The sequence below is a fragment of the Pagrus pagrus genome (genome assembly GCF_965226575.1).
Source record: "Pagrus pagrus genome assembly, chromosome: 6".
Lineage (NCBI taxonomy): Eukaryota > Metazoa > Chordata > Actinopteri > Spariformes > Sparidae > Pagrus > Pagrus pagrus.
The window spans coordinates 23111957-23256135 of record NC_140190.1 but is presented as its reverse complement, the minus strand read 5'-3'; the positions used below and the strand labels follow the sequence as shown (position 1 = coordinate 23256135).

General features: G+C 40.3%; 8 protein-coding genes across 15 annotated transcripts in view; 3 read left to right on the top strand and 5 right to left on the bottom strand.

Moving 5' to 3' along the window:
• Positions 1-15020, top strand: part of gtpbp3 (GTP binding protein 3, mitochondrial) — a 19471-nt gene extending 4451 nt beyond the window's left edge. The window contains 7 exon segments of the mRNA XM_084355428.1: positions 5105-5177; positions 6458-6601; positions 9195-9360; positions 11560-11623; positions 11627-11690; positions 12041-12215; positions 12547-15020. Coding sequence (XP_084211554.1) covers positions 5105-5177; positions 6458-6601; positions 9195-9360; positions 11560-11623; positions 11627-11690; positions 12041-12215; positions 12547-12778 — 918 coding nt within the window. The 3' untranslated portion in view covers positions 12779-15020.
• Positions 15021-18864: 3844 nt separating this feature from the next.
• plvapb (plasmalemma vesicle associated protein b) lies at positions 18865-26257 on the bottom strand. Its single transcript, XM_084354316.1, has 9 exons — positions 25762-26257; positions 25238-25414; positions 24339-24432; positions 23709-23910; positions 23397-23616; positions 20849-20998; positions 20491-20616; positions 19839-19943; positions 18865-19237 (listed from the first exon to the last, which is right to left on the bottom strand). Exons 1-9 carry the CDS (start codon positions 25963-25965, stop codon positions 19229-19231), a joined length of 1287 nt encoding a protein of 428 aa, XP_084210442.1. The 5' UTR covers positions 25966-26257; the 3' UTR covers positions 18865-19228.
• A 2623-nt stretch (positions 26258-28880) lies between these two features.
• On the bottom strand, positions 28881-32705 carry babam1 (BRISC and BRCA1 A complex member 1). Of its 3 annotated transcripts, none has more exons than XM_084354045.1 (9): positions 32581-32705; positions 31489-31937; positions 31346-31404; positions 31139-31259; positions 30926-31004; positions 30784-30808; positions 30546-30675; positions 30338-30424; positions 28881-29916 (listed from the first exon to the last, which is right to left on the bottom strand). In XM_084354045.1, exons 2-9 carry the CDS (start codon positions 31921-31923, stop codon positions 29716-29718), a joined length of 1137 nt encoding a protein of 378 aa, XP_084210171.1. In that variant the 5' UTR covers positions 31924-31937; positions 32581-32705; the 3' UTR covers positions 28881-29715. The 3 variants fall into 3 exon arrangements, with proteins under 3 accessions (XP_084210171.1, XP_084210173.1, XP_084210172.1); XM_084354047.1 differs by having other exon boundaries at positions 30552-30675; XM_084354046.1 differs by having other exon boundaries at positions 31489-31934.
• Positions 32706-33834: 1129 nt separating this feature from the next.
• Positions 33835-45226, top strand: ushbp1 (Usher syndrome 1C binding protein 1). The gene is made up of 14 exons (XM_084356104.1): positions 33835-34009; positions 34751-34974; positions 35178-35314; positions 35565-35728; positions 36414-36578; positions 36944-37191; positions 37490-37630; positions 37817-37905; positions 38040-38175; positions 38405-38639; positions 40101-40259; positions 41610-41701; positions 42635-42757; positions 42872-45226. Exons 1-14 carry the CDS (start codon positions 34004-34006, stop codon positions 43035-43037), a joined length of 2085 nt encoding a protein of 694 aa, XP_084212230.1. The 5' UTR covers positions 33835-34003; the 3' UTR covers positions 43038-45226.
• A 14553-nt stretch (positions 45227-59779) lies between these two features.
• LOC311259079 (nuclear receptor subfamily 2 group F member 6-like) lies at positions 59780-72005 on the top strand. The gene is made up of 5 exons (XM_084355943.1): positions 59780-61550; positions 63263-63357; positions 68092-68426; positions 68529-68775; positions 69149-72005. Exons 1-5 carry the CDS (start codon positions 61282-61284, stop codon positions 69421-69423), a joined length of 1221 nt encoding a protein of 406 aa, XP_084212069.1. The 5' UTR covers positions 59780-61281; the 3' UTR covers positions 69424-72005.
• Positions 72006-73758: 1753 nt separating this feature from the next.
• On the bottom strand, positions 73759-96563 carry LOC311258365 (occludin). Its single transcript, XM_084354590.1, has 9 exons — positions 96280-96563; positions 90905-91505; positions 88932-89123; positions 87655-87822; positions 80774-80937; positions 77957-78169; positions 77085-77256; positions 75478-75519; positions 73759-75176 (listed from the first exon to the last, which is right to left on the bottom strand). The coding sequence occupies exons 2-9, from the start codon at positions 91484-91486 to the stop codon at positions 75075-75077; spliced, it is 1635 nt and encodes a 544-aa protein (XP_084210716.1). The 5' UTR covers positions 91487-91505; positions 96280-96563; the 3' UTR covers positions 73759-75074.
• Positions 96564-99018: 2455 nt separating this feature from the next.
• On the bottom strand, positions 99019-106280 carry mfsd12b (major facilitator superfamily domain containing 12b). 2 transcript variants are annotated; one of them, XM_084354960.1, is made up of 9 exons: positions 105985-106280; positions 103992-104202; positions 103677-103809; positions 103410-103589; positions 102355-102447; positions 102164-102256; positions 101872-102045; positions 101140-101234; positions 99019-100776 (listed from the first exon to the last, which is right to left on the bottom strand). In XM_084354960.1, the coding sequence occupies exons 1-9, from the start codon at positions 106256-106258 to the stop codon at positions 100641-100643; spliced, it is 1389 nt and encodes a 462-aa protein (XP_084211086.1). In that variant the 5' UTR covers positions 106259-106280; the 3' UTR covers positions 99019-100640. The 2 variants fall into 2 exon arrangements, with proteins under 2 accessions (XP_084211086.1, XP_084211087.1); XM_084354961.1 differs by having other exon boundaries at positions 100655-100771.
• A 3143-nt stretch (positions 106281-109423) lies between these two features.
• On the bottom strand, positions 109424-143809 carry csnk1g2b (casein kinase 1, gamma 2b). 5 transcript variants are annotated; one of them, XM_084354964.1, is made up of 12 exons: positions 143633-143809; positions 139755-140566; positions 126452-126521; positions 118818-118966; positions 117760-117994; positions 117196-117281; positions 115319-115403; positions 115072-115217; positions 114822-114905; positions 113385-113486; positions 111826-111932; positions 109424-110568 (listed from the first exon to the last, which is right to left on the bottom strand). In XM_084354964.1, the coding sequence occupies exons 2-12, from the start codon at positions 139980-139982 to the stop codon at positions 110514-110516; spliced, it is 1347 nt and encodes a 448-aa protein (XP_084211090.1). In that variant the 5' UTR covers positions 139983-140566; positions 143633-143809; the 3' UTR covers positions 109424-110513. The 5 variants fall into 5 exon arrangements, with proteins under 5 accessions (XP_084211090.1, XP_084211088.1, XP_084211089.1 ...); XM_084354962.1 differs by having other exon boundaries at positions 115072-115220; positions 143633-143808; XM_084354963.1 differs by lacking the exon at positions 143633-143809 and adding an exon at positions 143385-143532 and having other exon boundaries at positions 115072-115220.
• Positions 143810-144179: the final 370 nt, after the last annotated feature.

Below are 144179 nucleotides of genomic sequence, written 5' to 3'. Positions count from 1 at the left end.
CAGTTTCCCAATGAGTTTATGGTCTTAATCGCTAGTTTCAAGTCTTCTTCAATACAGATCGATGTGTATTCAGTGAATTATGGTCTCATTTAGAGTGAAATAGATGATAAAGCAGCATATACTTTAGACTGTAGCTGCCTTGTGATTGATAATTAACTACCATGGCATGTCCTCTGGTTCTCAGTCAGGCCCAATCATGATATCCTCCCCAGCTCCACCCACTCATCTGAATATGGTCACTTCTTAACACTTACGCTGTGTTCAGACCAAACGCAAAGAAAATATTTGTGTTGTGTTACTTGTGCGATTTTGATCGCAGGGTTATACATTTTTAATCGTGCCACAAACTAGATTGGTATGAACTCTGTGATCTGACTGAAAAAAATGGATCAGAAAGACGCCGAAATAACAACATCATAATGCCGCCTTGTAAAAAGCCGGAATTCATGCTTCGTCAGTCTGTTGGCCAGACGACAAGCAAACAACTTTTAAAATACTTGTTCCCTGAATGGAGTTTGGATCGATAAGAGCTATGCTGTGCTGTGCTGAGACATATTTTCAAAACCTACCAGGTAGTCTTATTTTGTCAACCATGGCAGCTCCTTATTTGTCCTGTCTCGGTACGATTAGATGCGTTATCGTACAGCTCTGGGTGTCCGCAAACGGCCATGATTATTGATTATTATCCTCTCGTCCATTGTTGTTCATGAATGTCTGGACATCAGTGACGTGGACGTTATGACGTCAGTGTGAACATTGACACTGTGACAGTGTGAACGCGACACCGCGTCACATGAAGATTTTGCACGAGTTCAGTATTTTCAACTCACGTGAATGCCCGCTTGATGCGAAATTTCACACCGCCCAGAATTTGAATTTGCGTCTAATCCAAGAGTTCAATGTATTTGTTATTCTATTCATTGCAAAAATTCACAATACGAGACAACATGGAGTCATGAAGCAGTGAAGTTGATTTTGTGCTTTTCTCACCACTTGAAAAAAGAAAGAGGACAGTTTCACCTGCTGATAAAGGAGCTGTGGCATTACAATAATCGCTTTGGATCAAGATTATACATTTCTGTTTCTCAGAGACTGTGCTTGGTGAAGTCAGACTTGATTTGCTTTGGTTTCAAATACAGGTGCTGGTGCGGAGCCAGTGCCTACTCTGTAACCAGTTCTTTGCATTTTGCCAGCAAAAGAACTGGCTCTCGGTCAGAAAGACTGGTTCTGGAGCAGCACCAACACTTTGCACACCATATATTTAATGTTTTATATCATCAACTTCATTGATATTTCAAACAAGTTAGGACACGGGCAACAAAAGACTGGGAAAGTTATGAAATGTTCAAGAAAACATGTTTGGATCGCTCCACATGTCAACTGGCAAAACAAACAACAGTAGCCAGGAGAGACGGGGACAACTGGTGCCGAGATGGAGGGGTTATCACACAGGTGATACTATCATGATTGGGTATGAAAGGGATGGCCTCGAGAAGGCTCGGTCATTCACAAGCAAGGGCGTGGCAAGGTTCACCCCACTTTGTAAAACACATGATTGTATAGAGGATTTTGGGACATGGGCTCAGGAGCACTTTGGTAAACAAAGTTTGCGAATGATTTGCATTATGTTTTTTATGTGTTTTACACAACAGCCCAATTTGTGGAGTCGGGCGTGTATCTAATTAACTTGACAGCAGAAACAAGTCGAACTCCTGGAGCTCTCCCCAGAGAGTCCATATTCATGTCTGACATTTCCCAGAAAACAGTGTTCTGGAAAGAACCTATCTGTTCCGTGCTGTAGGTCAGGCCTCAGTGGTTTCACACCCAACAATGTTTTTCTTTCTTTTTGTTTTTTGTGTCCTTACAGCTGCTTTGGCAACACACACGGTAGATGGATTAATTTATGGGACTATTAGGCTTCCTGTTTTTTATATCGCTGTTGTACGTGCAGTACATGTGTTTTTTTTTCCAATACCCAGAATCAAAATACTAAGCGGTATGGCACATGTAGATATTTATCTTTCATTGTAGCCAGGATTGGAAAATGAGGGGAAAACCATCATGGAGTGCAGGTATATCGATTGATGATATTGATGCGTAAAGTGTTAATAAACATCAAAAATATAATACAATGAAAATATAATGTTGTGTGAAGTACTCTATTCAACCAACCTAACAATTTAAACTAGTTAAGTTTGTAATGATTTTATGTAATGACGAGGAAGTGTTACCACAACATTTCCTCTGGTCCGCCCTGTGACTCTGTTTGGAAAATATTTGTGAATACAAACAAGTGTTCTGTGTAATGCAGCCCTTCTCTGGCTCCAGAACTGAGTCAGTGCTGCTTAGAGACATCGCTGAGCTGTTAATTTGGACTTTCCTGAGGAAAACCACTATTCGCATTCAAGGGCACGTCTCTATTTTTGATTTTTGACCTTCTTAGAAGAAGTTGAAATAGCAGTTAAAATAGCAGCTTCTGTTCTATAATGTGCTGTTGTTCCATCTTCACTACAGTGGATTTAATGTCTGTTTTCCATCACAGTACATCTGGCTTTGTATTGTACTGGATGGATTTTAAATAAGTTATACAAGCGCAGCTGTATGTCTGTCACTTGAGACAGGCACACAATAAAGACACTGATATATGCTGTGCAGCAGTATTGTTTCTCTTATCTATACAGTATCCTGTACTGTATACTGCATATATGAATAAGGTTCAGAGAGTCAAGCTTGAAGTTAAGATAAATTAGAGAGGAGGAAGAATGAAACGTATTCTCCGTACTGAAATGCTGATTTGCAAGATTTTTGTGTGTGTGGCTTTTTTGCTTTAATTGGATAGCTGACAGTCGGACGCTGACAGGAAATGAGGAGAGAGAGAGAGAGAGAGATGACATGATGACAGATATATGATATGCGCTTTCACTGTTTGTCGGGACAGAATATTTTGTAAAATATGATAAAGCAACACTTGATAATAACTGATTTTCTGAGATGGTTATCGTTCAGTGAAAATCTCATTCTGTTGCAACCTCAGACGTGGCAGAGTGTAAGAAGCGTGGCCTCATTTCATGAAGAAAGATGACAGCAGTGCTAGTTGTATTGTTAGTAAAATGATCTTTTCAAATCAAGGTGGAAACAATATGAAGAAAACACCAAACTACACAACATGGGCTTAAATTCTAGAAATGGAGGGCAAATATCCTATGTTATAATAACATTCACACCATACACAGCATTTATTAGGAATCAATAAACAATCGGACTGATTAGCCAAAATGATAAAGACATTTGTCCCAATAAATTCTTATCAATTCCCATCCCTACACACTCGGTTGTCATGCTCCGTTTTATACTTGAGCCAACTAACCAAACAGATCAGAAACTACAGATAGATAAAATAAAAAAACAGCAATACAGAAAATAGCAATGTTGTTCCAGCTGCAGACGTCCAAAGCCCTGTCTTTATATTGTGCTACCATTCTGCATTAAGGTCATATTTAAAAGACACCTGACTTGCAGTACACTGTTTACATGGTTGACTTCCAGATAAGTTTATTACTCATTATTACCCCCGTTCTTATTTCTTTTTTACATCTAATCCTGAAAGATTTTTTCTCACACATCTCGTTGAGGCAGTTCAGAGCAGCAGGTCATTGACCGCAAATGAACACTTGAACTTGCTGGATGAAAGCCAACCTGTGAGCCATCCTGGAACTGTTTTGAAGAATACTGACCAATGATCTGACGAGCCGGTTCAGGTGATCTCCCTTGAGAAACTGCTTGTCGGTTCTTAGAACTCGTTCTAATGAGCCATTATTCTGGACGCATACTTCTGGGAATCCCAGTAATCAGAAGTATACCATCTGTATGATGTGAGGGGTCAAACTGTCATTTGACACCAAAACAATGCCGTTTTTTTAACCGTCTGCTTCCCACTTTTGTGAATGGATTAAAGTATGGGAATCTGACGCATCCTGTTTTTGTGCCGCTATATTACTATTGTGTTTATGTTCTGCAGTGTCAATCAAGATACTGATCAGTGCTATGGTGGGAATACTGAGCTGATGTTTTCTAGTTCAAATGTATCTCAAATATGTGACATAAAGTAGCAAAATGTATTTAATTTACTGCACCTGATTTAACGTTTGTCCTTAAAACTGGAGGAAGCTATTTGAATTTTAAAGGATAGAGTCTAATTTTTATATACTGATTTTTATACAAAACAAAATGGAAGTCTGAAATGTTGCCCAATCTGTTGAGATGATCACAGCAGGATGAAACGATGAAACAATGAATCAATTAGACAGCAGAAAATTCATCTTAGACAATTTTTTCAATTATCACAATTGTTTAAGCCAGTGGTTCTAAGCAAAAAGGGGAATAACTTATTTTCATTATACAGAAAGTCCACCTACAGTACAAGTAACACAATGACACAATGCTTGTCTATTGTGGTCATTCATTTCTTACACTTTCTGTAATAAAACATTTAAAAGAATTCTTATCAAAGTAATTAAGGGTCTGTGGTCTAATTTGTGTTAGTCTAGAAGTCCTTGACAGAAGAAAGTTGAGAACCACTGGTTCAAGCCATTCATTACGTATAAATAAATATTTGCTTGCTTCTTAAATCTGAGGATCATTGTGAGTTTTAAATCTTTGCTTTCTGGACCTTTGGTTGGACAGAATGAGTAACTTGATAATGTAATCTTGATCGAGATGTTTACAATTTTCAGAAATTTTAAAGGCTAAATAATTACGCAATTAATCTGAAAAATAAAATCCAGCGATTTCAAATAATCAACAATCAGCATAGACTGCAATGTCTTGATTATGCTCTGTTTTTGCATCAATGCAGAGTCTTCAACGCTCGCATCGAGATGCATCTGATAACCATGTAGCATTGACTCATGAGGGATATTAGAAATGTTACTGGAAATATTTTAAACCAAGTTTGACAAAGTAAAGTTTTAAGTGTGTTGTGACAACTGGCTGCTTTCACCATTTCAACATGTATATATTTTTTGAGACCCCCAACTATGGATTTAGATGTTTTCAGGTCTGAGGCCACACTGATTCTCTCCTCTCTGTTTTGTGTTTCGCACAGTGTCTGGCTCATGTGGAGGCCTTCATAGACTTCAGTGAGGATGAGCTCATCGAGGACGGTGTCTTAAACCAAGGTACGAATACAAAACGAGTACCAACCAACGAATACACTTTGTCCTCTGTGCTGAAGAAAAATAAGAGAGGTCATCCCATGGGCCTTCAGAGGGAGGTGATTGGGGGGTCACAGGGCTCTGTTTCTCTCGGAGGAGAGAGGAGTACGGCTGCCTTTCCTGTTTGGATCTTCAACTGGCCATCGTGTGCTTTTGCTGCTCTGCGGGGAGAAGCCATAGACATCAAACTGCTTAAAAGTCAATTTCCTTTAGGAAGTGTGGCAAGAAGGCCAGGGGGGACAGTAGAGGCATTTGTCTTACCTTCAAAGCCAACATGCCATGTCGCTCACAGGAATAGTGCTGTCAGCAGCAACGTACAGTCCAACTGTTCTCTCTGTGTCCAGGTTTCCCATGCTAAAAGAGTGTGTGTGTGTGTGTGTGTGCGCGCGCGTGCGTTCGTGCATGTGTGTGTGTGTGTGTTCTCTATGATAGGTAGACGTCGCTGAAGGATGCAAGTCCCCTCTTGGCAATTTCTTTAAAAAAAATTAAAAGAACACATTTGAAGTAATATTATGGTAAAAGTCCTTAAAATAAGCTTTTCAAAATGACCAGAAACAGAGGTCCCCTCTTAGATAGTGGAGAAATTTAGTGCCCTGTTAGCAATATTGACGTGTATGTGTGTGTATTTGTGTGTGTGTCTGTGTGTGTGTGTGTGTGGATGGATGTCCCCCCTGAGTCTGTCGCCTGCTGTCTGGCACTGGCAGAGCTCTTCAGAAGCTTCAGATGTTGTGATGTTTCGACACAACAAAGCCTGGGAAATAGTGTTTGTTTTGGTGGCACGGAATGTGGGCTCACGCCTCAAAGTGGTAGTAATAATAGACTTGTTTCCAAAAATAGAAATCCTGGCATAAATACTTTCCATTGCCACCTGCAGACTTACAGCATGTTTTATTGTATATCTGAAATTTCAGTTTTATCTGAAGTCAGCCCAGGTTGGATGAATTAATGTGCTTGACTGAGTCAATATTCTCAAGAGATTTAAATTTGTCAACGTTAAGAGAAATGGCGTGCTGTTGGTGCATTGTATTATAAATTTCCTCTTTAGTCGCATGCGGAAAGAGACATGTCCATGACCCATTTCTCAACCAGACGAAGGGTGTCAGACACCGGAGGACAGGCCTTTTTCCTTCAAAGGACAGAAATTCCTTTTACAAGGCCACGAAAGTGAAGTTGAACTCAAAACCTTCGTCACGTCCTGTCCCCTTCTCTGTCTTTATCCCCCCACCCCCCCCCAACCCACACAGTGGACAGATCGGTGTGTGATCTGCAAGAAGAGATGGAGCGACACCTGAAGGATGAGAGGAGGGGTGAACGGCTACGCAGCGGAGTCCAGGTGGTCATTGCAGGAGCCACCAATGCAGGGAAAAGTAGCCTCCTGAACACACTCTGTAAGAGAACCAAGTAAACCAGTGCACACACACACACACACAAACATCGTGTAGGTATTAAGATTTGAATATGACTTACTATCTTCTAAATACCTCACTGTTGAATCGTACCGCTGTCAGCCATGGTTTGGGAGGGGAAGATGGCACCATCTGTCAAACAGACTCACAAAATGCAGTGAAATGTGTGTTATTCATTAAAATGCAAAAACTATCCTACATCCACAGAAAGTTAGAGAAATATATGGAGGATTTCGTGATTTGTGAAGACAAATCTAGAGGCAAGCGGCAGTCTGACTTTGAAAGCATATTAAGTGACGTTCAACTCCTCCATCCAAGGTTCACTTTAAGATGATGAGGAAAATGTAAGGGTTGTTATATTTAGAGCCCGACTGATACTCCATTTTTTTGGGCCGTTGTTGAAATAAGAGAGTTTAAATTTTCGATATTGATATATAATGGAGGCAGCATATTTGACATTTTAACAGTAGACTTTATGGTCTAAAATGACTTCAGTGCACTGAAACAGTAAACCTCACTGGAAATTTGAAAATTATAACTCCAAGCCTCTTTTTCTTCATTGTGATAGGCCAATATCTGACAATAATAACAGCTGGCCGATGCATCGGTCGGGCGCTAGTTATTTTCATCAAAGGATTTAACTAAATTTGTTCACAAAACAAAGTCTGCTACGACAACCCAGATCTGCCAAAAAGCCGGGACGCTGTGTAAAACATAAGTACAGTAAGAACAGAATACAACCATCTGTAAACAAACTGCGTTTCAAATCACACAAACTTCCTCTGCAGATGAAGCTTGCCCAGTTGTCATAGAATTGTAGATGAATTTATAGATGAATTTCCATTTTTCTTAGCCTTTCTTGTGTTATATGAATGAAAACTAAAGCTACCGAACTACTAACAGATCTTATAACGTGGTTGTTTTTTCAACTAATGTTCTCAGATGTTTTATTTTCCTGTTACTGTTAGAGGAGCCAACTTTTTCATATGAAAGACAGGAAGGAAATCTACCCAATTTGTGGTACAATGTTATTTTCTCATAATCACCACAGCACACCATCTGTGAACAGCAGGCCTGCTTTCAGCACACATGAATTACAGTATTTTTGTCAAATTTAGCACAAACTTACATTTGGGCTCAAGGGTGAACTGATTGGATTTTGGAGGTCAAAGGTCACTGCATCCTTACATATTGTGAGGTAGCTTCTTTAAAGTGGAAGCATATAACCGCCATGCAGTAGTTCTAGTGTACTGAAGATTTTATAGCTTCCGATTTTTATTCAGATGTCCTCCAGTATTGGAGTCTATAAAAAAATTGCAACTGATTCCTTATCAGTGTTCATAAACAATATTAAACTCAATATTTTCCACCTGACACAAAGTTCTTTAGCATTTTAGTTCTCATTCTAAATTAGTACTTCAGTTGTGTATCCAGGTTTGTTGTCAGCCTAATGAAACCCTGGTTGTTTATGGTGAAAGGTTGCATGTTTGTTCAGGATATTGTTTCCTTTAATCATTTAGAATCACTTTATGTAAACTACCCAGAGAGGAGGCTTGGCAGGGTCTCCTCACAGCTTCCTATCAGAATAATAGGTGATACATCAAACTTGAGATTAGATCCTGTTATCATTTCCTGGTCTGATTAGTCTTCCCTGTGGCCCGGGCTCACACCCAGTCAGCACAGACAAGTTATAACGAGCTGGCATCATTATTTGACGTGGGATACATGGGGATGATCCGACTGCCAAGTTCCAGTTTGTAGACCGAAGAAAAGAAGACTGAAAATATCTTCTATTGTGTTTGGATGGTGCAGACTTTTCTACTGTAAAATGAGACTAATAAGTAGAGTGCAACTGATACATCAAATGCTTGATATTAAAAATCAATATTTGATTATCACATAAAACTAAAAATCAGGTGATATGCATGTGCTTTTAGAAATATCATTTCACCAATGAACTTTATTTTAAATGTTGTCTGCTGTTCACGACAGTTGAGTAGCTTTTTTCTGAACAAATCAACAGGCTTCTCTTGGTGTTCTGGATGTGTAGTCTCCAAGTACTACTTAACTTTTTGTCTAATAAGCTAGTATTTTGAAGCTAATATCTCTTCATTACCCACGGTTGTACTGGTGAAGCCAAGGGTGAGATATGCCTCGTCATATTTTCTTGTCTTCGTTTTGGCTGTCTGGTAGCCTTTCCGCGCCCTCCCAAAGGGTCCCACACCCCACTTTGGGAACTACTGTGCTTGTCAATGAGGTTATGTGAAGTTTGGAAGTAGAAGTTAAATGACATTAAATACCACAATCTCTATTATTTGCCTAAGAAGTAGATTGCGGATGCTTTTGAGATCAAGCTTGATATTAAATTGTAATATCCACCGGCCCATATCACTGTTGATCCTACATAAACCATTAAATGTATCAATCCACGGCTGAAAATAGTTCTCAGCCATTACACTCTACTGTTCTGGTAATGTTTGTAAAAAGCTACAGTGCCCAGCTGTTTAAGAAATGATGGCAGGCAGGCGGGCAGACGGATGGATGAATCCTTATGATCTAATGTTTTTATATCCAGGCCAGAGACCTGCGGCCATCGTCTCTCCCATTGCTGGCACCACCAGGGATGTAGTAGAGACGGCACTGGACATCGGTGGATTCCCGGTCCTCTTGAGTGACACAGCCGGCCTCAGAGAGAGCCCAGACCTGGTGGAGAGAGAGGGGGTCCGCAGAGCTCGGGAAAGGTAGAGCAGGAAGTCATTTTTATATTTAATACTCTGAAAAAAAATAATGTACCTCAGTTTTTCTGATTTTTGACGACGCAGTCCACAAATCTTGAGAAATGAATGGTGGTATTTGAAAGGTTTGGCTTCAGCTACAGAACTGCAGTACACGTGTAGAAGTACATGCTGCTTCAGCAACTGTTCTCATGTACATAACACGTGTGTAGAAAACACAACTGATCAGCCAGGGGACCAAAGAAACAAAGAAGGGAAGAAATAAGTCATTGCTTTTCCCTCCTGCAACATGTTATATTTTTGTGATGTCTGTGTAACCTCCAGAGTTTATATTATTGCTGAGCCAGTTATAAATAAATGGGACAAACACTCTCAGGAGGTTGCATAATGAAGAGCCCCCTTTCCTTGTTTTAGAGTATTTACTATTAAGACATTCCTCATGTGTGGTGTTGAGAATGGACATATATGGCCATTCACTGAGGACTGCTTCCACTGTTTACACCAGTGAAGAATAGCAGTACTTGTTGCACATTGTCATCACCGCTTTATCATATACAAACAGGCAGACAGACGACCAGAAGAACGGACACACAGGCACATACACACTGTATTAATCAGCTTTATATGCACAGACATGTGGAGTGATATGTTTGATCACGTGTTTGGTGTTAGAGAGCAGGAGAAAAGGATTAGTATAACAACACACCCCCACATTCATTAATAAGTGATTAATAGGTGAAAGTCAAGTTCCGTCTTTGTAAGATACTTGCAAAATATATACAGTAAATACAAGTAATGCTGTATATACATTTAAGTGTTTAATCAATACGTTGTGTAGCTGACACGCCTGACAGTTATTGAAAGACTTCTGCAGAATCCTCATTATTTGAGCCAAACCTTCAGTATAAAATGTGACCATTTTCATGCCAGAAAAAACAAATGGCTTCCCCAAGTACTTCTGTTCCTGGCAGGGCGATAAAGCTCCTGACACAGCAATTAGGTGTTAAAGTACTGCATGGATATTGAGAACAATACAAATGAAATGTGTGAAGTGGTAGAAGATTTAAAGGGATTTGCTACTATCAGATAAATCTTCATTAAATAAACGTATTTATAAGGATTGTTTGCTGACTTCAAATCTGACAATAAACATCAGTGAAAATCCAGATGAAGATGTGACTGCGAAATACCTTTTCCAGTGCAAACACTCCGTAATTCTCTTATTATTTGTTTAAGTTATTTGGGCGGCCTGGTCGCTCTGTAGGAAGGGTGGGCAGTTTTGTTCAATAGGGAACTTTGTGGACAGGGAGCAGGTCAGAGGCTCGTGACCTGGGTCACTACAGGAAGGACGTGGTAAGTACAAGCATCCGCTGCTGCTGCAGCTGCTGCCTCACTGTGGGACCGAGATGCAGGAGAGCTCTAGAGCTGCTGCAATTAGTTGATTGGTCAATTAGTCAATCAAATGAAAATTCATCGCATGCTATTTTGATAATCTATTAATTGTTTACGTCATTTTTTTGTCAAGCATTTGTTGAATCCAGCTTCCTAAATGCTAAGACAAACCAATAAATTTAAAAAAAATAAATAAAAAATTAATCTTTAATGAAAATAATAGTTAGTTGCTGCCCTACAGTGCACATTTAGAGTATTTAAAGCTGATACCATTGACACATGTCGAATAAAAATATCGCTGCTGTTATTCACAGTGTTGCGGGGCATATCGTAATGTTTTCTGAAACAAAACAACAGAGACCTCAGGCCTCTACGCTGAGGTGTCTTACAGATGATGAAAAACGGATTACAGTATTTCTCAGGACTTGTCTTCCACTAGAGCTTGGTATTATAGTGATGCATGATATGGAATTTTTTATTGCGGATACTGATTACCGATAATAACCTGCTTCTAATGGGCAATACGGATAAGATAACCAGTAGTACGCGTAAATGCACACCTGATGGTTCTCCTCCTCCTCCTCCTCCTCCTGCTTCTTCTTCTTCTTAGCTATGACAGGTGAATATAACAATAATACAAATTGTCAAATAGTCTCATATCATGAGTCCAGTATCTCCTGTGTCTAGATTGGCGCTGTTCGATCTCAGAAGTGTCAATCCAGGAGTTAGAACATTAAACATTTTTTTGATAAAATGCAGTTGTGATCATATAAATGATTTCAGGTGAGCTGAGTCTGCTTTCTTTTTTTCCAGAGTGGAGCAGGCAGATCTGACACTGGTGGTTGTGGACTGTGCTCATCTCCCCACTGAGGCACAGTAGGCTGCAGCCTTCCTTCAGGGACACCTCAGGACTGTCCTGCCCGCACAGGAGCAGCCAGAGACAGGTATGACATCACATCTTGGCCTCATCGGCTCCCGCTTCAGCTGGACTGTCAGTGGTGCTTGCAGCAATTTGAAAGCACTTCAGGCACAATAAAGCAAATAAGCAAATGAAAGGTGACACTCACATATTCCTTCACATTAATATGCTCAGTTGTTTGCTTTACAGCTCGAGAAGGCTCCGTCCTGCATTATTAAACAGCTTGGCAGTAATTCATGTGCCATTTAATCTATGGGAGAAATCAAGCGGTCATCAGGCTGGAAAGAAAGTAAAGAGTAATCAAATAGATATCTCCACCATTACTGTTGATCAGCTTTTGTCTCCCTTCCTTTCTCGCCACGGTACTTCCTGTAGACAGGTGTCTCCTGGTGCTGAATAAAACGGACCTGTTGCCTCAGGAGCTGAGGCAGAAGATGGTCAGAGAGTTGAGACAGGTCTCTGGACTCCCTCCTGTTTCATTGATCTCTTGCCACACTGATGAAGGACTGCAGGACTTCCTCACAGTGCTGCACAGCAGCGTCAAGACTCTGTGAGTTGCTGTAATTTATGATGTTTTGTTGTGCCAAAGCTAAGACATGACATGTTGTTGTATCAGAAAGATTGATGTCTTGTGTGGGACCTGTGATTCATTCATATATAATTCAGGTCAGTATTTCACCAATATCAGAAATGTTCGACTCCAACTTGAAATCGAAGTTTAGATTTAAAATAAATTAAACAAAAAGGCAGTGTTCTTGCTGCATTTTTTAAAAGCCTGATTTGCCCTTTTTAATGTTGTTTTCACCATTTCTTAACCAAAAATACAAAATAATGACTGTTTGATTGCTCTGGTTCATTTTGTTCTCTAACTTCCTCTCTAGGTGTGGCGACCCTCTGTCTGGTGCCCCTACCCTGACCCAGGCCCGCCACAGGGCCCACCTGCAGCAGTGTTTTACAGCCCTGGCTCAATACCAGCGGTACCGTGACATCGACCTGGCTCTGGCAGCTGAGGGTGTCCGGTTGGCTCTCACCAGCCTGGGCCGGATAACTGGACGGGTCGGGGCAGAGGAGATCCTGGATATCATCTTCAAAGACTTCTGCATTGGGAAATAGTTGGATGAGTAGCAGTAAAAACATAAAATACATGTTATATCAGCCTGCTCAGGGAGGAAGGCTGTGTTCTTGTTGGTCCCGAGGTATCAGTAAAGCCACAGCCTTGGCACTGCGCCAGGCTTCGAGGCACAGCAGGAGTAGAAAGAATGAAATTCACGTTATTGGCTGCAGGATCACTCTGCTCCCAAGACACAGAAATGTTTTCTGTTGATGCTTTTTAACAGACTGAAATTGTTTTAGCGTGATGACAGGTGCCTCTGAGGCCCCATATGCTGGACAAGTATTTGGAAATTCTTGAGTCGCAATTTAAAAATAGTTTTTGAAAGCCTTTGATGGGTGAAGATTGGGCTCTTGGGTCGCAACATAACAGCCAAGATAATTTAAAATATAGCCAGCTGCAGACCTCTGCAAGGTCAGGGACTCAGGGTTTGGATGTTTACTTGTACTACAGGACAATGAAAAATATTTTTTGGGGGTGTGGGTGGATCATTTCAGCTGTACCCTTTTGTCTGTGTCCTTCCACATATTCCACACAGATATGCCAAATATTTACACATTGACACCTGAAACTTTTGGCCATTACTCAGAAAGGTTGGTGAGAAACGTTATTACTTTAAATGTATTATTTATTGTGTTACAAGTCATGTGTCTTTCTATGCATGCTTATGTGCATTGGATACAGGCTATCATTTACAAGAGCAGGTAATGATTATTTTTCATAGTGTACACGAATGTGCGAAAAGATTTTCTTAATATCTGCGTATAAGAACATTGACTTTCTGATATAACTGTAATATATATTTATTATTTTTCTAATGAGTTGTAATGTAATTGAAATTTTTGCCAAAAAACATGCAATATTTAGGCAAATTCCTTTTTCCTGTTTCTACCACATTTAAAAACAGAACACAACATTTATTTAATCAGCAAAATAATTGAATGAATCCTTGTCACGTGGAATCTTTGATGTGAAATAAATGGGATAATGTGTGTTTCATAACATCTTGTAGTCGTTATGAAAGATATGTTAGCGTTAGTCGCCTAATTAAACATCTAACAGAGCAAAATTATCTGGCCTCACCCTTGTTATAGATCAGTTTCTGTCTCGTAAATCGTGAATGAATGGTCTGGTTTAGCTGCTAAATGCATCACCACTAATTATTCATCAGTTGGTCACTAACTTCATCTGACTGGTGCAATGCAGGTACCATAGAGAGAAATCAAGAAGTATAGAAAGCAAACCAAAACAGTAAAGTTGTCGTCCATAAAGCCAAAACAATGAGCTGAAAGATGAGTCTGTAATATCTCACACATTTGATCCATTGCTATTGTTTAAAGATACTGAATAGTGCAGCTTTAAATTACAGGGTACAATACCTGTTTTTTCATGTAATTACATGTTAAAGTTTCCATAAAAGTGCATTAAGCACTTGAACGCTTGATTAAATGAGCTTTCACGGTGTCAAACATACCAGACTATCCACCCAACATGTTCATAACACCCTCATCACATGAAAGTTTTTTTCCCCTAATACAAAATATTACCTGCTCTGACAAAGATTGAATTAGTGAGTTCAGATTTTTCCTACACCGTTGCTGTCGTCAAGCTACATTTTTAGTCCAGCTCCCGCCATAAAGCACAACATAACAGACATACAGTACGTAAAGAGAGTGACCCAGCTCCCCTCTCTGCTCTGTGGGAAAGGGAGGCGATGCTCCCTGTGCCTTTTGTTCCCCTGTCAATCTGGCCTCGATCAAATATTTATGTTTCCTTGTTGAACTCCTCACCCTTCTTCCCCAGTTGGTTTCTTCTCTCCCAGTCTCTGACGACATTCGCCCCGCTGTACACCATCATAACTGCCCGTCTGTCTTTCAGCCTTTTTGTCTCTCCCCGCTCCGTCTTTGCCACCTGACCTTTCCTTTTTCCGTGCTGCTCTGTCAGCCTTTTTGTCCTCTTTCATGTTCTCCCTGATAAATTACAACATGGGGGATGTTCAAGCTAAAAGTGGGACTAAAATCTGTCATACAAATTAGAGGCAGTAAATTTTGGAGGCTTGTTTGTCTTTGAAGTTGTGCCTGTGTATGATTTCCTTTGGATGTTTGCTTTTTTTTTTTGTTACCTTACTTGGAGAGAAAACATGTTTTGACTCAAGACAACAACTTTGGTCTTTTGGAACTTGATTTAATGAAATATCTCAATAAAAACTGAATGGATGCCATGAAAATGTAGCACTGATATGCATGCACCCTCTTTGGTGTCCCTTCATTTTGAACAATCCTACAGAACTTATGACACCCATCAGCCCCTGCTGCACTTTGTGTTTTGTGCTACAGTATTTAGCAAAGGCTAGCATGCTAACATGCCCATTTTGATCGGATAATATACAAATATAAACATTAAACCTTTACATAAGCATGTTTGTATTGTCATTGTGATCGTGTCAGCATGCTGATGTTACCATTTAACTGAAAGGCGCCTGACAGAGCTGCAAGCACGGCTGTTGAATCCTGTTTCAAGTAAACAAGAGGAGCCAAATGTTCTCAATTATTAAAAGTTGTCTTAACGCGAGCAGCTGAAAAAAACTTTGCAGAATTAGGATACTCAAAAATTGTTTTGTTTTTTTACGTAAAGCTACTTAAAGTGACTGATATTTTATTGATTTTTGAGGCCCCTGTGGACGAAAGTGGAAATAGAAATAGTTCATCTTCTGGCTGATGGTCTTGTTTGATTATGTAGGTCATATAGATGCATCAGTTTTAAATTTAGACTAGTTTTCAACCAGTCAAAAACTCCTTGTAGTATCTTTAAATCTGTAAGAATACGATCAGACAATAAGTAATCCAGATTACAGTCGTGACCAGATATTCTACCACAGTTTTCGATGCTTGACAGTCATCAGTACTTGTTCACACAGATACTTTCAGGTCCATGAAAGTATTAACATTATATTAAATAAGAGTGTTCATGAGTGTGTCACTACAATAGTGGTCAAAACCTTTCCCTAAAAATCACAAATGTCAAACTCACGGTGGCATGAGAGGAAAAGATGGACGAACACCTAAGTCTGTAGGTTTCATCCTCTGGAGAACATGAATGTCTGTACAGGATTATATGGCCAACTATTTAATAGTTGTTGAGATATTTCAGTCTGCACCAAAGTGGTGAACGGGCGGACTGAAATAGCAATCCATGAAGCCATTTTGTGCCATGATTTGGTTCACAGCTGACTAATGAGCGGTACTTTTAGTCGTCTGACAGTTTCCTGTGCTTTTGATTAATGGCAGTCCTGAGATGGTTGACGTAGCCACGACTAGTACACTCACTTCCACCCTGTAGCCATTTGACTTGAAGTCAGGAGGTGTGTGGGTGTGCTCAGTTCTATACATGGGATCGAAAACACTTCATGTTAAACAAAGGATTTCCTGAGGACAGGAGGCAGACTAACTCACCTGTAACACTCACATCCATCAGAGCAGTAAGCCTGGGAATCAATCTTCATTGGTAGTATTATGCAATGTGGAAGGAATCTCAAATATTTGTTATGTCTGAATGACTGTGATTTGTCCACATCCGGTGCAAGCTCGCCAGATTTAACTGTTGCAAATTGATTGCTGCAGTCTTCCTGAGAAACCTTCTGTTCTTCAACAATTCAAAAAGTTACATTTTGTTTTCTGGTATTTTTAACATATCAATACACAAAATCCAGAGTAATCATTTCTTTGTTACAGTGTGAGAAATGAAATATTTAAATAAAAAAAAGAAAATAGTAAAATTCAGGTTCACAATTGAGTAAGACATGAATCAAAAACACTGTGTGAGAAACTAAGGAAGATAAAAAACAACCTTATGCATCGACACATAGTTCTACTTAATGGACTAGAATTACATTTATGGAGCTCTCAAGAAAATTTGCATGTGGCTAATGCTTGTGTGTGTGTGTGTGTGTGTGTGTGTGTGTGTGTGTGTGTGTGTGTGTGTGTGTGTGTGTGTCAATGATTATGTGTGTGAGCTCACTTCATTTCATAGGAAAATAGCTCCCGAACTCTGATTGGCAAAAATTAAAATCCTGAGCGACAGGAGAAGTTGCAGTAGATTGATGTAGATTGATGTAGATTGGGAGTGATGAGGTCATGACGGCTAGTTAGACAACTAGCACTGTGTACTTTCCTCCAGACATTTAGACTCAAATTTAAGATGGGAGCTCATGCGGGTTGGTGGTGCTTTCGCCACTGCACAGACTGCAGCTCGATAATGATAAGTATTTTGAACGATACATTAAAAAAGTAAGCTTAATATAATGTATATTTTCCTTTTTTTTTTCAATAGCTTAATAGCTATTTTTCATGAAAAGATGTCATTTTTTCATAGCCTCCAGGTCGTGTGACCCATTGACTCAGTGTAAAATAGTTTTAGTAAGATAATGTTATTTCTATATAAAAAAATTGAAAAACACTAATAGCTTCCAGGTCATCTGACCCATTGACATCAGTGCCAGTGTCTTCCTGTACTGGTTGAATAAGACATACCTCTTTTTTATTGAATTTTATTGGGGGGTTTTTATTTAAGACCCCTCGTGGCACTGGGTCTGGTCCGCTTTCCTCCAGAAGTTTTTGCTCAAATCAACATTGGACCTTATGGCGGAGTTGGTGGCGCTCTTGTTGCTTGAAAGCCCCTTCAGTCAAAAGTGTAAGTCTGTTTGTTTCCATAACCATTTGCCTGCGACCAGCACAAATTGTCCTACAAAGCTGATATATAAATTACATGTGCCAGGTAAAAATTGTGGTACCTTAATCTGATCTGAGAGAAAAGTTCTAGAAATGTTTTCCCGCTCCTCTCTACTCCACTGATGATGTCATCCACTCTAGCTTCAGCAATACACACCCATTATAAATCTGAAAGACCGAAAATTTCGCGAAGCATAAACTGCGATTGCTCGTAAACCATTCAAGCTATCAAAATGTGCATTTAGGCCAGTAAAGTCTCAACTCTGGTGACTCGTTTAAACTTTGAGTCACTTTTCCATGATAAGGTAGACAACAAGGCTCCAAAGAGGGTTGGGTTTCACCATGACTTCCCTTTTTTACCCAGGGCTTCCTGAAGGACTGTGAGAAGAAAATCCTGGATCCTGCTGATAAACCAACCAACAAACAGGTGGACACAGGTGAAAACATAAGCTCATGGCGATGTGATGTAAGAAAGGTCTGTAATTTCAACTTGTGGGTAAAAAAATAATCAGGAAGAAATTTGTATCTATACAGATGTTCTTTAAAGAAGAAATGAATAAAATATGACTAATTATAATAATAGTAAAAACTAATTTTATCTAAATGTTGGAAAAGTGAAGATGACAGATATATTCATATTGTAATAGTCTCAGACGCTTCCAAAATGTAACATTATGACACAACTTTTTTTCATCTTTCATATTCATATCTTCTTTTGGTTCATAAAGTTTAGAGTTTTCATGTAAGTCATGTTAATGAGGCAGTCTAAAATCATTGCAGACTATGAACTGACATCTGGAACATGACGAGTCAGACGACCTCTTACATATTAAATGGTACTTCAGGTTTTTCTGTTTTATTTCAGTCTCTTCTTCGGAGCCAAACTGAATTCATAATAATCATAAAAAAGTTTCCAGCTCTCTATGTGCTCATCGCCTTGTGCTTAGGAAAGGAAGAGGACGTAGTGACGCCTAGTTCTTATAACATCTACTATACTGTACTTGTGAAATGCACTAAAAAAAGCCAATAATAGATTTACAGTGAACTTTTACCATAAAAACTTCAACCTTGCATCCAATTCATGCAGAGTGTCTTCCTTTATATTCCTGACATGTAGTGTGTATTGACTGCAGACATGATGATGTGTTTATGACTCGGTTGTTAAATGTATTGACATCCGGGCTGCTGTAGAAATTCAGACGTGTGAATCACGAGGAAACATAAATGTTGCTATTTTAAGACTATTCTGTGTTCCAGCAGACGAGCGAGCAGCTGCTGCCCAAAGTCCTGTCTGACTCTTTGTTGTATTTTTGATGTCAGACACTAGAGGATAATGCAGTTAAGGAGCGAGTCAGTTTTTGGTTAATTCAATTTTTATTTCACAGTGAAGAAAACAAGACAAACCACAGTGAGTGACACTCAATAGAAATATTTACACCAGTGTCATTCAATTTTTTACATTTACCTGGGTGGATCACACACAGGCTTTTCACAGTAAATGCTAAACTCAAAGTAAAACACATGAATCTTCTCTTACAAGTAGAAGTAAACAAAGCATGCACAGACCAACAACAGTACATATGTTATTAATATGGACGCAGATTATTTACAGGTTGTGTTGATTGTTGTGGTTTCAGGAATATGTACAGGTCCTTACAGAAACTTCTTTAACGGCAAAATGTTGATCATCACTGGAGCCGACACTCATTACTCTGCCCGTTCATTTCATCTCACCTGGAAGACAAAACAGCAATGATTAGAATTAAATATCAAAGACAGCAATGAGATGGGTGTCTTAACATCTGAATACTGGAACTAATGTTGATACAGTTTACAAAATAAAGGAAGAGTGGAGAAGAGGCAAAGAAAGCCATGTTGGCATCATATTGGCTCTATGGCGATGTCTCTGTGGAAGCCGGTCGTTAGTTTATTTTAGCAGACTCTATTTCTACAGCAACTGTTAGCTACTGCTGCTCTCTGTGAGGCACTGAGACCAGGCACCGAGAATGTGCAAACAGTCACATCCTTTGGACTGTCGCGGATAATCTGACTCGAGTCCTTCACAGAGAAATCTACAGTCCAGCAGCGTTAAACAAATCTTCCACAGGCTTGTGTAGGCAACCAAGAGAGAAGGGGAAGGTCTCATTTTTCACGTCACGTTACAACCCGCTCACATATGGCCAATAAAAAAGTGAATAATACATGTAGATTGCTACAGATTGTCACATAAAGCCCCTTTAATATTTAGCACAAAGTACTAATGTGCCTCACAGAGCTGCTACAATGGCTACACAAAATATGACACTATTATCATTAAAGTTTTCATTCTTCTTACCGTTGGAGTTTTGCCGATGACAGGTGCTCCGATAGAGGGCCACCGAGGTGCAGTCTGTCCGCCCTGCTGTGGGACCTGTAGGCCGCCAACTTTAGGAACACCAGGCTAGAAAAACACATTTTTATTTTAGTATTATATAACATTACAAACAGATACCAGGGATATGTACACTGTACACTAATAACTGAGGAGTTTGAAATGGGACGTTTTGTGAACTTATGACTCCTTAGAAAAATGTTTTTTCTTCGTTATCTCGCCCGTCCATCCTTCCTGCTGCCCTCTCTTCTGCTGAGTCCACACACACCACCTTACCTCTGTGCTGCTGTCCATATAAACAGTGGAGTCAATCATATTTAAAAGTACGGGTGTGGATGGTACTCTTGTGGATACACTCAGAAAGCCAAATACAATACATTTAGAGAGCAGCAGTGACCTAAAGGTTAAACAAGAAGAATTTTCAGTTTCCAGTTTGAATCCCCCGACTGACATGGAAAACCTGGAGCAGCCCAAATTGATGCGTAACATGAGCACAAAAATCAAAGATCTGTCCCGTGTCAGTGAGGGTTTGAAACCATTTGTGGGAACTGTCTTCCATAATTTCCCTTTGTGTGTGTGTAGAGAGCAAATGTCTGTTGGTCTGTGTTTCTTTTACCTTAACGTTGGACTGGGGGATCGTTCGCTGGAGGAGCTGAATCTCTTTCTCTCTCAGAGCTAAACTGTCCTCCTGCAGCTTCTTCTGTTCTCTCAGCCGGTTCTGCTCAATCAGTAATTTCTCCACCTGAACAAAATATACATGTGTTATTTTAAAATGGAAAACTATGTGAAAACAACAACAACAAAAAACGTTCTTTTTACACCCTGTTTTGTCAAAACAGTATCATAAATAGCACATTTTACAAGGGTAGTCATAGTTTTATGACGGAGGAGATCGGCTTGTTTCCTGGATCTCTCCCTCGGTTCCCATTTCCCACCCACACACATACATCGATGCACAGATATAAATAACCCACCTGATCATCATGAGTCTTCTGCTTGAGCTCGAGCTGCTGTGCGGCCTCGGCAACCACCGCACTGCGAGCGCGTTGACACTGCTGCAGATCAGAGTTCAAATGCACGCTTTGCACCTCCAGACGACTGGACATGGCTTGGATCTCGGCCACCTGCAAGAAGGAAATCATTTCTCTCTGATCTGATGCCATGTTTTTCCTTTAAATATAATATTAGTCACTTAGAGATTTTGCACCATGGTTGAAGAACGTGTCACACCAGACTGAACCAATTGTGTTTCCAGATTGTCCCTTTTGCATAATTGTACCAGTTTTTTGTTTACCGTGTGTCTATTTATGTCTGTCAATGTGAGTACGTGGTAATGTACATTTTCCTCCACGTCACAATGGCTACATGCTGTACATGCTGACGTAGGATTTAAATCTATACTGAATGTCTCCCTGAGGGACGCAACACATAGGTTAATGTCCAAATATGGAGCTGAAGCAGAGAATAAAGAAAGGTCAGGTTTGACATCTCATTCAAACACTCGACATCAAGAGAACTGTCAGTGTGCTTGTTGTCCAGGGCTTGTTGAGTTAAATTTAAAAGTTAATGAAAATTGTATTGAAATGGTTTCTGAAGTAAAAATATTTCAGTGTTATGTCAGATTTACAAGAAAATTGTGAGCAAGGATGCAAAAGAAACCTTTTGTATACAGTTTAATGTATTCAGATTTACTGTAAGTTACTGTCTGACTTCTTGGTCACAAGTCGTCTCTCAAGATGATTTACAATTTATAAGGTGCACCAGCAAAATTTAAAGCAATTTAATATAACAGGTCAGCCATAAATTCTACCTTTACAGTTAAAAAGAATAAGTTAAATAAGTGGCAGAGCTGTTGTTCTGGATTGCATTAGATTGTATGGGTGTACCTAATGAGGTGGCCAGGAGTGCAATTAAAACTTTGGACAGGAAGCCAATAAGTAAAAGTAAAAATGCTAAATATTCTATGGTTCCAGCTCCTCTAGTATGAGGATTTGCTGTTTTTCATCTCTACGACATTTATTTTTACTTCAAAAAACCATTGAGGTGTCAAGATGTAGAACAACAGTTAAAAAATAAATGTTAAATAAATACATTTCAGTTTTATATGATTGTAAATGGAATATATTTGTGTTTTGGACTGTTGAAGAGACAAAACATGACATTTGAAAATGTCACCAAGCACTCTGGATAAACATGGACAATAATGAATCAATAAATTGACAAAATAATCAGCAGATTCACTGATAATGAAAATTATCTTTAGTGGCTTAAGTTTAAACAGTTTTTAAAGATAAATCAGTCCTGGATGTTCAGGTACTTCTCAATAAGTTTTATGGTTATATTATTATATAACTGTTTGTATTCTGTGCTGTTTTATATGTGATTATATAAAGGCCCATCTTTGGATAAGCACTGCATACCAGCTGAGGCTAAATGCTGTGGTAGGAGGCATTGGTCTGTGTTATTTACTTGTCCCCATAAAAATAAACATAAAAAATGTAATTGTTTTAGAATTTGTCTGAATGAAAAAGTTGATTAAAAAACATGGAAAGAACCGCCTCACTTCTGGCAAAGAAGGAGTTGTGTAACTGATAAAGACAGTAGCAAAAAAAGAAAGATTCATTCCAAACCAGATGTTGATTTCTGACCCCTCCGTGAGCGTTGTATCTAAGAGAAATATTGTTTTAAGGGTAAAAGCAGATACCTGCTGAGGATATGTTTTTGCCTCTCTGCACTGTGCTGCTGTGTCAGCAGAGCCAGACACTTCACCTCTGCCGTGACCCTGAGTTCGCCTCAGAGGACGTCTGTCTCTTTAGCCAGATTCATCATGAATCATGCAGCGGATAGACTTCCTCCCTCGAGAAACCGGTTTCCCATCCGACTTGTTCGTTGGAATATTCCATCAGCTTTACGGCAAGTTTAAAGGAGGGTGACGGGAAAGTGACCAATTTTTGCTACTTTATACTTTTACTCCGCTACATTTATTTGACAGCTTGAGTTATTTTTCAGAGAGTAAGAGTTTAAATACATAACAGAGGATATGTTTATGAAATACAGTGTATTGTTACACATTAAACCAGTGGTTCCCAAACTTTTTAGCTTCTGATCTCTTACAAACAAGTCTATCAGGGTAACCTTGTGACATTTCAGTTATCTGAGAGATTTTGCCTCTAAACTGATCAGACGATTTCATAAAGAAAACTTTTTGAGGCCTGAAGAGGTTAAAGTATCCAATATGAATATTTATCTTGTGATCCTTTCAATGTACCAGTCCCCTGGATTATTACATCTGCAGAATTTATACTTTCACTTTTGTTAATTTAAGTGCATTTTAATTGTAAAGGATCTAAATACTTCTTCCACCACTGCATATAAGTCTATTCTAGTTCCTATTCATGCAAACACTGGGTTATTTCAAGTGGACAGAGAAGCCCTGGACAAGTTGCAAGTCCATCCATCTGTAATTTTAAATTATTACATCAAATCAAAGAATCACCCAAATCTCCTAAATGATGCACTCACCTTGTTGCCCACTTTGTCTAAGTACAGCTGGAACTTGTTCTCCACGTCTCTGGAGAGGTTCGTGCAGCTGTTTCGTATCTTCTCCATTTGCTCTTGCTGGCTGTCACAGGTGAGGTGAAAGGTCAGCTGGTGGGGAAACAGGTTGTTGATCCTGTTCAGGAAATCTCTGGTCACCGTTTTGATCCCGTCCAAAGAATGAGCAAAGTCCTCTTTGCACTTCCTGGTTAAAAAAATGTCAAAAACATACGTTAACGTGCTGTGATCTTGATGTTTTTTGAGTTACACGCTGAATGGAGGACAAACAGGCGGTACCTGGTGTAGGTGGTGAGCTGCTCCTTCAGCATGGTGTTCTCCCTGCGCAGGGTGATGGCGTCCTGGTGGTGTGTGTCTCGGTCTTTGAGGGCCATGTCTCTCTCCTGGCACAGGTACTGAACTGTCTGGGTGAAGTTTGCCTCAATGAGGTTTATCATAGCTTTCTGCTGGGCGTTGAGGCTCTGCAGAGTCTTCAACTCACCTGGAGGGTTCAGTAAAACACAGTGTTTATGACAGGAAAACTTACACGGGCCCTTTTATTAACACTGACTCACTTTATAATAAGTCACTTCTAAAACCGTCCATTGTAAAGGTATCTAAAGGAAAGCTAAAGCTAATTTGCGATGCCATCCCTAGATTAAATTACATAAAAATCAACAACTAATATACAAAAGATAACACAAACACAAACTCAACGATAAAAATGTACAACAAAAAAACAGACTAAACAATACAAGACACAAATTGTGATATAACGCAATAAAACTTTAAAGGTTGCTTCAGTTAGATACATTAATTATGCTTTCCGATGCAGTGAATGTTTATCGACACAGTCATTTTACACAATATTTAAACAGCATTAGAGCAATTAACTAAATCTCACACATAGAATGGTTTGGGAGTACGTACTGCTGGTGGTGAGGATGATAGGGGGCTGGACTGGAGTGGTGGGACGGTGCGCGAACATGCTGAGTGTTGTCGCACTCATTCTCTTACAGCTAGCCTGCAAATGAAAAAATACACAGGATGATTAATGATTGGTAGGTTCTGTTTTTTGACCAATAGTGGTGGAAGGTACATTTACTCAACTTCTGTACTTTAAGGTACTTGTACTTGAGTATTTTCATTATAGACTACTTAATACTTCTACACTACTACACTAAATTTTAAGTTTAAGTTTTTTAGTTACAGCTTTAGTTACTTGTGACTTTACAAGTGAAGATTTCACATATAAACATATGAAGACTAACTACAAAAAAATGACATTAATACATGAGTAAGTCATGAGTAATGATAATCTAATGATATATACTGTATGTGATAATCTACAGTCACAGGGCATTGTTCTGCATTGAGTACTTTTAATACTGTGAGTACACTTTCCTAGTTACACTTACATACTTTTACTAAAGTAACATTTTCAGTACAAGACTTTAATTTGTAATGAAGTATTTTAACAGAGTCATATTCGTACTTAAAGGTCTAATTTGTGAGAAAGAAAACACTGAGGCTTTAGGATTGTAGGTCGGGTCAGCCGCCATCCCAAAGCGTCGGTATTTAACGACATGGGAATTCTTACAAATTGGACCTTCAAGTAAAGGGTCTTAATACTTCCTCCACCACTGGTGACCGAGAGGAAAACTCCAACAATGCCTGAGGAAGTAATCATTGTGTATAATCATGTTGTAAAACCCTGATTTGTTCTTGTTGTAACAAGAATCTTTCAAAGATGATTAAAAGGCATTAAAACAAAAATGACATGCTTGTCAATACAACTTTACAAACTTTTAATAAAATCTTCTACTTACTAATTTTTCCTTCAGCCCATGTTCTGTGTTGTTGGCATCGGTCTTCAGCTTCGCCATCTCTTTCTCCAGAGCATCTTTCTCAGCTGTGCGAGCTCCCAGCTGAGCTCCCAGCTCACCTTTCTCCTTCCTCAGCTGGATGTTGTTCTCACTCAGCCTGTTGAAGCCCTGCTCCAGCTCCTTCAGAATAAAAGATCACTCAGCATCATCATCACTGTATTTTATAGATCTGAACATGTTACATGAAAGGATGACAGTAATATGCTCATTAAACATTTTTAGTTATAACATGTGTTCGAAACAGAATAGGCTGGTGGAGATTGAAAATCTATTCTTGAAGTCCTTTCCACAAATAAAAAGTATTTCGGTTATTGTTACTTTCATGGAAGTTGAGGTAATTTAAAGAACATTTTGTAAAGAAGACACCAATAATTATTTAAAGCTGGGTGTTTTTATGTTTTAAAACATGCAGTCCTTAATATCTGATAAATAAAACTAAGGTTAATACATTAGGAGAAATCACTGACCTCGACCCTCTTCTCCTCTGCAGACTTCTCCGGCTGTCCATAGATGAGGAAGAGCACCAGGCTGACGATGATCAGAGACTGGATCAGAGAGGAAAAGAAGAAGATGATCTTCATGTAGTAGCCGCAGCTCTTCCCTTTGCGCTTGTGTAGCGGCTCCCTTGCCTCCTGGCCAAACTTGGCCCGGGAGTAGCTGGAGCTGTACATGGCTGTCGGAGGTGAAATGGTGGCAGCTGGTTGTGGAAGATCTAAACAGGAATTGTTTTGCAAAAATCCACGAGGTTTCCCCGTCTGATGCGATCCTGTTTCTGCTGAACAGGTGTTGAGGCTTCAAGGTGAACAAGTAGAAATGGCAACAAAAAACAAAAAAACAGCGTTGAGGTGTTTGTTTCTCTGTCTTCTACAGCTCTGCCACACTGTCAGGGTGCAGAAATATACTGGCAGAAATGGCACGTATGGATGGATGTAAACAATGACCTCTAGGTGTGCAAAGGGGCCATGTTTATAAATGGTGCTGGAGGCACACTTCCAGTCCATCCTGGCCCTGCCCTCGCCTCGCCTCCCTCCCTCCCCTCTCCTCCCTCATCGACCTCTGTCACAGTTACAGCCTCCAGATGAGCCACAGCCCAAATAATCACAAATTTTCCGTGTGGTTAGAACAAAAGTAGATTGGAAATACTCTCCTTGGAATAATAATTTCCATCTGATATAATATTTCCACGGGAAGTCTGATAACCTGCTAGACGTTCTACTCTCGCTCATTTAAAAATCCATTTATGTAATGTTAGTTCCTGTTCTAGACCTGTGAACACTCTGATCACCTTATTGTTTCAGAGACACACAACAAACACGTGTTTATCATTAAAATGAATCTAGTGTTTTAACATGCGTGTATTTAGAGGATCGGTTCCCATGTTTCCAAGTCTTTCTTTACACTGGAAACAGACAACTTTTCTGTCCCTTTGCGACCCGAGTCCTTCACAAAGAAATCCACAGTCCAACATCTTAAACAAATCATCCACAGGCTTGTATAAGCAACCGAGAGAGAAGAGAGGTCTCCTTCTTCACTTCAGGCCAATGAAATAAAGTGATAGAGCCCCTTTAAAAACAGGGGAAAATTTTAAAAAAGCTTATTGCCATTGTTAAAACAATCAGCTCACACTTCTTGTGTCTGCACTGAAACAGGTTTTGCTTGCTGATAGTTCATAATAATCATTCCTCTGGCTCATACTGGCCACTCTCCGTTCTTAATGTGCTTCTACTGTAGGTGGTGAGGGACAAAATCCACAGCCCTCATTCTGTGTAAAAATATATATTCAAATCTTTAAATGAAGTTAATATGACGCTGCAGCGGTCTCAAATTAAATGGATGCCTTCCAAAATGAGTCACTTTATGAAATTTCCCCTGTGTCAAAAGTACTTATTATACATATTGAATTATAAATGATGCCTTAACATGTAACCAGGATTTTAATATTGAAGGTGCTTAAGAAAGCTTATTTTAGCTACTTTCATTACCTCAGGGCCCGGGTTCACTGTCAGTTGGTTTGATTAATTGCATTTTTTCTTAAGAATTTGCATGACTTGCATACAATTTGATCTAAGGTGTGTTTTTAAGACTTAATTTTAGTTTCTACTTCGCTCACACGGACTCAGGTAGTAATCAGACATTCTGGTTGGTCTCTGGGTCTTGGGAATACAATGCTGGATGGGGCAAAAGGGACCTGAAAACAGTGTCTGACAAAACATTCAGCTAATTTAAATCAGGTTTTAAACATTACTGTCTACTGTGGCTTTTACATAATTAAATGCATAATTATTCTAAATCTGTAACTATTTATCTGCTTGCTTTTGTTTTTTATCATCTTTTACAGGCAATCTAAAAGGTTCTTAATGTCTTATTTTTTATTGTATTTCTATAACCCTGTAAAGCACTTTGAATTATCTTGTGTCCAAATGGTGCTGTATAAATAAACTTGGCTGAGGCCCCCTCACAGGTTAGTCCAGGCATGCTGTTGGCTATTTCAACCAATAATAATGAGTCATATTTAGTTTTTTTAGCTAATCAAATGTTTTACATGTAAAATATTGACCTGAAAAAGTAATTAGTAGCTATAGCCTTCAAAAGTCTAGCACTTCAGTAAATGTGCTTTGTTATTTTCCACTACTGTCTGACCGCGATCTAAAATGACCAGTGCCACATTTAAATATAGCCACTCCAGTACTGGTCATATTCCCCTGACGCTGGATAAACAATATAAACCATGTGAGGAGTAAAAAGCAGAAAATACTGAACAAAAAACAAAAAAATTCCACCATATCCTGTTCCAAGCTAGCGGAAAGGAGTCATGGCAGCGGAGGAGTGAAAGAAACAATAGGGACCTGTCATTCTTCGGGGATGAGGGAATAACAAATTCTCCCTGCAGTCCAGACGCACTGGATCCCCTCCGCGCCGTTATCTGCAGCGATGACGTGAGGACCAGTCGGCTCTTCTGGGGAAGTGTTTGCAAAAGGGGAAAGGTCCTCTGAGCCTTGGTTTTCCTGCTCCCCATTGTCTCCCTGACAATTTGTCCTCACTGGAGAAAGAACTAATTTATGTCAGAGTGACAGAACACGAGTGACTATCAGGAGTCAGGACAGACGCTGGACTGACTTCTGAACGAAAACAGGAAACCAAAGAGTCACAGACTGAGATAAAAACACCTCTTTAAGATAACTGACCAGACACCTTTAGGGTGAAGGGAAAATATATCTTCAGCTCTGGATTTATATATGGTGGATAACAGATAAGGTTTTCAATGGTAGATGCATTAACTGCTTAATCACGCTGTCATAGGTCTGTAGCCTCAGGAATTATCTGCTGATTATGAAGACTGACAGTGGAGGTGTCTGGAGATTTATGCTGAAACAGTGAGCTAAACATCTAAACATCCATCAAAGTTCACACTTAAGACTAAAAATAACTGTATTTAAATTATTTTAAAAACTATTCAAATAAATTAGACTATTCTCTACCAGTAATGGAGCACAGTAGGTCCCTGACAAACCCTTTGAGTTCAGTCATCTCTAGAGGGGATTTGCTGCCATCTCCTGACAAAAACCTAGAAAGCACATATGAAATATAAGATTAAACATGCCTTTTTTTAATATCCAGAAACAGCTTCAAAAAGCTCATCTGTACAATGTGTTTCAAGTGCAGCTAGGCTGGCAGTACGAGGGGCCTTTTTCACAATCAATCCATCCATCAGTGCCGCAGAGATCATCGTCAAAAGAGACATTACTGTACATTCTTTCATTGTCTGTGTAACATACAAGAGTGACAAATGATTGACAACCTTATAAAATAGAAAACACATTTAAAAAAAACCACAAAAAAACAGGCAACAAAAGGTGACAATTACCAACTAAAAGGAAAGGCAATGTTACAGAAGATGTGTCACATTAAAGGTCATTACATCAAAGCTTCAGAAGGCCAACTGTGGAAAACTGCCACAGGTTTGCACTGATTTTACCCTTTAAGACTTACAGACAGATCAGTGTGGTCTAAGATTTGACAGAGACAAACAATGATGAGGGAGTTAGTTAAACAAAGCCCAGTGCTTTAACTATTGTGTAATCCTTTTTTAAATTCTTCCATTATCTTGTCCCTCTACTTCCTGTTCCTGGACTCTCTGACATCGGATTCGTCATCTCATCCCCGGGAGACCTCTAGCAGTTAACCGGCTAACAACCAGATCATTTTATTTCCTTCCCATTTCAGAACAATCATTGACTCATTCTTTTATGGAGACAAAACACTTGATTTAATAGAAACCTGCTGACAAGAAATATGTCTCGTTTCCCTACATTTTCCAAAGACTTATTGCTCTACGGAGTTAAGGGAAAAAAACTTAGTAATAAGGTGTGTACACTTGAACTACAGTGTGATTTCACAGAAACGGGGCTTTGTGAGTCATTTTAGACCGTTGCCTCAATGTCCTGGGGGTCTTCCCCCTCCAGCAGACTGTAAGACGCATGGCTCTGGAAAGGTCTTTGTAAAGGGTGAGCCAGAAGTTTGGCCATGCAGTTGTGCAGCTCGATGGCGGGTCCACTCAGGGAAACCTCAAAGCGATAGCACATGCCCTTTGAGTCCAGGTTGCAGAAAGACGTGTAGTTGTCCTGGAGACAGAAAACATACCACAGGGTTGAAATGGAACAAGTAGAGAAATATCCAGATTATACATCTCCTATCACAAAGTTGTTATAATTAAATAGGCTTTCACAACATCCCTCCGCACTGATCAAGCTAAGTAAGATGGACAGAATCACTTAATTAATTCACTGCTAATACAGAAAAGTACCTTACTGTTTCTATTAACACTAGAAAAGAAAGCATCGTTCAGCTATACAAGATTTAAACTTGCTTCTGTCAGATATGACAGATTTGTTACCACACCACAGGAGAGCAGGAATACAGCAGCTTCAAGACAACATATTAGTAATGATACACCACACCAAACAAAATTGAGCCAAACAACAACATACATCTCAGTGCACAATCAAAACCAATAATCATCCCTTCATCAGCTTATACACTCACCCTCCAGCTGGTCTCATCCCCCTGCTCCTCCACCCCGTTGTGTAGGTAGACCACATCAAAGAAAAAATATGGAGACTGCAGCATTTTCTGTGGCAGGACACACAAACAAGCAAGACTTTGAATTCAATGTAAAGTCAGTGTACTCCTCAAAGCAGCACATTACATAATAAGACTGGAAGCAGGACATCTCAGCAGGTCTCATACTTACACTTACAGCCTCAGAAGGGTTGAACTGAAGCTGTCCTGCGTGACGGCTGTAGATGAGCACCGTCCGTACCACATACGGAGGAGGGATGGTCTGAACATTTTCCATCAATGGCAGCTCGATCTTCTGTCGACTACAAAGACAACAGAGGAAGAAGAGATGACCTTCAGTAAACACATTCGACGTCAACGTTTCGTGTATTTTAACAAACCAAAAATGTTTATAATCAGACATAACTTACATCACATTAAGAAGATCTTCCAGGTCTGCACAGGACAGTTAAGACTAAAAATTCATAACTAGAATTTCTTTAATACACTAGGTATCACTCCACAGTAGGACATTTATCTTTATTTAAGAGTTAGTTTTGAATTAAAGGATACTGAAAGAGTCGCACATGTTGGTCTCAAGGTCATACAGACAGCTGCACAGCTCCCTGGGATCAGAGGTGAAGCCTGATAACTGAGGCACATACACACATACATAAGAGAAGGAAGAAGACAATATTCAGGAAAAACAGGAGGCATGTTGCACAGATGTAATGCTTAGGCACAGTATGTAACATCTGGAACAGATTAAAACATTTGTGTACTCACCCACAGAGCGTCATCATTGACCACTACCAGCGCAAACTCATGGCGTTTGTCAATCCTGTGTTTCGTTCTGACGAACATCTCAATCATCTTCTGGCATATATTCAGGGCATTCGTTTTGGACCTAAATGGAGAAACAGTCAAATTAGGATGTGGTGACAAATGAAACATTAGCACCGGGTTATAAAAGTTTACTTTGCTCCAGCTTACCCATTAAAAGACTCCAACTTTGACAAAGACATCTCTTCAGAAAGGTCTAAGCAGATGATCTGCCATGAAGAAGACAACGTTAGGTAGTAAAAGCCTTATGGTGAAACTAAGTCTTCCAAATAACAACTGCACTGTGGTCCTACCACTTTCTCTGGACAGTTGACACGAGGAACTCTGAGCTGGTATTCTGCTGGTGGAGGCACAGGTGTTGTCAATGCGGGCTGCTGCTGTGTGGGCTTCGGCCTCTCTTTGGCTGCAACAGCAGCAGTGGATAGTGGCACCGTGGCACCGGCTGCAGCCGCCGCTGTCACTACTGCAGCGGGGGCTACGGTCTGAGCTGCAGCTGCTGAGACGGTTGTGGTGGTGGAACTCGGAGGACTGTCGCTGGTTGAAGCTTCGCCCTCCCCTTCAACTCGACTTCCCACGGCGGGCTGAGATATGTTGGGGTTGCTGTTTCCACCGAGGCTGCCTGTGCTGCTGCGACGGTCTTCAGCGCCCTCAGGGTTGGAGCGGGTCCGAGGTCGTAGCTCCACCAGACGCTCCTCTCCATCTGCAGGGCCTGGCTCTGGCGTCTCCATGGATACACAAGCTGCTAAAGAGGAGGAGATGATGAGTGTGGCAAATCAGCATGAAGAGACACTGCTTTAACCAGACTTTTAACCAAAAATGTCCTCTCCATTTACATATGGCTTGGACCATGTGATAAAAATGTAAATACAATTTGAACTCTTCAAGTTGACTCTCCACTGTAATTTCTCAAAAACACCAGCTGGACAACTGTCTATAAACCCTAAAAATCTAAACAAGAGCTTCCTTAACATATCAACCCAGATCCAACAAGACAGCTACACGATGCTCAGAATTACACCTGTCCACCCCAGTCATCTATACTAACTTTATAATCGTATTTACACTTCAACGCCCATACACAATACACAAAGGTACCTAATAAAGCTGCGGTTATGTCCGTATGAACGCAGAGTGCAGTGTGAGGCTAACTTTAACAACAGAACTCAAGTGTTTTAGCTTCACAGAAAGGATGGCTTAGATATAAACGCTTCTATAAAAGCGTCCACACAGGCAGACAGTGAGTTCATGTGGCTAACACAGAGGGGCTGCTCTGTTTGATGACAGAGCAGTAGCAACGAGAGCTGTTAGCATTAGCTTTAAGATACATTAAAGCAAAGCAGACGACTCGTAACGTATTTAAAGTTAAGGTGCTCATGTAGACTGACCTGGTAGGTGACTGCGGAAATTCTAGGATTCAAATAAAATGAAACTCATTGAAAGTTGCAGAAATATTTCAGCGGCGACTTAACATTTGTTTTGATCGGACAACTTCCTTACCGGAAATGATCGAATCCGGAAAAGCGAGGATCGGAGCATTATGGGTAATGAAGTTTATGAGGAAACTTACACTTCCGGCATCTTTATTCCTTCCTCAATCGCAACCATCTAGTTACAGTGATTATTATAGTCTTAAAAGTACTACTTTAAGGCATACTGTGTATCCTACTGCGCATCATTCCTTTCCTTTTCCAATTAGTTCTTGTGTCCTGTGCAATCAGATTGTCTCCAGGCAATTTTTATTTATTTTCATATACTTTTCTGAAGTACATTTGCTATACACCATGTTTGTATTACAACTATTAGTGCAATTATTATCATGTGCAATTTTCCTCCTGGTCATATCTGTAAGTAATAAGCAAACAGTGTATAGTGTATATATTATTATTATTATTATTATTATTATTATTATTATTGTTGTTGTTATTATAATTATTATCTTTTTTCACTTCATCCTTATATTATTCTATTTTATGTTATTGTATTATTGCTTTGTTCCGCTTTTATATCTTTATCTATGACTCAGTCACTGTTGTTCTTTTCCTTCTGCCTATGACTCTTACGCAGTTGTAACGTGGATTTCCCTGCTGAGGGATTAATTAAGTCTTTTTAATCTTATCTTATTTTATCTTTAAATAAATACATAAATAGAAAATAGATCGCTTTCATCCATTTTTATTGCTCAGTAAACAGAGACTATCACCAAGATGAAAAAATATGGAAGGTTGTAGCACAAGATCAAAAAGAAAAACACATCCCAACATTAAAAGGGCACCAAGCTCCATTCTGAAGAGTCTGGTACAGCCAGCTCGTTGGCTTAAAACTTTCACAAAAGGCAAATTAATACAGCAGAAATTGTCTTAAACAGAGAGATAGAAATAAACATCCTTTAAACTGTGTATTAAGTCAGGGGCATAGTGAAAATTGATCGTCTTATTACATAACATCTTTGTGCATGCTAACAGAGCAGCTACAGTGTGTATCCAGAGCTTATTTTAGAGATATTCTACTATTAGAAAGGCATGGAAGCTAACTGTGGACAAAACAGGAAAGGACTCAAAGTGACGGGGAATGGGTGGGGATGACTTTCTGAGTGTTTTCCACTTACTTCATTCATCACACTAAACACTGTTTGGCAGACATGCAGAGGGCTGCTTGCAGCAGTGACTGACGAACTATTGGAAAATATAGCACAACAAAATAACCGGACTGACGAAAACATTCTTTCGTTTCAGTCAAATGTTTAATTTCAGGCAGTGAACAGCCACAAGAGGAACTAAATCACTGCTGCAGACGTCAGGATCAAGAACTATGGAGGTAAGCTATAATGAATGTTTCAATGTTTGCCTTGAAAATATGTCACTTATCATATGTTTACTAGGCAAATTGGGCAAATGTATAAGTATTTGTTTATTATACATACAGATACATTATAATATGTAAATATGAGTGTTTCTATGGTGACCAAATGTTTTTCTTTGCTTTTTGCTCAGTGCATGCTTGGATTAAATAGCCTTTCTGCATGTCTGTCTAGAAATTGGTGGGTATAGTAAATGTATTACGGGGTCAAGAATCCAAAATATGTCTCCAGCTTTGGTTTGTCCAATGTTAGAATTCACACAATCAATATATAGGTGTTCCATTCATTGTCATTTTGGCATCTTTCATAGAGGGATCACATGTAGTTCATGGCAGAATAGAAGCACTGATCCGATGTTTTAGGCATTTAGCCGACATTCTTTGTGGAAAACAAAAGATGGTTTGGTCCACAAATATTTGCTGGGCAGGAAGTTGGATCTCAGGATGTTTTAGTTTCCTCCTTTTCCGCTGCTTAAAACAATAGCCGCAGCAACAATGTCTGGTTCAAGAGCATATCAGATTCTGTGTTGTGTATAGATGTGAATAAATACTGAGGGATAGTTTGCTCAATTACAATCAAGAGCCACTCTTTATTGGATGAATGTGTGTGTATTGGTACACTTGTATGTGTAGAGCTGAAGGAAAAACAACTCTTTACATACAGCAAACACAATGAAAATGAATGCTGTGTGTCTGCAGGATTTCAGCCTGGTCAGATGTGACAGTCTGGATACTGGATCAGAGTGTTACAGGGAGGTGATGACACCGATTGACCATCTGACCCTCGACCCTGAGGGGTCTGACCCCACATCAAACCTCGAGCCTTCACCAGCAGAACTGGCTCAGTGTGAAGCTGAGGTGGGCACGCTGCTCAACATCATCGCTGAACTGAACAAGAAGATGGGCTCATTAAAGGCACCGAGGTAGCATCAGTAAATAACATGAGCCACGAAATGGATCTGAATGAATGGATTCAGGTTCACTCCAAATTAACATTTTGATGAAACCATGTTTGCTGTTTGTTCTTACATATTTTAAATCAATATACATTATATATTGCTCTGCTTATAGTTTGTCTCAGAATAAACACAAATGAAGAAACATATGAATGCTGTGTGTTCTGCAGTGAACCAGGAGATCTTAGACCACCAGGACCATCGAGGCCTCTGGTCCCAGACCTGCTGTCCCACCGGCTGGCGAGAAGCAGCCCAGAGAGGAACACAGCCTCTGCTGCCACATCGAAACCGTCACTGACTGGCCGGGGTTGAGCATAACTTTGTCTTTATTCATCAGAACATGTCTTTTGGATGCTGTGCACTTGTATTATAGGTGATCAATTTTGAGTCCAAAAGAGCAAATGATGTATTATTTTACTGTAGTCTGTAAAAGACTGCAAGACAGAAGCAAGCAAGATCCATGTTTCTGTTATATTGAGGCTATTCTAGGTTGAATATAAAACTGCCTCTCACTTCATCTAATATGATAAACTGCGGCTATATTTTTCTCCCACTAGGGGGTGGTGGTGTAATGTGGACTAAACTCCAGGAGGTTTTATCATCAGTGGAGGACTCCATCAGCTGTAAAAGGTCCTGGGCCCGCCCGATCACAGCTTCTGACCGGGACAAGCACCAAGAGCATCTGAGAGCAGCTCAGGAGAGCTGGGTTAAGGCCACTCAGGTATTAAAACTATATATGTAAAAAAAAAAAAAAAATTGATGTGTTTAAATGTTTGTTATTACAGCTGCAAATTCCAAGGAAAACTAATGTTAGGGTGCAATTTACTGACATAACATTTAGCTAAATCATCTAGATCTGTGCAATCTTTAGTTTTAATCAAGTTTATTAGAGTTAACTGAAACTTATCTAAAAACTAGATGGAAAAAACATTTCAGTTACTTGAGATGAAAATAAAAACTAACAACACTGTGTACTTAAAAAATAAAATAACTTCAAATAAAATAAAAATGTAGTTCTTGTCAGTTTGGTACGAGGAGGCATTGGTGCACAGTGAGACTCAGATGTCTCCATGACTGTGAGTCAGCTGCCTTCACAAAGTGTTAACATCTTTTTAAACAATAAAAAACTAAACTGAAATGTGCAAACCCACTCTGGAAACTAACTGACAGTAAACTTAAATGAAAACTAAAACTAAAAACAAAACAAGGATCAAACACATACAAAGCTGTACTAACTCTGTTTTATCTACTCCTGACTAAAATACTATAAATCCCCCAAAATGTCATGTAGAGGTTAAGCATTGCTGTGTCTGTCTGAGTTTTAATGAATCCATTGAGGACTAAAATTTGTCATTGTTCAGGCTATCTTTAGACTCCCATTGGTAATTTTGGCTCTCTGGTTGCAGATATTGGAGGACATGGAACGAGAGTTTGGGATTTCATGCCCATCAGGCCTGCCGAAGGACCAGTATCAGGAGGACAGCCTGGATCTGGAGAAGTGTGATTCTGCCCTCAGAAGCAGCACGGAGGAACAAAGCACCATCAGCCAGCTGGAAGAGGAGAAGAACAAGGTGGGAAAGGCTCAGTTATCAGTTATGTATAAAAGTGCCAAAAACATTAATTGTTTCAAGATGTGTGAGCACATTTTCAGAAGAAAAAGCCTTGAGATGTCTTGCTGACAACATTTAATGTAGAATTAGGTACTAATTCAGTTTGACCGACTTGTTGGCGGCTCAGAGATTTGAGACATGGTGATGTTGGAAATTCAAACAAATGTGGTTAATTCTGTATGATATCGGACCAGGATCAACTCAAGCTTCTACTTTGTTAGCTGAAATGAACACCATTTATTTAGAAGGCTGAATATCACAAAAATGTGGTAATTCAACACGTCCCAGACAAGATGAAACATAACTCCTCTTATCTCTTCCTTCAGCTGGTTGGTCTCCATAAAGGCTGGAGGTCTGGCAGTCGCTCTCCCTCCTATCGGTCCACCTCTGGAGCTCTCAGTCCAGACTGGGCCTCTCCTCCTTTCCCTGGCTCACCTTTACTCCACAGACGAACAGCCAGAGCTATAACACCTCTGTCTGTGGGTGCTGATGGTTCTCCTCTGGGATCTGTTAACTCATGCAGTCCTTGTCCCAGCCCCATCAGCCTGGAGTCTGAGACAGAGCGACTGAACAGGTGAGTCTGGGGAGCGGTCTCTGTCGACGCTTACATTACACTTATTGAATAGCCATGTTTTGGTTAAGTAACCTTCATCAGTCATTACACATCTTTAATAATTTTATTTTTCTTGACTTCTCCTGTAGGTAATTTTCCTCAGATACAGTGACTGATTTTATTCCATTTATACAAAAAAACTGTTGGCAACATTTAAAATAATGTAAAGAAACAACTCAACAAAGGTCTAGTCGTTTTACTGTGGAGATGTTGCACATTATGTCTGTAACTCTCCTCGCCCTCTCCCTTATGATCTCAGGTGCATTGAAAGGCTGAGGGCCAAAAATGAACGTCTGACTGCAGCTCTGGAGCGAAAGAAGGGAGAGTCTGAACAGATCAGTCTTACACTGAACAGACTCGAGGCTGACTGCTCTGCTCTTCAGATGGCTCTTAGATACTGGTACACACACTAAAACACACCTGACACACAGTACAAAGGCCTGTCTGCACACATATTCTGCATCCGAAACGTCCTTTGACGCGTGTCTAAATATTCCATGTGCACACGTCAGCAGTCTAACAGTATTAATTTAGGTTCTTCTCCTCCAGTGAGGTCATATTTTGTCTTTGTGGTTGTGATTGACAGCGAGGACTGTGAGGAGGCCTACAGCGAGCTGCTGTCACTTTATGACGCCAAGAAGCAGCAAAGCATTCCTCTGCAGACAGACTCAGCAGGTGTTTGAATACCATGTTTTAATAATACTTACAACTCAGTGCACGCATCCCCTCACATACGTATACTGTTGGCATGCATGCCATTCACACACACACAAATACACAGGAGGGCTCACAGTTTCTCCTCTAATCAGAGGCGGTCGGTGACAGGCAGCAGCCCGACAGTTCATCAGCCCCGCTCAGGAACATGGGAGATGAAGAGCTGTCCACCTCCTTCTCAACAGCAGGGGTCACAGAGGAGACGGAAAGACACAGTCACCCGGGGCAGAGGTGATACTTTAAAGCACTCTTTGTACATTCAGGCACAGTCAGAGGAATGGGTGGAAAGGAAAACATGTGTCAGTGACGGCTGTACGTCAGACTGAAAGTAAAAATAGAAAAGATGAAAGTTCATACATATTGCATACATCATCCTGCCCCACCACTATAGATCGATATTGACTAAATGTTTCAAAAGCTATCAGGGATGATTCAGTGAAGTGTGTCTGTAACCCCACAGGACACCTGAGCCGGTGGAGCGAGAGGCTGTTCTCCGTCAGAAAATTGAGCGGCTGAAGAGTGACCGGGCGGCCCTTTGTCTACCTAAGCAGAGCACAGGAGCTGAGGGCAAAATGAGCCCAGAAACTGGTCACCAGGCTGGATCAAGAGGAGGACATGTGACTAAAGATAACACCAAACCTTCAGATACCAAGAAAGAGAAAGCCTCCCTCTTCCATGAACTCATCTCTGTCAGGGTAAGAGTCGAGGGTCCTAATTTAAAAAGCAGCTTTATCCTCCTACACAAAGAGATCATGAGATAAAAGTGTCTTTTGTTCAAATGTAAAGTTGTTTTTGGTGATTTTTTTTATATACTACGTAACTTTTCACTTAGCTCACTATGCCAAAACACAGTGTTTGGAGTTTATATGTATATGTACATGTATGAGCACTGATGGAATGTAACTACGTACTTCTACTCAAGTACTGTGCAGCATAACGGTTGACAAAGTACAAATGTAGTACTTGTACTGAGTATTTCCATTTTTTGCTTCTTTGGACCTCCACTACATGTTGGGGGAAATACTGTACTTTTTACCTCACTATATTTATTTGACAACTTTACTTACGAGTTACTTTGCAGATTTAATTCAAAAGATCAAAGTAGTGCATCTTAAAATTAAAATGCATTTCATCAGCAGTCAGGGGAAAAAGAATGATTCTGATAATCAGAAAAATGCTGAATATCAAATAACAATATTGGATAATCAGCCAGGGCGATAATTTATTGCCAAAAAGTGACTGTTCATACTATCGTACATCTAATATACTCCAGTACTATTCATAACACTGACTCAAAGTAATATTTTAACAACCATATTTTTACTTTTACTCAAGTATGACTTTTGGGTACTTTTTACAACACTGTGTATGAGACACTGCTGGTTGATCCCCATCACTTTTTAAGGGAAAACCCTGAAAAAATAAAATATCTCATTACACCGCCCCGATTTCAGTGAGATAGTTTCCGGACGTCATAAAGACTTTTCTTACTTGTTCCATTGGCAGATTGTTTTTGTGTATTAGGTATTCATTGCGTTTTTACTTGTTTTTGAAGTGATTTTTTCCAGTGCATGGCTCTATTTTAAGATAACAAAACAAACAACCAGCACCTCTAAAGCTCACTAACTGACATGTTGGATCTTGTCAGTCCTGATTGTCAAATTGTTTGTTTTTTTCCATCCCCTTGTTTCCTTTCTGCTTCTTTACTGTCTCATCCAATAAAAGGGAAAATTCCCCCAAATTTTTAAAAGAAAAATACAATTTTCCTGTAGCCATCATGAGATTAGCAGCCAGGAAATGCTTCGTCTTGATAGAAACAATCTTGCATATAACTCCATGTTTAAAAAAAACTTGCTTTTAATTAAACAAGCTAGAAATGCCATGTTAATTAGCTTTAAGCTTTAAGGGTGCTGGTTGATATACTTTGTTACCTTTAGACCAAGCTGTTTCCTCCTGCTCCCAGTCTTTGTGCTAAGCTCGCTAAATCACCGAAGTTGGAAATCCGCCTTTAACGTCCCACAGCAGCAGCAAGTGGAGTTAAAACCTGCAAAAGCTGTGATGGAAGACATTTCATGACATATTTTAACTTTACTTATGCTGTTTGTGTGATAAACTCTTTAAATACAGTGATTTATGGTTTAACTCTTTATGTTCAGGAGGAGATGTCAGATCTGCGAGCTCTAATCCGCCTCAAGGAGAAGGAGCTGCGGTGTCTGGAGTGGAGTTTAATGGCCCAGAAGGCCCAGGAGGCAGCTGGAGCTTTCGTTCCAGAAAGCCTCAGAGAAGAGCTGGAGGACTGTAAGACCGAACAACAGGTAGGACAGACTCCATCAGCAGCAACGGAGACTTTTCTTTTTAATTTTCTAATAAGTCAAGGTGAAACGAGCAAGAGGGAGCAGGACGTTGGTCTATTGTGGCAGACCCGATTCAAATCTGGGTGTCCCACATGGGAAATCACACATCTACCAAAGCAGAATCCCTCCAGGCCAAGAGGGATATTTCGGTTCTACAAGGTCTTCTGCTGGGCTGTCCTGTTGCCGCAGCACAGATTCATACCGCACCGCACACCTCCGTCACTGTCAGATGAGAGAGAACTGAACATCAGCTTCACATATTAGCTATGACTGCAGACACAGGGCATCAGAGACATGGCTGCACAGACTCTTGTGCCTTAAGGGTTCAAATGTCCTCAAAAATTGGTTTCTTTTCTTCCTCGATAGTTCTGTTAAATGGTTTAAAGGAACTTAGATTGTATCTGGCTGCACATGGTCAGACCAAACATCCCTTTGTTTGATTTTACAGACTTTATCCTGTTAACTTTTTCAAACAAAATAACACGGCTTCTACTTACAGCGTGAGTAATTATATTGTTTTCTGCACTGTCCTCTCCCAACCTTTAGATCAGCAGGTCCACCAAGAGAGACAAATGTGTAGAATCGCAAGTGATGATCAAGATGGGAAATAAAAAAAACAATTAGAAGTAAATGGGGACTTGCTTTAAAATGTTAAAAAACGGTTGAAAAAAATTAATTAAATAATTTTGGATGAACTTCTTTAATCTTTTCTTTTTTATATGCTTATATATAGGATACTTTAACCCCTTCAGTCCTCTTAAGCTTATTCAAATGAAGCAATCTGTAAAAGTTAGAATCATTCTTCAGTTAAAGGTCCTATTTGTAAGAAAAGTTGATTTTTTAGCTTCATTCCCAACTCGTCAAAATCTGCAGCTGGGATTGTAGGACGGGTCGGTTTACCTTTAATGAGCGACATGTTAGACGGTCACAAGCTGAACAAGACCAGGTCAAAACCTGGTATATGGCTGCACTGTGTATGGTCCATGTGTGAAAATGAGACCAATTTGTCACAGAGATAGTTATGGTGTCCAGAATGTGAATTTCAGGGATATTAAATGCTCATCTGTTATTCTCTGTTGGTCCCATGAGTATTTTTAGTTAAAGTGTACTAAAGCAGGAGATCACATGACGCCACGTTTGAGCTAAAAGAAACAGATACCATACTTTCCTCTCCCTCCTGCTCTTTCATCTCCTTCTACCTGGGAATAGAAGCAGAGGCTTTGAATAACTGTGTATACCATGTTCATTAATACAGAACTGAATGGGGTGTTTGAGCTTTAAAGATAATCCCTTTTTAATTTTTTGTTTCAGAGGCTCTGTGAAAGTGCAGCTAAACTGGGTGCTGATGGCGACATCGCTCGGACCCGACCCATCCTGAAAGAGCTGCAGGCCGTCCTGCAGAGGTGAGACACTGTTGCTCTGTTTTTTAAACACTGACACTGCAGGAGGCTGATTCTGTCTGGCCCACGCATGAAAAAAAACATGTTACTTGCTTACATGTCGTACTGTAAAATACTCTCAATAAAAGCACCTATTAAGCAGATTATATATAATATTCAATAAAAGTGTCTTTACAAGGACACCTGGTAAATTGGTGCAGTGAGTTTAAATGGAGACATCTAAATTCTCACAGATATATAAAGGTTCCTGATGAGATGTGCAAGAAATGAATCATTCAGACGTCTGTTGCCTGGTTTTATCTGTTGCTTAGGAACACTATCAGCACAAATGCAGACTATGGACATTAAAGGCTTGCAGTTCTTTCAAACAGCTGCTTCAGAGAGCATCCTTTGTCTCCTCTGACCTCGCACAGCGAATATTTCAAATAAAGCACAGCCATTCACACTTTACATCACATCCACTCTTAAATAAAGGAAAAACATCAGAAAGTAATCTCCGAGTCTCTAGTCTAGAGACTTTACAATCTTTAGATTCGTATGAACCCTGACAGGAATCATCAAACACTCGATCCATATTAGAGAAAATATTCAGCTGTTTGATCCATAAAGAGAAAATCATTAGTTGCAATACATATTAATTAAAATCTAGCTTTACTTCAACCAGCTACTACAGTAAAATCCTGCTTTTATTTTAATGCATGAGTAATAATAATAATATAATATACAAAAGTATAACAGCCGCAGAGGACATGTTTTTGCATTGAGTACTTTAATTTTAAACACTTTAAGTACATTTTCCTGATAATACCTTAACTTAAGTACATATTTCAATGCAAGACTTTTACTTGTAATAGAGTATTTTGACAGTGTGGTAAGTAAAGGACCTGAATACTTTGTCTACCACTGTGTTTCATCTGATCTCACTATTGTTCTCAGGGAACAAGCTCTGAAGAAGCGACTGGCTTTAGTCCATGACTCACTAAACACAGCTCTGACAGACAACAGCCCACACAGGAGGGACAACGGAGAGCAGATTGCTCGGCTCACGCAAGCTCACAGGTAAGTATCGCAAGAAAGGCATTATGTCTTTGTTCATTATCATCTAAAGCTCAAAAGTAGTAGCTCTGTAGTGTCATTGTGACGTGCAGTAAATCCTCTCCTCTTCCATTACAGTAAAGCCTTGAGTTCGTACCGGCAGATTCGCAGGAAGTACCGAGAGCAGGTGTGGAGGCTGGAGCAGAAAGTGGCAGCCATGACGGAGAGTCACCACCAACAGAGTGGAGCGCCGAAAGCTGCAGGGGAGGCATCAGAGTGGAGGAGGGAAGAGACTGTCCTGTGATACTTCAGCCAGAGAATCAGTCAACTCAATCCACTTCAACTGCAGCATCCTGCTGAATTCAGCTCTCTCATGCCACGTGTATTTTTTATAATTTATGAAGTTATTGTAGCAAACAGAAGCCTCATAACACAGCAGCACAGCTGGTTGGTCTTTTTATTAAGATGTGTTTAGAAGTCATATTTTAACCTAGTTTTCTATCTTCTAAAGAGTTATGAACCTTTTCATCCATTTGTTCTGTCAAGATCTACAGATTCAGGCATCATTTACTCTTAAGGGGTAAATATAGAGTATGTAGGGCAGTCGAACATGGAAATCACTCACAGTTCAGTCTTTCCAACCCTTGTGAGAGTCACCAATAAACTGAATTCCAGAGCTTAACTTGTCTAACAGGAGTCACACATCACAAGACACATGCCTTATTTCAGAGAAACAGCTGTCATGCAGTCATGAATGTGCAAAGGCTGACTCAAGGACTGACCCCACTGAGGACCTCGGGACTGACCTCGGGGGCGCACATGTCCTTTTTCCCGTCCAAGCCGACTATATGAAGCCACTCCCGGCCGGCCGAGCTGTCATGACAATGCTCCGCGAAGGGGGATGGGGGCTGATGGACAATGGCACACATGATGTGCACACAATATGTACGGCCAGCCCTTTTGTCTTCTTCGCACTTTCATAGTTCTCTCCGTTTTCATCTCTCTGTCTTTCACTATTTCCACTTCTCTTAATCAAACGTGCTCCAAAGGTGATCTGATACAAAGTTCAGTTACAAAAAATAAAAATAAAAGTACTGGTGCTGAGAGTCACAGACAGGATAGGAAGGTCAGACAGTATTAATCAGCCAACAAGCATGTTGAAGGCTCTGTGGCAACCTGAAGGCACCACATGCTCATGTCCCTTTCTTGGACAATGACATTAAGACATTACATGATTTGATACTCCAAACTGTGCTGTGATGTACTTTTTGCTTATAGCCAGCAACAAGCTTTAACAAGAAACTGGTAGAAAGCTGATCCCTATAGGAATAGAGTAATGTCTTGATATTTGATTTTAGTCAAAGAGGTCTCCAGTGAGTAATTATTGCATTTGTATAGCATCGTTGGACTCACAATGAAGGGTTAAATTAAAAAGTTGATGCAACAGAACCACAACCAATTTTTATATTACATGTATTCTTCTTCCTTCTCAAAACCTCATGCCTACATTACCCATGATGCAGCTCGACCGTCAGGAATTAGATGTAGGTGTGTTACTGTGCATTCATCTGGAGCATGGTGGATGAAAGTAAACATTGGGTTGATGGCAAGCCCCTAGGAAGAGCGCCAGGCTGCCAGTTTTCGAAGTGGCCAAACAGTGTAATTACATCGTCACATGATGCACTGCAGCCCCAAAAGACTTTTTCCATAGGCTTACAATGTGAAAGAAGTGTCTGTAAAACGGTGGATACATTTTTTGGAGCGTCAAGCCCCAAAGTGCTGGGCTTTGAAGCCAATTTGACATAGTGGCCAAACTGTGTCATTAAAACATCATGTGATGCTCGTGGACCCAAAAATACTTTTTTGATTAAGCTTCCCTATTAGAAAACGCTGGTAAAACAGAAGATACATGTTTCTGAGCATCACAGCTCTGTGAAATGACTCATTTTCACTGTCATAGTTTCAGCCAATCAGTCTGACGACATTTGGAAAGTCTAGAAGAGCTGTACCATTACATCATCTTATTCCCATTGAAGTTAGCAGAGTGCAAAACCTCGACCAGTGGAAGTCTGAGCAGCTTTTATAGGAATGTTCAGGGCTCTGCCCCCGGCGCTAGATCCAGATTTCCCTCATTAGATCCAAGGGTAATGCTATTAGTGGCTAATGTAGCATTGAGTCGCTGACTTCAAGGGGAGATGAGGAGCGTGCTGCAGAGGTGGAGGGACCTCTCTTCTTTCTAACCACACCTCCTCTTTTTTTTTTCAATTTCAAACTTGTAGTCTTCAGCCATAACTGACACTGACTCAACAATAATAATAAAACACCTGTATTTACTAAATATATTATAATTGGAAATAAGACTGTATATGTATAGATATAAAAACTTTTTGTTTTACATTATGTTGTATTTGTGCCACTGTCGCATGTTGTTGTTGCCAGATTTGTAAAACCAATAAAAAAATAAATATTAAAAGATAAAGTATATAGACATGAGCACATTTTTGGTTCTGGTCATTTCATGGATTTGTTGCCAATGCGAAAAATATAAAATAATACCAGCCTTATACTTTATATTCTGTGATCACCACAGATTAAAAAAATCCCTTTCACATTGACTGTATTGGACGTGGAAATAGAAATCACAAAATTGAGATATACGGGCATGAATATAACACAAGTATCTGAGATAATTGAGAACATTGGATTTTCTGTAATTTGGGTGTATCAGCCCTTTAAAAACCCATCTTGCTCATCTCCTCCTTCAGTCTTTACCTCTCACTCATCCCTCCATTTCCTCTCCCTCCATCCTCCCTCATCTCTCAATCATCTCCATCCCTCCCCCCCCCCTCCAGCCGACCCCGTGCCCTGACCTACCCGAGCCGGTCAGCTGCAGCTGTGACCGGCGGTCAGGAGGTTAAGGCAAAGGTTGAGTGCCACACCCACAGGGTCACAGTGATGCCTGGCTGTTGTGTTAGGCTGTGAATGGAGAGTTCAGAGTGCCAGACGAGGTGGCGAGCCCCCTGACGCCCTGACTCTTGCCTGAGCTTGCCCTTTCCCGAGCAGAGGTCAGCGTGGAGGGCCCGTCCTCGCCGCTCCCCCCGCACCTCCAGGTCACCATCACTATTGTTGTAATAGCTGCCATTAGAGCAGATGATACAATTATCGTTCCATTTTGTGTTCGCTCTCTCTACGACCTATGTTAAGCTTCTCAGTTCATCAAAGGTTTTTTCGACGACATGATCGTTGTAACCTCTGAGTGACTCTTGTATCAAAGAGGCCGCATTATGACGAAATGTCCCACTGAAAGAGAGAGGTGTTTTTATCAGTCATACAACACTATACAATGACAGAGGAAGTATTTAGCCCTTATTTAAGTAATGCACCAATGCAACAATGAAAAATACCTGTTATAAGTCCTGCATTACATGTCTTACTTCAGTAAAAGTACAGAAGTATTACCAGCAAAATAGACTTAAATCATCAAAGTAAATGTACTCATCCTGCAGAGAAAGGGACCTGATTAGTAACATATACTACAATGTAAGATTGTTAATTAATACCGACCAATGTAAAACGTAAACGTAAGTAGTTCTATTATATATTATAATAGATAATATTTGCCTCTAAAATGTAGAACAGTAGAAGAAAAGGTAACATGGAAATAAAATAAAGTAAATAAAGTACAAGTACCTTAAAGGATAACTACCGTTTTTTACAACCTGGACCTTATTTCTGGCAAAATATATGGTCATTTACTCACCCAGATAACTTTGGTGTCATTTGGCGTTGTTCGGACGAAATTAAATCCAGCGTAGCGCCGATATATCCATATAATGCGAGTGACGGGGCAGCGACACACAGCCTCTATATAACGCATTATCTGCAACGAAACTAGTTCATTTCACTAATATTTTGTCATGATACGGTAGCGCTATTCTCCTCTGAGTCCGGGCTCGTCCATTATCAACATCCGGGGTCAAACTAGCAGTAGCAGCTACAGGTAAACAAGCCGGGCTGTCGCGGGTGCGCGCGCAGCTCAGAGACGACATCCTCCAGGTCAGAGGTAGTAGGTCAACCTACAGACCCCGGATGTTGACAATAGACGAGCCCGGACTCAGAGGGGAATAGTGCTAGCGTATCATAACAAAATATTGGTGAAATGAACTAGTTTCATGGCAGATAATGCTCATAAAGGCTGCGCTTCGGTGCCCCGTCACTTGCATTATATGGATATATCGACGCTACACCGGATCTAATTTCGTCCGAACAACTTCAAATGACACCAAAGTTATCTGGGTGAGTAAATGATCATATATTTTGCTAGAAATAAGGTCCAGGTTGTAAAAAACGGTAGTTATCCTTTAAAATCAGGGTTGTAAAAAAGTGTTACTTTGGTAAACGTGAAAGTCATCCATACAAACAGTACTTGAGTAAAAGCCTTAAAGTATCTGATATTAAATGTACTTGCGTATCAAAAATACAAGCAAACCTAAACTATACATATATGTACATGAATGTATACACTACACATCAGTGATCAATTGGTTCTCAACCTGGTTGATTATATTTAAGTGAATTTATTTAAAATATGCTACCTTGACTCTGATGCAGTATAGTTTTTAAATACATGTACTTGAATAAAAAGTACAATATGTACCTCCTAAATGTACTAAAGTAGTACAGATACCACACAACTGTACTTCATTACAGTACTTGAGTAAATGTACTTGGTTACATTCAATCACTGCTCAAAATTGAACTTAAATATAGTATCTGATGACTTGTTCTTAGTAATTTTCCCCCTCTGCATCTCTCCAATTTTGCTATTCATAACATTTTCACTGAAAATGAATAGCAACATTTTCTAAAAGATGCAATTTGTAAGAAAAGTTGATTTTTGGCGGGATGGCGGCAGACCCGTCCTACAACACCAAAGTGTCAGTTTTGACCTGCCTATTTGAAGTCATATATAGTCTTTTAATGTTTCTACAAAAACGGAACAAATTGAATGCCGCTCAGTAGAGTGCATACCTCTGCCAAGGCCCAACTGCCTCTTCTGTACTCACTCATAGATACCAGTCATGTTTATACAGCTTTTATTTTTTCATCAAAATCCATGCATTATTCCCTGAGAAATGAACAAAAAAGGAGAAAGACCCTATCTTGCAATGTTAAAGAAAATGAGAAACAGTTCCAGGAGGAAATCCGCTCAGTAGTTGATGTGCAGTCCTGCTGACAATCCGACCAACCAGCAACCGGACACAGGTGAAAACATGACCTCCTTGGTGGAGGTAACAAACAAAACAGTGCTTCTAACAAAGTCACCATAAAAGAGAAAACAAAGAAATAAAGTAATCAAATCAAGTCATTCAGACCCTTTTACAGTCAATCCTGCACATTATAAAATTAGAATTTAAAAATATGTATGAAAGTAGCCCAATGACCAGAACACTGATTATTATTATTATTATAACATTTTTATGCTAGCTGCAAACAAATTACACTAAAAGTCACATTTATTTACTGTTTGGAAGTTCAATCTAAAACAATACAACATATTTATAAACTCATGTTTTGTACGTAAAAATGTAAAGTAGCAAATATTTTCTTCTGAAAAATCTAGTGGAGTTTACTAAAATACAGCATTTGAATACATTAACTAGGTATAATATATATTATATAATATATAATATTGCCCCACTGGAACTCATTGACCTGCTGGAGGTTTTAAATGTCTTTAAGATAAACGTTATTCAAACATCTACATGAACTAATAAAACCTTGTTCAACCTTCATCCAACATGAAAGTGTGAAAGGTCTAATCTAATCTTGCTCATGATAAAACTATTGAAACAGGCATGGAAGCAAAAGTGCACTCATGACCAAGTGAGATAAGAAAGTCAAACAATTAACATGAGAACGAAATGATTTTGGCTTTTAATCAGTCATTATAATAAAAGCAGCAACACTCTCATCTGGTAACATTTAAGCTCAGCATTTCTGGACACATTTCACCCCCACATGTGTAACAGCCCAGCCTGTGGATAGGGGAGTTTTTCAGTGCCTGGGAAAAAGACTCAAACCATTATTAGACAACGACAGAGGCTGTCAATCAGCATGGGGGTGGACGCAATCACACACACACATCCACGAGGAGGGGGGCAGTGACCTAGGGGATTTAGGTCAACTCATTTACTCTCTGCATCCGTTCCTCATTTTAATAAGTTGTCCCTCTGTAAGCTGTACAAAGAGATCACAGCCTGTGCCTTCGTCAGCGTCCTTTCTTTCTCAGAGCCATTAGCTCACCTGTCACAGCCACTCCATATCCCCTCTCATCTCCTCCTCTCTATATGTCTTTATTCTCTGCCCGGTGCTCTGGGACGTTGCCACGCTGACCTGACACCTCTCTCCTGAGCTTTCGGACACCAGCCAGCCCGTGTGGAGGTCAGGAGGATCGAGTACTATCGGTACAGAGATGCATGGAAGAGATTTGACCTCAATCAAACGCCGATCACATCCGCTTTGTGCTCTCACCCACTCAGATAATGACAGCAAACAGCTCAGACCAACAGGCCTTCTCACCATCACAACAACCAGATTAAGAGTGAAACCTTGTTGCGGTGAAACTGAGTCCAATTATAGGGATTTTTATGCACAAGCTCCTATTAAAGGATTACATGCCTGCTTGTCTGCAGGGTAACAAAGATGTTTGATTAATTCATTCTGGATCCTGGGATCAATTTAATGAACATCAAGCTAGAACACAATGTTTCTTAGTTCCTGAAACATCAGCATTTTAAAATGTTATGCCTCCTTTCATCTTGAGAGTCACCCTGAAGTCATTAAGGTTCATTAAACCAAAAATGGTGTTCATCTGTGAAGATTTTCTTGCTGAATCGGAATCAGAATTCCTTCATTTGTCCCGCAAATGGGGAAATTTCTTTGTTACAGCAGCCAACGGTCAGGAATATTACAATAGACAATAGTAAAAATAAGAAATAAACAATATAATAAAATAAAGATAAGAGACAGAATAGACTCGTATAAACATAATATTTACAATATGAACAGTGTAATTATACACAGTGTGGGCAGTGTATTTTTATTTGGAAATAATAAATATGGGTATGGGAACATAACGTGTACGTGTATAAATGTGTTGCCAAAGAGCTCATTTACGGCAATAATCCAAACTCCAGTTCAAAATTTCCATAAGCTTTTTGATGAGGGAAGCAGGGGGAAGTTAACTTGCCTGCTAAAATGTTCTTCAGTGTTCAGTTCCAACACATGACACCTCACATTCTGCACTAAGGAACGAGATGAATGTATAAGCAAGAAGGTCAAAGTTGTGAAAATGTGTTTCCCATACTGAATGCAACAGTGTATACTTTGTAGGGGGAGCTGCAGTACTGAAACTTAAGAAAACTTTTGTAAGTTTTGCAGCATCAGTTTCGGTTGCATCAGGAAGCTACAGTACTGTTGTAGCATTCTCAGGTCTGCAAGTCAGACCCTTCCCTTAGTGGCCCTTGGTGTGTGAATCCATTTTGTACTGTTTAAAATCAACTGTGGAAATAATTGTCACCCATTTGTACAATAACATAAAAATAAGACAGCCTAACCTCAAATAGATTTTACAAGAAGCGTCACAGGTAGTTTTATTCAAAGGGCCGGGTCACTCTTTGCAGGTAACTGTAGAAGAATTTGTGTTTGAAGATGAACTTGGAAAGACATGATGTACTGGGGAAATGCCAAAGTTTTGTTCCTATCAAATGGTTAAACAGCTACAGGTGGAGATTGTTTTCAAAAACTGACAAATATTGTATTTGTTGTGATGAATTTCTGAGTTTTTTAGATACACCAAACTAAAAACTTCTGCAGTGTAATACAAACAACTTTTCCATAACTGAATAAACAAGCTGCTCTCACAGGGAAGGAAAGTAAAACAGTATGAACTTGTGTCAACCTTTAAGATCAGTTTGTTTATTCAGACAACAATGAGAGTTTGCTTTTTGAGTCATTGAAAATCTTTCTCTTCTCATTACGGATTCTTCCCCCAAACTACATTGTGCACCTTCAAGTGGGGTGGGCAAAAACAAAAAGTATGGGTAAGTCTCACTGTCAGTCCTTAATGTAAAGTTAACCAAAACATGCACAAACATTGTTTGTAGTCTGCCCAACTTGATTGCTAGAAATCATGTTGTAGGGAAGCAGCAGTCTGTGTTTTGAGTGCGAGCTGAACTCCCCACAGGTCAGCATCTAAACCAACAACAGATCAGATGAGCTAAAGAGGTCAGCTTGAGCGGTAGATTACAGCTATAAGGTGTTTAGAGGCGAAGCATGGGAAGGGGTGTGGCCTCGTTCAAATCCTGTTAAAGCATTTGAGTCATCTTCAGTGAGCTGATTAGGTTAATTTTCTGCCATCCTAAGCACCTTAATTGACCTATAAGCAAAGTCTGGCAGATAGCAGAGGGTACAGTTGTACGGTAACAGATTGGACACAGATTTACAAGAGATTGAAGATGGCGATTGCGAACACGATCTAACGTGTTGTGGCTGCGGAGAGCGTTAAGATAATGCCCTGTCTGAATGTTCTCTGATGACATATTGACAACCTGTCAACGGCGATAACTTTACATCTGAAGAAAAACATTTAGCTAATTTGTTTTTTAAGCACACGTCGGCCTCTTCAGCCCCAAAGATGCCCCAAAACCATTCAGTTTTCAGATTTCCAGAGGTAACAAAATGAAAAATAAAGCACATAAACTGTTATAAAATGGTGCTCCATACAAATCAAGGAAGTGACCTTGAGGAATTTGGGGTTGCATCCATAAAAACACCACATTTGAATATTTAAAATTTTATGTGATAAGTTGGAACAAAAGCATGACTGTTAAAAGATGTTGAGTATTTGCAACTGGAGTCTGTTGAACTTTTATGAGCGTGCTGCTGCCTGGTGTTGATTTATTATGTAAACGATAAAACTGGTCAAAATTAAATTTGCTCTTATATTAACATTAGGCCAAAGGACTGTGCAATGTAAAAGGCACCGTGCCTGGTGACAAGTCCAACCCCGCAGTTCCCCTCAGCTCAGTTTCTGTGTCTTTCGGCAACTACACTATTTTAGTTCTCTCTCATCGCTCATCAGGCTTGTTTCCAGCAAAATGTCCAATAAACTGTACAAACAGTACTGAACTACTCTACCTGCCAAGCACCAAATGGCAGACAGACACAGTTTGGGACTGACTAGTGAAGATAGTTGAGAATTCAGCAGCTAAAGAGCCCGAAATTTCCCCTAAAGAGTTTGTGAAGGACAAACAAAAGCAAAGAGGAAACTGAATATTGTTTTAAATCCATCCATACACAAGCTGATAATATGTCAATTAGGTTTAAATGATTTTTAAAGTTACCTCAGGGCATTATCATGCTGAGATGTTTACCATGTAGCTGCCATGTCTCCAGTTTGATCATCTGGCTGGGAACCTATGGTGCATGTCAAGGTTAGCTTAGCACACAGGCAGTAAAAATGGGGGAAATAACTAGCCTGACACAGTCCATGTACAACCAGACATGGGGGTAAATAAAAAAATAAGCAACTGACTTCTTTTCCATTGCCAGTGGACAAGTTTGCTCTTAAGTTTTTTATTCTGGTGTGTCACGTTCACTGGTGATAACAGGGAACAGTAGAAAGCAGCAGATCGTATATTTCATCAGACTTCATCCAAAAGACATTAAAACTTGTTTTTAAAAATAATGAGCCGACTTTCAAAAAACACTTGTGGGTGATTGGACGAGCCATCTTTCTATCAACGTCTATGATGGACAAACTCCAGATCAACAGATCAGATCAGCCATTCTTTGAGTTTTTGTACAGACTTACCAGACAAGATACAACATGTTGATTAGTGAGCTTTAGACATGCTGGTAGACATTTTTTTTTAAACTTGGTTAGATGGATAGATGGATTAACTTTTCCCCTTAGTTCCCAGTCCCAGTGCTAAGCTAAGCTAACTGCCTCCTAGCTCTAGATCCATAGGTGGTTTCAGTCTTCTCATTGAACTCTCGACAAGAAGGAGAATCAGAAAACAGCTACAAAACCTATACAACATAAAAGCAATTTCCAGTGTGGAAAGTACTGAGCAGGAATATTGTAAACATCACACTTCAAGTGGTTGAGCCAAAGGTTGAGCAAAGCCAAGGCTCTCTTTCCCACTCAGCTACATTCAATAATGCATCTTATCTTTAAGGCGGACACGTGGGAAAAAAAGCTCCGCCGCCACTACAGTAAACAGTTCTATTGACTCCTCTACAAACAATGGGTTGATACCTTGTTCACAGCGAACACAAGATAGCTGATTTGAATGACAACAAAGCAACACCAAATGGGAAGTTTCCCACCATCTCCAGCAGGTCCTGGGCGGGAGGGAGGGTAAATATTGATTGGACACCGTGTGTCAGCCCAGCAGATGTTTTCCTTTGGCAGGTTCCACTGCCCTGTGTATTTTAAATTGCTCCATCATTCGCGTGAGGTCAAAGGCCCGAGGATGGAGAGAGTGTTGTGAGAAGTGAGAGAGAGGGAGGGGGAGAGGGGAGAGACGCTTTTTCCTCTGGCCTCTGGGCCAAAGGGCAGTGGGGCTAATGAGGAAGGAGCAGGGAGTCATGTGCTCTCGCCTGTTCGCCTGGAGTTACTCCTCAGAGTTAAAGTTTAACCTCAGTTTTCAAATTCCTCAGCACTTCTAGTAACACAGTGAGCACACTTCCAGGCTAATGTTCAGGCCACCATTAGTAGAGAATTACCTTCATTGTTTCACACTAGTAATGTAAATGTTAAGTGCAAAAATTAAATGGAGGTGGAGTGATAATCGGTTGTATTTTCTGTCATAATGATGTGAGATGTGAGCTTTTGAGGATTTATTATCATTTTATGTATTATGTAGTTTAAATCTCCTCTGATACACTGACACAAGCCTCTTCTGTTCAGGTGAGGAGATTACAGAAGCAGAAATGTGAATCTTTGCTCAACAGGTATTCAGCAGTTCCTATAGCCTTTAGGGCTTCATCTGATTAAACGTGTATGTACACATCGCGTGTGTGTGAGATGTTGTTTTCTTTCTTATTCTTGACGGTGTCCATTTCAGTTTTTCACAAGTTTAGCTTCAACTTCAACTTTATTGTCCTTTTAAGTGGCAATCCCGAAGATTTCCTGAATTGCGTTCAATTGCGTTCAGGTGTGTTTTTGGACCTCACTGCTTCCCGGAGATCCAGTGTCGCCTGTGTGACGCTTTGTCAAGCCTCCATGACATTTCATCCCCACACAGATGAAAACATAACCTCCTTTTGATGGTGATAGTAGAATATGAAACCTGGCGTACATGCAGCCTTCGATGTATACAAATACTGTATGGACTGATTTTCAGCTGACTCATCCTGAGGAACACACCTGTTGAACAATTTAACTCTTCACATGTGGAATATTACATTACATTTCCTTATTACTGCCAATTCAAACACTCTGATGGAGAACCAACAGTTTATAACAAATATGTCAAGCCGATATGTGAGGAAATACTCCTGTGACACCTTGGTCATTTTCATCAGATGCAAATATTCAGTAATGTTTGAATATTTGGTGTAAGCTTCTCACACTCCAGTGGATCAAGCACAAAAAATAGCGTGTGTGTGTGTGTGCAGCGTTCAGGTGGCTGTACTGATGGTTTGTCTGCTTCACCGTGATGGCTCTGGACTCCTGACTGTGTTGAGAATGCACAGACTCCACCACAGTCGACTTCATGCTGAGAGTAGCTGCATTCCTGACCTGCAGTTCAAAGAGCACAGAACACACACACACACACACACACACACACTCACCAGATATGTAAGGTACATATGTACTGATGTGTACTAAGGGCATGCCTCTGCCTCAGACTTCATGCATAGTGACACTTCTATAACACATACACACTCTCAGGCTCATACTCGAACATACTGTACGACGCAAAAAAGTTGGGACGCTGCGTGAGACGTAAACACAAACAGACTCAAATCCTTTTCAAGCTATAGTCACTTTAATACAGTACAAAGACAATATTTTTAATGTTCAACTAAGACATTTGATTGTTTTTGTAAATAAACAATCATTCATTTGATGCCTGCAAGACAAACAATTAGAAAAATGAAAGATTAATGCTGCCATCTGGCCAACCCAATCGCCCAACCACGTAAATAATTGCAACTTTACATTTCTTTGGGACTAATTTCCTTTCTTATGCTGTGGCAACACTGTGCTTAAGCTCTGGTTAGGTTAAGGCACAAAAACCATTTTGTTAGGTTTCGTAAAAGATTGTTTTTTCGAATATTAAATTATAAAATACCTGTTTTTTGTCGCCACAAACTAGACAGAGTATGTCAAGAGATCACACAAAATAAATTCAAAAAGTGTCTTTAGTGTCCCTGAAGATAAAGAAAGATGGTCATGTCTCTCATTTACTAAAACTGAGAGCTTTTAAAGGACAGTCACGTTGTACGTTTTGAGCATGTTCTGTTCTGAGCAAATCTTCCAGGTCGCCATTTTATAAGCAAATATCAAACACTATCCCACATGGTGAGACCTCTCTAACAGACACACACACACACACACACACACACACACACACACACACACACACACACACAGAGGCTTAAAGGAAAGCACTAATTCAACGTACAGCAGCTTAGCTTGGCCCCTGATAACCTCATAACCTAACAAAAGGCCTATCCATGCACAATGAGTCTCGCTGTGACGGATGTGGGTTAAAGTTACCTTATGCTCACATTTTAAAAGGCTGAATTAACCTTACTGACAAAATTGCCCAAGAGAAATCCTTCCTCTTCCTGCCTCTTCCTGTCTTTTTTTTTTTTTTAATCAGCTCTTTGACATCTTCTGAGAGACACCATGCTCTTTTGAAGATCACAGGGATGAAATGTTTTGTCATTCTGGGGGAATTCCTGTAACACCATGTGATAAGCAAACACTTTTTGGTACATAGAGGTTCTTTTAAGCAAGCGTACAGCAGTGAATACCTCCTCTGTGGGTTTTCTTCTCCTACTTTTGCAGGCTGTTATTGGAAACCTTGGTTGCAGGCTCTGATTGTTTATTTTGTCCTCCCTTTTTTCGTGGAGACCTTCACATGACAAAGCTGTTGGTATGAGAGACAAAGCAGGCCAGAAATTCCACAGGAGGACTGCCAAGTGCCAAGACGATGGATAAGTTGCACAGCAAATTACAGTTCAGTTTGTGAAACAGCAGCGTCTAACAATGCTTTGTTTGTACCATGAATGATCTACAGTCTAACTTAAAGGAGCAATCCACTGATTTTCTAAATGAAGATTGAGAGTTTGTTTGTCATGAGAAGTACGACACAACCTTATCTCTTAAAAAATACATTGTTATACTACTAATCTGCAACAGCAAACATGTTTTTAAGGTAAATGTAGTTCTGCCTGGATTCATAAGGAAGGAAGTTAATTGACATATTCAGCATAGTTGGTTGTGAAAGCGTCTGTAAAATGTTCACTGAGAATGTATTTCTTTCGTTTTCCTACAATATCAACTCATACAGACTAAAGCAAGATGAAAGTACTTAGTTCAGGTTAGCAAAAGATTGTAGTCTGTGTGTTTATGCTAAAAAAAGCTCCAAGTTGACTAAAACTAAAAAGGGGCTGTGTGTAACTTCTGTGTTGTGCTGGAAGCCGGTGGTTAGTTTATGTTGGCGTGCACCATTTCTAAACTAACGTTTGCTCTCTGTCAGCCGACAACGTGCTTCAAGTCACATCCTTTGGAGTGTCGTGGAAAATCCGACCCGCGTCCTTCTCAAAAAAATCCACAGTCCAGCAGCATTAATCAACTTAAACAAATGGTCACAGGCTTGTGTAGGCAACCGAGAGAGACGAGGAAGGTCTCAATTTTCATGTCATCTGCTCACAAATGGCCAATAAAAACGTGATTAATACGTGTAAATAGCTGCAAATAGAACCACTTCAACCAAAGTGCTTTTTGATCCCTGATCAAAGTCCTGGACTTTGTACATGCAGTCATCCACCTCCAACACCTCTGTGCAGCTTGTGTGCACTACCGAAACATAATACCTTCTTCACAGGAATAAAAGTTGCCAGGAACTGTGGATCTAAGATATATAATGTGCCAATAAATTATTGATTATATTGTGCATCCCCAGAAGAGGTGTTTCCCTATGGAAAACGTACAATATCGGTTATTTATTGGCTTTAATGAAATTACAGTTGGTGTGTTAATGTTGGTTTGCGATCTGCAGATAAACACGGAGGAGAAGGAAGAAAGAAAAGAACGGGAACAAGCGCAACATGCTGTCGTCAGGCTCATGACCTCAAACCGCTGCACCTTGGTAGAGCTACGCAGTGCAGACTAGAGGGTCAATCATGTCACCGCCGGTGTGGATGTTTGCAAATGTGACTGAGATGATGACGATAGTTTTAACATAACAAGTCTTATTAGAGCTATGCAACATTAAATCGTCCATCTTTGCTCAGAACATCTGAGCCTTTCTTACCTTCAGGTGTGCATGAACTACAGGTGAGCAGCTTCCTTTTACAATACAAAAAACTCTTGCCCGTCTTATCAGCATTGGCCATGAGAAACAGGTGATTATCGTCGATTGGTATCACTGAAAAAATTGGCAGAAATTATGTTTCCAATCAAAATGTAAATAGTCCATGTTATGCTTGAAAACAACTAATTCATATGACGCGATCTGTGACCTTGTGAGAAATCAAACGTGTGTGTAGTTGTCCTGAAAGGTCACTCTGACAGGTGAGGTGAATAACTGGCTAAATTATTTACAATACGTACTGGGGATAACAGCGACTTTCTCTGCTATTTTCTCACCACCACACATGTGTGTGTTAATGTTGGATTATCATTTCTATAAGTTACAGAAAAAGTCAGAGGCGGCCGTTTATCCCTCATATTTTGCTGTGAAGCTCCAGAAATGTTTTGTGGACTACAAAACCTCACCCGACTTTCCATCGACAGATTATGGGGGGTGAGCAGATTATGACAAAATGTTCATTTACGGGTGAACTTAACTTAACTTAACTTAACTTTGAGGAGACAGGGTTGTAGAAAGAAATAACCCTGATGACTTGGCTTTGCATTAACTAATGTCATGGTCGAGTCTGAGCAAAGGTCATTTTTATGGCAAATAAAATATGATTAGCCAACTAAAACACAGGTTACATGCTTGATGATGCCAGTTTGTGGTGGGTGGTGAACTCCTGCAAGAGAGCTGGGCTACTACATTTCCACCCCACCCGCACACCCTGACCTCCTTAACCTTATTCTCCACCTCACTGCATATAGGGCTGTTTGTCTACTAGTAAGATGCAGTATCAAGTCAGGACAATGGGCTGGTTGGACTAACAATCAGTACTGACTAACAGTACATTTCTTATACAGGTTGAACAACTTTATAGACATGCTATAATACATCTTTGAAATAGGGCTTTAAAAAAATATCAGCATCAACCCGAAATGAACTGACTAATAAGATGACGCTTAAAAGCAATTTATATTTTGTGTGCACCCAACTGTTACAGAGTGTAATGTAACGTTACATGCTAACTAATAGGTGTGTGCATCCCTTATAAGACAGTTCGATACGTATCTAGATACATGGGCTACGATACGATTCTTTTTATTATAGAACGATTAAATCTGATTCAATCCTGAGTCAATTCAATCCAGTCTGGGTACGATACGATACAATCCGATACAATACTTTGTAGAAACAAAAAACACACGTGAACACTATTTTTGTGATTTTCAAGCCGTAAATTAAATCTCTAGAAGTAAAAAGCTAATGTAAGGCTATACACAGACGACATTACAGTCGCATGACTTTAACGTCACCACCACTAAGCTTCTAACTACACAATTACTGTACACGTTTTCTATAAATTGATAAATCTACAAGTTGTAAAGTTTGAGTTAGAACAGTTTGTAACTAAGATCGTCCTGTAAAGACGGACTAGTGAGTAGACGAGTCTCTGTGTTCGTGGTGATAATGTTTAATGTCTGTCACAACCTCTGTAGTCTCATTTAGCCACTTTTTAGCACCCGCGACACGTAAGCAATTTATAATTCATGTGGGACATTCAATGTTGTATTTTATGTCGTAGAGCAAAACATGTAAATATCTTAAGCCCGAAAACCAAATCAAAAACCTCATAGACTTCGAGACGAGGGATCGGATGCGCAAAAATGCTAACTGACTTCCTGGTTTTGACTACAAACTACATCACTCCATGTTACTTTATTTATGTGCACAGTACACAAACTGTTAACTAAGTAGTTTTCTACATTTGTAAAAATGTTATATGCATCTGTCCGTGGGTCATCATGATAAGAGTAGGCATAATGCTATGTTAATTCTACAGAGGAAAAGAATGAGGGCATTTATGGTTATCTGCAAACATGAGTCAGATAATATCTGCATATCAGTTATCAGCCAAAACATGCAAACAAATCACAACCACTCCGGACACAGCAGCTCTTCCTCCACACAGACCTGTGAGCGTGTGCAGCAGGTGTGAAAAGGAGCCGGTGGTGTATCATATAACCTTTTGACAAGTTGCTCAACAGCAACAACAGGCCCTCCCTCCCGTTATTATTGGGTCAACAAAGTCGGGGGAATTCTTTGGGATTAGAGTGGAGTGGAGAACATGAGTGTGAGTGCCATGCGCTCGCTCGCTGTGTGTCGGCCCCGAGGCCCCCCCTCCCCTCTTTGTGTTACAGCAACAGTGTTGGGGTTTGCTCCAAGGCTGGCCCGGGGTCAGAGGGGGAAACAGGCAGCCAGTCAGGCAGCCAGGCATTCTTTCTCTCTGTGCATGTGTGTGTGTGTGTGCGTGGGTGTGTGTGTGTGTGTGTGTGGCTGCAGCCCACTCTGTGCTCTTTGACTCCACTGGCCTTATAAGGCATCCAGTGCCATGGCAACGGCAGGGCTTGAATAGCAGTGTCAAATCCCTCAGCACACAGACACACGCTCACTCTCCCTAAAGGAGGGAGCGAGGCACAGACACAGAGAGGGGATTGAGAGGAGCAGCAGAGGAGGATATCTCTCTCCGCCGCTCTACACTGCTGCGGCGTCTGGCTTTCACTAGAAGGTCCGTGACCGTGTTTTTCCTGCGCTTGTTTGCCTAATTTATTCCTGCCGGGGCCAACAGAAAGAAAGAAAGGAAGGAGGAGAAGGGGAAAAAAAGGACGGGCAGAATAGTAAAGAGTGCAACAGTACACCCTGACTTGCTGACAGGGAATGTAGAGAGGTTCTGGCCTCTGGTTGTTACTGCTGGATGGACAAGCACTGACAAAGCAAGAGAAGGAGGAGAGAGGCAACACTTTGTGGAGCTCTGCAGAGAGAGAGGGGGATATTTCTCAACTCTGCTTTTGTTTTGGCTTGTTGGTTTTTTTTTTTTCTGTGACATTTGAGCCTCTGACACGACAAGCTGTGAAGAGTTGGAGGAGCCGCAAGAAAACATCATTTCACCACAGACACAGAAGAGGAGGACTTGTCTCATGAGAGAAAGGAGAAGTATCTTTCTCAACACTTCTTTTTGTTTAAGTGTCAAGTGTGGAATACGTTTCAGCCGGCTCTGTTTGGCTGCGGTCGTCTCCTCTCACAATACCAAAGAAAGAAACAAAATCCAAGCTCCCCATGAGTGTTTTTTTCTCATTTTTCCTCTTCATCACTATCACCTCTGCCTCAGTAACAGGCCTGACAAGTCAAGAGTGAGTCTGGACTCGAACTGCCTCAGATCAGCAGATAACACCTCCACGCAGCAGGAACTGGTTGGACGAGTTTATAAGTTGGAGCAGAGGGCAGGGCACTTTAACCCTGCTTGAAGGGGAGCTGTGTGTTATTTTCCTCCCACTTGCTTGTTCTTTTGAGAGAAAGTCGTGCGCTGAGAGAGGGGCAGAGCTTCTTTTACATTCGGAGAGCGACTCTGTTTTGTCCCTCGTCGCCACGCTGAGGGGATAGGTGAGGTGCGATTTTTATACTACTCCTTCCGGGGGTGTGGGGGAGAGAGAGAAAGTGAGAGGGAGGGAGAAAGAGAGAAGGAGTCAAAGTGTAATTTATTGTTTCCTGTGAAAAGAGCAAGGCGGCACCCTTTTCTCCTGCCTGAACTCTGAACCACTCAGTGAGTGTCTGAAGTTTTCTCAGACCTCGGGAGCCATTGATCAGAGGTCAGGGCAGCGAGCACAAGGGGTGAAAGACAAGAGCGGAGAGATTAAAGAAGAGAGAGAAAACAGCACCGGGAAGGACCTCTAGGTCATAACAACCAGACGGCAAAGGGGAGAAAGGTCAACGCAAGGGAGTCGACTTTTTATCTCACTCATCGGACAGAACCTGCCTCTTACACAAACCTGGATCCACTCTTTTCTTCTTCTGGAGTCAGTTTTTAGACTTTAAGGTTAGCTGGACGTTGGGGGACCGGGCGGGTCTGTGTATGATCCACTCACAGGACTGTGCGTCTCAGAGAATATGGCCATGGTGAGCGGGGGTTGGGGCAACCCCAACGGGGACACTAATGGACTGGGGGAGAAGGCTTACCTGAGGAGGGAGGAAGAGGACGTCTCGCCTCAGGCCGGGAGCAGCGACGTGGACGTCGGGGACGAGGACAAGGCCTGCGTGGTGGACTGTGTGGTGTGCGGGGACAAGTCCAGCGGGAAGCACTACGGCGTGTTCACCTGCGAGGGCTGCAAGAGCTTCTTTAAGAGGAGCATCAGACGAAGCCTCAACTACTCCTGCAGGTGAGGGCTGCTGGGAAATCTGACTGATCTTGCCGATAATTTGAACACACATTTCATTTACTGTGCTCGCTGTTTTTATTGAACTATATTGTCTTTTAGTTGACAATCTACTTGACATTTTACTTAACATTAATAGCTGTTTTTTAACACATTATAAGGCAGTTTTGCTACGATGATATTGGTGTTTATTAAAGGTGCACTATGTAGTTAAACAAACTAAATAAACAAACTCTATTTGTTTTCATGACTGAGTAAACTGAATAGACAAACTGACCTTAAAGGACAACACAGTTTCATACTGTTTTACTTTGTTTATATGTGGCGGACCCTGCCACCTTTCTAGCTTCAAACAGTGTTCTGGGACGTTATTTTCCTCTGAGAACAGTTTGTTTATTCAGATATGGAAAAGATAAATATTCTGAGTTTGTATTATTACCTCATTGATATTGTAAATATAAAAATTTTGCAGTTTGCATTTCTTCTCCAAAACTACATAGTGCCCCTTTAATGTATTTGTGAACAATTATAACTTTTGTGGGCAATCACAGGTGTATAGACATTTAATGACAATAAAGTAAAATACAATTTGTGATAATATAAGATGTGTCTTTATAAGAGAAGTTGGTGAATATTGTACAATAATGAACACTTAAAAATGTCATTCTTTCTGCTTATAACTCGAGCCCGACTGATACTCGATTGTTTTTTATTTTAGGGAACAACACATCCTGATATCTATATTTTGGCCAATAAACGTATATAGACGCACTTTTTTTTACAACGATCCTTTAAATGTGGCTATCAAACACTTGTGACGAAGATATAATGTCACTGAAGAAGGATATTTTACAGTTACAGTAAACTGTATTGTCCAGAATGACAGCTGTGAATTGAAACAATAAACTTTACTGAAATTTTCATTTTAAATGACCCCAAGCATCTTTTCTGCTTTGTGATCTGTAAAAAGAAATATCGCCAGTATAAAATCAACATATCAGTCGGCAGTATGCTCTGTTATTAACACTTGTAAATGTATATATATAGTGCTTCTGAATGCTGTGTATAAGTGTGTGTGTGTGTGTGTGTGTGTGTGTGTGTGTGTGGAGGGGGGTTAAAGTAGGTGCAACCATCTATGTATATAAGCTGTTATATAGGCATTCACATTCATGAAGCAGAGAGCATTTCTCACTCCAGAATGATATGTTCTCAACCTTGGATACGTCTCACAAACAGCCCACGGGGAAAAAAAAGAAAAGAAATGAAGGGCCTGAAGGTCAGTCATGTGAGGATGGATTGCTTCAGAAGGTCAACATTCCCATTATTCTTCACCACCAGAACACAACGTAGCAACTCAATTCTCTGCTCTTACTAAGACGTACTCTCAGCCCCTGAATACAGTTATTATTTCCACATAATAATGCATAACTCTACACGGAAGGTGTCTTTTAAATGTGTCGTGTCCAGGACTGAAAAGGACTCTCTCTCACTCTCTCTCTCTCGCTCTCTTTGTGAAACGTTGGCAGACCTCGTCCTGCTGTAAAAGGCAACACAAGGGCGTATAGGGCCGATGATTTACAAAGGTCATAGCCTTGATAGCTTTTCAGCCACGCCAGCTCGCACAGTTCACTCATCACAGGGGTCAGTGAGAGGGGGGGGGGGGGGACTCTTTTCCTTCATGGAAACTCACCTTATCTTTTCTTTCCTTTGTGCAGATCGAATCGAGAATGCCAAATCGACCAGCATCACCGCAACCAGTGCCAATACTGTCGTCTGAAGAAATGTTTCCGTGTTGGAATGCGCAAAGAAGGTATGAAAACTCTGCCATCCATGAGCACAGCAGGCAAAAGCTTTTTTTTTTTTTTTTTACAGACATATGAATCAGTTTTTCACTGCTAAAGAAGAAAAGTCTAAGACCTAACTATGTCATTTCCCTGGGAACAAACCTATAACTCTCTAGTTCCCCTCATCTCTATGGACCTTTTTAGCTCAATATTTAGTTTTTTCACAGCACACAACTGAACTGTTTTGGTTCGCTGTCATTTGCCATGTTTCCAGAAGCAACACGCATCTTTTTTTTAATAATACAGTGCCGCAGGAATTGTTGTTCTATGACAAAATATATGTCAGTAAATACCCCAAGTTTGAATGAATGTAAAGTTCTGATACATCCATTATACTGCCTGGTAAAGACCAAACACGAGGTAGAGACAGTTAGCAACTAATAGGTGAACATGATGGAGCATTTAGCAACTAAAAAAGCCAGATCTAGGTGTTGTATCAGAGTCAACTAGACTGGAGTTGCAGGCTTTTACACTCTATGTGGGAGTCGAGTCCTTACAGAGTCGTGAAGGACATGTGTGAGCTCTGAGTTTCAGAGTCGTTAGGGCCACTTGTGGGTCGTTGGTCAAACCGGCCTTCATGGAGGTTGCTAGGGCTAGGTGAGCCCAGGTGTGAATGGTTGTTAAGCTGTCTGGGGAGAGAACAGCATTGTAGTGGGTGTTAAGTAATGTCGTAGGCCACCTCCTCTGTTCAACGACGGTCGTTCCAGTTTGACATAGATGGAGGTGGCATAAGACAGTTAGTTAGAACTGAAGAAGCCTCTTGGATGAGAGGTGAAACGTCTTCAAGAAACTGAAACAAGTCCAGTTGCCTACTATACAGCACCTAGATGTACAATGACCTGGATGACTGAGAACCTTCATCAATAAAAAGCCAGATGTTTCCATCAAGAGATGGTGGAGACCAAAACAGAGCAAAAAAAAAGGTGTGAGTCTTGGACTTAAATTCATCTGGTGGACAGTAATTTGATCCTGCATGAATACTTATGCTGCTCCGTAACTGCTGGATGTGTAAATAAACAACTGATCATGAACGTATTGGCCATAGTACTTAAAAGATGATAATACTGCATGTCAGTCGCGTTTGTTTAGAGCTTGTTGTGCTGCCATCAAGTGGCCAAAAAAAATCATTTTAATTAAAGTAGAAAAAGTAGAAACCTAAAAGTTAGAGTGCTGCAGTTTAAATTTTACTGAAGAAATGAACAGAAATGTGACGGTTTATTTATTTTCACCTCTGCCAAGGAGGCTTTGTTTTCACCTGTGACAGTCTTTTGGGTTCATTTGTCAGCAGGATTACACAAAAACTACTGAACAGATTTTCATAAAGCTTGGATGGAGGATGGGTCTTGGCCCAGAGTAGACCCCATTAACTTTTGGTGCAGATCCAGATAAACTGTCTTTAACATTGCAAGTGTAGACGTTTTTTTGACATGTTTGTTAATTTCTCAGGGAAAAACGCATGAATCTTGATGGATCCAAATAACAAAAAGGTGATGTAGTGGATTTAAATATCTCTTATTCGATATTTGATTAGATTGAATAAAATGGAACTGCTGGGCCTTGGCAGAGGTATACGCTCTACTGAGTGCCATTCTAGTTACTTGTGTAATGTGAACTCTAAGCAGCATTTTAATGTTGTATGATAGTTAAATCCTGACTAATTTATATCACAGTTACAAAGTAATCACATTTTTCATATAATACATTCTGAAAAACAGTCAAATAAATATAGTGGAGTGCAAAAAAATATCAAAAGCACCACATTTCCCCCTGAAACATAGCAGACTAATGCATCATAAAATGGAAATGCACTGACATTTAAACCAATCACATCCTCTCCTTTACATACTAACAAGCACTGTGATTCACGTACAAACACTCAAATCAAAGCAAAGCAAACCCACAAAGGCACAAATACCCAGAAACATAAATACCAGAAATTGGTAGTTTGCTGAGAAAGCGCTTACTTCAACAGAAACAGGCTGACATTTAGCAGTGATCGCAGCACAATATTTATACTGTCAACCAAAGCATGTTTTCACGGCGGTGCTCGACTCCCTGCAGCTGTTGAGCTTCAGGGACGACGGGGCCGACTAGAGGCGACCATGTTGGATTTGCATAACAGACACAAGCAAGTTGACGAGGTGACTCAGTCTTCTGCTCTGTCAAACCTCACTGAAATGTCTCCATTCAAAACTATATATATCCATTTAATTACAGTTATGATTAGCTTAATTTCTGCGAGGTTGATTAGTAGTAAGAAGAGATGACTCCCATTTCCCCTGGCGTAATTATTTTCATTTAATTTCCTCATTAGCACATCACAAACTATTTCAAACCCATTTGTATTTGTATTCTAGTCAGCTATTACCTAACCGTGCTTGTATTTCAGTCTGTGTCAGTGGATACCACGAGCTGTCCCATACATAATGTGCACTGAGGTGACAGTATGTCAGGGGTTATATTGGGACTGGTTATTAATGAACCATGCTGACTGTGGCCGTGACGCAGGTTGAACTGTTTCCACATTACCTGGAAATGTCTTTTTCACCTTTAACCCAGTCAGGGAGGCACAAAGTCACGGCTTCGACTGAGATTTTGCCATTGGAATTTTTTTACTACAGTACATTTGCTACAATTTAAAACAACACGTATTGTTCTTTGTGCACTCGCACTTTTGGTGTTAATCATTAAAACAATGACCTAACATCATCAACAGAAAGTGAAGAAACAACAGTGTGTGTCAAAGACGTCTATGTACTGTGCAGAGGTGTCCACTGAAGTTAGCATGCTAACCTGCTAGCCCTGGCCTGTCCATACCATGAGTGTGCTGCTTAGTCTAAGTCAATAAAAAAACTCACAAAATAACAACAAATGAGAATTATTTGCACCTATTTTTCTCACTAACCAAAAAAAATTAAATCCTACACTGTCTGAATTTAAGTTTCTCTCTTCTACCAAACTACGGCCTAGTCCACTCGTACACAGGTATCATTAGAAACAGGGTTAGATATCTCCGTTCAGATGAGCATTTTAGCACAGTTTCAGAAATAATCTCAGTCTATTTTGTTTTTCTTTTCCATCATTGTATTATCATTGACTGTCTTTCTTCTTAATATAAAGTTAAATAATAAAACGTCCATTCCATCACCGTACAAACTAAAACATTCCAATATCATAACACGTACTCCGAGTTCACATTTGCCAGTGATGCTACAAACACTGATGTTTGTAGCATCACTGGCATCACTGGCACTGATACTGATGTATTTGTCTCCAAAAATCTATATTTCTGCCTTGATACTGAAAACTGAGTTTCTGAATATCTTCACCATGGAAGGAGTTTTCCAAAAGGTCCGTTTTCAGAGACCTTAAACCAAAACACAGAAAAAGCTTCATTTTAAGAAATACCTGTGTGTGTGTGGACAGGGCCTTTGACAAGTCTTTGTTAACTCTTTGTAAAACACACTTCATTCGACTCGACATAAACAAAAACAAACTCATCAACAGGCTTGGGCTTGGTCAAATAAATCCTCAATTCACTGAGTAAGATGTGAAAATATTCCAGCTCTACAGACCGTTTTCACTCTTTGCTGATGCACGCCTCTCTTTCCCCACCTGCCGTGTCTTGTTGTCCCAGCCATCAAACCCTGATCGGAGCCGCTATAAATCACCTCTGTAATGTATCCACTGTATTCAGACTGACCTCTGTCGCAGCTAGTTCCCCCTTCAAACAACAGGACAGAACAAAATGTTTTGGTTTTTCGGAGCACAACAACAATGTTTTGGTTCGCGCTCATTAGCCATGTTTCCAGAAGCAAAAGACAAAGCAGAAGCTCTGATAAATCCATTGTACACTGCCTGGCAAACACCTAATAGTGAAGCATTTAGCAGCTAAAAACACAGACATTTCTGTCAGGGGTTGGTGGAGACCAAAACAGAGCCAAAAATGAGTGAATATTGGACATTCTTCTTCTTCTTCTTATATCTTGTACTTTTTTTTCTCTCAGAAAAACTATCCGATATTGGTTGAGAAAAATGTCCTTCCTCTTAAGCACTACTAAATCATTAGGATGTCTATAGAAAAGAGAGCTTTTGTGCAAGGTTGTTTTCACAGAACAGCGATAACGTGTCCTTTATGAGTTTCGATGATGATGAGGAAAAAAGGCTCTATGTTATGTTACATGTTACTCAGGTTGTAAATTGATTTTTCACAACCTTCAAATCACTATTCAAACTAAAAGCTGTAATTTCCTGAGTTGTTGAATCAAAAGCGCAGAAAACCACAGAACACAGGAGGAGGAGGACAAACCACCACCAAGGCTGCACAATCCACCAAATGTAATATTTCTTTCAATAATAAAGGATGTGAACTTTAATCAAAATGCAATTAGAGGTCACCATTTTGTGATACACAAGCCATGTGTATTTCAAGTGGGTGCATGAGATAATAGTGAAATTAATAAATAATGGTGGTCGAGGATATGTGCTTAGGTTCCCTCCTTTAGTCATTTTTTTTTTTCCCCGCTGGAAACAAAACAGCCCAGTTCACTTGGCTGAAAGTGAGTCAATGGATTTTATTCCTTTGAATTTCAGAGAAAGTTGAAATGTCTCCTCCAACATCTTCCAAACATCAACAAGCATCTGCCATTTCTCAGTCAGTGCATCTGATTCTCATTCTGTTCTCTCCTCTCTCTCTGCAGCCGTCCAGCGGGGCCGAATTCCTCCATCTCACCCTGGTATCAGTCCAAACTCGATGGCGGGTGGGGTTGGAGGGGCGGTGCCAGGTCACATCGGGGCGGACTACTTCAACGGGCAGCCGGTGTCAGAGCTCATCTCCCAGCTGCTCCGGGCTGAGCCGTACCCCAACAGCCGCTACGGGGCCCCGTACAGTCAGGCACAGATGCAGACGTCTGCGAGCGGAGGCTCCGTCATGGGCATCGACAGCATCTGTGAGCTTGCTGCCCGGCTCCTCTTCAGCACCATCGAGTGGGCCAGAAACATCCCATACTTCCCAGAACTGCCTGTCTCAGAGCAGGTCAGCCAAGACATACAGTCCCTTTTCTTTTCTTTTCTTTTCTTTTCTTTTCTTTTCTTTTCTTTTCACTTGTAACACTTGTCCTACTATGTAAAAACACAGGTGGCGCTGCTGAGGCTGAGCTGGAGCGAGCTCTTCATCCTGAACGCGGCTCAGTCTGCTCTGCCCATACACATGGCTCCTCTGCTGGCAGCTGCTGGGTTTCACTCGTCGCCCATGTCCGCTGAGCGCGTGGTGTCCTTCATGGACCAGGTCAGGGTTTTCCAGGACCAGGTGGACAAGCTGAACCGGCTGCAGGTGGACACGGCCGAGTACAGCTGCCTCAAAGCCATTGCACTCTTCTCACCAGGTGGGTTTGGTTGGTTTTTACAAGGTTATCTGAGTGATGAAAGCTGCTGTAACTTGATGTCGTGACTGGTCACCGAGTGTCTTTATAGAAAACTAAACAAAACTGTCTGTGTGAGGTGTCAGACAGGGTTCAAGTTTATGAAACAGTAAGACATTAAATCTCCACCAGCTCAAAGAGTCCTTTGATTTGACTGAATGTAACCTCTGACCTCACTGGAGGGGCACAATCAAGTGATTGATACCACTTCACAAGTCAATTTAAAGGTCCAATGTGTAAGATTTGGCAGGATTTAGTGGACAGAAATGTAAATAATGATAATATTTATGTTTCCATTAGTGTATAATGAGCTCAAACCTCTGTCTTTGCCTTACAGATGCATGTGGTCTAACTGACCCGGCCCACGTGGAGTCCCTGCAGGAGAAGGCCCAGGTGGCCCTGACAGAGTACGAGAGGTTGCAGTATCCCAACCAGCCTCAACGCTTCGGCCGTTTACTGCTGCGCCTCCCGGCTCTGCGCGCCGTGCCGGCCAACCTCATCTCCCAGCTCTTCTTCATGCGTCTGGTGGGCAAGACACCGATCGAGACGCTGATCCGAGACATGCAGCTATCAGGAAGCTCCATCAGCTGGCCCTACGCACCGGGACAGTGAACCCGCTGACTCCAGAGTGAGACAGGCCGAGATCAGATTGGGGGGAATCAGAGCTCAAGAAGATTACATAAAAGTACAAACTGAATGTTATGAATACAAACCGGGATCTCACAAGTATAGGGTCCTTGTTTGTGAACGTAGCTTTTTTCCACCTCAGCTCTGTAAAGTTCGGAGGAAGTCACACCAAAGCTGCTTTCAGGGAAACAAAAATGTGTAACTATCTTTAAATATATGTTTGCAGCACTTGTCAGTTGTGCTCTGACCTCCCTCTGATCTCTCTCCGTCTCATTCCGGACAAAAACAACAGGGCTTTAGTTAAATTGCAGACTCTAACATGAGGCCATGTGCCTGTACTACCTCCTCCCACATCACCCCTATTGTGACTCAGTTTGAACCCAGTCTCTGTGTGTTTTCCCTCTAAATGAAGCCATATCAGTGCCACTCTCACAGGCCGACGGTGGCAGCTTCAGAGCTTTAATTGTCACAAGTAGGACATGTTGTGCAGATCGTACCTAAAGTTGTGTCATGTTTGATATGTGCGACAAAATATCAAACTTTGTTACCAAATATATCTATGACGACTGCAAAATGTCACCTTGTACAGCATTAAAACAAAGAAGAGACGTGGGCATTGTATTGTATAGTGTACTATATGAAGCACTGCGTATACAAGAGCAGACATTTTGTATGTTTTGAGGAATTGTTCAAAATTTTGGGGATGTGTTTATTTGCTTTCTTGCAGATTTAGACAAGAAAATTGAACCCGTTACACGTCTGTATAAGCACGTTATAGGGGTGCGGCGATATCATGACATTCGCAATAACCGTGATGTTAAAAAAATGAAATATTGATATTGTGTTAATAATACACATATGATAATATCATGGAAAATTAGACCTTGTGCGTCTTTTGTTTGAGTTCATCTGGTTGCCTTTTCACCGTTAATGGAGTGTAATTTTTCTCTTTTTTTACAGTTATGGTTACAGACCCTCTCCACCTCCCTACACTTGTATTTTACCGGGTCATTTATTTGCCAAAAAAGAGCCAAAACACACAGTAAACAAAGTTAAAGATGGATTCGATTGCTAGCATTTCCCCCCAAAAATGTTATAGATATCACAGTAATATTGTTTTAGTGAATTCTTCTGGCAACAATAATCAGGTACTAAGAAAACTTCTATTGTGATAGCTGTAGCGTGTTACCCAGCTTAGCATAAAGACTGGAAACAAAGGGAAACAGCTAGCCTGACTCTGTCCAAAGGAAGCTAAATCTGCCTAAAGGTCACTTAGTAACAACTTATATCTTGTTTTTTTAAAGTGACTCCTTATTGTTTGCAACAGCTCCTAGCCAAACAAGCCCATTAACAACAAGATGTTGACATGGCAAAATTGTTAATTTGAAGTTTTTCCAGGTGCTGATTGGTGTTTTGCTACTATTTTTGTTACCTGGAGCCAGGCTAGCTGTTTCCAGTTGCAATGCAATGCTAAGCTGAGAAGCACCTGGTTCCAGCTTCCCAGACAGCGCTCATAGACACCATCTTGTAGATGTTGTAGTTACGTTGGAATGAAAAGACAAATTAGCAAGTGCTCCCCATACTACTTCTTTCCAACGTAACTCACACCGACGTCTCCAAAATCTAAGACCAAATATAGGCCAGTCTTATATCACGCTAACAATACAATATCGATATAATGTCCAGTCCTCCTCTGTGCGCAAGGAAGTGGATAACTATTTCCCAAATTTTTGTGCAACTCTTCAATATAGTACATTATACAAAATGTTCCTGCAGCAGAAAGTGGAGGTGAATGTACTCAAACACACCCTGGCTCCTCAGACAGTCACATCCCTGTCTAACATTATTACCTCATGTTTTATACATCCAAGACAAAGATTGTGTGTTCATGTGCTAAAGATAAACATAAAGGGATCAACGTATCACAGAAACCATAAACAGTAACATTATTTCCCCTTTTGACCTGTTTGTCCACTTGACTTTGGCCAAAATATATCTGAGAATGATTTGAAAGTTAATGCTTGAAAGTTTGAGCTCAGATTGTTTCCTCCGCTTTGTTCATTTTGCTGATTTTTTTTTTTTTCCGTCACATTCATGGTTCCCCTTTGAAAGATGTGTGTTAGCGTGGCGTAACAGACAGAGGTCACTTTCAGATGATTATGCTTATGTAAGGTACTGTTGTAAAGGTTATGGTGTTTGTTGGTACTGAGATAAAGGGTACTAAGAAGTCACATTCATGAGTGTGTTATTGCCATTAACTGCAGCTGAATGTGACAAATGTGTTTCTTGCCAAATTAACTGACTGAAAGAAATGACAATGTGGGGAAAAAAGCAAAGATGGCCATGATATCCCTGATGCTGTCAATCACCGTCATCAAAAGCTCGTCACGCTGTCCTTGAATCACTTTGTGTTATTTGTTGGAATATAAACTGTACTGATTTGACTGTGTAGCTTTATGTTGAAAAGAAGCATGTTTCTATGATCATGCCAAACTTAAAAATGCAAAAGAAGTTCGTATGGCTGACTGGTTATTTTTGCATTACTAGAAATAAAAGTATGCACATTCCTTCTGTGGATGACTTGAGTATCTGAGACATTGAAAGGCACTGCACACACACTGACAGTCATTTTCATGTAAACACTGCAAAAACTCAAATTCTTATATTTGTCTAATCAAAATACACAACTACAATGTGACATTTCAGTGAGTTATAAGGACTGTCTTCATTTTTCTTGTACCTTCAGCAATTAGTCTGTTAACTGTTAATTCAATTAACAGACAATCTGACAGCAACTTTGGTCATCAATTAATTGTTTAATTTGTTTAATCAAGCAAAAAAAGAAAAAAAGCCAACTATGTGCTGGCTCTTAAAAGCTTTGAAGCAGTCTTATAACATCTTAATGAATTTCATTTAAATTCTCTTTCCAAGATCCAAGCACTCTTCTGGCAAAAAGGTTAAAAGCCTTGTTTTTACGTGACCTTTTCTTTTTGTCGAAATTCTCAAAAAACTGACAATGAATGTTAGAAAAGAAGTCAGTTTAGAGCATGCTTTCAGTTTGTATGTTCAAGAGCTATACTTAACAAAGTTATGTTTAAGTATACTTTGTTTATACCTACAATAATACAGAAGACTCTAAGTATATTTGGCTAATATTTGCACTTTAATACTCTTACCTAAAGATTACTTAAAGTATACTTTCAAGAAATAAAACGTGGATAAGTGTTACATAACTAGCAAACTATATGTAAGCTTACTCGCAGTAACTAAAAAGTATAACCAGTACCTGTAACTTCACTAATAGTATAGTTCACAGAGTAGTTGGAGTACAAAATAAAGCTAGTTGTGTCCTCAAACTTAACTAATCTTACTCAAAGTATATTCAGAATTATACTTTTATAAACTAAAAGCTGGGCCCATGTAGTCCAAGAAAGTATTGAAGTAGTACACTTGCAAGTATACTACTAGTACAGGAATATTAGTGTTTATTCTGCTTTCTTTATGTGAGGTTTAATTGGTAGTGACGATCCAAAGTCATACTGTGATCGATGTTTTGTGTCACATCAACTTCAAAAGGATACCAGTATGGATTTTTTTGTAAACCAACTGAAAAACAGTTAAAAACGACACATACTGTGTACAATGACGCCAGTAAACTGCTCTAGTAAAATGTTTTCAGAGGAGTTAACCAGAAGAGGGCAGCAGCAGCTTACACTGAGCTGACTGTGATTGGATCAGCAGTGCTGCTGCTCTCCCTGCTGGACGCTCACTGCAGATGCACCTAGCTGCAGATTTCTCCAAAGCGAGGAACCTACAAAAGAAGGAAGGGCCATTATGTCACCGAATCTCGCTTTGGGGCCAGACTGTGATTTCAGCTGTATTGAAGTCTATGAGAGAAGCATGGACAAACACACTTCAACCCAACATATCTACGCTGTATGACTTCTGATGAAGAAATGCCTCCAGAAAATGAAAGAACACACTTCAGAGAGGTTAACAACTAATTTTTTTATCGACATGTTTCTTTCCTCAAATTTGTGTAGGAAAGGCTCCTGACCTGCCACATTCGATCACAATATTATCAGCCCTGTAGATCATTTAGGGTGAGAATCAGTGGTTACACTACTGTCTGAAGTGTGTTCTTTCATTTTCTCACGACGTAGATGTGTTGGGTTCTTGTGTGTTTCTCCACGCATCACCCATTGACTTCAATAGAACTGGCACTGCAGTCTGGCCCCAAAGCGAGATTCGGTGACGTAATGACCCTCACTTCTTTTTCAGGTTCCTCGCTCCAAACCAGGAAAAAAGTGAAAAAATAAGAACAAAGTTTTAGAGAATTAGAAATGTTTATTACTTACTGACTTCAACATTTTTTAGACACCATACCTTATGGAAGTATACAGTTACAAAAACGGTCTTATCATAGCATCAAAAGAAAATAAATTTATACAAAAATAAATGGCTCGCAAAGGGTTTGTAAAATGACAACGGTGTTCTTCATAAAAATACAAATGCCTGACAATAATCAAAAGTTTGTCTAGATGATTTTATAACGTACACTTTGCACATTAAGCGGATTAACACAAACATTACCACACGTGGAATCAGCAGATGATCGTTTTCATTGGTAGAGAATCAAATGAAAAATGAGTATAGCTTATATAGTTACAGAAAGTGTTTTCCAGTTTTTTTGAGGAACATGCATGATAAAAAATATAAAAATAGTCTGGATGTTTTTAGTTATTTGCATAGCTTAAGCACATTTTTGAATGACCAGTGATTAACAAAACAAGCCACTATGAGTCTTTAGTATGTACAAAGAACAGATACAGTCATCACAGATGCTAAGATATCTGCAGAATCAAAGAGACAGACCCTGTGAATTTGTTCAGGAACAGGATTCATTGGAAGTGTATATACAACAATGTCACACGTATCTCATTGGCCAGTTTGTCCCCTTTTTGGTCTGACTGCGTCTGTGATAATTAGTATCAAAATCTTAAGTTTAGACAAAAGAAATACACAAAGTCCCGGCAGAGTTTAGATACAAACACTGATGAAGAAAATGTGAAAAGCACAAAGATAACACTGTGCCAGGGGTTAAAAAAGACTGCGTATTTGCTCCACACAATCCCAGCAGCCTGTCTCACCCATTACTACGCTCTCTACAATACTGCTGCACCTCTTATCTGCGGAGATAAAACAAAGAAAATTTGCCAATCTGGAGAACAAACACAGCCACAGAAACTGAGCACAGTGTTATCACAGGTGGCCGAGGGTCAGGTGACTTTCAAACAACCTCTCTCCTACCCCGCCCTCCGTCACAATTGGCTGAACACTGCAAACAATGAGCTGGATCTTTAAAAAAAATATGGTAGTGTTAGCTGTGTAGGTGTCTACAGCTGAGCTCCTGCACCCATTTTCTTATACGTAACTGATCAGAGTGAAAGAGGGAAAACGCAAGATCATTATTAACACACAGAATGTTCCCTATAAATGTGTGTGTGGGTGTATGTCCAGGTACTTTGGTCTCAGGATGTCACAGAGTCCTTGTAGTGTTTTGGAGTGTATCTTGGCCTGCGTCTCTCAGTGTCTGCTGTTTAGACCACAGAGCTGAGCGTCAGGACTCAGTGGATTCATGAGTGGTTCTTGTCGTAGTCCTTCACCATGCCTTTGATGTGGAACAGTTTGTGTCTCAGCCTGCGACACTGTTTCTTCTTCGACTGGTAGTCTGACGTCTGCAGAGCAGAGAGAGCACAGAGCACAGAGGAGGCATTTAATATGACAAATAACATTCAAGGTCAAGAGTGGAATCAGTTTTTTAATAATACTAGATAGTGAAGATGTTCACTGACGTTTATGCTTTAAAAATAGTAATACAGGGTTAGAGGGAGAACACAGACATTTTATGTCCGGACGAATAAGATGGAAACTAAATGAGGTGACAATTTGTAGAAAGACATCTGTAATACTTAATTGAGAATAACTGCAATATGTTTTAGGTCTTTATGGGGTGTAGTTTATAAAAGGTCTACTCACCCGCTTCAGATCCTTCAGCTGGTTATATTCCTCTGCTACAGCCTGTGGAAACATGAGGAAAAACATTTGTTATAACTTCGTGTCCCTCAAATGCAAACTGAATGTTGAAAGAATGTTGTCTTTTCCTGTTTTTTGTCTGCTTTTGTGCACTTGGGACCTTGATGACCACTGTCTTTGAGTGCCTATCTGTGTATTTGATGAGAACTTCAGCATCCCAAGACAGAAGAGGGCACATTTTATCTGTCAGCACAGTAACCCAACAACAGGAGATCTGACTATGCAAATGCTAAAGGTTATTGGTGCATGTTCAACTCATCTTTTACTGATTTCTATAGTTCCTTCTGTGCACTATATCCACATAATGTCCTTTAAAGAATAACTCCACCAATTTTAGACATTAAAGTGTGCTTACAGGTCTTGTCAAGTATGACTGCATGTGAAAATAGTTGTATAAAGTGGCATTGTGGGTAATGTCGGCACCATTTTTGAAAAGGAAGAAGAGTTGGGGATTAAAAAATGTGTTATCTCTTTTTCTGCTGTATTGATTTTGATTGTTTGCTTTTAAACTTTCCCTACAATGTTAGGGCCTGTGTCCCGTTTTTTATTGAGCACCAGCGTCTTTTTTGTGAGTGCTCCGCCTTTGTTATGCGACTGCTCCAAGCACTTCGAGTTGAAAATCTCTCAACTTTTCAGAAAGGCGCTAGTGCCATCATAGTCATCTTATTCTTTTTCCTGGACAATAATATTCACTGTATTTTTGTCATGGATCATGGTATGCACCCACATCCTCCTTGCTCTGATGTCCAGATGGCAAATAAAAAACAAACAAGGGCAGTGTCGATCATCCTCCTTGCTCTGATGTCCAGATGGCAAATAAAAAACAAACAGATAGTAAACCACAAAAGGGTAGTGTCGATCATGCAGCGGCAGTTGTCAAGATATTGTTGTCATAGAGACAAGAAGCAAGTGCAGCGTTTTTTCTCTCAGCTTCATGTCAGTGCTCCTGAGCGCAGAGCAGCGCTTTTCTGCCCAAAAAACAATATGTGGTAATGGCCTCAGACTCATCTGCCAGATTTATGTTTCTATTGTTCAACAATTAATATCTCTTTTGTCTTTTAATTAATGCAGAGTTCTTGCTTGGGAGCCCCAGAACACTTGAGGGTGTTTTGTGTTCAAGAAAACATAGCAAAAGATGTATGTGGGGAACAAAAGGAGGCAACATACCAGGCATCTAGGAGTTGGATGTGAGTGTGGCAAAAATTTTACACCTTCATCATACTGAAGCTGTACACTAAAAACGGCAAATCTCAATTTTTGGTAGCTGTAACGGAGAAGCTCAGGAAAATAATCTTTCTGTGGCAAGATCAGCATTTATTAGGATATTCTGCAAAATTATAATTTGTGATTTACGTAACAGGAGCCCTCCAGTGTTCATACCCTACACAAGATTTTTTTTTTCTCCTTTATTCCTATAGATTATTTATTAATCTCGATCCACTGAAGGGGATAATCTTCCCTATTGCATTCCTGATTTGTAATTTAGGCTCATCTTTGTTCCATTACCAGCATGTCTGATTCATTAATGGTGACTTCTGTCTAAATCTGACCTGGTATTTGGCAGAAGTTTCATCCAGTGTGTCCAGCTGCCGGCTGAGTTTGTTCAACTGATCATTGATGTCGTCCATCTCAGCACACAGGCGCTTGTACTCTCTGAGGTCGGCGTCAAACTCTCTCTTATATTCCTGACGCTCAGCATCAGATCTTATCTCTGGGTACGAACTGGAGAAGGAGAAGGAGGAGTTAAAGGTCAGAAAAAGAGATAAACCTGTATCTAGAAAGATTTAAAAACACTTTAAATGTCCTGCACTAGAATATCACAATTTACAACAGTCACTAAGGTTATCAGGTTTACTACTGAACCACTGGAACATAGTGCAGCGGTCAAGGATGTGTACTTTTACTGTTGGTTTCAATAACAGGTGTCAAATATCTCCCTCAAGGTTATTCGTTGAAGTCTGGGTAGATCGAACGACAGCCAAATAAAACTACTTTCTCATAAACTACATTGACCCCCATGTTTTGTACCTTTGACCCAATTCTCTCATTATTCCTGAGTACAACCCATGTGAAGTGGCATGCCTCAGAGGATTAACTACTCCTGGGCAGAGTGAAGCAGACTGCAGCCTTTTCCACGCTTCACTGTTTAAGCATCTTTTTATTTATTATTTTATGCTCGCATGTTTCTATCTAAAAGATATTCTAGAATAATTTTCCTGTAAATCACTCTCACGTGAGCTTGATTTCTGAGCTTACAACTATTCATTCAAATCCAGAAATTGAGGTCTGGTCCTGGGGGAGGGAGTATTTTACTGCAATCTACAATTTGTACTATTAGATCGTGACTTTTCCATCCTTAATCCAGACTGTGTATGAGCTGCACAGAGACACAACACCACGGTCATGGAGGTTTAATTCTCACCTCTCCCACTCCTCTCCGTCAAGTTCATTGCCTGTTTCTCCTCCTGTAGTGTACTCTGTCTCGTACTGAGACTCATCAAAGTCGGGTTTGCGTCTGCGTCTCTTGCCCCTGTTGGCGGAGGGTTTGCGGCCGGTCTCCTCTGATGGGCTGGAGCTGGTTCCTCCACCGTGTGAGAGGACTTCTGATGGTCTGCTGGTGGTCCTCTCTGAATACCTGCAGGACAAAAACATGAAAACATTTGTGATGACAAATAATGCCAAAATACATATTTGTGTTTTTTGTCCTCCACACTTCACTTGGCTCACTACTTCTTCTAGTTTTTATGAGAAATGTTCTGAATGACTAACTTCTCTGACATTTAAACAAAGTTTTAACGAGAACACAGAGAAAACAGTCAAAATTGAGCACAATTTAATCTAAAGGGTTATATAATTGATCTATATTTAATCTACATAAACACTGTCTGAAAAAATATGCACATAATATATCTTAGATGCAACAGTTAACCATCATTGATAACATAAGTAATAGATGCCATTCTTTATAAAGCAACATTTGAGAAAAAGCACATGACACTTCAGTGCCAATATGTAATTTGGCTGTACATATACTGTACATCAATGACACAAGATTCACCAACCAGTATTTCTAGTGTCGATAGCACATCCCTATTACAACAGATTTTCACAGTGCGTAAAAATGAGTACAGTAAAGTTCTTAAAGACTACAATAATTATAATAATAATAATGATAATAATAATGATTAACTATTTAGATGGCATTTCAATTGTGTACGTTTGGACTGACGTTGAGGTGATATCATTTGGTCAAGGGTACTTTCTCCCATTCTGAATATCTACGCATTCTTATCTATTTTTATTTTTATTAATCTAGCAAATAACATACGATGGTAAAATTCACTTTACCTTGAGGGTGTAGCTTTCTAGTAAAATATATAGCCTTCTACCACAAAATGACTAGCACACACCCTGGTAACGCATGGTAACCCTGTGTTTAATGTTACAAAGCTATGAACTGTTAGTAATGCCTTTAGGCAAAGTGTGCACACTTACAGAAAGTAGCCAGAAAGGGCTCGAAATATCTGCAAGACACCCCTCATACCCTTAATGATTTGACAGTGGGACAGCCCTAAACCCTCGCTGGCTTACTGGGAACACGTGTCAAAGTCTGTGAGTCTGTGAGTGTGGAGATTGGGATTGGGCCTAACATACATAGGCAACCTCTGGTGGCCTGAAAGGCAAACCCCAGGGCAAAAACATGTTTCCATTCATTCTCTGCTGCTCATAAATGTACAGCTTTGAGGGAACTGTAAATCAAAGTACTGAAACTCTGAGTAGAAATGATGTCCTTGACTATATCAAACAAATTAAGCAAAAATAAAATTACACAAAGAACATCATGACCAACATAAGAACAAGAACTAAAAAAACAAATATGTACTGATATGACCCAGACTGGTAAACAAGGTCAAAGTAAACATCTTGAACCACTAATGATTATTGTTGCTCAGGCTCTAATGTTTGACTGTGTGCCATGTGGAGGCCCGTCAGTGGCCAGGAGGCAGGTACAGCTCTTTAATAACGGGAGGGAGAAATCATGCTCAATTTTGTAGACTTGTGGGGATTTGTAGAGGCATCCAAATCCAGCCTGTGCAGATAGTACAAGTTCTTACAAAACAGGCTGCGTTATTAACAGCAGAGTACACTTCGGGTCTTCAGGCTAACATTCTTCTGCTTATGAAAAACGCCAGCTATGTTTACTTTGTGAGAGCGGAAATCGTCAAAATAATGTTCTGTACTTTGAACCAAATCAAAATCCTTGCAAATGTAAAATTTGATTGTTTTGTTCTAGTGTCTGTGAATATCAAGAGGGAACTTCACATTAATCAGGTCAGTCGGGGCATATTTTTGACACAAGCTTACCATGTTTTTCAAAGGTACTTAGATGTTAAGAAACTGTGAAAAAACACAGTCTTGAGGGCATTACTGCAAACAAAAACAAGGTGCTTGAGAAATCATTTCTAGCTTTGAATACAAGCGAATATACTTTTTCAAAAACATCCTACATTTTCCCTTCCTTAGAGATTTCAATGAACATGAGAAAAAAAACAAGGGAAAGTTAATCCATCGAGGGCTCAAAGGTCACTCCCAGAGCTCTTTCTGTGGGTAGGGCAATATGTTTTCATGGGCTTTAAAACTGAGCAGTGATTAGATATTGCTTGTGTGAGTCACATGCTCAGAGGTTCCTTGTTTGTGTGGAATCTTTGCTTTACAGTGCCCAGACTCAAACACTGTAATCACTTTCTTCATAGAAATATAATGTTTAAAGGGGCAGTATGTAATTTTGAAGAAGAAATTCAAACTCTTCAATACATGTGCAGAGATACTGCACATGTATCCACATATACAAAAGAGGGTCGCACTCAGGAATATGTTTTCTGATGAATTCACTTAATCATCTGTCTGGCAAATACATAAAAACATATTTGGCCATTGTTTTCATCAGTCTGATGAAGACTGGATATGTTTGTGACCCTTTTTTTCTTTATATGGATACATGTATTTAGGATAACGCACTGGCTGGTCAGAGAGCAATGGTATCTTCACAAACAGACTAGTAATCCCTCTCATACTGAAACACCGCCTATATTGTCCTTGGAAATACATCACATTACAGAAGATGAAAATGCCCTAGCACCCGAAACATTTAATCAGCCAAAAGATGCTTCATCTGATTTGAACATAAAATTCTAGACTCTGAGCTAAAAAGGGGGGCTGAGAAAACAGGGTCACCCACTCTTTGTTGTCGTAGTCGTACTCATTATAGGAGCTGCTGTCCACTTTAGCTGGAGGGTAGGAGATGACACTGTTGGCCGAGGCGTTGAGCAGCCCAGCTCCCTTCTCTGACACCAGCAGGGTTGGGGCGTCCTGAACACTGCGGCTTTCCTCCACATTGTTCACCTACAGCAGGCAGGAAAAAACAGAAGGAACAGACTCAGCAAACACAAACAAACAAGTCAAGCACTCACAAAGACCACGCCACGCTACAGGCTCAGTTCCTGACTCTTTTCCTTAACTTGTCTCTTTACACCAGAGACAAAAAGTGTGGTAATTAATGCCTCAAGTTTGCGAATCAGGCATTGGACAGCACAGTTGAACTCTTCAGTGAAATGAGGGTTATCTGCTTGAAAGGTCACGAGAACAAAAACAAAGAATGACTATAGGCTAATGGAAATTGGAAAAATAAATCAAACATTAACCATAAATAAACCAAACCATTGTTGTCTCTGAGTCTGAAAAAACCTTGTAACCTTAAAAGGTTAGTCATAAAGATATAATATATAAACAGAAATCATCCAGCTTTGCTTTCACTTCATTCTATTGTCTCATGTCTGCATGAACACCTTGAAGGGATGTGCCTCTCCATTCTTCTCCAAACAAAAAGAAACAGTGTGTATCATGTAAATATCTTTAATCTGTATTTTCCAAGTCTTTCCTGTGAGGTCAGACAGCCTGCAGGGGAGGGAATTCCTCACAATGAAGGCCTCAGGGGTGGTAACAGCTTCTTCCACTTCCACTAGGTCCAGTGCATTCATCAATCATTAGATGCCTTTTACACAACCCCTGCACAAACCACTGGAGTCTAAACTTCAAATGGGTCTTTCTGTTTCTCTGTTACCTGGATTTCTTACTGGCTTGATGTTAGCAAGCACCCTTAAGTTTTTTTTTTAAATATAGCAACTCAAAGAGGATATGAGACCACTAAAAACAACAAAAAGGAGACTAAAACTAGATAATACACTGTAAAAGTATGTAGACAGGTTTTCATTTTGGCTCAAAATCCAGGCACAATATCTGCCTTTGCACAAGAAATATGACTGAAAATGATTGTAGGGATGATCTGGAAAATTATCAAAACTACTAGACATCTACTGCACCTGCACAACAAGGCAGAAATATTTACTGTACTTGTCTGGTGAGAATTCACAGTCTCCTAACTATATACAACCCTTAGAAAACATCCACCCTCCTGCTTTCTCAGTTGGTACATTACTGAGCAATCTCCTAGATTCCTTGCAATGAAGGAGCAGCGTTGAACATCAGCCTGGCCCCTAAAAAACAATAATCATGGTGGGTGGAGTGCCGGGGTGAGGTGCTCTTCATGCAGCTGCAGCAGATTCCCATTTGAAGACTGCACTTCATGTAAGAATCCAAACAATGCCCCCTCAGTGTGCAGCACAGTGGCTTCTGGGCTGTAAGCAGAGTATGCAAGCACAGGAAAGAGGTTTGGGGTCGGGGACCTGGTGAAGAAAAGCGAAAAAGGCAAATATGGAGAAAGACAAAGGAAGGCAGGGAGATGGTGGATGTCGATGAGGAGGAAGGAGCAGAGGGGGAGCAGACAAGCATGAAAGAGTACAGAAGCCAAAGTGAGGGAGAAGTTCATGTGCTACAAAAGGAGAGGGAGAAGTACAAACCAAGGAGTGCTGCATGAAAGGAAAAATTTGGTATTATGTAATATAAAGATTTATGTAAGTTGTAAAATTTCTACTTGAAAACCAAAAAACACTCTTAACTGTGCATGTGCGAAACTAGTGAAAGGGCTTTTCATTGAGCAGCAGTGATGTATGTTTAAAAGAGAAAACAATTAATGTTGCAATTTTTGTCAACTGCCAAACATGGACTGCACCATCTGTAAAGAGAACTGTAGCTGCCAAATGAAGTCAGCTGTAGTTTCAGTCAGCAGGCTGACTAGTTAAGTTTGCCTATCAGCTTTTTCAGAATTTATTTTTGTGTATTTTTACCAGCAGCTGAAGTGACAGCTGGTATTGTTTTCACCTTGTGAGTCTGTGTGTGTCATCATGGTAAATATGGTCCTGGAGACAGCTATCATAGTGGGAATCACCACAGAAGTGGTTTCTAGTACTTTGTCAGGTTTATCTCTGTCTGTCTGTCTGCGGACAGTTTTTTTTGTCAGCACGATCATGTCACAACCGTAAAACATCCAGTCACAAAATTTTACAGGTGCGTAACTGAGATCAAAATGAAGGCCGGCACACACACACACACTTTACGCCCCTGGCCCACATTTGTGATCCTGGATACACCTATTGTAGCGGGAACTACCACAGAAGCTATTTTTAGCACTTTGCCATTTAGAAATAATTTAATTTAATACAATATAGATTACCAATAGAGTGCCACAGGAATGAGGGGTTTTGGTCAGATGCCTAGAATAAGATCTATGGTAAACACAGCTTAAAGGATAAGTACCGTTTTTTACAACCTGGACCTTATTTCTGGCAAAATATATGGTCATTTACTCACCCAGATAACTTTGGTGTCATTCGGCGTCGTTCGGACGAAATTAGATCCAGTGTAGCGGCGATATATCCATATAATGGGAGAGACGGGGCAGCGACACACAGCCTCTATATCACGCATTATCTGCCACGAAACTAGTTAATTTCATCAATATTTTGTTATGAAATGCTAGCGCTATTAGCCTCCGAGTCCGGGCTCGTCCGTTATCAACATCCGGGGTCAAACGAGCAACAGCAGCTACAGGTAAACAAGGCGCGCTGTCGCGGGTGCGCGCGCAGCTCAGAGACGACATCTTCCAGGTCAGAGGTAGTAGATCAGCCTACAGACCCCGGATGTTGACAATAGACGAGCCCGGACTCAGAGGCTAATAGCGCTAGCATTTCATAACAAAATATTGATGAAATTAACTAGTTTCGTGGCAGATAATGCGTTATATAGAGGCTGTGTGTCGCTGCCCCGTCTCTCCCATTATATGGATATATCGCCGCTACACTGGATCTAATTTCGTCCGAACGACGCCAAATGACACCAAAGTTATCTGGGTGAGTAAATGACCATATATTTTGCCAGAAATAAGGTCCAGGTTGTAAAAAACGGTACTTATCCTTTAAGAGATTTGCACGTTTTGTTCTACAACATAAAATCAGTAAATACCCCACATGTAAATTTTAATGCATTGACGTGTCTTTAAAAATGCAGTTGATAGCAAGTGGATAAATTGAGACGAAAGAAGTTGGTGAAGGACACTAAATGTCATTGTCAACTACTCACTATTTCATCTTGACAGGTGGACTTCAATTGCAAAGTATCCTAACTCTAACTTTCCAACTTGTAGATTGATCTATTTATAGCAAAGTGTGTAAAGTATAGTGTTGTAAGAAGCTCAGTGGTGGTGACGTTAAAGTCATGCGACCTCAATGTAATTTGTTTATAACATTAACTTTTTACTTCTTACGATTGCATCTGTGAAGATTATCTTGCTTATCTTGCAATAATCCAACATCCAATAAAAAATCCCACAGGCTTTTTGTCGAGGGAATCGCGGCAATGCTAACTTCAGGGTTAGCCTACAAAAGTATGTCATTGTTGCAGCACTCTATACACACCTAAATTTACTTCACAACTTTTGCCAAAATTGTTCAGCCTCCCACTACACTATTCCTCCTTCATCATATGTCAGTAACACAAAACATTTTAAAGTAGCAACTATAAACCCAACAGTCAGACCTGGGACACCACTTTGGAAGCAACATGTTGTTTCCTGATACAATATTATTCTAACTTGTTTAATGTCCTTATTAGCTATCATGCAATGTTATACTATTCCTTTAAACCACATTCACGATCTATTGTCTTTGGCTGTACTAATCCACCTCTATGCAACCTGCTCAGGATGCTTTCATCCCACATCTGTGCAGCATGGTCAGTGTTTCGAGCGCACAGACAGCCCTGCAGAAACCAACTCTGATGACCTCATGCAGCAGACACAATGCACGGCCCCTCCGCCAGAGCTGAATGAGGCCAGTGTGTGAGGTCATCAGAGTATGCCAGGCCTCCCTGAGCTCAGCAACAGCAATGGGTCCAATCTCAAACCAACCACAGCCTTAGACTGTCACTGGCCTTGTTTTTAAAGGAGCCAAACAAGCACTATGACTCATTTAGTGGCACAGATACAATATGCAGGTATCATAGCAACGAAGGAAATAAAAAACTGCAGTGTGTGGAACATGAAGACATAAGAGGAAAATAGGGACAGGAGGGCAAATTCTACCACACTAATAGCCCGTTTATTGAGGCTGTTAACAGAGATAAATATGTAACATAAATATACAGTAATGGCACACTTTGGTTGACCTGCTTTTGTAGAGAAAAAAATCCTTAGGGAGCAAAGTTAAGTATGTTCCACAACCTACATACAGTCCATGTTTTAATCTTTGTGACTGACTAGTTAGAATGAATAATAATATGATTGCAAATCCTCTCAGAATTCTTTGCTTTTGGTCACAATCCCCCAAAAATCTCCCACTCATTTTTTACACGTTTACATACAAAACATAAAGCATTGTGAAGTTTCTAATTGCAGAAGCAGTGTACACTTCATTACTGTACCTCCAATAAGACTGATGACATCATTGAGCATGGCATTAGACACTAGTACTAGTCATAAGATTCACTCTGGGCTTGTCTCATTTACCCTGCTCTGCCCGTACACCTCCGTGTGCATGATGCCATGTTCGAGGCAATGACAAGCACTCTCATAAACAAACAGCTCTATATTATCCAATATAACACCGTGTCTGTATACAGCTTATTTTACTTCTCCTTCAGTCAGCTCAAGAGATAAAATGAGACTCACAGTACTTTCTTCATCCTACACAGACAAATCTGATAAATTGACAGAGCTAAGCCAGTATTTAAGTCCTTCAAAGGTCCAGCGTGTGGGATTTAAATAGAAAAAATGGAATATCATATTCATAATTTTTTTTGTCATTAGTGTAAAAACACCAGACTTCCATCATTGTTGTATCTTGTTACCCAAGAATGGATCAGGGATACCCGACCTGGACCTTCCAGACAAAAATTTAGAAATGACGTTCAGGTTCTGGACAGGCTGGGTCATGTCACAGATATAAAATGGGCCATGCGTACATTAGAAATGAACAATGCCTTTACACAGTAATCTACATGTCTGTGGGGATGCGCCACTTAATTGTGCTCTCTGGTGGGGAGCCTTCTAAATTACTAAATGTTACGATCGGGGATTAGTAGTCGATGTCAGCCATCGGCGATGGACAATGGCATTGTTCATCAGCCCAACCTTAACTAGCAATATTTGGCTTTCTTGCATGTTTTGTGTTCTTGCAAGGATTACATATTTATTTTTGTATTTCTTTAACTTGTTATTGGCATGTATGTACTGTCTGCCACGTGTGTGCATGTATTGATCCGTGTTCTTGACACTCCCTTGCACAATATTAGAACAAACATTGGCTGTGGACATTATGTATTGAGGAGGATGCTGACTACAGTTTGTACTGTAGAAGACAGAAAGGAAATATTCTACAGATCCATGTTTCATTTAGCTTTGGAATATAAAAGTAGTGTCTACAGATATGGTGTTTCCAATCTAGTTTACAGCATGTCAAATTACTCTATTAGTGCTGTTTATGACCATCAATTACATTTTCAAACCTGAGCTTTAGATTCACTGCATAAAACAGGCATCATCTGAAAAGTGGCAGGTCAAGTCAATAATAAAACCATATTTCAGGTAACTGTCCCATATGACCAGCATGCTGTTGACTTTTAAAAACCTGAGGGCAGGCTCTCTAGAAACCTACCCCCTGCTTACTATCTCCTCAGGTGGTTAATGATTACCCAGAGTGAAACCAGGTAGTAGACCATGAGCAAACAACCGCTGGCTTCTATCAGCCCTGACCCTGAACAAAGTGACTCAGTCAGAGGAAACGCTGTCACGCTAGTGTGACTGTTTCCCTCTTGAATCCTATAAAATGATAAAGATCTATATACGATGCTCTTCATGGACTTTCAACTCATAAAAGCAGCAATGAAAACATATGAGACTAAAAACTGGTGAAAACCAACGTCATATTGTCAAAAATACCATAACAAGTGACAACAGCAACCTCAGGAATGTGCAAGTCTCAGCCTGGCTATTTACTGCATCTGAATCATCACACTCACCTAACCTATCTTTACAACTGATGACTACCTTTGTAGGATGACTACCTCACTGATGACCTACCCATTACCGACTTTGCATTGTAAAAACAGGTGGAAACTAATTGCCACACATCAGTTTTTCTGACTGAACATTCTATGCAGAAAAAATAACACCGTAGTTGGTAAATGGTAAATGGTCTTGCATCTCTATAGCACTTTTCTAGTCTACTGACAGCTCAAAGCGCTTTACAATACTTGCCACATTCACCCATTCACACACTCATTCATACACTGATGGCAGATGCTGCCATGCAAGGCGCCAACTGCTTATCAGGAGCAATTTGGGGTTCAGTATCTTGCTCAAGGACACTTCGACATGTAGCTGGGGGGAGCTAGGATTCGAACCTTCCGATTACTAGACGACCCGCTCTACCTCCTGAGCTACAGCTGCCCCAACAAGTTGATCATTTCATCATCAAATCTGTTGGTGAATCGTGTGTTCCATCAACTTTCCGTAGGCTGGATTTAAACTCTCTGTGACCCTGTTTATTTGACTGCAAGCTGTGCATGCACAAACTCAGGGTCAATTCAGGTCGAAATATGATTTCTCTTGGTAAATCCTGTGTAAACATGGTCTTATTAAACTATGACTACCATCCTGTTGTCTCTTACCCATTCCTCTACATCTCTGCCCTCTGAAGCCTTCCCACCAACAAGGGGCTCTTCCCAGTAGATGTTTGGCTTCCCGTATCGCCAGATCTTCCCTCTTGTTTTCTGAGCAAAGAAAGCGGCAACACAGAAGGCGATGACAACCAGGAATCCACACACCATGGCGACTCCCTAAAAAGGCAAGAAGATGATAATACATTTTGAAAACGTGTCAAGAAGATAAGCTGTAAGATAAAGCCGGTGTGTCCTGGTACAAGAAGTACAAAAACAAACGTGTGGCATCATTAGGAGATAAACATATCACACATTGTGGCTCCATGTACCTTAAAAATGCAACAAATGCTTCATGATAACAGATACCATTACAAAACAGTACAGGACGGTTAATATGGGAGGCTATAATGTGCTTTGAGTCCTGATTTATCTTACTTTTCACATTTCGTTAGCTTCACACAACTGTTAAATGGATTGTATGATACACAAGTAAACCCAAACTATTTCAATGACATTCAATTTATTCTATGAAGACAAAACTTTTCATCAATTTCCACAATGATCATTTCATCATCATTTAATAGCAAAAAATGCCAAACATTAACTGCTTACAATCTCTAAAATATAAGGATAATAAGGATTTACTGTCTTTCTTTGTTTTATATTAATGTACACTTAATGTATTTTGGTTTTGGGCTGTTGTGCCGACAAAATAAACAAAAGTAATTTAAAGACATCATCTAAAGCTTAAGATCTATGAAATTTTAATGGGAATTCTCAATATTATTTGACTTTTAATGACTGAAGAGTTAAGAGTTAATTTTAAAAAAAGTACATATATTGAACAAAGTGCAGCTAGGGCAGCAACTAATGAATATTTCCATTGTTATTATTTCCATAATCTAAAAACTAGTTGTTTTGTTGTTAAAATGTTGTCAGAAATGGTGAAAATGGTGATCAGTGTTTCCCAAAGCCCAAGTTGGCATCCTCCTATACTAATTAATCTATTGTCAAAATAGTTCGATCTAGTACTGATGTATCGTTGCAGCTCTTAAATTTTTATTTTAAATTACATCACATCTGAAATGTAGGTATCTTAAAGTGCACTCAAAACCTTCCGTACAATAACAATTACAGTTACAATTCCAGCACAAATAATTTAAAATCATGTAATAAAATATCCACAAATACATCTACCGTACTTGAAATGATCCTGAGGAGGGTCTACGTGACTCAACCCTTTAACCTTTGTTATCTACAAATTATCTACAGGAAAAGCTACAAACCTCCTGTGGGTCCACAAAGCAGTAATGGTAAAGATACTGGTTGTAAATGGGGAAGCCTCCCACTCCTCCCATCTGTGAGTAGCTGGTCTGGTAGAGGTTCTGACACATCATAAGCATTGGATTGTACATCATACTGGAGGAGCTCTGGGCCATTGGGTTCACCCCGACAATGTAGACAATGGTTATGATCCCCTGAAAAAAAACACGAAGTTGACAGTCATATTGATATTTACAATTAGAAAGTCTGTCAGTCTCTCAATAAAAAAAGACTTGAAGTAGTACTTCTTACTATTCATTTCAAATATGACAGCTGCATTCAGCAGCAATCATAATCCCAGTACAATTAGCTTAACAGCCTGTAAAGGGTACAGCACAGTACAGGACTTTCATTTTGGACAAACATTAGATGATTCTCCAGTGTTTCCTCGTCTGTCTGTTATAATACTTTGTTTGCGATTAATCAGCTGGGGTCTTTTCATTTCCAAATTTTAATTGATGCTTGGTATGGTAAATAGTCTTCCTGTTTATGCCCTTTGAATAAAATAAAAGGTCACTGTCTCATCAATGTAGGTTTAAGAAAATTATGTCTCCAAATCTCTACACTCCACTATTTGCAAATTTTCAGGAATTATTTAAAGCAGCAGAAAAGAAAGCCTTCAGATGTAAAAAAAAATAAAAGCCAAAGAGTTGAGGATTTAATTAAGAGAGAAAAAAAAAGCCAACTCATTAACAAAATTATGTAAACTGAAGACTCTCTGCCCTTATTGAACCTCTAGACACTCTAGAGGCTCTAGCAGGTTGGAAGAAAAGTAACAGACTGGATCCCAGAAAGACTAGTGTCTTTTAATGTTCAATCTATAGTACTATTATATACTAAGTAGTATAAAAATCTTGGTGTGATCTTGGACAACCACCCAGAGGACCACTTGAGATCTGAACAGCATCAAATGTCCGGCTCCAGATTTAAATTTTTGGTATTTAGGAATTTTCAAAAATATGCACATTTAAATACCGCTCATAACAGAGCAAGGCGTTTACAACATTTTTCACTGTTGGTTGGGATGTGGGATGGGAACCTCAACATTTTAGATATGCTTCAGCAGGAAAATGCTTCTAATGTAGAGTACAGACCAAATTTCTCACATATCATTTTAGAACAACTGCAATATTGAACCAAGGCATGAGGATATAAATGGAGGGAAACAATCTCTACATGTGCTATGTGTAGATTGAAAATTATTTCCAGTTTAAGCTTCATTGTCGCTTACAGCAATGATTTCAGTGTATTGTCCTCCATCTTGGTTTCTTTTAGCTGAATGATGATAAAAGACTTGACCTGTATCAGACTTATGAAAGGAGACAAAATATCTTGTCCCCAATGTGATTTTTGTGTAGCAGTTTATATTTTTTGTCCAGTATATGATTTTTGGTATATTTTAAAGTACAGATTTCTTTTTAACATTTTATAATCAGCTGCAAAACATATCAGAAATAAAGTCCTTATCTTGGAGAATAAAACAGAAAGTGTCGAGTATTACTGGGTTAGGAAAAATAGTAAAGCAAAGCTATGTTATCTATAGCTGTAGTCAAGAGTCAAGAGATCATACACCGGACACATTTCGAAGAAATGAGCCTTCAGTCTTAATTTAATTATAGTTATCTGCATTTTATTATTATAACACTGTCATTTTTACAATATGTTGGTCTCTTGTTCCTCAACAGAGAAATTGTATGTGTTTATTAAATGAATCACCAGAATCGAAATCTCCTCAAACGCATTTCCAAAGGATTTGGTGACAAAGTCAAATATCAAATTTTTTGACCAAATACCTCAATATTTTAGGGATGACTATTGGTACTTTCCAAAAAGATTAACACAATGAGATTTTGATAAATAATGATCAGTATTGTGGATAAAATGACCAAAAGGTTAAGGACTAGTATTAGAGTAAGCAGAACAGAATGGGTCTTACCTGCAGGATAGCCATGATGACGCTGCTAATCAGGAGGGCCAGAAAGAACTTCCTACAACGGACCGTGTTGGATTTTGAGAACCCTGCGATGAAGAACGCCAGGGCCCCAATGAAGTTAATGGCTGCCATGGCAATCATGGCAGTTTTGGCTGAGTAAGGTGAGATGTAGGAGCCATAGCTGCTGCCGTAGCCTCCATAGCCTCCATAACCACCATAGCCGCCACCACCATAGCCACCACCATATCCCGAACCGTAGCTGCCATATCCACTGCCGTAGCCCATTCCCATTCCCATTCCATACTGCATCTCCCACATGAGAGTGGAGGCCACGCAGGCGAATATCGCCACACACAACACGATCACTGTACCCATCATGGCCTTGATGATCCCCGGAGGTGACAGCCATTTGTAGAAGTGCTGCGGTTTTTCCTCAATGTAGTAAGATCCTGGCGGAGGTGGGTACTGGTTGTAATCGCTCTGGGGGGCATGGAAGCTCCCTGCAGGGCCAAAGCCGTTGTTGGACGGCGAGGTGAAAGGAGGACTGTAGACAGGTGGACTCTCGTAGCGCTGCTTGTCAAACATCGTTCAAAAATGTCCTGAACTGTAAACAAAAACAATGAATCAAAATGATTTTTTGTATAGTTGAGGGAACAAAGTTTACTGCCCAAAGCAAAGAAGAGTTGTCCGTCTCTTGTTTTTCAGCAGCACTGATATGAGTAATGCTACGTGCAGATATGGGAAAGTTAGGCGTGCCTGTCTTTGGTAATGAGGCTAGGTAACAGAACCGTGTAAATGTTTTACCATTTCTAAGGGAGTGTGATTTATGAGGGCACACGTTAGACTTGCTTGTGCAATTTTCTTTTTCTGTCAGGCTGTTATGTTTCACATTTATTGCTTATCACATAAAAATATCAAGCATACTTTCCAATAATAACAAAAAAATATAAATATTAGAGGAATGACCTTAGCTTTGAGTTCTTTGAACCAGCAAAATCAGAGTCAGAGTGGAGATGTCGGTACCAGGACGAGGAGCACAACAATACTCTCCTTTCTGCCTCTTCACAGGCTGTAGGAGTCTCTCTCCAGCCTCCACAATGTCCAGCAAGACTTTGAACATTTCACATCCCACCCTCTAGCTAAAATTTTTGTTTTCTTTCTGCTTCAAATCTTACAGGGGGACATCCAAGGTCACATTATATACCACTTAACAATGTCCATTCTTCTACAGGGAGTGGGCAGCCTACGAGTTTGAGTGAGAAAGCATGTAAACAGCAGGGCTAAGTTACTGTAGGGAACAAAAATATGGGAAAATATTTCCACAACTATTTCCTTATTTGCCAAGTCAAATCTCAGCCTGATATGAACACAATGCTGAGAACAATGGGCTTGTAACAGACTTCTGATCTGTGTGGACTGTAATGTTTGATGTATGTTTTTAAATGCATGTTTTCACATGTATTAATATTTACTGAACTCTGTCTCCCAGTGGCACCACAGAAGAGGTGCAACTAACGATCATTTTCATGATTGATTAATCTTTCAATTATTTCCAATTTAAGTCTGTAAAATGTCCAAAAAATGGCCAAAGCAACATCTTCAAATTGCTTCTTTTGTCCCAACAGTCCAAAACCCAGATGACAAACATAGTTGTCAATCAAATTATTTTGATCGACTAATCGTTGCAGCTCTACACCACAGCACTGATTTTGACAACCAAAAATCTTGTTCTTGTACACATGTCTCCCGTTCAGTCACCTTGGTTGGATTGTGTGGGATGTAACGTCCATTCAGGACCTTAGAGAACCAGACAGACGGACAGACAGACAGTCCCTGGCACTGCCCACAGTCTACAGTCCCTGGTAATAACTCTTCATTCTTTATGGGACTGGCACACACAGCAGAAGAGGTCTCGCCTCAGAGCCTCCATCCTTGACACCTTCCCATTATTCCCTCCCTCATTCCTCCATATCCTTCATTCCTCTCACAATCCCCCCTGTCCCCCAACTCTACTCCCCCCTTCACCCCCTCCCCTCCATAACTTCTTGTCTTTGTTTTGGGAGCAGGAGGAGCAAAAGTCAGGGCTGCTCGTCACGGGAACAGTGTTGCCATGGAGTCGGGGTAAGAGAAAAAAAGGGAAAATTGGGGCACTGTCCAGAGAGGATCAGACAAGGGCTCCTCTGTGCAGCTCCTGAGTGGAGTGAGGCAGGAGAAAGAGACAGAAAGACTGGGGAACAGGTGGATAGGTGGGTTGTGTGCAGCGGTGTCAGGTGTCCTTTATTGTTGAGCAACATGCTGTCTTGTAAGCCAGTGGGTCATAGTTTATGTTCTACTGCAGTGTTTGATTATATTGATAATTGGCAGGAAATAATCTGAGGCTGAAGTCATTTCCGAGCAATGAAACCACACTAAGAAGGAACTCCAAAGCCTCACAACACTGTTAAATGGCCCCTGTTCATTAAGAATACTACAACATTTTCAGTCCAAACTGGCTCTTTGTCAAGGTCCAGGGAATCAAATGCTTTCAAATCTTCAAAATGTTGTACGTTTCTTGAAGTAATGGTGTATTTTTTTAGTCTTTTAAGGGCGCATTTAACAGTTTTGTGAATCTTGGGGGCAGGGCAGGAATAACAGGTACAGTTTTTAGGACCCTGCCACTGCTGCAGTGATTAAAGGGACAGTTCACTGAAAATCAAAAATATATCTTTTTCCTCTTACCTGTAGGGCTATTCTTCCATTTAGATAGTTTTGGTGTGAGTTGCTGAGTTTTGGACATATTGGACTTATTGGACGCAGAGATGTCTGCCTTCTCTCTCCAATATAATGGAACTAGATGGCACTTGGCTTGTGGCGCTTTAAGATCCAAAAAAAAAAAAAAACCTCAACTCAACAGTAATTTCTCTTTCAAAGAACAATGACCTGGTTGCTAAAGTTAATCCACAGACCTTGTTGTGATAAGTTTCATGTATAAACAATTCTCTTTCCACTAAATTACACCCGACAACCGTATTACTGCGCCACAGCAAGCCTGGTATGCAATCAAGCATGGTAGCAATGGTAGGAGTAACAATAGTAGTAGTGGTAGTAGTAATAGTAGTAGTAGTTGTACAGTGTTGTTTGTCACAAATCTCATTTTGAAGCTGGGCAGAAAGTGCAGCACTTGGACCACAGTCACAGGTCAGGTCAAACACCCACCAGCAGCAGCCTGAGCTCCACTACAACACAGAGACTCTATCATCTGCTGCTGATAATGGAATTCCAGTCATACAGTCACATGTCTCACATCTGTCAAAAACAATTAGGCCTCTGCCCAATGTAGGCTGCGACCCACTGGCATACACATAGGAGTCAGCCAAGAATTCTTGCCCAAAAACAGCCCCCTGAAAAATCTCTAGGAAAAAAACAGGTTCATATGCATCAGTTGCAAATGTTTTAGCCACAACTAGGGCTGCACAATTAATCAAACTAATATTGAAATCGCAATATGACCAAGTGCAACATCCAGATTGCAGAGGTGTGCATCTTTTTGATAAATGTGTGAAAAACAGCAGTTTGTTGGGTAGAGACTCAAACAAATGTCAAATCATCAGGATTTTATATGTTTTTTTCAGTAAAATTAAATTTGTGATGCGAAAAACATCATTACCATTATCTAAAACTAATGCACACTAATTCTAAACTTAGTACTTAAATTGATTTAGAGAGAAGTTGATTTTACCTTGTTAAATGTTTATTTTATGTTTGAATGTTTTTTTCAGTATTTTATGTGTATTTTCTGGGGCACAACTAATAATTGACTTTTTGGACTGATGCTGAAGCCGATATTGGGGAGTGAAAATGTCTGATATCAGGCAATATACTGACATCTTTTCACAAACACTTGTGACAAAGAAAGAAAGATATGTAATAGAGGCAGGATATTTTATAGGTTAACAATATTGTCTACAATTACATCAGCGAAGCAGTAAACTTTAGTTGGACTAATTTTAAAATAACAAGCATCTGTTCCTGCATTGTAATCCAGGAAAACCTTTGATAGCAGCAGATGAATCAGACAAAATAAACACCGATACTGATGTGAATATCAGCCGATAATATCGGGCAATCAATATATCAGTCAGGCTCTTGTATTTTCTCACTGATGAGCTGTGTTTTGTGCTTAAATGGTCTTCAGTTACCACATTTGTTATAGGGATCCATGTTGGCTGTTCTTGTTTTTTGGTAAGATAAAGATAAATTTTCTGCTCAGCGAGATAATAAAGTTAGAGTCTAATTATTTCATAAAGTTGGGATTTATTACTTTATAGCTGTACTGGACTGTATAGCTTTACGGTAGGTGTACCTAATAAACTGGCACCTACAGTAAGAGTAATTTATAAGTCATTACCTACACTGTAGTACTCAACACAGAAATCCCCTCTAATTAGTATTTTCTTTCTAACGATGTAAATTGAAATAACTGAAGTAGTTACATCTTTGAATTGTACTCATTTATTTAGTCCTGTGTTTACAATGAACTTCGATTTAAACACACCTTTAAAGGCGCACTATGTAGTTTTGGGGAAGAAGAGAAATTTCTTCATTGACTGATTTGTTTATGCCTAAACAAACTAAATAAAGATACTCTTCGTTTTCATGGCTGAATAAACTGAATTAAAAAAATAACATTAAAGTACAACACAATTTCATACTGTTTTACTTTGTTCATATGTGGCGGACCCTGCCACCTTTCCAGCCTCAAACAGTGTTCTGGGGACCTTATTTTCCCTCTGAGAACAGCTTGTTTATTCAGTTATGGGAAAAGAAAAATTTGGATTTGTATTATCATCATTAAAAATTTTAAATTTTTTAATTTCTACTACATAGTGCCCCTTTAATATCAATAATAGAAAAACATCAGCCTGAGCTGGACAGCAGGTTGTTGAACCTGCTGAGATCTTTGGCAGTGATGTTATTTTAATGTTCGTTGTTGATCACAGTTTGGCTAATGTGTAAGTTTCAAGCCACAACAAATCAAAAAGCCAATCAGATATGTACGCTAACGTTAACGTTGCCGTTATGACTGCAGGTTTGGGTTAGCTTTATTGAATCCCAGCAGACCTCTGGTACAGTTGAAATTGATGATTGATAACAAACCGTAACGTTAGCTTAACTCGATATTGTTGTTGGCTAGCGAACCTTGAGTGATTGGAAAACGAGACGAAGGCTCCCACCTGTCGACGGGACAAATCTACCGTTACTCTTCACTCAAATACTTCAGGCAGCGAGTAGTAAGTAGTAAATAAGTAGATAAAAACACATTCATGCAACTTCTAGTCTGATAGAATATATCTAACTCCATATTAAAATCACTTTAAACCACCTTCACGTCGTCTTACCTGAAGTTCGTTGAAGGGGAATAAAAATTTAAGGAGCGCTGCAAGTCCCTGTTTCCTGTCAAGACTCCCTTACTTCTCAAAGTTTGGAGCAGTTGAGAAAAAAATAATCTGTCCGTCGAAAAAATAACCTGTTTCTGTGTTAATATTAAAGTGAACCTCTTTATTTGAGGTTGGTTTTATAAGTCGTGGCTCCGCTTTAAGCTGCCGTCCCGTGTAGAGACAGAGACAACGGCTCCTTCCCGGACAGCAGCCTCTCAACAAGTGCTTTGTCCCGCCTGTCCGCGGTGATGAGGCCCAGCGCATCACACCGCCACACAGCCGAGTTGCAACCGCCAGAGGTCGGGCTTTGTGCGGCTTAGAGCAACCATACTGGACAGAGACACTGTCAGAGAGGAACTTTTCAACTACAATCGATCGTTAATAAAAATTTAAGTTAAGAAATGATCGTCAGAAGTGAAAGATAATAACCTAATCATCGTCATCATAGCCTTCCGCCGGATAATATAGTTCTTAACAGCAGTACAGTTATTTCTAGCTACAAGACAAACACTGAAGAGGATGCAATGGGAACTGATTAGGTTTTTTAATCCTCATGCGACTGATAGACATTGTTTGTTTTTTTAAATTACACAGACCACTGTTAGTACAAAAAATGATCCATGCCAACAACTGCCATAAAAACACAATATACTAATATTGTTTACATTTACATTTACATTTAGGGCATTTAGCAGACACTTTTGTCCAAAGCAACTTACAACAAGTACATTTGTCAAGGAGAAAGAAACAACGACATATCACCATCGATAAAGTAGAAAAGAAAAGATAGAAACAATTTTCAAGCCCTCATCTGAGCAAAGTAGCAGCTATTTATCAAGGATACCATAAGTGCAAACATGCTATGATGAAAGTGCTAAGGGTAAGAACATACAAGTGCATATAAATTATGGGGTTTTTTTGTTTTTGGTTTTTTTGGGGGGGGGGATTGGGAGGGAGTCATGCTATGCGGGGTCGAGGTGAAGTCTGAAGTGTGTCTTGAGTCTTTAGCGGAAGATGGCGAGTGATTCTGCTGTCCTGACATTGGTCGGGAGTTCGTTCCACCACTGGGGCACCAGAACAGAGAAGAGTCGCCTCTACGCTGAGCAGGTTTTGTTTGCTCTTAGCGATGGTGGTACCAGCCAGCCAGCTGATGTAGTGGAACGAAGTGCTCGCGCTGGGGCGTGTGGTCTGACCAGTGTTTGGAGGTAGATGGGTGCAGTTCCGTTGACGGCCTTGAAGGCCAGCACCATGGTCTTGAATCTGATGCGGGCCGCAGCAGGAAGCCAGTGGAGGTCACGGAGGAGGGGGTCACATGGGAGAATTTGGGTAGATTGAAAACAAGGCGCGCTGCAGCATTCTGGATACGTTGCAACGGTTTAGTCGCAGAGGCTGGGAGTCCAGCCAAGAGCGAGTTGTAGTAGTCCAGGCCGGAAATGACCAGCGATTGGACCAGGAGTTGCGTTGCGTCCTTTGTGAGGAAAGACAGGATCCTGCAGATGTTGTAGAGGGCAAATCTGCAGGATCGGGCCACCACAGTGATGTTGGGAGTGCAGGATAGTCCGTCATCGAGGATTACGCCCAGGTTCCTTGCAGTCGATGAAGGCGATACCGTGGCGTCCTCGACAGTGACCGACAGGTCCATGCGAGGGCAGTCTTTCCCCGGGATGAAGAGGAGTTCAGTTTTACTAAGGTTAAGCTTGAGATGATGCGCAGTTGTCCAAGCGGAGATGTCTGCCAGACATTCTGAGATGCGTGTGGGAACATGGGTGTTGGAGGATGGGGGAAAGGAGAGGAACAGTTGGGTGTCATCAGCATAACAGTGGTAAGAGAATGTGATGTGATTGCAGAGCCTAGTGATCTAGTGTATAGGGAAAACAGAGGCAGTCCTAGTACTGAGCCTTGAGGGACACCGGTTTCCAGGGAGCAGGGTTTGGACAAGGAGCCATTCCTCCATTCCAAAGTGGAGAGGAGGATTTGGTGGTTGACTGTGTCGAACGCAGAGGATGCCCCAATAGGACACTATAAAAATAGCATGTTTAGTAGTAGAAACATAGATAAAAGATGGCCCACACTGGTCCCTGATCCTACTTTTTGTTACTCACACTCCTCTGTTACACTTTGTATTTTTTTTTTTTTGTCTGTTTCACTACTAACTTGCAGTGCTTTGTCTTTGTTTCAGTGTAAAAATTGTGTTCATTCCCTCGTAAGAGTGTAATCCTTATTTATTAGACGAAATAACTGGGCTGCTAGCTGTTCAAAGATTATTCAATAAAATAATAGTAAGATAAACCAATTTTAGAAAAAAGTGATCATGAACACAAAATGAGACCCTTAAATTGATCAAACTAATATCAGAGACATGGTTACAAATTAAAGTGAAATACAAACATGTGGCATTACTACAGCAAACCAATGTCCCTTAGAGAGAGAAATCATGGTTGAACCCACATGGAATTTATTTTTGAAAACTGGTTTATATAACATTTTCAATTAGAAGAGGAATTTAATTGAGTGTGGAGCTTTCTGATTCAACGGTTTTGAAGTCCATTAAAGTTTTTTCTTATTTCCCCTTGAGGGTCAGCTCTGATCAATTGGTTTTTCAGCTCTCATAAGATAGAAAGAAACTGCAAACATACCACAGAAAATAGACAAAATAGAGACCAAATTTGAAATGTACATTGTGTTATCATTTATTAATGATACATTTCAAAGGAATGCAACATTACAATAATCAATCTCTTTTGTTCTGATGTTGATCTGCCAGTCTGGACAGATTCAGTATGTTTATGGTTTCCTTTCCAACAAACCAGTGTTGGGTTATTTTTCTTTCAGAGTACAGATTATGATCAAGTAAGTGATGCAAATAGCCTAATAATGGTCAGGCAACTATTAGCTTTTGTTCTTTCTCTCTCTCTCTCACACACACACAGGGAGAGAGAGAGTCACACAAGAGGAGTCAAGTTCAGCCAGTTCACTTCCTTGGACCAGCGCCACAGTTGCTGCCAGATCAACCAAAACCTTTGGCATTATTCACAGCAGAAGGTCAAGGGACTGGTCGTATCACAATCATGCATTGTATGTTTATCTATACATGCGATGTCTGTGAAGAAACTCATGATCTCATCTCATTTTCTCATCGCTATTTCCCTACACCCCGGGGTGTTGCCGCTTGGGCTACTGGGGCCAAATCCAGCTCTCACCGGGCGAAGGCCAGGGTACACCCCTGGATGAGACGCCTAATGAGGCCCTCTGATGGCAGAGGCTGCCTTGCAGCTTGCAAGGTGCCAACTGCACATCAGGAGCAGTTTAGGGGTTCAGCATCTTGCTCAAGGATGCTTCGGCATGTAGCTCAGTTCTGCCCAGGGGAGCCGGGGTTCGAACCAGCAACCTTCTGGCTGCTGGTCACCTTCTCTACCCACTGAGCTACAGCCGCCCCTCGACACTGTACCATCAACATGATTTCGAAGCTGATATTCAAATGTAAAAAGGTGTAAACTGATTATTCATAAAACACATGGTAATACTTACAGAATGACATTGCAAAAAAAGAGAACACACACATAGTACAATAAAGTTTAACACTGACATGTATATGTATCAATCATTCAATGTTTTAATTGTTTACTAAAAGACTGTTTAGTTGTTTAATGTGATTGGGAATTGTATTCGACTCAGAAGATAAGAGGCTACAAAGCAAATTTGATTCACACATCTTTCTATAATCACAAAGTAGTTTGTGTTCCACTCATTCCATTCATCACAGAAGTATGAGCTCTGTAGAACTCATTGAAACTCAAGACTGCCATGATATACATGCTCTTTACAACTGTATGTAAACTTTTGACCACGACTGCAGGTCATCATAGACTTTACTATTTATACCATGCACAAGTTTACATATTTCACTGGGTCATCCCGACATAAAAACTGATAATTTTTCTTTTAAATTGAGCAATGATGAGTGAGAATCACAGAATGCAGAAACATCTGGAAAGCATGAAAGAATCTGCATCAGGAAAGCAATGTAGTAACAAATGCATTCACTAGGTGGCAGCATGGCTTCATCCTCTGCACCATTTCTCTTGTCCAACAAGAAAGGCCAAATATTTAGCAAATTATGTCCATACATTTTGAAAGATTTATTGAGTAAGGCGTGATCCTTGAGTGTGCTCTGTATCCAGTTTTATACAAACTGTGGATGTCAACAGAAAAAAGCAAAATTTAGACAGAAATCCAAAACACACCTGTCTCTAACAATCCTGTGGTTGTTTTCGGTGCATGTGCACAGGTGTGACACGAAGACTACCAATAGATTTGAAACCCTAAATATTCCGTATCCTGATTGGCCTGATTAGAATTGTCAGCAAGCAAAGTGCAGCAGCCGCGGCGACACCCCCGGTTACTGTCACTATGACGTCACGATAGAACCACACACAGGCTGGGCAGCAGGCCTCTGTGCTGTTGAAGAGGAGTGAAGAGAAAAGGGGAACAGACTTTGTTAGACTGTGACAGAAACAAAAAAGCAGTAACGTTGTGGTCTTTGATTACACATGAATCTTTTCACATCTTCCAAGAAAAATCCACTACTCAGTCATATTAAGGGGAAGCAAAAAAGGTTGTGAACTATGACCTACGCATGTTAAAGAATAGCAGATACTATTCATATTGTTGAGCATACTCCTGTTTTTGTGACTCAGATTAACCACGAAACACTGTCTGATTTCACTTCTCTGTCTGTGGGACATTCGTCTTTTTTAACCGCTTCTTCTACACTTGCTTTTTAATGCTTCAGTGAAAAGCTTCAGTCACATTGAGACTCACCTGCACGGCCGGGTGCTCTGGATGAGGATGACCCCCACCCCATTGGCCACTTTGTCTGTGAAGCTCATCGATCCATAAACAAAGGCTCCAGATTGCTGCCAAACAAGACAGACGTCACAGATTATTACAGTCAGTGTAGCAAAGCACAAAGGGCTGAAATCTATCTGATCCATCACCAACATTCTTTGCAGCTGCGAATAAGACACACAATAAGCTCTCTGTCAGGATTTTCATTCATATCTTTTCAGACAGCGTGAGAAAAGAAAGCCGGACATGAGGAGAGATGTGACAGCAGTAAAATGCTGTGATAAAAGGCACATCACTACAAACCCTCCCCTTTGATTCCACAGCTGAGAGAGTCCCCAAAACATCTTCTAACAAGATTGCTGCATTGACTGAATTTTAAAACTGAATAAACAAACTGACCTTAATGGACAACACAATTTCATACTTTATTTTGTTTATATTTGGCGGACCCTGCCACCTCTCTAGCTTCAGACAGTGTTCTCGGGACCTTATTTTCCTCTGTGATTTAAAAAAAACAAAACATATATATGCAGTAGTTTCATTTTTTTTAAATAGCTCAGAAGTCTTAAAACAGCTGGGCACTGTCAATGGGATTGTTGATAACAAGAAAAATATAGAATATGACCAGCCTCCCCCTTTTAATTCTTAAATGCAACAACTCTCCCACAAAGCTGTAAACTGTTGTAGGTTTATTCCTCCACCTACCGTCTGCTCCCCGATGAGTGAGGCTGTCATGGACAGAGACATGACCAGGATTATAGCTGAACCGGCTCCCAGCAGCACAGCTGCTCCATAGATGCTCTCACCTCCCATGTTGCTGTCCAAAAACACCCAGGCGGCAAAACCAAACACCAACAGCAGGCCGATCAAATAGGTAATCTGACAACGGACAAATACATTTCATTACCGTAGAATTTTTCTTATTAATCATGCAAAAGACATGAATTCATAACTCAAGGGACTGTTGCTGCCAATATCTGATGAGGGAGAGACTCACACTGATTCCTATGAGCTTGCTGACTGGTTTCATGGCCATGGAGCAAACAAAGCCGCTGACATACATCACCAGAGGAATGATGGCAATGAAGTTCTGAGGAGGGAAATAGCAAGATAAGACATTTCACCAACAGAGGCAACATAATGAGTTTTACAAGTCACTGTATGAGTTCACACACAGTGCGGGCTTACCTTTGGTAACATCAGTGAGTTGGTGAGGTAAACTGAGATGTAGGTCTGGGATAAGTTGACTATTAGTCTGGTGCACATGTACAGGAAAGCCATCTGACACAAAAACAAATAAAGAAAATAAGATTTAAAGAGACAATTCAGTGTTTTTGCCGGTTTATAAAACAAATCTAGTGATAAAAAAGTGTATACATGATGTTTTTGTTGAATTAATGCTCCAGGCAGCCATTTACATCCACTCATTTTGAGTTGTGTAAGACATTAAAGTTAGGGCTGGGTATTGTTTGAAAGTTTTTAACACCAATGTCAGTACCTGAGTTTCAGTACTAATACCAAAATGATAAATGTTTTCTTGATGCTTCATATTGAGAATTATAAACTAATCATAGTCACATCAAGTTTGTGTTAGTTTTGCTAATGTTTCATTATTATAATTGTTGGTAATACAGTTTAAATGCAGACTAATTTGGAAAATCCTGCAGTACCTCATAATGTTAATGTAATTTTGACAATTTTGACTTCATACCAACCCAAACAAGTGTCTACCCTGAACCATGTCTGCAACTAACAATTACTTTTACTATCGATTCATCTTATGAATATTATCAAAATTGTTAGATTCATCGTTTAGTCTATAAAATAGCAGAAAATTATTATATTAAAATTTAAATCCAACATACAGTCCAAAACATTCTTTATTTACTATCATAAAAGACAAGAAATTAAATGACAAGAAATCAAGAAAAGGAGCAAATCCTGAAGTTTAAGAAGTTGGAGCAGGGAAATGTTAGACATCATTGCCGGAAAAACGATTAACAGATTCATTTTCTTTCAACCAATTTATGGATTAATTGACCAATCCTTGTGACTCTACCATGCAGCAATGGATTTTCACACAATACGCACATGAATGGAGGCAAATGGTTGCAAGGAATGAAAGGAAAAGTACATTCAAATGTATAAAACACAAAAGGTTATGTCCAGAGTTACAGTGTGAGAGAAAGGAGGGGAACCTTCTGACTCAGCAGAGAGTTACCCAGCACAGATGTAGGACTCACCTGGTAGAAGGATGGCTCCTTCAGCCAGTGTTTCCACTGAAACACAGGACGAGACATATCTTCCTGTGAGGGGGAAGATCTGATCAGTTCATTGTCTCTCTCTGAGGCTGACTCTTTTGTGCCGACATGGAATATGAAGGAGAATAAAGCTCCAGTTCCCAGCATGATGAGAGCCAGAGTCTACAGAGAGAGAGAGAGAGATCAGGTGAAAAAAACCCCAGTGATTTTGCAGGAGTGTATAAATCTGTCTGGCATCCCTCCTCTTACCCTGAACAGAGGGATGTCCGCCGGGCCCAGGTTGCCTGTGATGGAGGGGTCCACAGCGTGCTGAGCCTGGAAGTGAAAGAGCAGCCAGGCCACAGTGTACACTGTGATATTGGCCACCACAGTGAAGGCATACCTACAGAGGGAGGAATGTAATTAACACAATCAAACAGTAAGAATTAGAAGACAGGGAGGCATCTTGTTCATGCTTCAGTATTCACAAATGTATGGCTCACAGGATCGAGCCTCTCTGGACAACACGATGAAACCACAGAGAGTTATTTCTCTTTTCTCATCACTGGGAATCTGCCACCTCACCTGTATGCAGTGAGCTCCACCCTGTCGCTGTCACGGGACACCAGCTCTGGGATGAGGGACAGGTGTGAGATCTGAGTGGCCGCCCAGCCGAACTGGAAGATGATGACGAAGGGAGAAAAGTAAACAAGCTGAGCCCACTGGGGAGCGTTGTCGTTACAGGCCAGGCAGGGGTTGAAGATGAAGGGGAAAGATACAAGAACACACACAGTTCCTGGAAAGCAGAGAAACAAACAATTCCTTTAAACTTTCTGGAATATTAATAAGCAGACTATTACTGGTGAGGTAAGTAGTTTTTTGAGCATTTTATATTCTGTTTACAAAAAGATCAGATAAACAAAAAAAAGTACTGTCATAATGTTTCCAGCCACTACAATTAATGATGGTCTGTTTGTGTACGGACACTTAAAATCAAACAAAACCTCTTTAATATCAGCGTTCAAAAGTAGGGGAGACCAGGGGCAGTTGCAAATTGCACCAATTAGAGATAAGACAGAACCATGGGAGTCATTAAGGCTGATTTTTTATAACCTACAGAAGTGGCCAAAGCTGTATGAGCATTTATACATGTGCCCTGGTGTGTCTGCATTGCTGGGGGTGGTGAGTGGTCTGACAGCTGAACTTTCCCCTTTGCAGAATGGACAGGCAGAGGGACTGCAGGGTGGGCCGGCCCTGCATTCACACCAAGCTAGAACAACTCAGTTTTGGCAAGTAGGCATTTGCCACTGGGCGGCTCGCTGAGGGGCAATGTGCCCTTGGACATCCAGCCTCTCCCTGCCCCCTCTCACTGAGAGACACTCCGGCAGTCAAGAGCGGCTACGGGGAAGAAGTTTAATCGAAGAAGTGCAGCTGGCCAGCCAGAAGGACTGCAGCAACTGAAGAGTGCAGTGTGTTTACTGGGGAAACTGCAGGTCACAGTCCCTGTTATTAGAAGCTCTGCTAAGCACCGGAGGAGGAGCTGAAAAATACGATGCTGTTACATTTCTGGGGAGGTGCACATCAGGCTATGGTGTAGTTATGGCATCGGTTCAATATTGAAACATGAATCAAGCTTTACTCACACGGGTGCTGATCTCTGTCTGTCCAAAGGTCAAACTGATTTCTCATATTCATTCTCGCTCATCAAGGTTTCTTCAACTATGTGTTTTCCTGATACTGTCTTAAGAACACCAACACTTCCCCAGTGCTTCAAAATCCCAGTATGGACAGCTAGCTGCACAACTAACTGAGCTAATTAACTAATGGCACCTACATTATTCAGCTGTTATTCTGTTGACATGCTCCCCCCAATCGGTTTGTTGTATTAATTCAACATTTTTGTACACAATTCAACAAGTTAATGTGTTGATAACAATCCAATCTTATGCTTTGAAAGGAGTCATCAAGAACTAAAAAATTATAACACATTATACATTCTCAATATTCATTTTCTTTATTAGTAGCACATGCACATACGTGCACGTGCGCGCACACACACATGGAAGGCAATTTGTGCCAGTTGAAGATTATTTAAATGACACTAAGCTTAATGAAAACATATTTTATGGTAAGTGATAGGCTAGTTACGGGATAAAAAGTAGATATTATGATGCAAAAGTCATAATAATTAGATAAAAAGTCAACATTTATCTCATAAGTTTGACTTTTTGTCACAATTTCAAATTTGTATCAAATTGTGCCCTTTATCTAAAAAATTTAACCTTCTATCTCAAGTGTTTGACTTTTTATCAAACAATTTAAAAAAATTTATCTCATAATTTTGACTTTTTACTTAACAATTTCGACTTTTTAACTAACTGCGACCTTTTGTCGCATAATTTTGCCCCCTTATTTTAATCCGATAATTGACTAATATAGTCTAATATATATATAATATAGACTAGTATAGTCAATTATAGATCATAAGTTACGATCATCTTTTTTTTTTTAATCAAGGCCAACTTTTCATATTTTTTTTTCTTAAACTGGCAGAAATGAGCTTCCTTACAGTACTTACCCAGTAGATGCCAGGTTTTTCTCTTGCCACAGGAGGTGCCAGGTGTTTTATCGGATTCATATCCAACCAGCGGCGTACACACTCCGTCCGCTATTTGACCAATGAGCAGCAGCACACCTGCATAGGTGCTCTCGAAGCCGAGCACGGAGTGCAGGTAGACCAGCAGATAAGTGAACCACATAGAGGCGCACAGGTCGTTAAGAAAATGTCCCGCTGCGTAACAAAGCCGCCTGCAGACTGACAGAGACCGATCAGCAGGCACAAACTGCTCCATGATTGATTGACTCCTGTGATAAAACTGTTTTTATTCACAATTAGAGATCTGTCGTTGTCATATTTACAAATACATTATGCAAATAGTTACACTAACAGACGTTGAGCAAAGACACAGTTCAACCTTGGTCTGGACATCTCCAAAAAAGAAAATCCCTCCTTCAATAAACCAAATAATAAACGCAATGTGTTGGATTATGCCAAGTCGGGTCACCACGCTGGTCAGCTGAACCGGTTTAGCTTTCAAAGGAATAATTAAATGCCAACAAAAGATTTCCTGCTCAATCCGGCACTTCGGACACACCGACGACTTCCCGCGTAAAGGCGCGCTGGTGCACCGTGCGACAGCCAGGGAACATCTGGAGATTTGTTTAAATACCTCTGCAATGTACATGTAGTCTAAATTTGAGGAATAACCAAGACGAAAAAAACTCGTGGGTTACAAATACTTCCTCTTTCTGTAATTCACATGGCCAGTGATTCAAGCACAGAACCCACGTTTGTCCTCTAAATCATGCTCGTAAACACAAATTCATCTCTTCATCATAACTTAAAATCAATCACACTTGGAGACACTTGAGAAGATGAAATAAACAATTTTGTTAAAAAAAAAAATGAAATAAAAAAAATAACCAGATTATATGCAAGCAAAATGTCTTGACTTCATGTATTTTGAGTTCTTGTCGGTGCAGTTTTGCCAGATTACTTCCAAAGTCTCTGATGTTGAGCATTTGTTCTCAATTGACAAGTTTGGATTTATACATTTGCAATATTTCCTTTAACAAACGTCAAGTGGAAAACAACCTGAACTTCCCTTTACTGTGTCATGACACATACATGTATGTGGTGGTGGTGGTGGTGGTCATGGTCATCACTCACATCACACATGACGTACTGGTCAGTCAATCTTGTGCAACCGTAAATCTAAAGTTAAACTTAAATGAATCATAATGATGAGTGAGTTAAAGGGACACTGCAATGACTTTAACAGAAATATAAAATAACATAGCCCTCATGATTACATAGCGATGTCATCAAGGTTATCTCAGTTTGGACTTGAGATGTTGATGAAACTTTTAACCAAAAGCCTGTGTTACAAATCGGGCATTTGGAAGGCAAGAAAAGACAGTATCCAGCTGCATTATGGGAAATGTAGGATCCAGTGTATGTGGAATCTGACCCATCAGGATCTCTTGGCTCGGCCTGCTTCGATATTGACTACTCTTCTTTAAATCTATCTCTGGAGAAGCCCGCAACTGCTTTAAACAACTCAAAGCCATAAAACGTCAGAAATTTCAGGGGAGACTTGAAAAATCCTGAGTGCCCAGCCAGACATACATCTTATTTTGGCCTGGACACAAAAAGAAAACACACAAAAACAAAATGTTCCCAGAGGTACATGAAGCTAGGGCTGCGCTGATTGGTTGAGTAATCAATCAACCTAGAAAGAACAAAAATTCCGATAATCGATTAATCATGGAAGCTAGTCTTAAAGCACCAAACGTCTGATGGTACCAGGTTTTTCCAAAGGGGAGTATTCACAGCTTTTCTTGGTTTTGCATGATAATCAATTTTATATTTGAAGTTTGGGACAGTAAGTCTGACAAAACGAGACATTTAATGACATCACTGCATGGCTAATACAGGGCTGGCCAATATATTAATATCATATCATTATCGTGATTTGAGACTGTATATTGTCCTACATTTTGGGTATCTTTGTATCTTGATATGGAATAAGTGTTGTCATTTCCTGGTTTAAAGGCTGAATTACAGTAAAATTGTGTAATTTCCTAAACTGACCAGACTGTTCTACTTGTCTTTACCCACTTAGTCATTATATCCTCATTACTGATGATTATCTAAAATGTCTTTGTGTTAAAGGAGACATATTATGCTAATTTTCAGATTCATAATTTTATTTTCTGTTACTAGTTTACATGCTTTAATGCTCAAAAACACTCAAGAGTTTTCACAGTACTGCAGCACTGTATGCCCCCTCTGAATGAAATGCTCTATTTTAGCTCCTGTCTCTTTAAGGCCACTCCTCCCAGATACCAAGTCTCCTCTGATTGGTCAGCACACATACGCCTGAGCGAGCGCCACAAACAACAACAGAGCAGTTGTTGCTGAATTAATTCTTACATGGCGAACTAGCTGCTAGGCATAAATAACAAATGTGTGACATGGTGACGTAGTGTGATGTCATGAAGTCACAGAATTAAAGGCGGACCACTGACGAGGCCTTTCAGGAGCAGTGTTTTCTGTGGGAGAGAGGAGCTTCCTTTGGTGTGGACCTTTTTCATGCACAAGAACCCATATAATACACCAAGGGAAAGGAAAAAAAACATAATAGGTCTCCGTTTGTCACCCAGTCCTAGCATTTATGAAGTGCTTCTGAGGAGATTTTAAAATATCAAGATTTATCATGTGTCACAATATACCTTTAAAGTATATCGCCCAGCCCTCGGACAATATATTGGCCATTTATCAGTTTTCTGACGATTTATAGTCCAAATGATTAATCGGTTAATCGAGAAAATACTAAGCATTTTAATCAACAATGAAAATAATCATGGGTTGCATCCTGAAATGAAACTAAAGATGTTAGCAGCAGCAAGGTACTCAAAGAAAGGGCAAATGTTTGTTTTTTTCCAATCCAGTGAGCTTTGGCTTTGTGAAGGTTCCTTTCTTTACAGCAGCCCATTACTGTCAGAGACATGATGTACCTTAGAAACAAGCAAACCTCAGTGAGCTGCATGTCTGTCTGTCTGTCTGTGACCTCCTGACAAAATGAAACAATGGTTCAAGCAGATTTGGACTGCTGTCTGTTAGATCTCTTTGAGCTGGCACCATGCACACGTACGTTCACACACGCATGCGCACACACACACGCACACACACACACACACCTAGTCCTGATCTCTTTCCAAACACTGAACAGATGTGTTGATTGTCACAGCAGAGGATGAAGGGATGTATACTGCTTGTAAGTGAAAGAATGTGCACACAGTCAAAAACACATTCACTTAGAAAAACCTCCAGATTTGTAAGCACACACAAATATACACACACAGACACACACACACAGACACACACAGACACACACAGTAATCCAGTAAGCATTTGGGACAGATTGGATAAAATGTCATTGCGGGACACTCACTTGAGCTTTAAACATTTTACTTAGAAAGGCACAAACTATGATTTCCTGGTAAATTATTTTGATGTAAGAAATAAAAATCGAAAGACATATCTTTTTTTTTCATGTAAATCGACAACATTTTTCGGCCATAACTCAGATATAAGCGTAGTGAAGGACTCTTCCTAGATCAGTCTTTATTAAGATGTATTCTTAATTGTTAATTTCAAACCTAAAGTTTTCCACTGTAATTGTTGTTGTTTTTTTTTTTTCCAAAAGTGCAATAATAATAGAGCTTAATATCTGCTTCTCTCAATCTTCCACAGTACCTGAGGCCAGTGACTGTGCTACAAAGTCCACGTTGACAGACGAAAAGAAAGCCAGAGTGAGGAAAAGAATTGAACTCCAGAACACTACAACATAAAAATAAGTTTTCAATGCAGGGATTTGACTTCAAAAACTGAGGATTCAATTACAAAAGAAAAGAAGAAAAAAAAAACATAAAAATCCTCCAAATTTCTGTTTTATAGATGAAATGCTTCCTGTGTCTCTCAGATTTACCATCAGCATAGTTCACCTTTTCCTCTTTACCTTGATCCCAAAACACACACCAAAGGAAGAAAGAAAAAAAAAAAACAATTTCCTAAATGAGCAGATTTCTTTCACTCGAATGGATCCCCCTCATCAACAGAACTGTTGAAACAATAAGCGTTCTGTATGGATGCTAAATACATCAACTGTTTCAAACAGTATTTTTTCATATTCACGCCACGGTATTCGAGTTTCATTGTTACAGCTTTTTTACTTTTTCTCAAGCCCCCCGTTGTAATGCAGGTACGTTTATTTTTCGTCGATAAAGGAATCAAGAGTCTGTTGTGGAGTCAGTAGGACTGCAACATTCCTTTAACTCGCCAGTAGCCGGGGAGCACTGAGAACGAGAAAGAGAGAGCGCGAGGGGGGAGGTACAGAGTGACAGGGGAAATGAGGTGAGGGGGATAAAGAGGTGATGGGGAAGCTGGAGAGAGGGGGGGACAGGGGTGGGGGTCTGTGTAGTTGCTTCCATTTAAAACTTGACAGTGACCACAATGTTTCAAGTTCTCTCCGTTCTCTTCGTTCACTTGTGCCTCTGGAGGGCTTTCCTCTTTCTCCTTTTGAAGAAACAACAGCACCTGCAGGAAAACAAAGAGACACTCACATTTAGGAGAAAGCACATTCATGACACAGATACTGGTAAATCAATACAGAGCTTAACATGCTACTTTGTCAGGGTTGGGTTTCAATCCTTTGGTGAATTTTTGGCTCTGATCAAACTTTGCTTCTTTATCTGTCTTTATTCATCAGCTTTCTCCAGTAAGCTGATACTTAAATGCAGAGTTTGTCATTTCTGTCCCCGGGTGTCTCTCTAAGAAAGACTGAAGAAAAAAAAGAAGACGTAGTTTGATGATGTTGTGAAGTAGCGTTGGATCATGGGAGTTGTTGTCTTTATTGTTAAAGAACCATCACTGCTGATGAAAATCTTGAGTCAGACAGAAATGTTCACAGAAGAGGTAATGTGTTAAAAGCTTTACACACATTACATTTAGTCAAGTTTTCTGGCTTCCTGTCTTACTCTCTGACCAATCACATGGTGTTTCACTTCACACAATGAAACGCACTGTTACCTTAAACAAAATTACGTATTTCTCTGGGAACATTGTTGGAAGTATTTAGGACAGTGCAAGTACAAAACTCATTTTTGACATTTAAATGCAAAATGTTACATTTTATATCTTTAAAGGGGCTCTGTGGAAGACGCAGGAACGAGGAACTCGAGAACGTGCCTAAGGTCACATCCAGGCTTGTATAGGCAACGGAGAAAGACGGAGAAGGTCTCATTTTTCATGTCACGTTACAATCCGCTCACATGTGGCCAATAAAAAAAGTGATTAATAAATGTAGATTGCTATCAATTGTTTCAAAGAGCCACTTCAAATGTCATGTAAAGAAGAAAATTGTTTTCCACGATTTAGGCCCTGTCCACGCGTATATGGGTATTTCTTAAAACAAAGCCTTTTCTATATATTTTGGCCTCGAGTACACACATAAACTGTATTTAAGGTCACTGAAAACAGAGCTTTGAAAAACTGCTTCAGAATGACATTCAGAAACTGATATTCAGATTTTTGTTTATCAGTGTTTGTAGCATCACTGGAAAATCTGAACTCGGAGTATTGAAGTTTGTACACCAACAGAACGGATGTTACGTTGTTCAACGTTATATTATATAAAGACACAAACAGACATTGATAATACAATGATGGAAAAGATGGAGATGGAAATTATTTCTAAAACGGTGCTCATAATTAATATTTGGACTCAGCAAAATGCTATTAACCCCAACCCTACTGCTAGCAGCACTTCTACTCATCTGAGCAGTTGTTTCGTACTTGGTTTCGTCAGCCACTTCAACCTCAGTGGGAGCGGTGATGGGAGCGTTGGAGTGTCCGGCTGTGGGATCATCAGTGTTCAGCTCGCCATTCGTTGAGCTCATCACCTGCACGAGTACAAAAGGACACCAGACTGCTCACAAACACATACATATGGAGCCACTGACTGCAGGGTGGAGATGAACATTCACATAAAAATATGTAACCTTGATTCATATTTTTCTGCCCTCTCAGATTAAGAGAGGAGCTCAGCATGTAACCTGGATTGCCCCTTAAAAAAAGAATAGGTTTGTATTTTTTCATGTCTGTCTTAAAACAGAAGTCAGATGCCAATAAGGAAAACAAACCCTTCTTTTCATACTATTCATTTAGAGGTCCTTTTCTAAAGCACTAAAAATCCAGAGTCCTCGATCTGTGCAAATATATGTTTTCAAAGTTCATCTACAGCTAAAACGAGGTTTCAGCACATTGAGTTAAAGGTGCAGATGTTGTTTTGAGGAAGATCTTCATTGACTGAATTTTATGCCTCAACAAACTAAATAAACAAACTCTTTGTTGTCATGACTGAATGAACTGAATAAAATTCCAGCTTCAAACAGTGTTCTGGGACCTTATTTTCCTCCGAGAACAGCTTGTTTATTCACTTATGGAAAAAATAAATATTTCTGAGTTTGTATTATTACCTCATTACTAGTGTACATATTAAAATTCTGACTTTGAATTTCTGCTTCAAAACAACATAGTGCCCCTTTAAACATATCAAGTGAATAGTTCAAATTAAAAAATGTTTTTGTTCAAAATTCCCCCGTAGTGAAACTATTCATCAACTGTAGCTCAACAGTGGAATTTCATACTAAAAACACTTTGGAAGACAAACATGTAATTGAACTAACTTGCACTGCTGAAGTTTCAGATTATTATTATTATGTATAGAGCAGGAATAGTTATAACAGCAAACCAACAGCAGTTTCTATATAAGAATGTGGATCCTGATTTAAGACAGAGTTGAAAAATGTGAATCTATCCTTTAAAAGCTGCAGTTCTTTTAGTCAGCACTGGGTGGCATATGTGTGCCACATTTACCACAGAGGACTGATTTCTAAGGATATACAGTTGGCCTTTTGACATGTTGAAAACAGCAAAAACATTTGATTGATGTTTTATTTGCTCTACTGTATTTTTCTAAACTGGAGGAAACTGAAGAAAAAAAAATCTACTGCACTGCTCTTGGACCATCTATCAGTATAATATTATTTCATGAGGTTTGCATGACAGTTGCTATTGGATGTCATCTTTGCATGGCCCTTCTGTGGGCAGCCTACTGCAGATGAGGCGAATGAAGCAGCAAGAGTAAACAGAACAGGCAAAGCACTGGCACACGGGGATTCAAACATAATGCAAACACACAGAGAGTCAAGACGGAGCACCTGACAGACAGGCAGGCAGGCAGTGCGGAGTCAGTGTGTGTTTGTGTGTGTGGGGGGGGTCAGACACATACAAAAATATGTAGCTTCATGCAATAGCTAACAGGGCAGCAGCAGTAGCAGCAGCAGTAGTACCTGAACAGAGCCCCCCAGCCGCTCAGCTGTGAGGTGCGACCCCAGAGTCTCCTTATTGGTCACTGGAGTGGGCTGAGACTCACTTCCTTTGGGCTCAGGTGACTTGACGCAAAGAGCAAAAAGGGTTGAGGCAGGTGGTAGTGAAGTGGTGAGAAGGAGGAGGCGTAGGGGAGGGAGGGAGGAGGTTGTGGGGTGAGGGTGAGGCAATGTGGTGGGAGGGGGGATGAGGGTAGAGGGGGGACAAGGAGGAGGGGGAGTGAATGAAAACAAAAAAAAAAAGAAACAAAACAAAAAAATTATAGAAGACATCTCCCAAGCAGAAGCAGGCTTGTTAAGAAAAACTATGTTAATAGGAGTAGAGGGAAGCAAAAATGTATGCGAAGCACAGATCAACACACTAACAAAGTCATGCAAGAGTAAAAGAAAACAGCCTTGATCACCTCAACTAGCACCTCATACTCAATACAGCCCAGACAGTCTTCTACATTAACGGGTATCTGGGCACCAGCATTAATTCAACTTCCACTGGAGGCTCAAATTTAGAGCATAGGGTGTTTTTTTCCTTCATTTGCAGTATTAAAAATTTAAAAATCTAAAGCCTGTAACAACAAAGATGGATAGTACATGCTTTCTTCTATTGTAGCTGACCGTTTAAACCAGGGTGTTACAGGTTCCTACAGTAATGGACATCGTACATGGCACTGTAGGTGGTGCTTTGCGTGCTTCAAAGGGTGGCGTGTTGTTATCAAGCCAATCATGTTAAATGTAGAGCAGTAAAAAGAGGCTAGAGTCCACTGCAATCAGTCAGTCATAAAATCTAATGCACTGCCTGCATGGCTGTACGGGAAAACAATGACTCATCAAGTACAACATGATTTGTACAATGTCTATCAGCAGGACTTTATGGACGTTCTCTACTTAACTCTTCAATTATTACCCCTCTGCTAAATCAAACAAACAAAACAAGGCTCGGATAGCATGCCAATAAAAGGGGATAAAAAAAAAAGAAGTCCACACTTTGTCACACACTAAGCATATAGCTTGTCATTACTGGTATGAATAATGCAATTTGCATTTTCAACTCATGCATGTAATGACCTGAGCTTAGAGTGGCAAGGTGTGAAGAATAAACTGCAAACGGTGCTTTGTGTCACAGCTGGAGCAGGAGAGCCTGCCTCATGATCGTGCATGTCGGTTTTCTTTACGAGTAAGGCATCAATTTTGTGAAAGTCTTATTGTCTGACAAAGACTGAGGAAATATGATGTCGCTGCCCAGCAGTCAGACTGTAGCTAGGAAGAGGAAGTGAAGGAGAAGTTGAGCTGAGTGGCAGCCATTTTCTCCAGGAAGTTGTTCGCAGGTTGACACAGCAAGAATAACCTGGCAGAGGAACCTGAGTGACTTGTATGTTTGTTGTGTTGAAATACTGGTGAACTCACCTGGTTTTTGGTCTGCTGTTGTGCTTTGTCTCTGCTGCTGGGCTGCAGGGGCGTGTCACTGGGGATGGGGCCTATCGGTGTGGGCTGCAAGAAACGCAAGGAAACAAGCACGGTCAAAATGAAGATAATATAAAGAAAATAATATGAGGCCAACAGGTTATGATTTACTAAGATTAATAACAACTGCTTGATGGTCCAATCAAAGAATTTCAGAGGGAAAGAAAGAGGAGGAGGATGAGGAGGCACTCACAAGTGATTTGCCGACCCAGTCATATTCATAGTCAAAGACATAGCCGTTCCTGTCGAACAGATCAGTGAAGAGCTTCCTCAAGTAGTCGTAATCAGGCTTCTCAAAGAAGTCCAGCCTCCTCACATAGCGCAGGTAGGTGGCCATCTCTTCTGTACCAAGAGAACATACCGTTAAATTACACATCCGGCTGAACGAGGAAGAAATCAAATAACACGGCAAACAAAGGAAACTGCTTAGTTCTACTGACCAGGGAAGCTTTCACAAAGCACTTCAATGGGTGTCGCCCGTTTGGTGTCCCCAATTTTCTGATACCTCTCCTTCAAAGTGTCCGCCTACAAGGGAGACAGGGAAAATACATTTGAGTAAAGACATAGCTGCAGGCAAACTGGATAAGTGTAATATTCAAATGTGTTATATATTGGGCACTTGAGTTACAGACAGATGCAAATCCTCTGGTTAGTCATTCTGAATTATTTAGTCATTATACAGATATGTACAGCACTGAGAGCTTGTGTTGTGTTGGTCTGCCATGACACTTTAGATGTAGAAACCCTGCCGTTCAGTACAACTCTAAACCACTCTGTCACAAGGGCACCTGTAACATTATGATGTTTAAAGCCGACTCTATACTCCTTCATTGTGTTTTGATCCCTGTCATTTTGTGTGTTGGTGAGAACTTGTTTTGGCCTGAGCCACCCAACATCCCCCACATTTATACATCCCTCACATTCATCTACCACGAGCTTCCTCCCACATAGCAAATGTTCAGATGAGGCGTCTTGTCTTCTCATCTATTCTATGTACACCTTTGATATTGACGCCTGCAAAAAAAAGCACAGCAACTCGGTGCAGCTATAACCGGCCTTCAGGCACCTGTTGACACACTTCAATCTCTTTCCTAGAAAACTGCTTATATATGCAAAGCAAGTGTGTTCAGGTGACCGTTAATGTAGCAGTGCATAATATGTAAATGTAAGCGAGGGACAGAGTCAGAGTCACTGACTGAAATTATTTGACTGTCAGCAAATGGGGTGAATCCTGTCATGAAAACAAACGTATGGATCCAATGCATGAGGAAATTGATGACAGATTAGTTTTCATTACATTATAGCCACCGACACTTCTTGATTTTGTTTGGCTGACGTAGTTGAGACATAACTCTGCTAGAATAATAATGTTAACACTGTGTAGCATATCATCTATGACTATTCTCCATTCTTGTACTTTGGGTATTTTCAGGATAGTTTTCAAGAGTTTAAAACTCAAGTCTGTGGTTTCGGGTGATTGCTGGGACCAGCTGCACTGTTTGCTGCCATCAGCTGTTCTAACAAAAGCAGCATGACTCTAAGGTAGGAACTATATCATGGCAATGATGGTGCATGCAGATGCAGTGGCCGGTAGCTCCTTCAAATTTTGTTTCCTTTTTCTGCTTTGTTGCTGAAACACACATCGTCTATGGCAGAAATTCAGTCATCAGCATTGGAGAAGAAAGTGCAAGTTTTATACTACGAGCGGCAGGCTTTGAGACGATCACTGCCCACAGCATCTTTGGACCATCCAACCCCGCCCCAGGGAGAAGAGGGAGAGTCCATCTTGGATTTAAGGCTGCTCTTGGCTAATGTCCAGTCGCAGGGAAATGAAATGGACAAAATGGGACTCAGCTGGCAAAGCGATGGGAAATCTGAGATTGTTGTGCCCACATCTTTACAGAGACCTGCCTCAACCATAAATCCCGGTCCACTCGATGGGTGGACCGTGTTCTGAGCTGACAGAGTGCAGGACAAGCAGAGGTGGACACTGTGTTTGTATCATTGATGCTTGGTGTTCATGCATGGTCTGGGTTGATGGACTTTGTTTACCTGATGTCAAACTTTTGATGTGAGGATGCTGACCATATTATCTTCCCCATCTTGTTGCTGTCGTTTACATTTCCCCCAACATAGATTTACAGAATTACTTCCTGGGTGTATATGTGTTAATGTTATCTACATATATATGTTTATAGCCTAAATCACATATATATGTTCTATTTTTGAACAAGAGGATTGCATGAGCCTGTTGTACATCAGTCCGTGCCAAAAACTGGATGATAAAATTGGATAATGAAATAATACACTAAAGTACCTTTAGGCCCTGCCAGGGGAGGCTACCTCGGAGGAAGTACATGAACATGTGACCCAGTGCCTCCAAATCATCCCTTCTGCTTTGCTCTGGAATAGACAGAATAAGATGAAAATTAGGTTACATGTGAGAAACAAATAAAGGCAACTGATTAACAGGCAACTGGGTGGTAGAAATACAGCACAGCACGACTGCTCAATTATCCAGGAGTTATAATTAACCATGTGCAGTATAAAAGGCCATGATTAGGCCAAAGAGCAGGAGCAGGTGGATCAATCCTGTGCCATGAAGAGCCAACAGTCTGCAGGTTTTCATTTCAACCAAACACTCCACCCACTGATTAGCACGAGTAGAGGGGAAGAACTAATCAGTGAAATCACCTCCTGAGGTGATTGGTGGGACTTTAAATGACTGTTGAGTCTCCATGGCACATGGTTTGCTTAAGTTTGCTTAGAATACAATACAGTTAAGACATCTCCTTAAACTGAATGTAAATGTGAGCAAAGCCTGCCTGTGCAATCGTAAAGGGCTAATCAAACCACAGCAGTGTTCCTGAGACTTTCTTACCCTTTCCCAGGTGTGTGTTAATGCTCATGTAGCGTGCCGTCCCAGTCAGACTCTTGTGCTCCCGGTAGGGGATGTGTTTTTTGGTCTCGGGGTCTATGTACTCTTTGGCCAGACCAAAGTCAATGATGTGGATGGTGTGCTGCCTCTTGCTTCCTGGCCGCCCAACCAGGAAGTTCTCTGGTTTCACATCTCTGTATATCAGACTCTTGGTGTGGACGTACTCCATCCGTGTAATCTACAAGTGCAGTAAATGGATCAAGATTAAAATCGGAAATTTGACTCACTCAACCAAAATATTTACAAAATATTCTGATGACAAGAAGAGTGAGGATCACATCATGCATTAAATGTTGATTTACATGACTATTTTAAGCTAGCATTCAGAATATTTTGAAGTTCAAAGTGTTGTGTTAATTAAATGGCTCGTTGTATAGGTTGTTGCTGGAGGTAACTGGGCTGTTTCCACTGTCTTGGTTGACCTTATCTGAGCATTTTTACTAGCATTAGCCAAAACTCAGCTCGTGGCTGTTTAATACCTTATGCTTTCCTTACCAACATGTTGTTTAGTTTCCTAAAACAGTGAGATTTTTTTTTACTACCACTGGGTAACGGTACCGAATTCCTGGTACCAGTATCAGTACTGTATCGATACTGACTCCCTTTTATGTACATTGTTTCATTTAACTAGTCAACTTCTGTGAAACTGGCAATAATAAAGATATAATTCTTACTATTTGTCTTTTGAGGGGTATTTTGTTCTTCTCCAGTTACACAGACATCCTGATGTAGCGCTAGAGGATTGTCTTGCAATGTATCAAGTGGCGCGGAATTGATATATAGTGATACAATCATTATCGTAAGTTACTGTTATTCTCGCCCCCCATATGAAAATGGATTGTTTTAATTTTTTCATGGTAAAACCCACAGACCTATCAGTTTCATGTGTCTACTATAAAAGTGTAATCAAAGCTGCACTACATTTTCTGTAAAGCTTGACACAACCAAAATAAGCTATAAATATAAATATGCACGTGCTGCTCTCCTCTTCCAGGTCTTACCAGCTGTATGGCTATCATGAGGACGGTCTTGAGGGAGAAGGTGCGGTCACAGAGGTCAAACAGATCCTCTAGACTGGGCCCGAGCAGTTCCAGCACCATGGCGTTGTATTTCCCACAAGGACCAAAGTAGTACACCTGAGGGATTCCCTCTGTAAACAGACACACACACACAAATAAAGTTAGTTTACTTTCATAAAATATTGGCTTATCAATGAAATCATCACAATACAATCTTATCTTACAGAATCACATTTATGTCTTAAATGTGGGAGGAGACTCTTCACTGACACTACAGCAGCACTATGAAAACTACACTTCAGGTTGTTTCCCTCAACAGGTTTTTTGGCTTGGCTCTGGATTCTTTTGCCATGAAGTAGAATTAAAGGGAAAAGAAACTCAACTGACAGTAAGCAGCATGGTGACGGCAACCGTAAATAGCCTTTGCTACTAGAAACCACCACACCCATGTTGTGGTGACGTGTATGACTTCTGAAGAATGTAGATGGATCAACCAGGCAGTATTATGTCTATGCATTTACTGTTTTGACAGTAGGAGAACTGGGGCCTGGCAAAACACAACAGTATGAAGTGTTTTAGTCAGGCACATATTAAGATTAAAGGTAAAATTTTGATTTTGGAAGAAAGCATGCTTATATCTGACAATCATGAGGGCAAATTCCAATTTCTTAACTGAACAGCTTTGTCACAACAAAATGAACTGCAGAGGCCTGTGGAGGAACCAGCATCAAATTTCCCAAACAGTCTAGAATAACATGCAACGGCTCACTGGAAATAAAGATAAGTAATGATACATGGACAAAAACACAGACTCATTTATCTGATGTTTTTGTCAGTCCTTCCCCACTGTAATTTCAGATGTATTTCATAACTCTAACTCTATTTTTGATGCCTGACCCGAGGTGGAGTTTACAGCTAGATTTACCAGATCACCCCTTAACATCAGTCCAACAGGGCAACAAGATAGTCTGTGTATTAATTCAAAAAATAAAACTGACCCAGATACTCTCATGCATGTATGTACATGCAGTGTTCACACAGAAACACACACCTGTCTGCCCTTTAGCATCTAGGATTTTCCAGCTAATGATGCCCATGACAGAGGCAGTGACAAGAGATCATTGGGAGGCTGAGTCATCAAAGCTTGGCCCAAATCTAGAGGGCATTCAAAGCACAGTCATCACAAGAGGAAAGCACACAGTGTATTATAATCTTCTGTTGGTGGGTGTGAGCGATGATTGGTGCTGAGAGCAGCTGTAAGCACCACTCTAGAGATGGCTGGTGGAAAAAGCCCAGAGCACTTTTTTGGGGTGAGACTATGTCAGATGTGTATTGTTATGGATGACGCTAACTCAACCGTGACAACAAAAATACTAACACTCAAATTTTCTCTGCAACAGCAAGTACTTCAAAAAGGAGAGATGCAACATGCTGCCAATCATCACGCTGATCTGACAACAACTTTGTCTCTTGAAAAGCTAAAGGCCAAACAAATGTTATTCCAACTATAACATAGAGTCAAATAAAAAGTACATCTAACTGTGTCCAGCATTATGGGATATGCTCTGGCTTTCACTACAAGCCAATGTCAGTGGTGCTCCGACCCCCGCTGTCTCGACAATTTGAGACAATCCAACCTATTGTTTCTCAGGCAGGCCCTCTCAGGCGACACAGTAACGGGGAAGGCTGCATCATGGCAGCTGAAGACAATGTTGCCCTACAATGAAATGTCAGAGTTAAGGGCTGAAGAGTAGAGGGCTGGAGAAGAGAGGAGATGGCCAGAGAGGACAGGACAGGGAATGCGTATTAAAGATTGAGATCATGGAGTGGAGTGTACTGAGAGAGGAGGAGGAGGAGGAGGAGGAGGAGGAGGAGGAGGAGGAGGAGGAGGAGGAGAAGTGACTTCCATTAGGCCCAGTGCTCTGGAGATGTTCTCACAAGGCTGAAATGTGATCAGCACTGGGGCTTGCACAGACTGAGCCTGGAGCTACCAATGCAACATAACTCATAAGCACAACAATCCCCTCAAGATGCTATAGGGCTGAACACTTGCAGTGAAAAAATACGACAGCAATAGTTTGTTTTTATCAAGTTTAGAATTCTAACAGATTATTTGCAGTTTTTTGTCTCTGTAGCTTCACAAGAGTTCAGTCAAGCAATGATTTGCCCGATTTCATAAAAACTAGGGCATTTTCTCTGACTCAACACAGCATTCTCTTCATTTATTGTGAGCAAAACTACCAACAAGTAGGTTATTTATCAGATGGACTAGACTGTGTTTAAAATTAGTCATGAGATTGTTGTTGTAATTCTTTATCCGGCAGTGTTTGTTATGTTGCACAGGTGACCTAATTTGCTTTCATACATTGCGTCCTTGGCATTATGACTACTGGACATAATGTCATACTAGATGCTGAAATGATTCATCATTAGCCATTGTTAAAATTATATATATATATATATATATAATAAAGAGATAAAAATTGGGAGGAAGACCTGCTTCTCTGTCAAATGTTACAAAAAAGCAAATAGCAAGTAGCAATGAAATATACTCTCCAAAAACCAGCATTGCCAAAACAAATACCACAACATAATTCAGTTTCCAGTAGGTGCATTACATAAAGAAAGCAAAGCAATATTGGTGTGGGTGCGAGTGTGCACGTTTGAAAGACAGTTTTCATCTCACTTGATGCCGACAGTGAACCTGGAGTATCTCTCCTCCCATGACTAAAAAACACTGTCTGCATGTCACTCACTAGCAACATCCCAAAACCCTTACACCAGAGCAAATTATGTTTTATCACACAGACTTCTATCAAATTCAATTGAGCAGTTAATATGAATTATGAATTGTTTCTTTTTCTATGATTTGTTGCCATGGTGCACCTATTTCAATGGTGTAGCTTTTATGACATCTCAGCAGTTTTATCCCAGAGTTGTTCAAATAATCTTATAAATCTGACCTGTGATAATCCTACAACAGCAGTATTATTTCATGATTTGCATGATATAATATGATCACAGATCATGAACACAGACTCACTGACACGGCATAGCATGCCATGAAAGCCTTGGTTGGGCTCATGAATATTCACAGGCATTCTGTTACCCATCATAAAGAGGAAACCTCCTTATATATGGCATTAAAATAAAATTCATGTGAATCAGCTAAGTCGGCCTGTGAAATACAATTAAATGACAGCTGCTTCATAAAACTGAAGTTATTCCCCTGACCACAGCAGTAAAGTGGCTGAAGAAGACGACACACTCTCAAGTTGCCTAGACATATGACAGTTGTATGACAGTTAGCGGCACTGCTATTCCTACCAAGAGCAACTGCAATGCCCGGTCTATTGTCAAGTGCTGGGAGGCAGGATCTCCAACAGCTGGGATCTGTTCAGGACAGGAGAGAATTAACAGTGCAGTGCAGATAAGCTCCTGCTGGGCGTTAAGCGCTGAGCAGTCCACGCCGTGACATATTTGAGGCTCTTGGGTTGCACAGGACTATCAGGGTCACATGTGCCCATTTAGCCAAGTTGACAACATAAGTAGATTTAATCTATCGCCTTGACTCCTCCCATGCTAGACAGTCAAGAGAGCCGTCCAGTCATATCATCATGGAGGAGCCAGTCATCACTTGGAGACAGGACCTCTCTGCTCAATCGTGTGGTAATATTGTAGCTCCATTTTTAGATGATAGTTACACTGAGAGTGCCTCTGTCTGACTTTGGCTGTTTTCAATTGATTTTTGTTTCTGCTTTATTTTGACAACCGAATATTCTGACTCCTGTTCAAAGAATCATGTGAGTAGTGAAAAGCTGAAACATAGTGGGACAGAATGCACCATTCATCATTAAATGTTCCCTTCATTCCCAGCTGCTCAACGCCTTCCAGTCACCACCTGTTGACTCTCAACATTATCTGATGATGTGAAAAACAGCAGTTTAAGCCAAAATAAAGGAAACACAGTATGTTTATGTAGGTTTCTATTTGGAAAGATACAAATATTTTGACTTAGTGAAACCTCTAGTACTGTATGAAGATTATTATACAGGGTTGCTAAACTGTATCTTCCCTTGATGGATTCATGGTGTAGTATTAAAAGAGATCAGACATATTCCTGGAAAAATATCATTAGAGTATCACAGGGATTGCTTTGATGTAAACACATTATGATCTTAGTCTTAGCCCTACCCCTTCATGTGTTTTTTTATGTATTTTTGATTATTTATACAGTTCTTTCCCATCTTCTCAATCTTGTACATAATTTATGTGTATATCTGAATGACGTGTGCAGCAGCAACCACAACTGAAATCATATAAAAAGTAGTGTAATAATGTGGGAATGTGTCAGTTTGCATTTAGAAGCACTTAAATGGCATCACATCAGCTTGTTCTATTAAACTACCTGTAGATAACGCCCGTCTCTTGTTGTGTGTAATGGTTAGGAACATGTTTACATGTTGCACAACCCCAGACGTCAGTCAATAAGAGTGAGTCTGAAGGCCATCAATGACCTCAGTAGGAAAGGGGTGGTCATAGTGTGTTAAATGCACCACAGGAAACAACCGAAGGCAGAGACAGACAAGCCTGGACTGTAGGAATCCTCTGCTATAATCAGAGGAAATGACACAGGAGATGACAATTACAGTTACTGGTACGTTTATGTTTGTGTGGCCATGCATTGTGCAATATTGTGCACAAATCAGAATGACAGATTAAAATGAGCCATAAAGAGAAATAGGCCACACCCTGTTAGCAACTCATGTTAGAGTGTTTCCCTGCAATCTGCAGGCAGCAACAGTCAATCAGGGAGACAGAAGATACTGTGGCTAGGGAAGCTATCCAAGTAGACACACCATAATGTCCCGACTGCTTGTAGAGGGCCATCTATAAATAGTCAAGGACTGCCCTAATGCCCCACCTCCTCATCAACTGTGGAGGGCTTTTGCGCTGGCACAACTAGCCAGGAAGCTGGCACGTGTCACTAAATTAGACCACGACGCACACACTTGTCAGACGAGGGAGGATCACTGCAACGAGAGGACCAGGCCACTTGCAATACTCTTAGAAAGACAAACCCAAATATACTAGAAGAATACATAAATATGTAAAATATGAGTTTTCAATACATATTATTATACAGTGACGAACCCCACAGTCACACTGATGAGCCACCTCTCATCATAGAGCCGCTTGCTGAGCTGCAACACCAATACCTAGGTGGAAATTCTCTTAAAAGGGCCATAAACGTGCTTCTAGTGACTGTCAAGGCTCCACCACACTTCTTGTCTTTCCAGTTGAGAAAAAGAGTCTGACAGTAGCCTCTCATGGCTGGTTAGCTCTGGCTACAAGCCCTACATTGCTGTCCATGCTACACTGAGCAGTCAGTCAGTCGCTCTCCCCCGTGTCCCCCTGACCCTCCATGTCACACGCTACGTAGCAAGGAGGCCATGCCACCGACAGTCGTTGCTCCCTTATTTCTCTGTTTTTCAAACATAGAGACAGGTGGACCACCATGGGTTCTTGTTTCAGAAAAACAACATGTGCAGTAGTTAAAGGTGAGAGACATATTTTTTTGATTCAGTTTGAATAGTGACATGAGTTACACATTTTTAAAATTTAAAAATACATTTTTGAACTTGAGAAAGTCGCAGTTTGTCATAACGCAAATTTAATATAAGACTGAGAAAATATAATTAGAAAGACTACACACCCAACAGTCACCTATGGAACTTTTTCTTGCCTAACGCTCACCAAAACTCATAACTTGAATTAATATTAGCTAGCTCACAGAACTGATTAACTCTCCACTGGCATAACTGCAGTTGTCAATATTACCAAACTTGTCGTGATTTTTTATTTTAATACTTTTTCTGTGCAGAGGTGAAGGCCATGTTGATGTTGGTGACATATTGAGCGAGACGATGTAGCTCACTGAGCCATTTCACACAAAACTAAATGGCATTTTACAACAAACTGTCTCTTGCAAAATGATCTCAAAAGGACTTTGAGGGACCAGCTACCCTTTAATAGACTAAGCAAGCCTACTTTAGGTTAAATTATGTAATAAAACGTCAGCAGGGACCTTGGTACCTGATGCAGTTATAAATGACTTGGTCTGGGAGAAGGGACAGAGAAGGGACAGAAGAGAGCTGATGTGACATCCAGGTGTGGGTGGTTGCAGTGCAAAAAGCAGCAGGAGTTAGAGACTGCACAGACCTCTTGTCTGTATCTTTTGCTCTTGTCAGCTTGACTAAGTAGTGGTGGCATGCTTGCATATGGTTTCTGAATTAAAGACTGGGCATGAGTGTTGTGAGCCAGCTAAATCAACACATGCATCCACGCAAACTTAGACAAACATGACAGGTGAGACTTTCAAAAAACAGCCAGCCAGCCGGTCAGGCAGGCAGGCAGGCAGTGCTGTGAAAACAAATCAGGTCCTGGTCCCTCCCAACCATCTGACTCTGCCTTCTCTCTCCCACTCTGGAACTAGCTGACCAGCCAGACCAGATCAAAGAGCTGCTGCCCTGGAGCCACAGCTATGCATCATAGCACATTAACATGTTCAGGGCTGTGCTGAAGGAGAGGAAAGACTCTGGGTACTGTAGAGGTGGGATCAGAAAAGAGGAAGCAGGCTTTCATAGCATCCATTGGCCCCCACAGATGTGGGAAGATAAACAAAAACACACTGTGAAATTTAGCCTCAAGTAGAATGGAAGCTGCCTGTTTGTCTGGTGTTACATGTCCACATCAGTTACAGTTGGAAATGCATCCTTCCTGCTCCATTTTTGCCTTCCTTTACCACTATGCTCGTAATTTTAACATTCAAAAAACTGAATTCTTTAAATCTGAACAACCAAGGCCTGATTGAACCAAAGCTGCATAAATAAATAGCATATCTGGCATATATAGGTTAAAGGAGGTATTCTCTAAGTTTTATTTGTTTTTCCTTCACAAAACAGAGACTAATAGGATTCTGTCATATTTGTTGCAATATAATCCTGTATACAAATTGTCCTTTACAAGCAGCATGGCATAAAAAAAAATCCACTCAGCCAGCTCCATATCAGACTGTCAACATTTTTAGGGATTATATCTTTGTCCTCCTCTGTCTCTCCCATTTGTCCACTTGTTCTCTGCAAACACATCCATTTCCATCCTGCCATTATTCTTAATTACAAATATTGTACTTACACAAGTGAACCTGACACACTCATGATACCAGATGAGACCACTGAAACCTGCCCTGTGTTCTGTAAACTCTGCATTAGATTTAACATCAGCCAATCTAACTAGATTATTTAAAGCTGATCATAATCATTGAGGTATAAAGGGGAATTGCAGTGTTTTTATAAACATATATTGACATGTTTTGGGGTGTAAATGATTCATACTCATCACAGGTTTTGGAATCAGTCCAGTCGGCAACTTCAACTGTCAAAGTTACGTCCACTAAAAGTGCTCGTTTATCCACTGACAGGCTTCTGTCTGTTAGAAGAGTGTTCTCTTTCTGTTCAGCCTAATCTAGTGTAAAAAGGATGTTTTCATTTTCAACTCCTCACAATGTTGCCTTCAATCAGAGACTAATAACCAACAGGCTGCATCTCTCTTACCTGAATTTCCCAACTGTTTGTAAAATCTATACTCCAAATGGAGCTGAGGCGCCCTGGACTTTATAGGTTCCTGAAAGAGAAGAGAGAGAAAAAAATGAGTTCAACTCTATGTAGTTTAATCAATAATGGCATGTCGGCTGTTTGGTTTCAACACATCAATGCTTGCATGGCTTTCACACAATGAAGAGAAATTAAAGGTACTATCACACCACAAAAGCACAAATGACTGTGTTAAGAGCTTTACCAATAGGGAAGAAGTAGGTAGTGATGGACACCCTTGCACACACGTCAACATGTAATTAGCCTAAATGCCTACAGTGCAGGGTTGTCCTTATTTTAATGCCTGACAGAAATTAAATTAAGTCTTGGGTCAGACTTGCAGGGTGTGAGAGGATAAAGAGCAGTTCGAGCAGGTGAACAGCAGGCTTTTGTGATGACATGGCTGATAATCGACCTACTAGGACATATTGTTCATTATATCGCCAGCTCCAGCTTTACAACCTAAAATGTAATCTGATTAACCCCACTCTCATGATGACAAGGGCATTATAGACAAACGTGACGAGGATAGAACAAACACACACCCAACTTAATTCCCTTCCTTAATCTTCAATTGCTGTACCACAGCCTGTGTTAAAGCCCCTGACCATAGTGGCGGTATGCAGCCCCCTTTTCACACACTGCCAGCAAATACTGTCATTACATTGGTGCACAGATGTACATTATCCTGTTTGTCAAAGTGCTCTGATGTGCCGGAGATTATGACATAACCAAGCATAATATTTACGAGTCGGTAGAATGTAAATGCGACCTCTGCATTTAAGTGAAACAGTGGGAAAATTAGTTATAAAGCTTTCGCTGTGTGTATTAAACTTGCTGCTCTACATACAAATGCATAGAAAATGCTTAAAAGTTTATTCAGCTGAGCAACTTCTCAATAGGTGCTTGACGTGAGATTTAATCTAAATTTTCCCATGTGCATCCAGTTCCAAAGCACTTCTATTTTAAATTATATAAACTAGAGGCTGAAAGCTGTTAAGCTCCCACATTCACTCCATTAGGCCTTTATCAAATCAGGAGCATTTTCTCTTCTGGTGCCCTGCAAGCGCGTAGGAGTGCACACACAAAGTAGGAACTGTTTTCGCCACAATAAGGGACTTTTCATCCTTTAAGATGACCATTCTCAGTCCTTTGGGATGTGTTCTGTGGTTTCACTTCACGGTTCAATCAATAGACGGTTTAACAGAGATTGTATAAAAAAAAACAACTGACAAACCTTTCGTTACAGTGTGTGAAATATCTCACACATAGATCACTTATCTAATCAATTATCCTAATTGTGGGGGAAAAAACAAAGTTCCTCGCACATTACACAATTCTATCTCTATTTGCCTTATACAAAATAATATCTGATTGATTGATTAAAAAGCTTGATAAAATAAAGAAAGCTAAAGCAAATCTCTACAAACAATAACAATAGTATAGTCTGCTGTTATGCATGCTCTGACTGCATAATCTCTTCTGATGTTTTTTGAGGGGGTGAGGCAGAGAGATTTCAATTCCAACATATTCCTTATTAAACTGACACAGACACCTGACTGGCTCATGATAATGGCCAGTTTTGTATGCTTGCATGTCTGCTTGCATGTCTTAGAGAGGGAGCTGCATTTGCAGGAGAGGAACAAGAAAAACACATTGACAAAAGTAAAACTATGAGTTACGAAAAAAGAGATGATCATAAAACAAGCTTAGATCTTATGAAGAACAACAAATGTCTGGCAAACACTACAGGAACTATGTAGTTTAAAAGTTTAGTTTGGGTTTTCAACAGAAAGAAGAAACAGAAGCCATATGCAGATGATAAGATTAGATAAAGAGTTGCACAAGCTTATACTCAATACTCAAATACTGTATGTAACAAAGATGATTGTTCTGACTTCAAACAAGCTTTTCTACAATCAAATAGAGAACAGATGGATTCTCCTGTTCCCATACAGTCAATATAAAGTGCGACTTCAATACATCTCTACAAAAACCCAGGATTTCAGCATCCTGCTCCAACATAATGCCAAAAAAGAAGGGTGCCAGAGAAATAAGAAGCCACTGTGCATTGCCAGGGGCTAGAAATTGAGAGTGGAAGTCAGGAGGCTATACAGAGGAGTGGAAGCCTGTAGGAGGAAGACACGTGACCAGTTGGGGAGGTAGAGCGGAGAACTGCTGTAGCGTCATCCACCTCCTACATGAACTCGGACAATGAGCATGTCTCGCACAAGTAAGGCCATCAGGGAGGAGAGGGAAAGAAAATATAAAATATATAAATAATGAGTGAAAACAGATGGCAGCGAACCACAGGACCCTCTAAAACAGCTTACAATAGGAAACAGAGGCTTATGGCAGCTTTACGTACTTAAGAGTCATCTCTATTCCCAGCAGATGGGATAAGCTACGGCTGTGTAAATGACCAGGGCCATGCTGCAAATATCTGATGTAACATCTTTGCATATGACTGGGATTTTTCACAGCTCCTGCCCATATCCAATACTTTCTGATCTGCTCCCTGTGTTGACATGCCCCCCTGACATGGCAGGGCTGCACTCACAGAGGCAATTTTGTAAAAGGTAATGTACTGGGAGTTTATGTCTCCTAAGCATAAACTCAAAAACAGAAGTCAGCTATCCTTTCACCCTGGTCTCCTTTGGTATTTCTATAAAAATTCTACATAAATTGAGTGATGCAACATCTGCAGGGCAAAATAAAAGCAAAATCTGTTTTCTGATAAGTAAATAATTCACCTTTAACTTTTGGTTACCCTGCTCGGTGTCATGCAGAGAGCAGCTTTTTGCCAACTGTCCAGGTTTGTGTCCAGGGCAGCTGACCCACAGGCCAGAAGGGCTCTTCCCTGTCTGACCTGCTGCCACAGTAACCTCTCCACCTCGGCTGCACCACACTGCAGTCGAGTGTTTCACTGCGTTTCTGTGTATCTGAAACCAAACTGTCCTTGCATTTCCTCAGTTTAAGGACTTGTATGAGTCTTTGTCAGTTCCTGCCATGACAGACAAACATTACAGTAATATATCCTCTTGTGACTGTCACCAACATTGTGATATATCCTGTTTTAATAATGTGGTTTAAGCATATGCTTATTTTGAACTCTTACGTGTACTCATGTGTGGTTTATGTCTGACATTTGACTTATAGAACATACATTTTACATCTGTGTGTTAAAAAGGATAAGATCGATTCTAAGATGCATAGCAATTCTCTCTTGACAGATTACATCTCAATGCAGAGAAGTCAAGAATTGGACATTTAAAAACCCAATTTTGTGATTTCCTAAATCCGGGTTGTACATTCCTTGGACCAACTGGATGATGAAACCTAACCACCCTAAACATGCATTGTGTCAATTTTAATTATGGGCCATTATAAAAACATTTTAAAAGTAGCAAGTAGTCACACTGACTGAAAATTAAACATGTATAAAAAAATTTGGACGCATGAAGATGCATTGATAATTGTTAAGAAATTAGCCTCATAGCCATTTAAATCAATCAAACTGAATCGAACCATTAGATACCCAAAGATTCCCAACCCTCGTTCCTGTATATTAGTTTTAGTTGTGTTGCTGTTTTGCATTTGTCAATGAGCTTTTTGTTTGCCATGAAGTCTTCAGTTTCTAAACAACTTTGCCACTTAGTTACTTTTAAATACTTCTTTACTACTTCTTAAAGTTTAGAAAATGTTTTTCTAGCATTTTTATCCCATACTCACATGTTGAGGCCTGACTACAGACTACCTCACATGCAACTATGTAGGACCAGCTTTCCCAAAACGACATCAGACAATCAAAAGACGCCATTCCAACAGCCACCACCACTCATTGGCTTCTCAAAAAACGACTGCATAGGCAATTGATGAGATAGGAATATCAAAAAATGATAAGTGACTAAGGTCCAACGTTTTTTTGTGTGTGTTCAGCCACTCTGGCAGCTTATAGTGAATCTCTAAACTGCTCAGAAAGGCGCTGGGGTTGTCACTGTTGCTCTTTTTCAAGCAACCAATCATATATTACATGGGGTGGGAGTTCACCCATCACCCTGGTAACCAAGAAAAAGGGGGAGAAGGTTGTTATGGCCGTGTCTGTCTATCCTGAGTTTCATACGGATACCTTACTAACAGAGACAGAGAAGCCCATTTGTGGGAGCAGACTGGCGGTGCACTCAATGTTGCTGGTAAGTGTTGGGCCTTTATGTCACCCTAGTCGTGGTTAACTTGTTGTTAGTTGTGTTCTACCAGAAAGAAAGGTTATGTCGACATGGGCCTATACTAGCTGCTGCCCACAGCTAAAAAGCTTACAGATTTGTTGATATTAGCACTCCCAGCAAATACTGCAGAGTAGGATCAAATCCTGTAGTTACAACAGCCTGGGGATGGGTGTGAGACTGCGAGATGAAATGTTACATGCCGTTTCAAGGATCCCTCTTAGAGTAAAACACTTGAAGCTTGTACAAATACATGATTATGTCATCACGGATTAGGTGGTGGTTTCTGTATTTTAACCTGTGGCTGCCTCCGTAGACTTGTGTGGATGAAGCAAGCCATCAGCACCACACAAAGTCCTCTTCCTGGGATTAACCAACTCTGCATATGATGTCATCTAGGCTAAATCTGATCTCTGCTCCAACACAGCTGAGACAGATCAGTAACGACCTCAGTGACTGGATGGAGTAATGACCACCAAATGAAGAAGGAAAAAGAAAACTATGAATGACAGACATGATCACAATATTAAAGGGTGAATAGTAAACCACAGTGAAAGCCTAAAACACTTTAACTCATTGGTATTGCTGACCAATGAGATAAAAAAAAAAAAATGTCCTTTTAGCCTGTACAAACACACCAACTATATTTTCTTGTCTAGTATTCATAAATAATTACTGTAATTCTGTTGATCACTCTGATCATACTTATGTGACTTGTGAGTTAAAAGAGACATTTATTTTGCTGCAGGTTTCAAAACCAGAAAAATCCATATCATGTTGAAAAATGCCCTATCTGGTAATTTTAAAGAAAGTGAGACAATATTCCTTCAGGGCTGAGACCCATCCTCCATCCAATTTTAGTGGAAATCCGTTCTGTGGTTTGTGTGTAATCCCGCTGACAACACACTGGATTGAGAATCGGTAATAGAGTTTAAAAAGTCAGTGGTTCCAGCTTTGCAATGTAAGAGCATTTGTTTGAACTTGAACTCTGGAAACTTGTGAAGGCCATTTTTAATTTTGTTTGTCCAATTATAGGCCAAATGATTAATTGTCTGATCAAGAACAATATTAATCAATAACACAAATAACTGTTAGTTGCAGCCCTACAGACATAAGTCTAATAAATTGTTGCTTTTTAATAATGCCAATGTAATTTTTGTCAATATACCAATAGTCTATAATGACTATTACTTATTCCCTAACCCTGTCTATGAAATACAACAGAAGACAACCCTTTCGCCCCATGAACAATATCTTGCAAAACAGGATGGTACAGTAAAGCAGCATGGTACAGTAAAGCGGACAGCTGGGATGACGTAATGGAACATAAATAAACATCTGTATTGTTTATCATCTGAACAGCCAGAGTGACATTCACTGGGTGTGTACGTATGAATGCCTATGAGTGCCATGTCCAGGGGAACAGACCCAACATCATGCATAAAGCCCAGAATAGACCCTAACCTTTGCCTGACACCCAGTAAACCATTTCACAATATGCAACTGGCAATGTGACTCATCTCATCTGAGGCAGAGCAGCTCAAATGTCGACATCTCTACTCAGCAGCCTTCATGATGCTAATGGCTAACTAAGCTATAACAAATGGAGAAGACTGAAGTGTGTGGGGTGCATGTGTTTTCACTATTCCACCAGTCTTTATGATCACAGGTGTCTATGATTGGGAGGTGATGTTTAGGAGTGAGTGGTGTCAGAGAGCAACAGCTGGCCACTGGCCAGCACTTCTCCTGTTTCAGCTCAGATTTAACACACCCAGATGGAGCCATCAGCTGCCTCCTGAAACCCAGTGTGATAATCCGACACTGCTTGAAATCAGCCAGAATTAGACATCAATTGTATGTTCTGGAGTTATTATTTTCACTTGTAGGTATTATAGGAGAGGCCATGCAACAGTTGTGGTACAGTTAAATAATGGAGCAATAGCATCTGAACAAATAATGGTGTATTATGTTATCTCACTGTCAACACTAAAGATGGCTTCCACAGAAGTTGATTATAACGTCTGGTATCATTATCAGGCATTGTAAGGGTCTAAGAGAGCTGACATATACTTCTCAAAATGATTGTGAATAAAAACTGCATTTCTTCTCTTTGTATTTTGATGTTAATTATACTGGAATTATGTATGGACTAGAAAAGCCTTGGTCAATGCAACATATCAGCTTTCAATGCTTCTTTTCCCCCTTTCCGTTTCATGACAACATTACAAAAGAAAATCAATAGAAATAAGCAGGTTTCAAAAACAATGTTAAAATTGGGCAGGCTCTTCAAAACATGCTGACCTCAGCTGCCTCAGTCAGAGGGAGGCAAACGCAGCACACAGTGCTGCCAGTGATCAAAATGGTCATGGGAAGTTCCACTCACATGAACCCAAGAGGCAAGTCTCCTTTGTCATTGAATAGAGGAGCAGGGTATGGCATAACAATGTACAATGTATCGTACACTCCCTCATTTGTTTAACTTAAAATTTGGGTCCTGTCATAAATAGGAGTAATAACACAGTACAGTCACTAAATAGTAGGGCAGCGTGTTATTTTTGTTGTTCTGGATCTATTCTACAACCGTACAGGAAACATTATTAATTGGGTTTAAAGTTTAACAGTGACTGAGGTTAAAAGGGCTACTTATCAGCATTAAGGGTGTTCATGTTCAAATGTAAAGAGCAATGAATGGCTTAAAGGTCTTTTTAGTACACATGGTCACCCAATTTCTCTGATAATGCACCAGAAATACCTGGAGGTTTTGGTGCTGGTAAAAACAATGGAAAATATATTTTTTAAGACAAAACCATAGATGAAAGCACAACATGGACGAGGAACAGTTAATTCATGAAATGAGCTGCTATCCAAACAATACAGTCTCCTTTTACTACAAAAACATAAATAAGATATCCGCTGGCTAGAGGGAGATCACAAGGGAGCTGAAAGTTTCTGATAAGAAAACAAACATCTCTACTTGTTGTTGGCTATATTGTATGTAATTTCCAATAGAGAAAAATCTAAATATAACAGTATGCACTTTTTCTGTTTGAAATGTACAAATACGATTGGCTATCTGAGCAAAATCAGCCATCTTTTATATAAATGGTTAAATCTCCAATCTGATGTCCAGCGCACAGGGTATAGATACGTGGTTTGTTTAATATGCATTCTGTGACATCATGTAAACGGATTCAGTGTGGATAGCGAGGGTCCAACAACGCTCGCATCAGAAGCTCACATGCAAATGGAGGAAATGGCGCAAGAGATCATCATCAGAGAACATAGCAAGTGGCTGCTGTCATCACTGGCTTCAGAGTCACTAATTGCATTTTCAAACACATTTAGTACTGAGGGTAATAAAGGCAACAATTCCTGTGCATCTGATGCAGATGCAACAGCCTCAAATGAAAGCTGTAGTCATTGAGCTTTTTCACAACAGAGATTTTGGTATATTATAGCAGGAAAAACACAGGTGGGCCCTGGATAGCTTAATATTATTATTTACATATGTGGTTTTCCTTGTATGACATGTCAAAATATCTGTCTCCTAAGTCCTTTTGCTCTTCACTATAAATCCTGTCAAACAGGCCATGCAGCGACACAGTTTAATCTCTTACATGGTATGACGCTGCTTTAATTCTAACCTCAAGCCTTGCCATTTTGTCTTGCAAAGCAAACTCTCAAAAATAGAACTGAGGTCAATTTGGCTTCAGCAATTTTCAAATTACCATAATCTGACTCTGGTTTGGTTATTTTGGCTCTAGTTTACCACTTCAATTACGATGCTATGAAGAAAGTTAAGACAGAACAGCAGAGTGTAAATTCATGGTAGTCACCATAATCACAAAGCGAATGTGAGAAACTTGTTAAGTATTGCAACAGCCTTGAACATTATATAGACATCCATTTATAAAATACAAGAAAAGTGTCGGTGCAACTGCTAAACAAAACTGTTAAAGGGAAAATATGATAGTGCTTTACTAGGGTGTACACTTACAAGGTACAAATTACACAGCAGTCACTGCTTGTCAGACACACACCTCACACCATATTCAGACATACTTTTCTATGCATTTCTAAATCAAACACTGACACTGCTCTTGTTCTACTGTGAAGTCACCAACATTTATACTCTCCTGAGCCAGTTTTATGACTACTACTAAATCATCCTCAAAGCAACAATGTGTGTCTGTGTTGCTGCTGGCTACTGATTCATTAGAGGATTAGCTAGTTGACTCTAGGTAGGCTTTTGCATGCTGTTGACATCCACGGATTTATTCATTTAGCCTGCCCAGCATGCTCTCTGGAGAGCCCGAGCAGGGTAGGGGAGAACTTAAATCGTCAAAATGTCACTTTAATTCCAGCCAAACATGCTGAGAGAGCTTTTGTGCCTTTGCAGTTCTTCGACAACTGCATCATGAGGAGCTGGTGTAAGCTGCTGAGCTAGACTGCAACAAGAGCTGCTTATCATGCTTCAGTGGGAGGCAGGCAGGAGAGTTCAGTACAACACCTCAGATCTCCTTCAGAGCATCACGACTGACCAGCAGCCCGAGAGGCTTCACTCATGTAAACCACCTAAGTCTTATGCCTCTGCATCAGTGACTCAGCCTAAAGAAAACCAAAAGCCTGACAGAGACATCCCACCATGCCCCTTAGATACAGTACAATTACATTTCACACAGTGCAGTGGTGCCCTCTGGAAGCAATACACAATATTTTATGAAACATCATACATTTTTTTGGCGACTAAGGAGCAAAACAACACAACACATTTGACCTATCATGCCCTAAAAAAATTGTAATAGCTAACATGTTAGCAAACATGTTATTTGTCGATCTACACACCCAACAGACACATAACAATACTAGCATATGGAGTCGGGTATGCGGAGAATACTGTAAGCCCAGTATCTGCTCTGAGATGAGGAGGCAGCATAAGATGGATTCATCGTGGCTTTTTCTGACCGCTGCAGCTGTAAATAAGACTGAACCAAGTAGTAAATTTGCAGGCCAGAAAACCAAAACAATGAGCTGAAAGGCACTAAATCACTGTGTAGCGCGGAGGAAAACTGCAGAGTCTAGTGGTGTTTGTCTGTGGCTTCATCAATACGGATTAGGACTCTCATATTTATACACATTGTCATTTGACCAGATTCTCATATTAAAATATGAGCTTGAATGGCACTCCTCTTCTACACTCACTCATAGGTAACAGCCACCTAAATACGCCGGATTGTTTTTTCATCATGATCCATGCATTCTTCTCAGTCTTTAACAAATTAAAATTAACAAATTAACAAATAGGGATGGGGGTGACATGTGGAAATAAGTTTTTAAGTCTGATATCCATCCATGCCTTGAGCAAGCAATGCCACCATACACTACAGTTAAAGAGTTAAACACTGCTCTGTATGTACATGGCACACAATGCACAGTAGGTCTCTGTGTTTACTGTGCTGGCCTCCCTCGATGATCACTCCAATATCATCCCCCTGTCTCTGAGCTATGGGAGGCACTGTACAATAAGTCCCAACACTAACATTCACTTATTACTCTCCCCCCCATGTTGGGCAGATATTACAGCCACTTGTCATTGTCGAAAGTGTCGTTGCCACAAAGAGCCCTCCAACTGGTTTATTACTTATTACTGATAACACCAGGATGTCTCACAGGCACCTCACATCTGTCAATGAATGACCAACAACACAAAAAGGGACCACGATGAAATACAAGCCGTAAAGCTTGTATCTTCGACTGTTTGCAGAGTGGACTGGTGGAAATGTCAGTGAAAACCAATTCTATTGGATTTCTGAGCGCAAAGAATGGATTAGATGGGTGTGTGCATGGGTCCTGCACCCAAGGCTAACACAGGGATGGGGTTAACAGAGGGATGATGACCTTGATAAGACAGTACCCTGAAGATAGTGGCAGGAAATAAGAGAGCGAGAAAGTACTACACCGGGATAGTAAGGGTGTTAAAATAAAAATAGTATGGCAGTTATGTGAAAAACAATAAATTAAAAAATTAAAAATAAAAAAAGCAGATTAGATGGTCATTTTCCCACTGGACAGTTATATCACCATGCCGGGAGAGTTTATTGGTAGAGATGGTAGTGTCCCTTCACCCTTTAAATAAGCCTGATGGATGCTAGTTTCTACAGTAAGCAGACATTAGATGCTACTGTTTCTTTAAGACATCGGTATCTCCCCTTGGGAGTTAAGCCTGCAGTGTGCTTAAAGCTGTGGCTATATGGTCCTGCCTCCACCACACAGGCGTTTGTCAGTGTGAGAAAGCATCCAGTCGAACCAAAGACTGAACCACTGTGTGTCGACAAGGCCTGCTAACAAAGACGACCTTTCAGCACTCAGCAGTTTCCCCCTTCACTCTCGCTTTATTGCAGCAACAGTCGCAGCAGTTCCAGATTCACTGACAGAGGATCCTGTGCACACTGCCCTGCCATACATCTCTATCTCTGCTATCACGTGGTGGAGCAGGGTGACACTGGCATTCACCTTTGTCCCAGGTGCAGGCAGGCACCACCCACATGGCCAACTCTGCACGTTGGTACACAAGACACACAGCACATAAAGGCACCAGATCAACACTGAGTAATCACTACATGCTGTGCTTCAGAGACTGACATCTACAATTCATTTCAACAAAGGAGAGAGATTAAACTTGTTTTAACCAGCCACATAACCAATTACAGGTTGACATCTCAACAAAGCTGCCTTCTTGGTAGATCAGCAACATTTCATTCAACCAGTCACTAAGTAATAATTGACATACCTCCTTCATACTGAGACCAAGGGTTGATCAGTTAAGAAATCATATTGGTCCCATTTGATTTTAATGACAGGGGAGACACTGGATGGTGCACAGTCTATATCAAAGTCTGAAATGATTAGTCGGTCAACAAAAAGTGAATTGCCAAATATCCAGATAATCCTATCAGTCCTTGAATTCATGTATCATGTCTTATATAATAACATACAATCGATTCATCATTTAGGCAGAACTAGCAGTAGTGTTGTGCATTTTCACAATTTCCTCAAATTTACAGACAAAACATTTCGTCAGTTAGTTGAGAAAAAAAAAAAAAAAAAAAAAAATCACCAAATTACTCAGTGATCAAATTAATTATTAGCCGCAGCCCTAGTACACTATATCCCTGACGGAATATAAGATTTGAGCAGTTTACTCATATATCCACTCTGATTTGCTTCATTCTTATCCAATCATAATATCATTCTGTCAAACTGTACAACCACATCATGAACAAACAGCATTCCCTCAGTCCTATCTATCCATGCCAACATTTATTAAAGTCTTTATCTACAAGTGAGCAATCACTGCCAAAGTGACTGACAGACAGCGGAGGACACCCTACTCATGTCAAGCATGTGTTAGCAGGTGGTGGTAGATAACAGGGCTGTTATTTGTCTTCGTCCATAAGGAAGAGCTCAGTAACAGCCTCTGACAAAACAGAGGCCTAACTGGACAGGCAGTGACATTCACTGGGTTACCCCTGGGAGCTGTGAGATCAGGGACAGACAGAAACATGTGGACAGACAACTGTGCCAGAGTCTGGGTTACCCCGAGAATCGACAGGGGAGAAGACCTCTCCATGTCAGGCGTCACACCACCAGGCCAAAAAACTACTTAAACAGTCAGTCTAATTTGTATAATTTGTGTTGATAAAATGTAAGCCTTGGAGGATCATTTTTGTATACATCAATAGGAAGCAAATGGAGTCGTTGTAGCTGATAATTAACAACAAGAAAATATGACTCATCATCTGAAATTAGTCCTCAAAATGAAACCCTAAACAATTCTCACAACAAGGCCCTAATATTAGCCGGGCCTTGTTGTCACCATTTGTACACTTCCTCTTCTCACAATTATACATTCAAATAAAAGCTGGGTCCAGTGGGCCACGAGATCCATGGAGCAGTGTCATGGCCCTAATACCAGATCCAGATATAGCTGGACACCATGGGGATAAAAATACCCAAACAGATGGGAGGGTTCACAGGCAAGGGGGGAGAGGCAGCAAGCACAACTAAAGATTTCAGAGAGGAGAACTGCAATTATAGCTGTTTGCTAACCTCTGCCTTCTATGTGGTTAGCAAAGTATTCAGTGGATGCCCATTCAGAGATAATGACCTCGCTGGGAGATACAAATGTAAAGATAATCACACACAGACCAGTGCAGATGTGGTGGAGATGACGCCTAGTCCACATCAGCTTCAGTACGACTACTTAACTAGAGTCCGAGTTAGGACTTTCTTACATTAGGGCACTGTCAGTCAGAGAAAGAAATATCTGCCAGTCATCAAAGCAATGCAAGTGGCAACACATTTATAAAAAAGAAATGACGTGCAGAGGAAATGGTTGAGCAGCCACTGGCTGACCTAGAATCTACGAAAACAAAGAGACCTCGATATATCATGTGGCTTTTCACAACCTGTTTAAATGCTACTGATCCAGCGGGCCTGAAAAAAAAGAAATCATGCTGACACAAAACAAAAGATGCAGTAAATTATTGATCGCTCATAAGGCCTGGTGTGAGCTTATTAAAGGGAGGCTTGCAAAGGCACTGACATCAACTCCACTGAATGAGGAAAGAGTAGGTAAGGTAGGTTTGAACATTTAGCTTTTACAAAGAAAATGATCTTAGATTGAGTCTCTTATTAATGAAACATTTCCAAGGTACGGACTTTATCTTCAAGGACATCAAGTAAGAATCACCACTTGCTTCGAACAAACTTGAGGAACTAAAAATGTTATGAAAAATACATTAATCAATTTACATACAATACATTTTCAGTTTGCCCTCTCTTTGAAATGAAGTGAAAGGAAAATATGTGGCTGTCCTTCTATGAAAATAAAAACACGACTGCTGAAAGAGCATAATCATAAGATAAGCAGGATTCTTCATACAGGATCCACTGAGATATACCAGAACACTCGTGTGGTTGATATGCAGAATTATGAGTTCATATTTCTGTTACGTCACCAACCCTAAGGATGAACTTACCAATTTGATGGCCACATATTCGTTAGTATAGAGGTTTTTTCCCAACCGCAGCTCTCCAAAGTTCCCACAGCCGATTTTTTTGCCCACACGGAAGTTTGGGCCGACCATAAGAACTCCAGAATTGGTCCCTGAACTCCGGCCCCCATGTCCAGTCCTGCTGCCTGCTGTCTTAGACATCTTTTTCCCTTCCTCTGTCTCTCCCTTGCCCCCTCTCTTGTCAAAATCCATAAGCTTGTGATACCCTGGCCTCTCCACGGTTATTCTCCAGCCATGCAAATCATAGAAACTCCAATAACAACGACAGAGGAGGCTTTAGGGAGGCGGAGGGGGACAAATCTCACAGGACAGAGGAAAGGTGTTGCTGTTAAAATGTGCAATGGTTCAGAAGACACTTAAATGAGCTCAAGCTACAGCTGAAGTGCCCCGTGTGTTTATCAGACAACTCTTTTGCTGAGTGCTTCCCTTTTTTTCTTCGTGTTCCTTGTTTACCAGAGGGGATCCTTTCTTGTGTGTTTCTCCAGCTCCAGTCTCAGAGTAGCATGTCCCTGCCTGAGGAGTAGGCAGGTTGTGCTAGGATGTGCCCACAGACACACATACAATGCTAGTCATAAAATAGCACTCCGAAACCCAGCTACTGCATCCACAAGGCCACTTGGGAACATCTCCAGGAGTGCCTCATTCCTTCTGGTCAGCCTTCAGTGACACAGTGGTAGCTCTCCATGTTGCAGGGCCACAGCAGACGAGGCAACCCAGATTTAGAGAAAACAGCACGGGGCGACAGGTAACGGATGGGTTTGATGTCAGCTGGAGATCTGCGAAAGCAAAAACAGACAGAAATCAGTATGTTTTCTGTACAGCCTCTAACAACAACAACAAGCACATCTTTTGGCATATTTAAAGATTTTAAAAAGTACACTGATGCTCACTATGTTGACCATCTTCAGATGAGATACCCTCTCCAGTAGCTATCCCATTCTACACTTTCAATCGTCAATATAAGCCCAAATAGTGGAAAAAGATTAACAAATCAATCATAATCTGTACCCGTAACATTTCCTTGGCATAAAGACATTGAAATTTTCAGACAAAAAGTTGAACCTTTCACTTGAGGATCAAATTATGTCCACTGTGGCTGTTCCTTACTACAGCTGAAATGAGATCTCGCTTCAGACCAGCGCGAGGCAAATTCAATAAAGCAATCGATACGAGCGGAAATATTCCAAAGAGGACCTCAGACATGAGAGAAAAGATCTCCTTTAGAATTAAACCTATTTTTTTTTAAACCCAAAACAAACTACGCTACAGAGATTTGTACAAGACTGATGTATTTAATGTTCTGAAAGACTGATGAGCTGAGTTTCAGACTATTGAAAACTTCTGACAATGATTACGTGTATGAACACACATCCAAGAGACAAGGGGTGGAGAAAAAATGTAAAGGGGAAAAGAAGAACAGGTATCAGACTAACCCCATGCCATGATACACTAATCGATAAGCCACGCCAGGCACAAACAACAAACACAACCATTACTTCAGGTTCCAGCGGCAGTGTGACTTGACCATCTCTGTGCAGCCTTTTGCTAACAATCACATGCAGACATCTCTGTCCAGAGCAGCTCTCCTAACTCCCCTATGTCCATGATGATGTCGGTGCTGAATGCAGGCACCAGCGATGGGCAGCTACTCTTTGCTATGGAAAGGCACTTACGCGGATCAATGACTGCTGTAATGTCTCATCTCATCATAACATTTGCATCATTGGGAAGCATATTATTGGAAGGATTTGGATACAGTCTAGTCTACAGCTAGCTCAGGACTTATATAACCATCACAGGACTAAAACACAGCGTTATCAATCATACGTTTGCCAACAATAAGCATTGATTTGTGTAAAATATTTATTAAAATCACTCACACATGTGACTGTAATATCTTGTACACAAAGTTTATGCCACGAACAATGGGATGGGAACTACACTAGTTAGTTACTGAAGCCTGAAACATGATGAGGTGCGTCTGTGTGTAAATAAACCCAGACACAACCCATAAAAACCCACTGAAAATCTTGTGCATGTCCATCTTCTTTTAGTAATGCAGTCAGCCTGCCTGAGGAAAAGAAGACGTTTAAAGGCCAGGTATGCAGTCAGTCATTACACTGTCATGTCTTCTTTGTTCCATGCTCATGGTATGCCTGCTTACTAGCCTACCTTGTCACAAGACTCAGAGTGAAATAAAGGAGGTGGGTACAAGCTAAGATTGTCAAATGATCACAAAGACTAATGAAGTGGCAATGTGCACTATGCTGAGCACTTTATTTGTCAAGGTGACCCAAAAAAAAGTCCATACTTTCAAACAAAAGTAGTAAATACTTTTAAATCAAAAGTGTTTGAATACAATAAAGGATAGAGATGCCCCTGGAACACAACAAAGATCAATCTAGCTAATGAACTTACTATCTTAAGTAACTTCTTGGCCATCTTAGGCCATATGTCTAGACTGACTCATTTCAGGAAGTTGTGTGTTGTTTTTCACGTCAGCTGTTGGGTAGAGCCAACATGTTACTTAATATATAGCGACTAAGCTGTCTTATACTCTGAGCTTTGAGATGGCAATTAAACTACATAGAATAAAACTAATAATGATGTCCTAAATGAAATCTTGGGGCTCTAACGTCAGCCTGCTACAATCAACGTTGGAGTCAGTACAGTTAGCTCGTAATAAGACGACGCAGGCGGGTTTCAAACGTTATAAATATGAATCCAACTACCAACAGAAAGCCTCAAATTGACAATAACAATAGTAGCAGTATTACAGCACTTAGGTACGATTGACAATGTTTCCTTGCAGTGTACAAAATATCTTCTCTTTAGAGCTTATGTTAATGCTAGCTAACAGCTAACTGGCTACCGAACAGTGCCTGGCAGCTGTCATTTAGCGCTAGTTTCGGGTGATTCAAAGTAGCTGCGTTTACTCTCTGATAGCACGATACGACATAAGACAAAGTAAATAAAATCTTACAAGAAAACCCCGTCGATGTTTGTCTTCGGGAAACCTAGGGTTAACATAAGACTGTTAGCTATTTCGGCGGACAAGGCCGGATACTCTCAAGCTATCTTGGCGTTAGTTAGCAAGCTCAAGTTAGCTTGACATCGTTCAATCGTAGCAAGTTTGATTCTGCTGAGCTGTTTTAGTGTGCTATCTGAACAACATTACAGTATTAGCGAAAAATGTATATAGAGTATACGTAAATTTTACTGTTGCAGCTCAATCGAAATACCACATAACGTTACCAGTAACAAGCTAGCCTAGCTAGCACCTACCAAAAACACCGTTTACTCTTGGCCCAACGCCTGATAAAAAACAGCTAACGATGTAACGCTAGCTAATCTGTTAACAGCAGTCAACCATAAAACACAAGCCAGCTAACCTTTAACGAACCAATTCAAATTGAACAAGTCGAAACAGGACAGAACATTAAATATTCATTGATTGACATTCCCTCTGCTACAGTAACCAGGTTAGTTAGTAAACGCTTAATAACTGAGAAATAACAACGTCCCAAGCGACGTTGTAACTAATTAATGCCATCGACTGAAGTCACTTTATAATGAAATGAATCGTTGTTTCACCTGAGAGGATCGTTTTTGAGTTCAGATTCCAGGTACAGTCGTTATCCTGACCACTGCCGGGCAACTCCTTAATCCTAAACAACCGACTGCACACCAACGGCAGCCTGGGATCTCTTACCGCTTGGCTCACAAGCTAGCCATTTAGCAAACTAGCACCCGGGCTAACACACGAAGCATTAGCAGGAACCTTAGTGTGCGCCAAGACGGTGCTACGAACAAACAACTGTCAGCAAATGAGAGAATATTACCTTCAAATGTTAGCTATCGAAACGTAGTCCAAGTCATGGCTCTTCGGTCTCATTTCGTTTCTCTTGCCCTCAAGTCAAGTTGCTATGATTTCACTGTTGTCTCTTTAAGCCTCCCTCAGCTGCCGATACCCAGGTACAGCGTCACGCTGGCTCACAGCGCGGCGCTACGCTGGAAAACTGACGCAGCCGGTTTGGAGAATCGGGCTGAACATCCGGCGTGTGTGGCTCACTGAGGAGCTGCTACAAACAAACAAACAAACATGTCGATCTGTTGACAAATATGCAGTCTTCATTGAACTGAAGATACGATGGTGTGAAGTTATTGAAATATCTGCAACTTGTCAAACACAATTATATTATTTAGTTTACTAATTAAACACAAATTATTGTCCTGAATATGCTCCCTTCAAACATGTTTTCATGCCACAGGTGTGTGACTGCAGTCTATATGTTGAGCTAGTTCTTCATTTCTTAGTTTCCTGTACTGATATTTTTATCTAAAACAAACGGTTGGATGTTCCCACTTTGTCATATTTTGAGAAAATCA

Bases quoted from the DNA above. Each gene is read 5' to 3' on its own strand.
- plvapb (XM_084354316.1), bottom strand. From the start codon at position 25,965: ATGTACAGCTCCAGCTACTCCCGGGCCAAGTTTGGCCAGGAGGCAAGG. The intron at 24,433-25,237 runs GTAAGTAGAAGA...TTTCATTTGCAG, and splicing joins ATGGGCTGAAGGAAAAATTA to GCTAGCTGTAAGAGAATGAG. The intron at 23,617-23,708 runs GTACCGCCTGTT...TTTTTTAACCAG, and splicing joins CAGCTCACCACCTACACCAG to GAAGTGCAAAGAGGACTTTG.
- babam1 (XM_084354045.1), bottom strand. From the start codon at position 31,923: ATGGAGACGCCAGAGCCAGGCCCTGCAGATGGAGAGGAGCGTCTGGTG. The intron at 31,005-31,138 runs GTGAGTACACAA...TATGTGCCTCAG, and splicing joins TCAATGATGACGCTCTGTGG to TTATCAGGCTTCACCTCTGA. The intron at 30,809-30,925 runs GTATCCTTTAAT...TGTCCTGTGCAG, and splicing joins CAACATGTGCGACTCTTTCA to ACCTGGAAGATCTTCTTAAT.
- ushbp1 (XM_084356104.1), top strand. The intron at 37,906-38,039 runs GTGTTTGAATAC...TCCTCTAATCAG, and splicing joins TCTGCAGACAGACTCAGCAG to AGGCGGTCGGTGACAGGCAG. The intron at 38,176-38,404 runs GTGATACTTTAA...GTAACCCCACAG, and splicing joins CACAGTCACCCGGGGCAGAG to GACACCTGAGCCGGTGGAGC.
- LOC311259079 (XM_084355943.1), top strand. From the start codon at position 61,282: ATGGCCATGGTGAGCGGGGGTTGGGGCAACCCCAACGGGGACACTAAT. The intron at 63,358-68,091 runs GTATGAAAACTC...CTCTCTCTGCAG, and splicing joins TGTTGGAATGCGCAAAGAAG to CCGTCCAGCGGGGCCGAATT. The intron at 68,427-68,528 runs GTCAGCCAAGAC...GTAAAAACACAG, and splicing joins AACTGCCTGTCTCAGAGCAG to GTGGCGCTGCTGAGGCTGAG.
- LOC311258365 (XM_084354590.1), bottom strand. From the start codon at position 91,486: ATGTTTGACAAGCAGCGCTACGAGAGTCCACCTGTCTACAGTCCTCCT. The intron at 78,170-80,773 runs GTGGGTGACCCT...TTTGTCCTGCAG, and splicing joins TACGACTACGACAACAAAGA to GTATTCAGAGAGGACCACCA. The intron at 75,177-75,477 runs GTGAGTAGACCT...TCTGCTCTGCAG, and splicing joins AGCTGAAGGATCTGAAGCGG to ACGTCAGACTACCAGTCGAA.
- mfsd12b (XM_084354960.1), bottom strand. From the start codon at position 106,258: ATGGAGCAGTTTGTGCCTGCTGATCGGTCTCTGTCAGTCTGCAGGCGG. The intron at 103,810-103,991 runs GTGAGGTGGCAG...CTCCCTCTGTAG, and splicing joins GTGGAGCTCACTGCATACAG to GTATGCCTTCACTGTGGTGG. The intron at 100,777-101,139 runs GTGAGTCTCAAT...CCTCTTCAACAG, and splicing joins CAGAGCACCCGGCCGTGCAG to CACAGAGGCCTGCTGCCCAG.
- csnk1g2b (XM_084354962.1), bottom strand. From the start codon at position 139,982: ATGGATTTTGACAAGAGAGGGGGCAAGGGAGAGACAGAGGAAGGGAAA. The intron at 117,282-117,759 runs GTAAGAAAGTCT...TGTCTATTCCAG, and splicing joins TAACACACACCTGGGAAAGG to AGCAAAGCAGAAGGGATGAT. The intron at 110,569-111,825 runs GTACGAAACAAC...GTTTTCCTGCAG, and splicing joins GAAGTGGCTGACGAAACCAA to GTGCTGTTGTTTCTTCAAAA.